This window comes from Paroedura picta, chromosome 1, assembly GCF_049243985.1.
Source record: "Paroedura picta isolate Pp20150507F chromosome 1, Ppicta_v3.0, whole genome shotgun sequence".
Classification (NCBI taxonomy): Eukaryota; Metazoa; Chordata; class Lepidosauria; order Squamata; family Gekkonidae; genus Paroedura; species Paroedura picta.
In genome coordinates this window covers 162,826,822-162,948,717 of record NC_135369.1, presented here as the reverse complement: position 1 = coordinate 162,948,717, position 121,896 = coordinate 162,826,822, and the positions used below count along the sequence as shown (strand labels likewise).

The 121,896-nt window shown below is 44.3% G+C and overlaps 2 protein-coding genes across 4 annotated transcripts; both read left to right on the top strand.

The window, feature by feature from the left end:
* Positions 1-335: 335 nt before the first annotated feature.
* Positions 336-51,572, top strand: NOL10 (nucleolar protein 10). Its single transcript, XM_077310677.1, has 21 exons — positions 336-479; positions 1,937-1,982; positions 2,524-2,622; positions 3,735-3,812; positions 5,160-5,197; positions 5,698-5,834; positions 6,717-6,782; positions 7,911-7,971; positions 10,531-10,616; positions 10,781-10,859; positions 12,440-12,589; positions 22,054-22,120; positions 24,524-24,576; positions 33,160-33,286; positions 35,540-35,619; positions 35,757-35,855; positions 36,482-36,571; positions 40,598-40,771; positions 42,682-42,929; positions 47,141-47,243; positions 49,481-51,572. The coding sequence occupies exons 1-21, from the start codon at positions 414-416 to the stop codon at positions 49,598-49,600; spliced, it is 2,067 nt and encodes a 688-aa protein (XP_077166792.1). The 5' UTR covers positions 336-413; the 3' UTR covers positions 49,601-51,572.
* Positions 51,573-95,993: 44,421 nt separating this feature from the next.
* On the top strand, positions 95,994-107,758 carry ODC1 (ornithine decarboxylase 1). Of its 3 annotated transcripts, none has more exons than XM_077310649.1 (12): positions 95,994-96,273; positions 100,292-100,428; positions 100,988-101,146; positions 101,261-101,434; positions 101,550-101,722; positions 102,216-102,350; positions 102,457-102,538; positions 102,943-103,026; positions 103,972-104,134; positions 104,529-104,641; positions 106,191-106,405; positions 106,837-107,758. In XM_077310649.1, exons 3-12 carry the CDS (start codon positions 101,045-101,047, stop codon positions 106,976-106,978), a joined length of 1,383 nt encoding a protein of 460 aa, XP_077166764.1. In that variant the 5' UTR covers positions 95,994-96,273; positions 100,292-100,428; positions 100,988-101,044; the 3' UTR covers positions 106,979-107,758. The 3 variants fall into 3 exon arrangements, with proteins under 3 accessions (XP_077166764.1, XP_077166772.1, XP_077166782.1); XM_077310657.1 differs by having other exon boundaries at positions 95,994-96,278; XM_077310667.1 differs by lacking the exon at positions 95,994-96,273 and adding an exon at positions 96,524-96,544.
* Positions 107,759-121,896: the final 14,138 nt, after the last annotated feature.

Sequence of the window (121,896 nt, the reverse complement as noted above, 5' to 3'; positions counted from 1 at the left end):
TCTGCATTTGTGCTACGGGGACAGGGATAGAACTGGAAATACGCAAGTTAAAAACAAAACACTGCATAGTGCTTTCCCTGTTCAAAGCGCTTCATCCTGCTGTTCCGCTTCTACATGCTTTTGTGCAAATGGGCGGTGTAAAATAATAACCAATTAAAAATAAAAAAAACAATTGCTGAGCCGATTTTCATGCCCACTTTTTCGGCGCTACAGAAGAATGAGCTACAGCGCGATCCCAACAAGTTCATCCTCTTCTAAGTCAACTTAAAGTCATCAGTTTTCCTTCCAGGCTCCTCAAGTGCCCTGGGGCATCTCTGAAACGCTCTTTCCCTCAACTCTATGGTCAGGACTTTGACCCGGAAGCGAAGGCTGTTTTCCGGCTGCCTCTGCCGGCTCCGGAAGACGAGGGCACCATGCAGGTCTCTAGCCTCAACGAAGTGAAGATCTACAGCCTGAGCGCCGGCCGGAGCCTTCCCGAGGTGAGAAGCGCCGCCGGGCTCCCCTCTCCAAGCGGCCGGAGGAGCCTTTCCCAGGGGAGGGTCTCCGCTTGCCTTCCCCGCTGCCTGCCTGCCAAGGAGTCCACCCACCCCGTGCCTCGTCGAGGGCACCGCACGCTTGCAGCGTCTGTGAATGCAATCGGGATAGCTGCTCGCTTTCTACTCCCCTGTCCTAGCCCCACCCCGGCTACCGGCACGGGAGGAGGGATACGGTGGCCAGATCCAGGTGGGGGCGCTCGTGGAGATTTGGGGATGGAGCCAGAGGACAGGGAGCTCAGTGGGGTGCAATCCCACGGATTCCACCCTCCAAACAATCCGTATTTTGGAGATGAGCTGTGATTCTTCAGAGCCCTCCTTACCTAGTAGAGAAATTGCAACTGAGAACGACTCTGACTTGCACTGAATCAGACCACTGATGGACCAAGGTTGATATTGTCTTAGGTATAAGTCTTTCATGTTACCAGCTACTGGATGCTGTCCACTCCCTGGAAATTACACCGGTGACTTTCATCATTCAGAATAGCTGGTCTGCCACTGAGCTACAGCCTTGCTCAATTGAAGCAGCGTTGTTGTTGTTACATTTGAGTTTTTACAACATGATCTATTGCTTATTTCCTGCATTTCGTAGCCATTTTATTTTGCTGAGGATAGCTTTCTTTTCTGTCCTAATCTCAAGTATCAATATCTGCCTGGTAAGGATCCACTGTATGCCTCTAAGGAAGTAGGTTGTACTCCATGGTAGTTTATTCTAGAATAAAAGGGTATTAGTCTTTAAGGTACAGTACCTTTTTTTGCTGCAGCAAACTATCATGATTACCGTTCTGGAAAGTTTATGTGAAGAAACCCCAATGCCTGCAACAGAATATACTTATGCGGAGACATACATAGGCTTTAAGGCAGAATTGTATGCACTTACCATGTTGAAAGATTTGGAATGTGCCTTTTTATCGTGTTCGTAAGGGCCCCATAGTAATTTGCATGGGCTGGACCAGATCCTGCTTAAGGAACTAGCCCCTAGCCCTTGCTGTGCTTTTAATACTGGAATTCTAATTGTTAACTGTGTTTTTATTTTAGCTTATTTTGAAAATCTGAGGTTTCACAAAATGATCTCTTACCAAGGACTCAGATTTATGACTATCTTGTTATTGTTACTGTTGTTACCACATCACTATAAACTGGGTTAATTATATTGTTCCTGTTTCATGAGCCTTTGGGGAGGGTATATAAATTAAATAAATAAATATGCATACAAACATGCCTACCTACCTACCTTTGGAGATCTAATGAGATCAGGATAGCCTGAGCTATCCAGGCCAGGTTGGTGATTTATTAGCTCTCAGTTTGCCTATAAGTTTGAGAACTTGCTCCTTTGTCACTACTGTTTGCCTAAGCTCCGCACCCTCCCCTGTTAACTATATATATATGTATTTTTTCTCCAGTGGCTTTCTGATAGGAAGAAGAGAGCGTTACAGAAGAGAGATGTTGGTGAGTTTGCCTTTTCCTCTAATGAGAAGAGCATTGCTGTATAAGTCTCAGGGTTCACCTCTGCTTGCATAAGGTGGTCTGATGATGCTGAGTATTTCTGTGTTCATTTCCAATCCTAACAATGAAGCCTTATATTGAAAGGACTACTTGTCTTCATGTAATCCTGGCCAGATGCCCTACACAGCATCTCATCCCCTATTTTGTGTCTGCACTCTGCCCCTCATGCCCCGGTTTCAGAGGTGATATGATTGGCTGCAATGGATAGTACTTTCTTAATCATGGCCCCTCTCTTCCAGCAGTAGAATGCCTTCCCCTTGTTCTGGTGCCATCTCTGGATGTTTTTCTGTGGAAGAATAAAGTGTTTTGTGTGTGTGTGTTCTGAATGCAGTAGATTTTTAGTTATGGTTTTGTTCTCCCCCCCACTCAAGACCAGATATTTCTGCTAAATTCAGTGCACGTTAGAAATGTAAGAGACTCATTTCTGTTAGTCATATTTTTCTCACAACTCTACTCCAACATTCATTATGTTATTTTTTAAAAGATATTCAAAGGAGAATTGAACTTATCCAAGACTTTGACATGCCCACGGTTAGCACGAATCTCAAGGTTTCACGAGATGGGCAGTACATTATGGCAGCAGGTAAGTATGCATATGCTTTGATCCTCCAAGCTTCCTGGCAGCCACGTTGTTTTGAAGCATCGTTCAGCCTCCAGAGTGATCTGATCTTAATGTTCACTAGGCATGGCTAATTTCTGATAATTTACTCCTTTCTGTGCATAAATTTTAAAAAATGGATCTTCCCAGTCCAGGGCAGTGGGCTAGAAGATAGCCTGTTAGCTTAGCTACCATTGCATCAGTCAGCTGTTTGGGGAGGAAACCTGGGAGTAAAATTGCTTTATCTGGTTCTCCTAAATCTGTTTGACACAAAGGCTGTAAATGAACAGCTGTGGCTGCTGATTGGGCTGAAGAATTGCATGGGCAGCATTCATTTCCATATGTGCTTTCCCATCAGGGATACATGCAAGGAAATCTGCTCCTGTGTTTTTATAACCTCTAGCTGGATTTAGGGGCTTTTCTGTTACCTTGATTCAAAGCTGATTTAAAAAAATCCAAAAGGTATGCCATAGTAACTTTAATTGTGAACTGCTGTACTTGTGGAGTAATTGAACTTTTCTGTTCAATGGTATATAATAAAGCTAATCATAGACGGCACTGGTTAAAAATTAGCAGTGAAATAAGACGTGACAACGATTATTGCTTTGCTGTTTTTGTCCAGTTACCATCTGGTTTCTCAATGGATGGTAAGATATTTAAAATTTACATGTATTGTATTGAAATAAATATTTGCATTTTAATATTTAATACATATTTTGCTGCTGCACAACACTTTAGGTTCCTAGCTTGTGTACCCAGGTTGGGTCACTTTGTTCCCTCCTTTGTTATTTCCTTTAAAATTTAGTTGTGGAAAGAATGTGACTTCAGTGGGATAGCTAAAAGAGCTGCAGATTTGTGGATTTTAATCTAAACGGACAGGTTATTCCTCTGTAAACAGTGTTTTTAGATGGTTGAGCTGTAACTATAATGGCTTGGGTTCTGTTCTTGAAAGTTAGTTATGTTTGATTAGTCTTGTAGCCATTAGCAAGCATAAACGTACTCTATAAAGCCCAGGACTATAGCCTTTTTTGAATGTCCATTACGTTTTAGATCGGAGAAGTCTTTCAAATAGTGATTTATCTTGCTGTCTTTTACAGGAACATATAAACCTAGAATCCGATGTTTTGATACCTATCAATTATCCATGAAGTTTGAAAGATGCTTAGATTCTGAAGGTTAGTAAAACAAATTATTGTGAAAGCCACTATGAACTAATGAATTGGGTGAAAAAGTGCTAGACCAGAAGTGACCAGAATCTATGTTGCTATCATAATTGTGTTTTCTTTGTAGCTCCAGAAAACAGCCAACATGGTGTTTCCTTCTTTTGAAACCAGAGTTTTCAAGAATACCTGGTGATGGTGGGGAATTAGTTGTGAATTTCCTGCATTCTGCAGGGGGTTGGACTAGATCAGTGGTCCTTGACCCCCGGTCCGTGGACCGGTTCATGGACCGGGAATGGTCTGTGGATCAGTCAGTACCGGGCCGCGGCTCCTCCTCGTATGTCCCTCGGCAAAAGACTATCCTCCCCTGGGGCCTCAGTAAAATTGTCAAGTGTTGACTGGTCCCTGGTGATAAAAAGGTTGGGGATCACTGGACTAGATGATCCTGGATATCCCTTCTAACTCTATGATTCTGTGATTCTAAGGGAGAAATACTCAAGAGGGGGTGTGTGCATGAATTGTGTATTAATCTCTTGGTGGATTATTGGCATTCTGTCACTGACAGGGCCATATCATTGTAAGCCATATCATTCTCTGTTTAGGACTGCACTGAGCAGTGTTACATACGAGTGAAAACAGTTACAGATCATTATGTCTACCCTAACTTCTGCATTTGAGAGTGACCTTAGGTTTTGGTCTTATAAAGTCATAGGAGAGTTCTCAGCGGAATGATGCTCTGATAAGTGAGCTTGTAATTTGTTACCCACCTGGAGGAAATAGCAATTGGCACTAGCTGTGAGAAGAGCAGCCAGAAGATCATGGCACTGTGCCTGGCTGTGTACATGGTTCCCTTCTGGACTCTTGCCGAGATTGCTACCGTGTCTCCAAGGCAGAAGGGGTTAGGCGTTTGGACTAGTATGGTGGCAGCAGAGGCTAGACACAAGAATTGCTTACCGTTCCCTTACTTAGGCTCTCAATGGCAGACAAAGTAGGGACATGGATGAAAAACTGCACTTAGAGCAGCCTTCCGCAAACTTGCAGAAGTAGAGCCATGCTAATAACGGTGCCTGTCTCAGCATCCTCTGTGGCTTATTCAGGGGTAGTCAACCTGTGGTCCTCCAAATGTTCATGGACTAAAATTCCCATAAGCCCCTACCAGCAAATGCTGGCAGGGGCTCAGGGGATTTGTAGTCCATGGGTATCTGGAGGACCACAGGTTGACTACCCCTGGCTTACAAGATCAGGAAGACTATCGGGAGGTGCTTTACGTAATTGTGCTTGAGTTGACAGGTTGTGCAATGTGTTTAACTATGAATGTTTGACTGAGCTGTAATCATAAGCTGTTTTTTTTTATTCTCCTAGTGGTTACATTTGATATTTTATCAGATGATTACTCAAAGGTATGTCAGTCTTTTTTTTTTTTTGCTGAACAGCAGATAGTCTCATTTATTAATTGTCAAAAGCGTCTAATTGAGAGTATTCATGTACCCAAGCAGTAGATTACTGAAAGGAAGTAGAACTTAACTTCTGTTGGAATATCTTGGTTATTTCTTGAAATGCTGGGAGAGGGCTGGATATTTGCAACAAAAAAATTGTCTATAATGTAGATGGGAGGTTGAGGCTAAGAAACAGTTGCTTCCCTAAGGTCACTCAGTGCGTCCTTGACTGAGCTGAGATTTCAGCTTCCCATAGGTCATGCCCTTAATAATGGTTCTTCTGCATGATGGACAGTCTTCACTTAGTTATGAAATTATATTTCTTATGTGATAAATCTCTATGATGCTGCTTTAAGCTGCCGAATTATTGCCTGTAAACAAAGCTCTTATTTGTAGATGTTAAGCCAGATAAGAATAATTTCCAAATCTCAACCCTATGTGTTGTTGCTTCCCCCCCCCCCCAGATTGTTTTTTTGCTATGTGACAGATATGTGGAATTTCACTCCCAACATGGCCGTTATTACAGAACCAGAATTCCCAAGTTTGGTAGAGATTTCTCATACCACTATCCATCATGCGACCTGTATTTTGTAGGAGCAAGGTAATCAGATGCACCAAGGTTCATTTAAATTGTACTTATATTTTTTATTTGAAATTTATCATCCATGTTAAGCAAAAAACATAAAGTGTTACTGAAAGTTCATAATATTTTAAGTCTTTCTGAATGAGCAGGTAATAAATGCCTGTATATTAAAAAGTCTAAGCTGATTTATTGAGATGCTCTTTTAAATGTTTGGTAACTGAAACTCATTTGAGCAGTTTAATATAATGAAGCAGCTTCTAGGAGTAATATTTTACTGACGTGTATCCAATCATAATGGGAGAAATAGGAAATATATTTTTTTAAAAGATCCGATTGTATTTGATAAATGCATTCATAATTTAACAACAAAGTGAGCATATTTTCTGGATTTGAGAGCGGTGGGGAAACAAAACTTTTTAAAGGCAAGCTGCATTCAGGCATCATGACAAAAAGGGGGTGTCGGGGTCCATAATGGATATGAGTAAAACTTAGTGCTGTGGTGGCTTTGCTTCTCCCCCTCATCTTGTGTAGTACATTATTGTAAGCTTCTGGATTTGGAAACCTTGAATCAGGCTCCAGTTTTCTCTATCATCAGAATGCTGGCGCTTAGAATTCATTTTTCTGTAAGGAACCCAACTTCAGTTTACCTAGGTTAAGGATGGATTCAAATGGGTGGCCGTGTTGGTCTGAAGTAGCACAATAAAATCAGAGTCCAGTAGCACCTTTAAGACCAACAAAGATTTATTCAGGGCGTGAGCATTCAGGGTGTGAGCATTCGAGTGCAAGCACTCTTCGTCAGACTATGAACTCCTTACATGACAGGGAAGATACTTTGTTGAATGGTGCTGTAATCAGAAACAAATATATACATAGATAGAATTTTTATTTTCTTGGTTGTAGCTCTGAAGTGTACAGACTAAACCTGGAACAAGGAAGGTACCTGAATTCCTTGCAGACTGATGCTTCGTAAGTATCTGCCATTCAACCTGCAGGTCTCCTTGCTCCAGCAGGTGGAGCTAAATTATGTTTTTTAATGTCCTACATGCTCTCCGTTATGAATCATGCAGACACATAGTAAATGGCATTATGACTTTACAATAATGTTCACTGAGGCTTATATTTTTCAGTATTTCACTAATTCAGCAATAATTTGTTCATCTTTAAGTTGCTCACGGTACTTCAGGAGAAAATGTGTCATAGGTATAATAGGTGTAATAGTTTGGTGTAATAGTTAAGAGTCCAAACTTCTAATCTGGCGAGCTGGGTTTCATTCCCCGCTCCCCCACATGCAGCCAGCACTGATAAGGCTGTTCTGATGGAGCAGTGATATCAGGGCTCTCTCAGTCTCACCCACCTCACAGGGTGTCTGTTGTGGGGAGAGGAAAGGGAAGGTAAATGTAAGCCGCTTTGAGACTCCTTCGGGTAGAGAAAAGCAGCATATAAGAACCAATTCTTCTTCTTCTTCTAGGTGTAATTAGTAGGTATTAATAGGTTGATTTTAGTATTACATATAATTCATCTTGTGAGAATGGCAGACTATAACCTAGATAATTATTATAATTAATATAAATAAAATCTGTGTTTTTATATCCACATTGTTCTTGTGCATGTTTCATGTTAGAGCCGAACTCTAATGGGTTAATCATGGGTTTTTAAAATAAAATTTGACCCTTAAGAACAGTCTCTATTCATAACCCGGTCAGAAGACAGACTGCAAAGGGTCAAAGCAAAAGGTTACCCATCTGAACACAGAGCTGCTATGACACAGCCTATTCAATCAACTTGCCTGAAAATGACAGGATTGACACTGCACTGTAGATTTTCGTATTATCCTTTGGGTGCTAACCACAAACAAATGTATTTCTACTCCCACCCTGTGGACCACATACTTTTTACTGACTGGTTTAACTAATCGGGATGGACAAGTTTGCTATTTGTGATTTTCATAATTCCCAGGATCCTGCCTACTTCAATCAGGAGAATAGGGCTGATATCCATCGAATACTGACCAACATACACTTTTCCTGACCTATAAGGTGGGATTGGCTTTTGTAAGCTTGTTGCTTTACCTATTTTCTCTGTCTGTTTTTCTAGGGAGAATCATGTATGTGATATAAATTCTGCCCATGGTTTGTTTGCAGCTGGGACAATTGAGGTAACTGTTTTGGCTGTCCTGTTTTTCCTTCATATGTCTATACTCATGTATTGACATGCATGTCAGAAATATGTTATATTGTGGTAGACCTGCAAACAAGCAAGACAATTCTGGCAAAATATCCATAAAGAAATGTCAAAAATCCTTAAGGCCACAATCGCCTTCAATCCAGAAGCTTATCTATTAGGATTTTTGGTCAATTAAAAAGATTAAAAAATATGGAGTGATTGACGGCAGTGGCAATGAAAAGAGCTCCTAATGAAAAGAACTCCTGACTGCAGCTGGGCAGGGGAAGAGAGATGAGGAGTTAACTCCAATGAATAGCCATCTTTTAATCTATTGGGGATTTTATGGGTTGGGTTGTTTTATTCCTTTATTGTAAACCACTGCGAGTCTTTGAGAGCAGGGGTATATAAATTAAAATATAAATAAATGAAATAAATGATTGTGTGGACAAAATATTGGAAGTTAAAGGAGATTCCCCACTATATTTGATTGGCGATTGAAAAATGTTAGAGCTCGCCCAGATGGTGAAATTGACAATATATGTTGAAGGTAGACAAATATTGGACTTTAAGACAAAATGGAATCTTTGGATAGAGTATATAATGTGCCAAAGTGAACATGTTTTTTGCTAATGGCATGCAGACTAGGAATAAGTAACCAGCACTTGGAAGATTACATCTCTCCCTGGCACATCCTAAGACCACCCACTTCCTGCATTTTTTGGGTGGCATTTTAAATGTGACTTGTGGTCTTTTGTTCTTCCAAACAAACTAATTAATATGACTTTGCCAGTTCATTAGGACCTTTTCTTTCAGATCTATTGGTAATGTTTGAAATTTTAAAAAATTGAGTCTTGGTAGAACATTAATTTTGATTATTGCCATTCTAACCGACTGAGAAAAATTTAGCTTTGCCTAGCAGCCCAGGTCTTTAAGAATTTTTTTACCCAAGTACTGTCACAATTGTTTCAAAACAAGTTGTTCAAATCTTTATCTATATAATCTTCATCTATATAAACACCGAGCTATTTAACCTTGCTGGGATTGACTTCACAACCTGAAATATTTGCAATCTCGGTAGCGCTCTCAGCTTGTCCTTGTAATATGATCTTGGTCTACTTTTTATTTACTGTTTAGTTGGATAGAATTCCAAAATCACTTAAACAGTTCATGAGTCTAAGGATGGACAATTCGGATTTAGTCATCATAACGACTATATCAGCATGGCTTCTAATCAAAAGGGCCATATTTTCAATTGAGTAAGGCCTGAAAAGCCAGCAACTTTGGCTCTGCTCAGCGATTTGCTCCCAGACAAGTGCTTTGGGACCGCAGCATCCACAGTGCTTATCCCATCCTTACGCCAAGAAGTGCAGAATGTATGTTTCTACCATCTCCTGCTTTATTCTCACAATAAACATCTCTGTGAGAGGACGTTAGGTTGAGAGCAGCCAAGGGCACCTAGTGGACTTGCTCTCAGAACAGGGACTTAAACTTCACTAGTTGAATTCTTGTTGGGGATTGGAATATGTAACAAAGAGCCCTTTGTAACAAAAAAATGGCAAAGATGCAAGAAGTAGGTGGTCTAAGGATGTGCCAGGGAGAGATGGAATCTTCAGAGTGCTGGTTACTTATTCCTAGTCTACGTCCCGACTGCAAAAATCATGTTCACTTTGGCACATGATATAATTGCATGACATATAAAATCAATAAAACCAATAAAACGCCCAATGCACCAACTAACACTACCATGGACTATTAAAGGGCACACCTATGTGCCCTCTCTCTCTAAAGAGCAATAGGCAATCTCTGCCTGAGATGTAATAATTTTCATTGTAGGTTTGATATGGTTTTCTTGATGATTTTATGTGATGGTATATGTTATTTATGATTGTTGTGAGCTGCCTTGAGCCCCCTGAGGAAGGGCAGCACAGTAACAGAAAAATAAAATAAATGGTACGCTGGACTGAATGGAATTACATAATTATTGAATTCCCTTTGGTTACTATTACTGAGTTCCCCCTGGTTACTCTAATAGCACTCCTTAGCTGTATCCAAGTTGGGCTACTTTGTTACACGACCGTTGAAGAATGCAAGGATGGGTTTTAAGGCCAGCGTGGTGTAGTGGTTAGGAGTGCGGACTCTAATCTGAGAGCCAGGTTTGATTCCTCGCTTCTCCCCCACATGCAGCCAGCTGGGTGGCCTTGGGCTGGCCACAGCACTGATAAAGCTGTTCTGACCGAGCAGTAATATCAGGGTTCTCTCAGGGTGTCTGTTGTGGGGACAGGAAAGGGAAGGCGACTGTAAGCCACTTTGTGAGACTTCCAGGCAGTGAAAAGCGGGGTATAAAAATCAACTCTTCTTCTTCCATGACTTGAATATCCCATTAGCAACTGTAGAAGTGCCCTTTTAAAAAGGGAAGTAAACAGATTGAATAGTGCCATCCTTTCTGCTAAACCCATTGGCTTGAATGGATTTAGAAGGCTGCAAGGCCTTATGCCATAAATGTGTTTAACAGGCCAAGAGCACCGATTTACCTCCGTTTTGTCTTCCTTAGGGGAAGGTGGAATGCTGGGATCCTAGAACCCGAAACCGAGTTGGAGTATTGGATTGCGCTTTAAGCAGCACCACGGCAGATAAAGAGTACGGGCCAATACCTTTCTTTATGCTTAAAGTTCTGTAAATGTTCTCTGTATAATCAAACTGATTTAAATCCAGATCTCAGACTGTCCCTAATTACTGATTTGTTGTTGATAAGCATAATAATTAACTCTTGCAGACTTCAACTGTGTTTTGAATTCTTTCAGGGTAGATGGTCTCCCCTCCATTTCAGCCCTGAAATTTGACGGAGCACTTAACATGGCTGTTGGGACGTCCACGGGCCAGGTAGTTATGCTTTCGGCTTATTTGCCTCGTGTAAATAATAGAGTGTTTTGCTAAATAGTTGTCAGACTGGAGCTGTTGCTGCCTGATCTTCTCAGATTTCAGAAACTAAGCAGGATTGTTGTTGTTGTTGTTGTTGTTGTTGTTCATCTTCTTTATTCTTGAATTCTTCCTGGTGGACCAGGGCGGGTGACCACATAAGTTGAAACAATCAATTGTTTAAAAAACAGTAAATTCATCAAACCCTTATATACAGTCTGCCTGCCCCATTCAGTAAAACCTTGGGGCAGGGGGGAATCTAGGTTTTGGAAAAGTTAATATCCAGTGCAGTAATTTTGAGCCGAATGTGATATTGTATATAGATGATATTGTGCAATGGCCCTGGAGCGGTACAGCTGAAATCACAAGCCTTATGCAGAAGAAGTTACTCTGTAATTCACAAGAGTCGTTGTTAATTTGTTTCCTGTCCAGTATGGTTATTGATTATGAGCCTCTTGTGGCGCAGAGTGGTAAGGCAGCCGTCTGAAAGCTCTGCACATGAGGCTGGGAGTTCAATCCCAGCAGCCGGCTCAAGGTTGACTCAGCCTTCCATCCTTCCGAGGTCGGTATTTGAGTACCCAGCTTGCTTGCTGGGGGGTAAACGGTAATGACTGGGGAAGGCACTGGCAAACCACCCCGTATTGAGTCTGCCATGAAAACGCTGGAGGGCGTCACCCCAAGGGTCAGACATGACTCGGTGCTTGCACAGGGGATACCTTTACCTTTACTTTACCTTTTATGGTTATTGATTACCATTTTTTCCAGCGTGGTTTCTGCAGTGATTCTCCTTATACAGAACCAGTGGGATATAAAGCACACAGAGAATGTTATTCCAGTGCATCTTGTGGGGATAATCATTTCTGTAACCTTTTAACAAATTCAGAGCAATTTGCAGTGGCATGCTAATGGGATATTCAGTGCTGTTTGAGTGGTGTGACAGTGCACTAGCATAATTAGGTATGCAGGTCAGACTTGCAGCTCTCAAGTTATTTGACAGAAATCAATCTTTTTGCAACCAGTAGACATAGAAATCAGGATTTTTGGAACCTGTGATAGCATAGAGCTTGGCAGGCCTGGTGACTATGTAGCTGTCTTTCACCTAATAAAAGCTGTCCGGATGTCCAGTTATGTTGAATAAAGTACTTTTTATGAAATGCTCGCCAACCAGACGTATTTCTGCGTCGTTATAGATTCTGTTGCTTTAAGGTGTGTGCGTGCTTAAACCTCACAGATTGGATGCATCCTTCTCTCTTAATGTGGGGAATTCAGAGTTCACTACATTTGATCATAGATTCAAGTGGGTAGCTGTGTTGGTCTAAAACAGCAGATTAAATTTAGGGCCCAGTTTCATTCAAGGTATGAGCTTTTGTGTGCATGCACACCTTGAGTAAAACTTTGTTGGTCTTAAAGGTGCCGCTGGACTCTCAATTCCTTCTACATTGGATCATTTTTAACACAAGACCTCAGTGATCTTTTTTGGTCAGCAGATACATTAAATATTCAGTCAAGTTCAACAATGAAAAATCTTCTTTTCTTGTCACAAGGTGTTGTTTTATGATCTCCGATCAAGTAACCCATTAATTGTGAAAGATCACCACTATGGCTTACCTATTAAATCGATCCAGTTCCACAATGCATTAGATTTGGTTATTTCTGCCGACTCACGAATCATAAAACTTTGGAACAAGGACACAGTAAGTCTTGCATGGCTTCCTTTTACTGCTAAACCAGTTCTCATTCCATTACTTCTAGTGAATTATTTTACTGATTAGTGTTTCACTCTTGCCATGTGCGGGTTTATTCTGTTTGGCTGTGTTTGTGTATCGGACTTTACTTTTTGCAGTAAATCAGGTATGAAGATGTTTAACTATGTCATCCCACCCTCAAGCTAAGCACGGTGATTTTGCATGGGGAAATTTAAATGTCATTAGGCAGGAGCTGAATATATAAAACCGTGCTCTGTTTGATTCCCTAAAATTGTTTTCTGGGATACCTCTTCTGTATCATAAAAAATGAATAGTCTGGTAATTTATTTTTATTTATAATGTGATTTATATCCCACCTCTCTCGACTAAGTCATCTTAAGGCGGCTTACAACAGTTAGAACAACATACTGTTGGGCATGGCCTGTATGGCCCCTTCCAGCTGTATGATTCTATAACCCATAAAACCACATAAAATTAAAAAACCCCAAATGACCCTTTCTTCAGGGAGCTCCTGGTCTTATTAGTTGTTCTCCCTTCCTTCATTTTATTCCCAGCACACAGAACAACCAAGTCTCCAGTTATTTTTCATGACAGTTGGAGATGTGAACTTGGGAGTTGGATATCAAATACACTGACCATTTGGGGCAATTTTCCCTTTCATTGGGTTGTTGCTTGGGGTCACCTCCCCCCCCCCCCAGAGCAGCATTTTTGGGAGATTGGTGGGCCACGGTAGAAAGGGATAAGGCAGGACAACTCCATTATGATGATTTCGACTGGATCTAACTTTGGATATACCCAGTTGTAATCCAGCCCTCCAACCTTCACACCAAAATGTATTGCTGTTGGAGTGGCAACACAGTCTGGCCCTCTCCTTCCCAGATGGTACCATATCAGCTCCTCAGCTCAGAAGGGAATATCTGAAGCCTGCAGCCCTCTGGGATGCCTTTCTGCACTTTTGATGCAGGTGTCCACAGGCTCCACTCTCACTTGATGAGAGTTGGGCAAGGCCACCCATGCTTCTAGTAATTCGCTGCACTGGCAAGTTGGGTGAAACGATTGAACGTGGCAAGGCCTCTTTTATTACACAGCCATTGCGTATGAGAACACCTAACTACGGGGGCCTAGGGCAGAAATATGGCCCCTCCAGCTGCCTGCCTCATACGTAAATGAGACATCATGTGTTTTTACAATCTGTAAAATACTGTACTTAAAAGAAGTCCAATAAAAATGATCCCCTTGCAGCTAATTCAGAGCTGAGAATTAGAAATGGGTTGTAATTAGGATTTCACGAGGATGTTATACAACTCAGGGCTAAACTAGACAAGACAGCTGGCGATATGGATCAGGTCTCCTAAATATCCTTTAAAAATTGCTTTGGTGGGGGGAGTTCACTTGGATCAGGTATGTGTATGTTTTCTGCAGTGGGGCAGATTTAGATGGGGAAGGCAGTGCGAGAGAAATGAGTTTGCCCATCCTTCCCAGCTCTGATCTAATTTACATGAGCACACTAAAACAGAGAGACTCTAGGCTTGTGCGATTCGGCCGCTTTGGCGGGGGGCGATTCGGCCGCTCCGGGCGCGGGGGGGAGGGCGGTGCCGGCAACGGCGTGACAGGGGGCGCAACCACGCAGGCGTGGACGCAGGCGTGGACCACGTGGACGCCTGCGTGGTTGCACCCGCTGTCACGCCGCTGCCGGCACCGCCCTCCCCCCCCCCCGCGGCACGGTGCTGGCTGCGCCCGGAGGGAAGGGCCGCCAAAGCGGCCAAATCGCACAAGCTTAAGAGACTCATACCAAAAGCTGCTTGGAATCTTCTTTGAAAAAACTGGGGGAGATCTGATCTCTACCCTTAGCTTACTTTGCAGACAATCTCAAATGAGTAGCCATGTTGGTCTGAAGTAGCACAATAAAATCAGAGTCCAGTAGCACCTTTAAGACCAACAAAGATTTATTTAAGGCGTGAGCTTTCAAGTTCAAGTACTCTTTGTCAGACTAAGAACTGATCATCATAACAGTAGGAATACATAAGCAAAAGTCAATCCTGTTACATTACTAACAGTTTACTTACAGCTTGCAGCTGTTAGTAAGCTGTTAATAAACTGTTAGTAAATAGCTAACAGTTTATTAACTGATCAAAAGATCAGTTCCCTTTGAGAAAATGGATGCTTTGAAGGGAGAACTCCCTTATACTGTAATTGGGGATGCCAATCTTCAGGTGGGACCTGGAGAAACCCTAGAATTATAGTTCAAGATTAAAGAAATAAGTAGGAATATATAAGCAAAAGTGAATCCTGTTATATTAGTAACCTGATAGTAACCTAGTAGTAATCTAGTAGTAACCTAGTACTAACTTGTTAGTAAACTAGTAATTACTTGTTAGTTATATTAGTTAGTTATATTAGTAACCTGTTAGTAAACTAGTGGTGACCTAGTGACACAGTAGTAACATATTAGTAAACCATTAGTAACCTGGTAGTAACTTAATAGTAAACTGTCAGCTAGTTATATTAGTTAGTTATATTAGTAACCTGTTAGTAAACTGGTGGTGACCTAGTGACCCAGCAGTAACATATCAGTGACCTAGTAGTAACCTAGTAGTAAACTGTTAGTAACATATTGGTAACCTAGTAGTAAACTGTTAGTAGCCCATTAGTAACATATTAGTAACCTAATAGTAAACTGTCAACTAGTTATATTAGTTAGTTATATTAGTGACCTGTTAGTAAACTGGTGGTGACCTAGTGACACAGTAGTAACATATTAGTAACACAGTGGTAAACTGTTAGTAACCTATTAGTAACCTGGTAGTAAACTGTTAGTAGCCCATTAGTAACCTAATAGTTAACTGTCAGCTAGTTATATTGGTTAGTTATATTAGTAACCTGTTAGTGAACTGGTGGTGACCTAGTGACCCAGCAGTAACATATTGGTAGCCTTGTATTAACCTAGTAGTAAACTGTTAGTATCCTAGTAGTAACCTAGTGGCAAACTGTTGGTTGGTTGTATTGGTGACCTGTTAGTAACCTAGTAGTAATTTGTTAGTGACCTGTTAGTAACCTAGTGGTGAACTGCTAGTGGTCTAGTAGTGACTTGTGACACCTACCCAGGCCTCTTCTCTTCTCACCTCTTCCAAGCCCTTGATCGGCCATTTTGAGAGGGGGGGCAGGTTACTGTCATTATATGATCATATCACAAAATAAATGCTTAATAATTCCAAAAATATATTAAAAATTAGTTAACTCTCACCCATTTGGAAAACCCTTCAAGGTCCTTCAAGAAACCACCAGGTTTTACAAAACCCTGGTTGAGAAACCGTGCTCTAGGGCCGTTCACATATTGCTGAGTCCATTGGTCTATCATGTGGACATTGTTTAGCCATCTTCTGGGAGTTCCCAGTTAAGGACGTAATTTGCACTGACCCCATTTGGAAACAGGGTTGTACATTGTGACTTGGCAGCAGTTTCCACCACCATGTGTTGATTGTGCCATTTGAAAAACATGTGGTTTGGTCTTGGTCTACGAAGCTTCCAGTTAGTCCCCTATCATAACAGCTCCAGCCTCAAGATATCCGTTCCCTTTGAGAAAAACCAATCGAGTGCAAGCACTCTTCGTCAGACCAAGAACCTAGTAGTAACCCATTAATAGACTACTAGTGACCTAGTAGTAACCTGTTAATAAACTATTAGTGACCTGTTAGTATCATATTAGTAACCTGTTGGTAAACTATTAGTGACCTGGTAGCAACCTGGTAGTGGTTAGTAACCAAGCAGTTACCTGTTAGACACCTAGCAGTAACCTATTAGTAACCTGTTGGTAAACTAGTAGTAACTTAATAGTAACCTAGTAGTAACCTGTTGGTGAACTGTTAGTAAACTGGAGATCCCCTATCATTACAGCTCCAGCCTCGAGATCTGTTCCCTTTGAGAAAATCAATCCCATCCCATCCCTATCTTTTTTAAACTTTCTGAACAGCTCATAATAGCTAGATGCAGCCCCCTATGGTAATCCTGGCTAGTTCTGGATAAGATGACCTCACTTTAAGGAAAACTGCAGTTTCATTGAGATTGCATTGCTTGCACTTGTGCTGATGTCTGTTAAACCTGGGGTCGTCAACCCCTGGTCAGCGGCCCGCTACCGCAAAGGCCTCGGTGACGGGCCGCCACGCCTGCCTCTCCCCCCTCCCCCCGCAGAGAGAAGCTCACCAGGCCACGAGAGAAGTGGCCACTCGTGGCCCGGCTAGTTTTCTGCTGTGAAGGGGGGGAGAGGCCGGCACGGCCGCCGGCACACTGGCAGGCACAAACGCGCATGCGCGTTAGCGCCCTCTGCTGGTGAAAACGTGCATGCGCGGCAGCGGGCGCTAACACACGCACGTGGCACCTGGGCAGCCGGCTCTTTGCCACCCCCGGAGGCGGTCCTCAACCTTAAAAAGGTTGGGGACCGCTATGTTAAACAATATGTGGGTGTGACCAGTAAGTTGCAGGGTTCCTTCCCTATAGGGTTAATGCTGCAGACTTAATGGCAATCAACCCTATTATTTTTTTCAGGTGGTTACATATCTTTGGTAGACCTTTTAGAGGGGTTAATAGACTATTTTTCCTCTTCCTTGGGAAGGGTAGGATTTTTCCACATATGTTTTGCTACAGGATTCACGCCAGAGAGCCCCCATGGAGGAAAAAGATGCGAGGTCAGAACCCGGACCCCAATTAGCCGAGGATGGGAAGAGCCAGGGCTTTGAACACAGCAATGAGTTTCCTATCCTAATCAGTCACTCCTGAGGGCCCCGCCAGCTTGCCCTGCTCCCCTTTCCTCTCTTCCATGACCCAGCTGGACAGCTTGTGCAAGTGAAGGGCTAAATCATAGCTGGCCTAAACAGAAACACAGCCTTTTGTGCCTTTTGCCTAGAATGGGCTTAGAAGGGTGTAACTCTGCTTAAGGTTGTATTGCACTTGTAGAACTTGTGTGATGAGTGGCCCAGGCAGTAGAAGAAGGTGACTTTGAGGAGACCTGATTCAGATATAGCTGCACACTGAAGAAGCCCTCAGCATCTAGATACTCTTCCCATATTAGATCATGAAACGCTCAGTAACAGGTGCGTCTCAGCAATGATTTTGGGTACAGCTCGCAAGTAAAAAAAATTTCCACAGAATCTCCATGTTATTTTATTAAAGCATAATTATTTAGTGTTTTTAAAACAGGTGAATTTAAATGAATATGATAATCCCATCCATTGGTTTTTACATTGATAACTAAGAGAGCAATTATTTGAACTTGTTTACCTGAGAGTAAAGGGATTTCCCAAAGTAAAGGTGCCCCTTCTAAGAGGGAGCTGAAAAATCAGTTCAGATGGCCATGCTTTCAAAATCGTCTTCAAACAAGTAAGACTTGCTTTCTTGGGTAAATAATTATAACTTCAAACACAGTACAAAGTTACCTATCTTCTAAACACATTAACACATTTTTATTATTTTTTAATTATCATAATAGAGAGTACTACAGTTTTCTCCATATGGCTATTCTTAGAGCCTAGGGTTAGAATAGAATAGAATAGAATAGAATAGAATAGAATAGAATAGAATAGAATAGAATAGAATAGAATAGAATAGAATCATAGAGTTGGGGAGGGGGCCATACAGACCATCTAGCCCAGCCCCCTGCTCAGTGCAGGATCCTTCTAAAGCAGTGGTCCCCAACCTGCGGTCCGTGGCCCGGTGCCGGGCCGCAAAGGCCATGGCGCCGGGCCGCAGCTCCCTCTCCCCGCCCCCCCCCCGCAGTAAAAAACTTCCCAGGCCGCAAGCTTGCGGCCCGGGAAGCTTCTTACTGCGAGAGGCCGGGGAGAGGAAATCAGGGCCGCGCCCGTGCATCGTGAAAGTGCCGCGCATGAGCGATTTCGGCCGCACATGACACATTCGCGCAGTATAGTACAGTATAGTACTCAGTATAGTCCAATGCCATAGATTCCATCTTTCAGAGCAGGGGTAGTCAAACTGCGGCCCTCCAGATGTCCATGGACTACAATTCCCAGGAGCCCCTGCCAGCATTCGCTGGCAGGGGCTCCTGGGAATTGTAGTCCATGGACATCTGGAGGGCCGCAGTTTGACTACCCCTGTTCCAGAGCATCCATTTTCTCCAGGGAAAGTGATCTCTCTAGTCTGGAGATGAGCTGTAATTCTGGGAAACCCTCAAGGCCCACCCGAAGGCTGGCATCCCTAGTTGCCAACATCCTCCATCTTTAAATTTTATCTTCATATCTATTTCATTAGACATTTTTGCCATTTTCTGATGCTTCTTGTACCTGAACCCCCAAAATACGATGTTTGTTGGTACTAATTAATTCTAATTTCCGATGGGTCACATTATTGTTACTCTGTGTTCATTATCCATCTCCAAGGCTGTTTGTCATGTGGAGCTGAGAGACCAGGCCTGCTTTGTTTGTGGCCTGCTGAACCATCCTCGGGGGAATTTTTGGTCAAGAACCATAACAGAATCCCTATATTCCTGGCCTTGTTCATGACAAGGGCCGTAAGGATTTTATGGATGGGTGACCTTAGGCTAGTCACAGTCCTGTTAGAGCTGTTCTTGCAGAGCATTTCTATTTGAGCTCTCTTAGCCCTACCTACCTCATGGGGTGCCTGTGGTCAGGAGAGGAAGGGAAGGTGATTGTAAGCCACTGAGATGCTTTCAGGTAATAGAAAGTAGAGTATAAAACTCTTCATTCTTCTCTGTATGCAGTCTGTATGCACTATGCAGACCTGCCCCATGGCTCACTAGAGAAGAGGGATAGCTGCACTGAGAGAAGGGCTAAGAGAGCTTCGTATGTTGTAAGGCCCATTGGTCTGATGGTAGTCTCCTTGAACTGTGACAAAAAAAGATTGGCCATTGCTATGAATTGTTTTTAAAGTCTGTTTGATGAGTGCCAAATGTGTCATCATTATCACTGGATAAATGGCAGGAGCAGCAAGAAAATTATGGCCTGTCTCAACAGTAGTATGAAGGTGGAAAGCTGAAGAAGATGGACCTTCATCTTCCCAGGGCTGCACCCAACCCATAAAGCAAAATCCCTTACAGATTGTTAATAAGCATCCACATTGCTCAAAGTTCAAAGCTCCCTTTGGACGCCTCCCTGTTTTTTTTCCATTTGCTTCTAGGACAGCTTAACCTACCTTCTGGGCACTTCCTTTCCCTCCCTCTTTAATGTTGCCCGTGGCCACCGCACCCAGCCTCTGATGCCCTCCTTGATAATTAACAGACAGCAGGGGTCCCCCCCCCCCATTTCCATCTCTGCAAACAAAGAAATGGAGGCTCCCCTGCTGAAGGCAAATCTGTAGCAGTTTGCTTCCCCCACCCTGGCTCTTGATTTCCAGCCAACTTTCGTCAGGGAACGTCATCAAACTAGAGGGAGCACAAATGCTTCAAAAAGTAAAAACTGAATCAGTTTTGCTGCAAGAAACTTGGTCATCTTTCATGGGAGAAGCCCCCTTGCACCTTCCTGAAGGTACAATTTGTGTTGCCAAAGTCATTTGAGGGAGGAAAATATTATTTACCTGGGGCTGCACTGACCAGAATCCAATGCAAAGAGACTCTGGGAAGACAACAAACCTGAATCTTTTGCTTATGCTCTCTTGTCTCTCTCCCCACCTGTACAACTAAAGTCAATTAATAGGATTTGAATCCACGCCATGGCTTTGCAGTCCTGGGTAGAGAAATGCAAGCCAGAGTTTAGCTGCACAGCGTGGACACAGTGATTAAGTTCATTTAGTACTAGACCTTGGTCAGGTCTTGCATTGCATCCCATGTCAACACCAGGCTAAATCTTGTCTGTTCTATGAGGTGATTAGTATTGAGCGATTCTGTTTCTTTTTTGGCTATTATCTGATATTTTAATAAATTTCTTTGATTGCTTTGATTTCGACTGCTTGTCCTGTTATAAACAGTACTTTGAGCAATGTGGATGCTTATTAACAATCTGTAAGGGATTTTGCTTTTTGGGTTGGGTGCAGCCCTGGGAAGATGAAGGTCCATCTTCTTCAGCTTTCCACCTTCATACTACTGTTGAGACAGGCCATAATTTTCTTGCTGCTCTTGCCATTTATCCAGTGATAATGATGACACATTTGGGACTCATCAATACAGGTGGGGGACCCAGAAGCACTTGTGGGAAAGGGGTCTCATTTCCCACCATTTCCTCTTTCCCTTCTGTAAAATCCCCCACATGCTCTCCCTTTCTTGCCTCTTGTTCTCATTTATACCCGCCAGCCAGCCTAGCTTTATCTCCCTCCCCCTTCCTTCCCTCCCTCCCCACATTCCAGGAAACTTTCCAGCATTGGCCACAGGGCGTTTGGCTGGCCCCAGCTGTGTTTCCCGTACATGGTGGGGATTTGAGCCTGGGTTTGGAGCTCTACCCACTACATCTTATTGGTTTTCTGTGGGTAGCTGAGCTTGGATAGAAGCAAGCAGCCAAACTTGCCTGAATCACACAAGCGAAGTAGTAAGAGCTGGTCTGGAGTTAATGCTGGGTCTGGCCCCGATGACTCCGCCTCTGTCAGTCAAAGGCCCTGCCCCCTTCCCCCACTTTTTACTGATGGGAAAGCAAGGCTTGAAGACTGCCAATATTGTTTTGTGGTTGCGTAGGGCAGGGGTAGTCAACCTGTGGTCCTCCAGATGTTCATGGACTACAATTCCCATGAGCCCCTGCCAGCATTTGCTGGCAGGGGCTCATGGGAATTGTAGTCCATGAACATCTGGAGGACCACAGGTTGACTACCCCTGGCGTAGGGGATTGTTGGTTGGCTGGCATCAAGCCAGGATTTCAAGCAAGGGTCAATAGCTGATCTGTCAGGCTCAGTTTGCAATCATTGTGGCTTGTTGTCTAAATTCGCTAAACTAGTTTTTGGATAAGTACCACCTCACAATGACAGCAGGACAGGATAGGAATGATGTTTTTCCCTAATGGGAGTTCAGAGCAGACCAGAATATCTTTCTTGCATCTGACAGAAGGGTATTGCTCTGTTTGGGATTGTCTTGTTAGTCTAAATCCATTGGAATCAGTGGGCTTAGAATGGTGTAACTGTTAGGATTCTTGTGTCTGAATATATTTTTAATAATGTTTGCTAAAGAATTTTTCATATTTGGGGCAAATGTATCTAATTGTAACTAGTGCTTAAACTTGAGGGAAAATGTATCATGCTGGTGAAGGGGTAAAGTGTGACCACACGGTTAAGTTTTTAAAAATAAAACGTATCTTCAAGTTCCTTGTCGGAATCATGATGTTAAGATAAGAACTGGAATGTTTCTGTCTATAAGATTCTTGTATTTAATACAGTATTCTTTGAAATTGACTTCATGGATTTATCAAAGCATTCAAAGAGGCTGGCTAATTTATGGTGTGCTTGTTCTCTATGTTCTAACTTCAGAAAAGAGGAATGCTCAGTCCTGTTTCACATTTGTTCATTTTTAGGGGAAAATATTCACTTCCATGGAGCCTGAACATGATATTAATGATGTCTGTATATATCCTAATTCAGGTAAGTAGAGAACAATGTATTATTTTTGTATTTTACTAGGTGATAAACATGCTGGTTGAAAGTGAATTCATAGTTTTCCTTTCTGGGGGTAGTTGATTGTGGCCCAGTCTTGGGTTCATTGTGGCTTTTTAAAAAAGAAAAGAAAATTAAATTGGTGTGATATTTTGATTGAAATGACCACTATGTGTTGTTCATCAGTCAAGAGTATTGCCTCTCCAAGTATGTCCCTGGAACAACCTTAAGATCTTCAAATACCAGCATGTTGGTGGTCTGTGGCCCGAAAGACTTTCAGCTGGTCTCCACCAGGGCCAGGGCCTTTTTGGTCGTGGCCCCAGCCTGATAGAATGATCTGCCAATTGAGAATCAGGCCCTGATGGAACTATTTAAGTTCCTCAGGGCCTATATAACAGCACTCTCTAAAACCAGTAATAAATAAATAAGTATCCAGGGTTTACGTTCAGTTGGACCCAGCCAGCTTTTTCACTTAATCTTACTCTATCCTCTTTCTTCCTAAAGTACCCATCTATGTGGTTTTGTCCAAGAAGCTCCCATCATCCCCAGTATAATCTTTTTTGAGGATGATAAAGGTCCCCTCCTTCCTCTTTTTTAACCAGATGCCTGGAGCCAACTTCCTGTATTGAGTTTTTTTAGTGCTTTCATTGATTGCTAGGTTATAGATCTTTCTTTCCCTTAAACTTGTTCCCATGTCCAAATTGGATATTCAATTCTTTATCCTTGAGTTTCATAATAAATTACTTGTAATGTCTGATATTTTTAAAAGAAAAAAAGTTACAGTATCAACAGGTAGACAACTTAAATCTGTTTGAAAGTATTTTAGGTAATCTATTTTGGTAATCTATTTTAGGTAATCTATTTTGTGGTTTTAATGGTATGCCTCTCTTCCTAATAAGACTTACCATACCCAAGCAGTAGAAGGAGGGCTAAGGACCTCTTTAACTTTCTCCCATTATATGCATCTGTGTGACTGGGACAATGTCACTTCAAGGAGGAAAGTTTCCTCTTCTTTACAGTGATGTTTCAAAGTTTAAACAAACGGATGAATTTAATACTTATACTTCCTAAACAAAAATAATAAGATTGAATAAAATCACTTTTCAACAGAAGGGAACACTTGAGATGTGTGGCCATTTCTTCTGTTCTGTGGTTTAGAAGTTTGGTTGTATGCTCTGGAACTGCATGTTAGTGAAAGGAATTTTTGTGCTTCTTTCCAGTTTCCCGTTCCCAGTTTCCCCTTCTGGCTGCATTCCCCTGTACAGCTGCTCTCAAAGGACCTCCCCCCCAACCTCTGGGACGGGTTTTGCAAGGGCTGCAGTAGGAAGAGGAGAGGCAGCAAAAATCCTTTTTTCAAACTTGGTTCTGCTTATAGAATCCAACCCAACATAGGCTTTAAACTGCCAAGACACTGATTTATATTATTTCCTTGTTAATCCAAGACCATGTGGCACTTTTATTCCTCCATACTGCCCTGAGCCTCTGGGGAGGGTGGTATATTAATAATAATAATAATAATAATAATAATAATAATAATAATAATAATAATAATAATAATAATAATAATAATAATATATTGAGGGCTCCCTTTCCAGGACCAGTGATATTTTGTTTGATATCCATTTATTGTTTGGTGTAGTGGGTAACCTTGGGCTCGCCACAGAACTGATAAAGCTGTTCTGACCGAGCAGTGATGTCAGGGCTCTCTCAGCCTCACCCACCCCACAGGGTGTCTGTTGTGGGGAGAGGAAAGGGAAGGTGACTGTAAGCCGCTTTGAGCCTCCTTCGGGTAGAGAAAAGCAGCATATAAGAACCAACTCTTCTCCTTCTTCTTTCTTCTTTCTTCTTTCTTCTTTCTTCTTTCTTCTTTCTTCTTTCTTCTTTCTTCTTTCTTCTTTCTTCTTTCTTCTTTCTTCTTTCTTCTATAAGGCAGTCAACATAACCCCACCCGTGTTTACAAGCATCTAATCCTGAAGGCTGTCAGCATGGAGCAATGGTTATAGTGCTGCACTAGGATTTGGAGACCGAGGTTCAAATCTTCATTCTTGCTGTGGAAGCTCACTGAGTAGCTTTTGGCCAGCTGCACATTCTCAGCCTAATTTTCCGCACAGTCTTGTTGGGAGGATGAAATACAGATGGAGGGAAGACAATGTTTTAAGCTATTTTGTGTCCTTGTGAGAGAAGAAAAGCATGGTAGACATATGCAAATATATATTTATTTAGAGGGTTTACACCTCACCGTTCTGCCCATATGGTCGTTCAAGGAAGTTTATAACTCATTTTATAGATTTGGGATTAAGGTAACGATGGCTTCATTCTCAAGAAAAGCCTAGTTCAGTTTTTTTAAAAATGTGTTTTGCAGTGTTATCAAGCTGTTTTCTGTCTCTTTAGGAATGCTGTTCACAGCCAATGAAGCACCCAAAATGAATATCTACTACATTCCAGTAAGTGGAGAGCATCTGTTTTTTTTCCTCCTTGAAATGGTTTTCTGCTATCACAACACTGACATCAGTCCTGTCCACTTTGTTTTTAAAGCCAGCCTCTGATTACGCTATAGATGTGATTTAAAGTGGAATTAGTGCTGCGTGACGGCAAAATGATACCATGTAGCTCAAATTATAATCTTTATAAATTCATGGGTTTTGCCTTTCTAGCTGAAAATTATACAGCGGAAAGACGTAATGGATGTATTTCATTCCAGTCCACTCCATTGACTGATTTTTTTTTAAAGTAGAATTAGACTGGATTCTACCCAAAAATAAGGCTTTTTCAATGATGTTACCTCTCTTCTTGAATGTCTGTGATCTTTTGATGTCTACCTTACTGTCTTTTAGGTGCCAGGGCAAATATTCTCCACCTCCCACCTCTGGTTTTAAGTGAGACGTTCTATGCTTTTAACTGTTTTTGTGGTCAACTTTGAGCATGAGGGTGGCTTTATAAACATATTTTTCAATCTGTTGTTTTACATCCTGGGTTGTTTTTATGGCCTATTGATGATAATTTTATGCTGTTTTAATGATTTCATGGCGTAGTTTTACTTTGTGAGTTGCTTCAAGTAGGACTGTGGAAAGGTAGTATATAACATTTTCAAAAGTCTCCAGATTCAGTGGCACTGAGACTGATTCTGCACAAGGGAAAAGGGCCAGGTCTGTACTCGTATGGCAGTGGGGCTAATCCCAGCTTCCACATGATGAAGGCGCTGACCTAGGTCCAGTCTGGGCCTGGCTCACTTTAGGGCTTTGTTGCCGTGCGTTAAGGGAACACAGATATCTCCACATTCCCTTTTTTGCCCCAGGGGCTAATGGGGCCTATCCTAGCATAGGCTCATGTGGACAGAAAAGAGTTGAGCCTTCCAGGTCCCACTCTTCCCCTGCCTATGGTATCCCAGAAAGGACACAAAATGCCCAGTTAGTTCCACTGTGCTTCATGGTGGCAAGAAGTTGACTGGGGCATTAAAAAAAGAATTCACAAAGGTGGATAAAAAAAGAATTCACAAAATCACCTTTGTGATTGTTTTAACCCCCCCCCCCATACGGTGGAACCTTTCCGTCCCAGCTGCCTCATGTAGAGGCAGCAATCCAGGGCGGATGGGGTCCACTGCCAAAAACGGTCCCCCAAGGGGACACAGGAAGTGGCGAGGGAAATGGCCTCGTTGCAAACTACTGGGCTGCTGTGCGGAATCATTATGAGAAACACAAATGAGGGGGAAAAGGTTTCAGGGTTACAATGAAAAAAAATCATAAACATATATAAGCTTTAGGACTGGTAGCCAAAATGCTTCTTGAAGCCTTGAGTGCTCCCAGTGGGGTTTTCCCCATTACTTTCTCCCTGAACACCAAACTCATATTATACACACGCTGCTTTTGAAAGCCCCAGAGTCTCAGAAGTGACTTGCAAGAAGGAGCAGCCTGAACCACCCAGACTAGCCAGAGCTTGTCAGGGCGCAAAAGCTATGCAGGGTTAGCTGTGGTTAGCACTTGGATGAGAGACGACCAGGGAAGACCAGGGCAGCTATGCAGAGAATGAGTGGCCACCAGGAAAGACAAGTGGTTTTGTGGTCAACTTTGAGCATGAGGGTGGCCTTATGAACATATTTTTCAATCTGTTGTTTTACTCCCTGGGTTGTTTTTATGGACTATTGATGATAATTTTATGCTGCCTTAATGATTTCATGGCATAGTTTTACTTTGTGAGTTGCTTCAAGTAGGTCTGTGGAAAGGTAGTATTGTTGTGGGCAAGTTGTTCAGGAAAGACCAAGGCTGCTATGCAGAGAATAGGTGACCACCAGGGAAGACCAGGGCTGCTATGCAGAGAATGGGTGGCCACCAGGGAAGACCAGGGCTGCTATGCAGAGAATGGGTGGCCACCAGGGAAGACCAGGGCTGCTATGCAGAGAATGGGTGGCCACCAGGGAAGACCAGGGCTGCTATGCAGAGAATGGGTGGCCACCAGGGAAGACCAGGGCTGCTATGCAGAGAATGGGTGGCCAATAGGGAAGACCAGGGCTGCTATGCAGAGAATGGGTGGCCACCAGGGAAGACCAGGGCTGCTATGCAGAGAATAGGTGGCCACCAGGGAAGACCAGGGCTGCTATGCAGAGAATGGGTGGCCACCAGGGAAGACCAGGGCTGCTATGCAGAGAATGGGTGGCCACCAGGGAAGACCAGGGCTGCTATGCAGAGAATAGGTGGCCACCAGGGAAGACCAGGGCTGCTATGCAGAGAATGGGTGGCCACCAGGGAAGACCAGGGCTGCTATGCAGAGAATGGGTGGCCACCAGGGAAGACCAGGGCTGCTATGCAGAGAATGGGTGGCCACCAGGGAAGACCAGGGTTGCTACACAGAGGAAAGCAATGGCAATCTACTCATCTCTTGCCTTGAAAACCCCAGCAGCGGTTGTCATAATTTGGTTGCGAACAGCATGTTGTTGTTGTCATTTATAGCTGTTGTTTATTATTGGAGATCATTGCTTGAGAAATACTAGTTCAGAGTTCAGCCGTGTCAGTGGGGCTGTGCCCCCATTCTATGGCTATTGAGTTCAAAACCCTACCCTAAACTAAGCATAAACCATGATGCCAATAAAGAAAAACGCTGCCCAGCAGCCTAATTTCTAGCCATGGTTAATATCCTTTACAGGCAAGCTCACTTCAGAGGATACAACATAAGAGCAGTCATGCAATATTTTGAAGAAAGGCTCTTCTCATCTTGAAATAGTAAAGGGGAGGGGGGATGAAATAAAGGCCCCATTCAGATCTTGGTTTTCACAGAGTAAGTGCAATCTTGGCATGAGTCGAAAGTGAGGCTACTGTCTGTTACTAGATTATACTGACATATTTGGGTTTCAGGTACTGTTTTTCTCCTCTCTGAGCTTTGATAACTCTTGAAAGAACATTAGAGCTGCCAGTCACACCTTTCCTGGATGATTACGAGGGATGGAAAAATGCAGTCGTTCAGGGAATTTCCAGCAGCCACATGGGTTTGCCTTTATTCTGTCCAGCGTGGTGATTGTAATTCATGGACCTCTGGAGAGCCACAGTTTGGCCACCCCTGCTCTAGACTATGACAGGCTCCATACACTTTTAAGAATTATGTAATGACAATAATTTTGATTGATCCCTGTATGTCCTTCAGATGGGAGGCTGAGAGTGGCATGTTCAGAGAGTGGCATGTTCAGAGCTCATTCTCTCCCCTGCAGTGCTACACCAGCTCTGGTTTGTATCCAAATTTCTATCCCAGTGGTTCCTAATGGGGCCATGTAGGGTCCTTGATGTAGCGGTTAAATGTGGTGGCCTCTAATCTGGAGAAACCAGTTTGACTTCCCACTCCTCCGCATGCAGCCAGCTGAATGAGTCTGGACCAGTTACTGTTCTCTCAGGGCTCTTAGACCCACCCACCTCACAGGGTGTCTGTTGTGGTGCAAGGAAAGATGGGCGACGGCAAGCTGCTTTGAGACTCCTTCGGAGACTTAAAAAGCAGCTCTTCTTCTTGGTGGGCATTCAAAAGGGGTGTGAGCTGTGCAGAATTTTAAGCCGGTCTTTTCCCTCAGTCATGCTGCCTTCTGACAGCCAGTGGAAGATGCTTGGTTTACTTATTAGTATCCTCTGAGGATAAACTCCCAGGTCCTTGCTTTCTTGTTCAGGCCTTAAAAATGGAACACATTAAGAAGGGATCAAAAGCTAACATGAAAGAGTTGGCAGACAGGTGAGAGACACAAAGGGGTTCACTGAACAGAGGCCAAAGATCTCTCTGTTGTATGCATATAATAGAAAGTTGCTTTGCCTCGAGTATATTTATGTCTTTCATTTGCTGCTTGGGGCGGGGGTCAGTGCTGTTGATGCACATTTGGTGGGTGGTAGTATGTGCCGGGTTAAGACCCCTGACTCTAGCCCCAGCCTGTTTATGACGTATTATAAGAGTTAAGGAAGAAGAGTCCTGAGGCATCTTAAAGCCTAACTTGCTCATTGTGGCATGAAGCTTGCCACAATGTTGGACTAGATGGCCTGTATGGCCCCTTCCAACTCTATGATTCTATGATTCTAAGCTTTACAAGTCAAGAGTTGACTTTATCAGACGTAGGAACAGACTTCCACAGGCCGCCCAACCAAATGTGTCTACAGCGTGAGGAAAATTCACTGTGGGAGGGAATCTCTTGGTTTTCCTCTGCACCATTTTATTGTGCAGGACTTGGCTCAGTTGTCTTGTTCGGCTGGCTTGCTAAGAATATCTTTGAAGAAGTTGTTCCAGCCATTTTGATTATATATTTGAGTCGATTCCCCACCGACACTACCACAGCCATTCCTTCAAGGAGCTCTGGGCAACATACGTCATATGCCTTTCCTCCGTTTTATCCGGACAACAACGGCTCTGTGAGGTATGTTAGGAAAGGCTCAAGATCATCCAACAAGTTTCTTAGCCAAATATGTGCTTTAAACCGGGGCCTACCGTCTTCTGGTCCCACACTCTTGCCACTGTGGCACGCTGGCATGCTTAAGATTTACCAGTGACTCTCTGCTTGTAATTGAACGCTGTGGGCAGTGCTTGGTAAACAGAAACCACAGTTGTTTCAGCATGCAATTCTAAAAAGAACTTTCCTGGAAGTCGGCACCATTGAGTAGAATTCTGGGTAGATCTGCTTAGACTGTTTTTTTTGGTTTGATAAGTTGTAATGGGGCACATCACTCCCCTCCCCTCCCCTCAAACGCCAAGGAGTTCGTTTTTACCCGCAATTGAGATCAATGTTTGTCTAAAACTAGAGAACAAAAAGAAACATAGGATTGTACGGATTGCAGATTTGCCTGCCCTGCAAATCCCGTAGGCAAAACCTGTTTTATTTTGAAATTGCATGGGATGTTGCTAATAAAACCCATGTCACTTCTGGGTCTGTGTATTATAGTATGAGTTATGGGCTACAGATTGCGACGGGTATTTTAAGTACGGACTGTCGAGCGGGCATTTGACGACAGCGTTGTTTTGCCTCCACAAACAGGAAGTATGGGCTTCCTATCTGTTTTCAGATAAGGGCTTTCTGTCTAAAAAGTAGCACAGTCGGGCTTATTCACAACAAAGGAAATCCTCTGCTTCTCGTCGTAACCTGTTGCCTCAAAGGAAATACACGCCTGTGAGCATAGGTGCGGAAACCGTCCGGCGTGTGTCACTTAGAAATAATTTTCTAGTCATCCTGTAGAATCTTTTAACACATTTGGCTGTCCTGTTGGGAAGAGTGCCCAGTAAGCAGATGTCAAGCGTAGCTATTGCCACTAGAAGCAAGATGCTGGTTTGGATGGTGGCTCCTATTTCTGTGGGCAATGGAAAGTCCTTGAAATGACAAAGTGTTACATTTCTCTCCTTCCCACCCCTCTTGGGGCACCCTGAACTTCTCACTGAAATCCTGTACCCCAGGAATAGGGAGGTATTTCAGGGTGCTGTGGGAGAGAGAAGGCAGGGAAATTCTACTCTGCAGACGCAAGGACTTACACTCACCGAAACACTTGGGCCAAAAGGAGTGCCCAGGAAGCTGCCTGTGTGCTGGATACAACACACAAGAGGGAGGCAGTAGGCATGGTTTATGCCAGGGTTGGCCACCATGCTGGCAGGGGCTCATAGGAATTGTAGTCGATAGGCATCTAGAGAGCCACCGTTTGGCCACTCCTAGTTTATGAGAGCCAGTTTGGTGTAGTGGTTAGGTTGAGTACTTCTAATATGGCGAGCCGGGTTTGATTCCGCACTCCCCCACATGCAGCCAGCTGGGTGACCTTGGGCTCAACTCTGCACTGATGCAGCTGTTCTGAACAAGCAGTGATATCAGGGCTCTCTCAGCCTCACCTCCCTCACAGGGTGTCTGTTGTAGGGAGAGGGAAGGGGAGGAGACTGTAAGCCGCTTTGAGACTCCTTTGGGTAGAGAAAAGCAGCATATAAGATCCAACTCTTCTTCTTCTATGCTTTCCTTCCCCTCCTTGACCCCTGCAGCTGGCTTCAAGGCAAGCCCCTGTGGATGCACTGCTGGGACTGGACTTGCTGGCCGTGTGTCCCACCAAGGCCAACCTTTGTCTTCTTCCTTCCCTTCCTAGATTGGCTTGCTAGCACGCCAACATCTTCACACACACACTCACGATAGAAATCCTGCCTACCCCCTTTTTAGGCTCTGTACTCTCTGCTGTGAATGTTAAACAAATTTAGGCAGACTTTATGGTATATTGCTTTGTTTTGAATGCTTTAGATACAATATTTTGTTTTATTTAGACCATTGCCCTTTCAACGGCAGGCGTTTTGCCTGTACCCGTGAATGTGAGAAGGGCAGTATATGGCTTCTAACCAGCGTCTGGCCTGCTCAGTTTTTCCATTTGTTGGTCTCCTTTGTCTCCCTGCTGTGGCTACGTGGTGGCTGCCCTACAAGCTGGTGATTACGGGGAATAAGAGAGAATAGGGAGTGGGGAGAATGGCTGCGGCAGGCAGAATGAGAGCCACATTTCCATTTCTCCACCTACGCAGCTCAAAGACTGGGTCCGCGAGGGCCGAGTGTAGATAGAGGGCAACAACAGGAATATTTCCGTAAGGATCTCAAAAGAGGCCAGTGGAAGAGAAGGAAATAAAGAGATTGACCAGCGAAAAGGAAGTGAGTGGAAAGTGTCTAGAGAGGAGCGATTCTGTTTTATTTAGCGTTCTCAGGAGCAATTTATCCCGTCTGTTCCTGACAAATTGTTTAATGTATCCTCTTCCTTCAGGCTTCTTGCTCAGGCGATGAGCCACACATCCATGAGCCCTGAAAGGCAGACCCAGCGCGTGGGAGTTTGACCTGTCGGCAGTATAACCGTGGCTGAAACAAAAGCAAAATCCTCTGGCAGATGTGGGGATTATATCCAGCGCATAAAGCCAAATTGGCAAGGATTAATGAAAGCACCGCTGCTTCCCTGATCATGCCAGAGCAGAAATGTAACAGCCCACATTATGTTTAATTTGGTCACACACTCCTAGGTGTTTTATATGGTTGTCTAAAGGTGTTATTACCTGAAGTGTGCGGATTCGATGCACAGTCATTTGAGGACATGGGGGGGGGGGCTCTCAGGGATGTAATCTCATCAAAAACCAACTCATTTCCAGAATCTGCAGGTTTATTCATGGTGAGAATCTCCTGTTGATCTGTAGATGAGTGCCTAACATTGAGCGCTTCCCCCCCCCCTCTTTTTTGTACCTCTTAGTGGAAAGCTGGTTGCAAGTCACTGCTAAACCACTGGCAAACTTCTACTAGACTGCTCAGTACCAGAGTTCTTGCAAAGGATGCTGGCTTAAATTGGCTGTGAACTGAGCCCCCTCTTCCCTTTCTAAGCAAGCATGCACACGTGGAGTCTGAACCCATCCTGGTTGTGCCTTAACGGTTAAGAGGTCCAGAATATGCATTCTTGCTTGGTTAACATGCTCTGTTTTGTTTTAGGCAGACCGCATGGATCTAAATATAGCCTGTCCCTGGAACAACGTGATAGACTTTGGGGCAGTTTCTGAACTTTGCCAAGTTCTGATGTAGACTAGATCAAGCTGTTAGTGGGAAGGGCTGCCATCTTAAGCAGATCCACACTTCTGTGGCTGTTCAAGTCAGTGAGCTTGGAAGGGTCTAATTCTGTTTAGGATTACACTATAGCTCGCACAGAAGAATGAATGTAAGAGTTTGAGGCGTTACGAATGAATTTAATTCATTTTTTGTGTGCATCTCCTTTATTTACAGTGCTGAGGTTTTACAGATACCTTAATATGTTTGTATTGAAAGTACTGGGTCTATCAGGAAATAGGCAGACACCCCCCCCCCCCCATAAGACGCTTACAAAATTTGCTCCATTTTTAGGAGCTTTTATCATGACTTTTATCAAGTCCGTTGCCTATTAAGACCGGCGTGCAGTTTCTTACATCTGAATTCACTCCGGACCTCCATGCCTGGATCATGAGGACATTCTGCTTATGGTTTTTCTCCAGTTTAATTAGAAATCTGAGGAACCTCCTTTCAAAGAAGCTCCCTGCTGGTGGCTATTTCAGCAGGGAAGAAAAAACAGTCCAGACTCACACTCCTGCCAAAAGTCAGCTAAACTGTAATGAATTGATGGGCTTGTGAGGCAGTTTGTGATGCTCAACTTGATGCACCGTTCAGCGGTAGTCTGACTTCAGTTGAGGCGACTGGGTGTGCCCGGCAGTGGAAGAGAGGGATTGCCAGTGGGAAATTTGTATTGATACTGTTAGCATTTTTAAATATATCATTGGCCATTCATACATAGTGGATTTTTGGGTTTGGGTGTTTCTGTATTCTCACTGTATATTGAGATGCAGCATTACTAAGCCCTTGAATCTGTAATAATAATAATTACAAAATGTACATGTGCCACTTCAAAGGACTGCTTGAGACGGCTCACGTAAACCAGTGTGCTGAAATCATGAAACAGCTTAAAAACAGGGCACTTTTCTCCAGGTGTGCCACCAACCCTCGCTGCGTCACTCTCCCAGAAATGTTGAATTGTGGATATTTCTCAGCTTCACTGTTTCCGCAGGTGTTAGGGCCTGCTCCAAAATGGTGCTCATTCCTCGACAGCCTAACAGAAGAACTGGAGGAGAACCCAGAGACGACAGTGTATGACGATTACAAATTCGTCACAAGAAAAGACCTTGAAAATTTAGGTAAGTGATCCATTATTTATTTAGCTTGATTATAGATCCACTTCTAAACCACATGGTTCCCCAAGGCAGTTTGCAAACCATTTGGTAACCACAGTAGCATCAAAATATAAACACACACTAAAACCAGGATGCAGATCTGCTTTTCTCCCCTGATAATGCTGCCTCTTGGCCTTGCCGCATGTAAATAGCGCTAGCTACGGTCGTCAGGCAGCCATTTTTTGGCTGTCCCAGCACTTAGGGTGGCAGTCTAGCATCAAGTCAAAACTCAGGCCTTTTCTATCATGGGTGGAATGGACTCTGTGGAATGGACTCCCTAAAGAGGTGAGAGGGCCCCCTCCTTGGAGATTATTCAGAAAGCCTGTCTGTTTGCCTTTTTAGGGAGTCTGAACTGGCAGGCATCTGTGGGAGTGGGATTTGGGATCTGTGATTTTGTTTTTGGTTTAAAACCAAAACTATTATTATAAGCTAAATTGAACCACAAGGAAAGGCAGATTTTCAGTGTTTTAATAAATAAATGTCTGATAGTAACGTCCTGCTCATCCATAATGAGCCATTTTGTACCACCATAAACTGATATGCTAAGGCAGTGACCTCTGCTCTGTTTCCATTGTGTATTGAGAAATGGGTGCAAGCAAAGGTATTTTTTTTACTTCATTTCTATTTTTCCTTTATTCCCAGTGGAGACCCAAAGCAACTTACATCATTCTCCTTTCTTTCATTTTATCCTCATCACAATGCTATGAGAAAGATTAGATTGAGTATTTGTGACTGGCCCAAGGCCACCCAGCAAACTTACATGGCAGAGTGAGGATTTGAACCTGGGTCTCCCAGTTCCTAGTGGGATATTTCAGTCACTACAGCAGACTGGCTGTCAAGCTAGAAGGTTAGCTAAACGACATAGCAACTACATAGAGACACAGTACACCTTCAGAGAGCAACATGAGTAGAAAAGTTGTTCTAAAAGAGAGAAAGCAGCTTTGATTTAAGACTGTCCTTGCCAAAATCGCCTTAAATTAATACATGAAGTCATTTGATCAAGGACAGTCTTAAAGTATAAGACACATTAACCAAAGCAAGGAAAAAAGGCTCCAGGCATTGTGTGGCTAAGATGCCAATAGTGAAAAAGCTTGAATCTGAAAACCACCCACATCACTTCAGAAGAGGAAGACATGCAAAACAGTTCTAAATTGGTGGGTAGGTTGGTGCAGGCAAAGTCAGCCGTCCAAGTATTCTGGTCCCGGGCCATTTAGGATGGGTTCTCTCACACTAATCCCTTTTACCAAATGCTCACTATTTCAGTAAGAATCTGGCGGTGGCATCCTAAGCAGAGTCGCAGCCTTCTCAACCAATTCATTTAGAAAGTTGCAGTTCTGTTTACGATAGCTTTGTGGGAGGAGAACTTGTAGCTCTCTGCACTGTCAACCGGGCCTTCCCACCTCAGCTAGATAGATGAGCATCCATTCCTGCCCTCTGCTCCTTCTCCTGTATTGGGTCATGAAAACTAATAAAACTTCAGAACTCCTCACATTTTTGCAATATGGGTATTTAGAGGAAATGCATGCTCATTATATGTGACTAGCTTCAAAGCCTGCTCCTAAGAATGGGCCTTGAAAGGTTCCCCTCCCCTGGCTCCCGGCCAGGCAGCTTAAAGTGGCTTTGGGCAGCATCTTGCAGCTGGATCAAGTGGGGCGGGTGGGGGCTGGCCAGCTTGTTAGCAGGCCTGGGACAGAGCACCTTAGCAGGCAGTCAGCAGGCCAAGAGGCCCTCGTTATCAGGCCCTGATTAGCAGGCCAAGAAGCCCTTGTAAGCAGGCCCTCCACTATGACCCTTTGCCCAGGGCCCTTTCCCCTTACCTGCTGCTGGCTCCAGACACTGAGGCACATCTGAGAGCAAAGAGGCTAGAGTCCAGGGATGGAGGGTGGGAACTGCAGGGGCAGGGCCAATCAGGGTGCAGCCAGGAAAGCTGGCTGCACCCTGATTGGCCCTATTCTAACTTGGGCAGCCAGACACGTTCCACCCACCAGGCTGTTTCACAAATATATAGAGAAACCATGCATGGATTATGTAGGAATAATGTGCAAACTGTACTCTGCATTGCATTCCAAATGTACATAAAGAAATAGTTGCTTGGTTTTGAGACTTTGTAACCTGTACGTTCCCCTCTTTACACTGGTGCCGAAAAGATCATATAGAAGTAGCCTTGTTTCCTATGTCCTGAGCTATTAACACTCTCCTGTGTGTGTGTTTTTCCAGGCCTTACGCATCTCATTGGGTCACCATTGCTCCGGGCGTACATGCATGGCTTCTTCATGGACATTAGACTGTATCACAAGGTAAACTGGCTACCCTGTTAAGTTTGCATATCTGCTTTTGACAGTAAAAGAGAGAGAGAGGGAAATGGAAATAAGAACATCTTCAGCAAGTTTTTTTGTTCCTTCTGCATTTCACCACCTACTGTTTGCATTCCCAGGTTAAAATGATGGTGAATCCATTTGCCTATGAGGAGTACAGGAAAGAGAAAATCAGGCAGAAGATAGAAGAAACCCGTGCACAAAGAGTGCAAATGAAGGTATAGACTGAGCTTTTAAAAATGTCCTTTCATGACGTTAGGATGATGTGTGTTGAGCGCTCGTTTGGAATTAGCTCCTCCTTTATTTGGGTGTTAGTAAATCTTCTGGAAACCCTCGTAAGCTGAGTTTCAAAGGTTTTTGGATTTCACAAGCATCTCCCCCCACCCTTGACTAGGTGACATGACCTGGGTAACTTGCTAGAGATCGGAGTGACTCCCTCGCTCATTTGGAAAGACATCTGATGATGTTTGACCCTTCATGTTGACCAACGGAGAGATCCATTTTTCTTCTCTCCTCCTTTGTCCTAGCAGCCATGGATTCAAGCTCTCCCCTCCCCTAGTCTACTCCAATTTATTCTTCAGCACATCCCGTGTTCCATTTCGAGGCTGCAATTTTAGGCTTGTTGCTTTGCCTGTGCACCCTCAAAGAACTTTCCGTCCCTCCCCTTCCTTTAACCATACATCTCGGTTGATGAAGAGTCCTCAAGAGCTTGAAAGGGTGCACACGGAGGTTTTGCAAATGTTTTGGCTGCTTCTAGTACAAGATGTTATACAGCTTCTGTTTGTTGGCATTTGTCTGCAAACCAGCTTTTTGTAACTTTTTGATTCCTCTTTTTGTTCATTAGAAACTTCCCAAGGTTAATAAAGAGCTGGCACTGAAACTTATCGAGGAAGGAGAAGAAAACCTGCAAACTGGGACGAAGAAAAAGCAAAAGGTAGGGTTCCTGTCTCTGCTGTTACATTTAATCCGCAGTAAAATTGAGCAGCATTGGAGATCCTTAGAAGGGCAAGGTGGTGTTTGAGGATGTTACTTGGCATATGGAGAAGACATTCAGTGTTAGCAGTGGCTTAAGGTCCTAAATTCAATTTCTGGCATCTTCAGTTGAAAGGATCTCTGCCCTGCTTAAGACACTGGAGAGCCATTCCTTGCCGATCCATGGAAAAGGCTAACAGAGCAATCCGAAACAGAATTATATAATCCTGAGTCCATTTAAGTCAAAGGTGTAACTCTGTTTAGGACTGCCCTGTATATGGGCAAGCAGTAAACGTCCATTGGTTACCTGGTTTTTGTTCACTCATGTCCTGGATGCCAGGCATCTTGAGAAATTTCTGTTTTTCTCCCTATCACCTGTGGTTGAATAAATCCATTACTCTTTTACTGTTACAACAGTTGTTCATCTTTACATTAAGAATAGGTGGATTTCATCAATAACTGGCCACTAAAATACTGGCTGCCCTTGGCAAAATGAATATAGGTTCTTTTTGTTTTAGACCAGTGGATCTCAGTCTGGGGGTCGGGACCACTTTGGGGGTCGAATGACCCCTTTGCAGGGGTTGCTGCAGAGTGAGCAGCTTGGCCGGGCGGTGGGGGGGGGGGGCTGCCACTGTTGCCACAAGATTGGCATGGTGGGACAAGAGGCACAACTGAACTGAGAAAGCCCGGAAAAAAAATTATATACAATCATGAACAATGGATCTTCACGCCATTGGTCAGTTTCGGTTTAATTTCTGTGAAAGAACACTCGCATAATTTTATGGTTGGGGGTCACAACATGAGGAACTGTATTAAAGGGTCGCGGCATTAGGAAGGTTGAGAACCACTGTTTAAGACTGAGCCCATCTTTCCACTGCCCTGGTAGAATCATTATTGGATCGAATGGCGTTTCGGCAGAAATAGCCGGTAACTATGTTTCCTCCCAAAACAAGCCTACCAAAAACTCATTGGCCTTCTTTCACCAGAGCATATCCATCATCCTTCGGATAGCTTTACTATACTTCCGTTATTCTATAGGGCGTTCGAATGGGAGGAGATGAGACTAGGTAGAAAAGTTTTGAGCAAATTGAATCAGCGTCACAAAGTGTGTTAGAGTTGGGGATCGCTGTGTTTCACGCTTTTGGGGGGGCACAGGCTAGCCGAGATTGTTTGGTGGCTTCTGGCATGAGTCAAACGCGGATTGTGATGGAGCGCAAAGAGTGAAGCTTAATGGGAAGTTTAATGGGAAAGTCTGAGTTGCTTTATCCCGTGGGCACGCTGTCCTCAGCTGCCTTGGGATTGAAGTTGGGCCTTCTATTTTATCTCCATTCAAAAGTTAAATCAATTATAAATCCAGTTTTGGATTGTTTTGCCCGACAGGACCACAAAGGGGGGGGGGGAGGGAGCAGTATTCTTCGGCATTATTCTGTCTGCATATTTTTAGCCCAACCATGTCCATCCCACAGAATTTTCCTTTCTGGGCAGCTGCACAAACAAGTTCTTGGGCCAGTTTGATTCCCAGGTGCTAGTACTTTTCCAACTGGAGCTGACAAATGACATTTTTTCCCCATCTAATAAAAAAATGCAGCTGTCAAATGATTTTTTTCCTCCGACAGCCACTGATGAATGACATTTTCTCCAACTAATAAAAAAGGGAACATTTATTAAACCTCTCCTTATCTAGCAAAATCACATTGATTTAAATAACTCATTTTAAAAGAGGATGTTGCTTCTCTTGTTGCAGGGTTCACAGTATGCTCTTTCAGATTCCTCCCCACCCCCACCCCAGTTCTGTCGCCCGCATTACTTCCCTGCTCAGAGTGGGAAATTGGATAGATTCAGGAGAGCTCAATCCTGAGCATTTGTTTGGCACACAGAAGATCCCAAATTCAATCCCCAAAATCTCCAGATAAAGGAACAGGCAGGTGATGGGAAAGAGTTGGAGAGCCAATCATAGACCAGCCTTTCTTAATTTTTTTACTGTTGAGACACCCCTGAAACATTCTCCAGGCTTCGAAAACCCCCAGAAGGGGCACAATATTGTGCAGAATATGTTTGGGAAGCATAGCTGTGGACACACCCACCTGGGGCCTCAGCCCTTCCCACCTTAAAATATATTTAAAATTAATTAACTCCCATCCACTCAGGCAACCTTTCCTGAGCCGTGAAGAAATCCCAGGTTTCACGAAACCCTGGTTGAGAAAACCGGGAGTAGACAGTAATGACCATGATAGCCTGGATATGAGGCCATTTCCTGTGTGCTCCAGTCCTTCTCACAGTGTAGTGGGCTGCTTATGCATAGTGCCTACCTCCAATGGCACCATCTACCAGCATCTACCCAATGACATTTGATGACACTCCTAAAGAATTGGTACAGGCTATCAATGACATCTGCCCCTGTGTCCTGGGTAGTTATGCTCCCTGCCATTGTTTCGACATCCCACTTCACTTTCAAATATTTACCATGAGATTCATAAAGGTATGTCTGTAGAAGACACTTGCATGTCGAATTCATGTTGTGAAATAATTTTCTTACCCTTACTCTTGGTTACCTAATACCCACCTTGAGTTCCCATACTGTAGAAAGGCAGCTCCCCCCTACACACACTTTTGCATAAGCTTCTCTTGCATGAAAATTAGGAGAAGGATTTGGCGTCTTCTGTATTTTGGAGAATTTTTTGTCTCAGCTGTGGCTTTTGGGGGGGGTGGAATTGTTGGAAGAATGGAAAAAATTAAAATCACTTCTAGGAACGGAGGTTATTTGCAGACACCTTGGTTCCTATGCATTTAAAATGTTACACGCTGGAATCAGTGTCCCACGAAAGAGCTGTCTAAACTGAGAAATTTGCAAAGCAGCTAGGTGTGGACTGGGCTGCTGGTAAGGGAAAGCCAATAACTGGGGTACGTCTCTGGATTCTTCATCTGGTGGACCGACTCTCAACACTGTGCAGTCATAACTCCCCATTGTAACCATAACTTCATAAACAACCATAGTGAAATCTGGACATCTTTTGAAGGGCAGCTCCTTTTTCCATAACGTCGTTCAGTTGCCGATCCGTCTTAATAACTGTCAAATCTTAATAGAGACTGGAAAAAGGATTTCGTGTTCCTAGACATCCCTTTGAAATACGTAGCCCTCCAGAATTTTTCCAGCCCTTCTCCAGCAGAAGTATTTAGGTTGATGTTGTTGGTGAGTCATCCCTGGTCACACATTTTGCCATCCAGTGTTTTAGTAGGTATCTGTTGCGCTTTGTCTTCAGGAGTTACACCTAATATAGGTTCCACGGCAGGTAATCTGAAATTCGATGCATGGATGCAGTTCTGCATTCCAACTTTTCCGTCCAGCCGATTACTTGCTTTGTGCAGTGACCCATCAGCTGGTGATGGCTGTTTTGGCAACTTCAGTTGTTGCAATAACCAGCATGGGTTAGATTCTGCACAAGAATCTATTTTCCCTATTTTCCTCTCCCACCCCCCCAAGGGAGCCATTTCATGGGCTGGATGGATTAATAGATGCATGGATGCGGAGAGGGAAGTGGATGAGGTCACTCTCTTCTTTCAGTGGAGCTCTAATGACAGAAGAGGCAGGAAAGGTGGCTTTGTCCTCCCCCTCTCCCACTGCAGCCCTCCCCATCCACGTGGCTATCCCCCTTGCAGATATCATGACCTTGCTAGTAAACTGTTCTGGGATCAGAATGCTTCTTGGGGAAAGCGAAAAGATCTGTGACCATCAGCACCTTCTGGTGACGGATCCAGAACCTGAAGACTTATCCCCTAATAAGACGTTCTCTGGATGCTTTTGGAGCTAATGAAATGCACTGTGTGAGCATGAAAGGGGATGGCGTAATGGTCAGAAGAACAGAGGCTTTCTTCAATGCTGCCTCGTATAACGGGCCTTGTGTTGTCAACCCATGCTGTCTTGTGGGTTTCTGGGACTGTCGTGAGCTTCATAACTGGCTCTCAACTTTCTGTGTTGTTTCTCCCCTAGAAAACACCCAACATTCTTACTGATGATCGCTTCAAAGTCATGTTTGAGAACCCAGATTTCCAGGTGGATGAGAGGAGTGAAGAGTTCCGGCTGCTCAATCCGCTGGTTTCTAAAATAAGTGAGAAAAGAAAGAAGAAGCTGAAGATGCTGGAGCAGCAAGAAACCTTAAGAGAGGTAAATCAGCGGCATTTTTAGGGTTGTCTTCCAATCTCTAATAACGCTTTCAAATGGTATGAGCACTGCCTGCTCACATCACACCTGTGTGCTGGAAATCCCATGAAAGCTCAGTAGAGCCCTGTTGTCTTCTCCTGCCTGCCTTCTGCTCTGCGGGCACTAATTTATTGGTCATTCCCAGCCCGAGGGAAATGCGCCTGGCCTCGACCAGGGCCAGGGCCTTCTCAGTCTTGGCCCCTACCTGGTGGAACAAGCTCCCAGAGGAACTGCAGGCCCTGCAGAAGCTTTCAGCGTTCTGCAGGGACTGTAAAACGGAGCTCTTCCACCAGGTCTATGGTTGAGATTGGTGCGGTAAGGAAGACCTGTATGACCCCCCCCCTTCCATGATAGAGCAATGTGAATGGCAGCTGGCGGGTTCCATCTGCGCCCCTCTTCCCACCCCCCACCCCCTATATGAGATTCTTATGGGGGGGAATGATAATGATTTGAGTTAGTTTTTTTTAGTTCTATCTCCTTTTTTTGTTATTGTGATTAGTTAGATCTGTATTATGTTTTTATGTCTGGGGGTTTACTGGGATTTTATTCAGACTGTTGTAACTCGCCACAAGCCATTTGTGAGTGGTGGATAATAAATCAAAATAGTAGTAGTAGTAGTAGTAGTGGTGCAGGAGTGCAAATTGATTGTTAGCAGCATGGGAGGCCTGCACATTCCTCCTTTATATTCTCAACTCTCTGCCTGAAAAGGTTCCTTGTGCTTGAATCATTTGAAGGCACAGACCGGCCAGGGGTTGAGGGCATATGGAGGGCACTTTTCCAACAGGGAGACAGATTGAGTCTTAGACAGTTTATGAGTCTGATTAAACTGCATATAAGGGAAATTGGCACACCACTTGTAACACTTCATTTTGGGTTGGAAAAAGAGGCGGTGTTTGAGTTAGTGGGGTCACCTGATTCTTTGTTTTAGTCTTGTAGAAATTTATGATCCAGAAACTGTTGTTTCCCCCTGCACCGGTAGGCTTACTCAATTGTTTCAGTTACAAAATATGTCCACTATAAAGACTAGGATTGTCGGGAAGGGGCTTTGGGGTATAGAGACTTCTTGAAAGTCACTTCCTCTTTGCTGTTTTACCATATAGATTTCTGAAATTCCCAGAATGTCATATCAGTTCCTGTTCTGAAACAGGAAATGAACTTCCATTGCTGTTCAACCGCCCCCCCATTTTCTTCACTGTCACTCCATGGAATGTGGGTCAGGGATCATCCCCAGGAGGACATCCACCATTACCACCCAACTAGAAACCCTGTTCCCACCATTTAGTCAAAGAGGCAGGACTTAGATTTCTGCTGTTTTCTACTCCTCAGTCCATTTCCTGCCAAGGAAAGAAGTTCAGGTTTTCTGTACAGCTCTCTCAGATAGCCCCTCTCTCGATGGTCTTTCTGTCCCTCCCCTCTCGCCATCTATCCTTTCCATATTCTTCTTTCTCTGTAAAAAAAATAAACAAATATCTCTACTCTTCACTGCCTGTTCCAGTCCAGAGCAATAGCTAGTTTGGTAACCTTCCCCGTATCCTCCATACCTCTCTGCGGGCTGCGGTGTGACTACGAATGCCACAGAAATCACGGCTAACTCTTTATGCTTTCCACTCAAAGAAGGGTACCTTTGCCTCCAACTCACGTTTAGCCTTGATATATTCCATCTATTGTTGTAGGTTCTATGACTTGTACCAATGTAATATGGTACAGATGTAATCCGTCTTTGTTTCCCTTCCCCCTTATGTTAAGTATCTGTAAGAAACAGAGTCATCTCCAAATTGTGCATCTGTAGAGAGTCACGTACTCGAATTTGTTAAATATTTCTCCCTTTTAAAAGAAGGTTAATGGTCCTTAAAAATGTCTATTTCTGTCTTCAGGAAGAAGAGGAAGAACCAGAAGGAAAACCAAGTGATGCAGAAAGTTCTGAGACTTCAGATGATGAAAAAGGCTGGGTTGAAGAGGTCAGGAAACAGCGCAGACTTCTCCGCCAAGAGGAAAAAGTAAAAAGGCAGGAAAGGTTGAAGGAGGATCGGCAAACCGTCTTGAAGCCTCAGTTTTTTGAGATTAAAGCCGGGGAAGAATTCAGAAGTTTCAAGGACACAGCTCAAAGGCAAAAGTTAATGAAGTAAGATGAGTTATATCTCTTTGGGTCACTTGGCTGCGTGAATTTTTCCTTGAATGTGACAACGGTGCTGATTCTACGTGATGGTTGTTCAGTCAGCTTCCGGAACAGGTTTTTTTCTACAGGCGGAGTCTATAAAAGATGTTTGTATCCTGCTTTTCTGTACAATATGGGCCAAACATGGCTCACAGCATCATTCTCTGTTCACCCGTCTTCTCACAGGACCCGATAATCCTGTAATGTAGGCTAGGCTGAGAGTGAGTAACCGGCCCAAGGTCAGCCACCTTTCAAGGCGGAGTGGGGATTTGAACCTGGGTTTCCTAGATCCTAATCCAGCTCTCTAATTCGGCTCTAGCAGGGCCAAAACATGTGGCATGAGAATTGCCTTTAAACTCCTCTGCCAATCAGAGTAAACAGAGCTTTTTTTGTCAGTCAGAGCTCAAAGAATTCTTAAGACTGATCGTGGCTGAGACTGTTTCAAATCAGTGTGTTTGGAGGTTACTCATTTTTCCATCCCGTTTTGGCCTCTCCCAGTTCATGAACATGCCCTGCCTGGAAATATTCCTAAAAAGTGTTTAGCTGAGTATAGCTGAAGGCAGAATGCCGGTTGTATTTACTACATTTTTTTCACACTCTTCCTGCATGAAGTTCACATCAGCCTACATTAACCTCCCCATATCCAACAACCCTGTGAGGATATTAGGCAGAGAGACACTGGCCCAGAAGTGCCCAGTAAGGTCCCAGGGCAGAGTGCTGATTTGTACTGGGGTCTCCCCAGCCAGGTGTATATATGTTGTCTGACTAATTGGCTCCTGTCCAGGGTTTCAGGTAATCTCATAGAGCAGGGGTAATCAACCTGTGGTCCTCCAGATGTTCATGGACTACAGTTCCCATGAGCCCCTGCCAGCAAGTGCACCTAGAAAGGTGCAATATTTCTCATTGGTCATGGGCTGTTCTTTCTGCAAAAGCATCTAAAACAGCCCTCCTCAACTTTTTTGCCACTGAAAACCCCCTGAAACATTCTTCAGCCTTCAAGAAACCCCAGAAGTGGCATGATTGAACAGAATATAGTTGGAAAACATAGTTGTTAACATGCCCACCTGGGGCCCCTCTGCTTCCCACCCCCTCCATGCCCATCATTGGCCATTTTGGGAGGTGGGGGCAGGTTGACGTGATCATATGAGTTCATATCGCCCAGTAAATGTTTAACAAATTTTAAAAATATATGAAAAATGAATTAACTCCCACCTATTCCGGAAATCCTTCCAAGGCTGCCAACAAACCCCAACGTTTCATAAAACCCTGGTTGAAAAAAACAGATATAAAATATTTCTAGTTTGTTAATAGTATTTTCTTAGACAGGGGAGGAACTGTTGAGAACATGCTGTGAGATCAAAGATCGGGCATTTTCTTGACCACTGTGCTACAAACTAGGGAACCCTGATAGTCATGATTGGGGTTTATGATTGACTCTACAACTGATAGACAGTGCCTGGTGCACTGTCCTTGGCTGTCTGGTGCAATAAAGAGGCCAGCAGCATGGTGCTTTTATTTGGTCAAAATAGTGGCCCTGGCCGAGACTCTGAGAAGTCTGTGCACCTGCAGAACACTCTTTAGCTGATTTTTCCATTCCAGTGGCTGTTCTTTGCACCTTTATAGAGTTCCACACTGGTAGATCCCACAACCTTAAATAGAATTCAAAAGAAGTGGACCCACAATCAAGCCAAAGGGAAGGGCTTTGTTCGTAATGGGAGTGTTAACTTCACTCTTTTTCAAACACAAGTTTTCTCCCTTATTGAAATCAAAGGTAAAACACTTGACTGTGCCAGCTTTTTGAAAGAAGCCTTCAGCAAAAGAAAACAAAAGCTTCCTACCCCTCACGCACGTTGCACGGAGTGTGGTGTGCCATCTGGGGCCTGCTTATCTTCTTCTTTTTGCCGTTGCAGATGTAAGAGTAACTTCCTGCAGCTAACACATGTTAACTGCCGAATGTCTCCCTGGTCCATTAAATTGCTAGGCAGTTTTTTATGACGGCGTTTGGAGCAAAAAGTTTTATTATAGCTCTTGCATAAAACTGGGTGTTCCTTTGTTATGCTCCTGACTCACTCTTGCTCGAAGCTGAATTTTGAAGGCACTGGTATCTTTAGTCTTAACTCTTGAGTGGTTGGTGTTTGTCGCTCATTAAGGGAGTTATAACCCTTCATGATTTTGTTTCTTTTGTCATCTTCTCTATTTTTTTCCCCAGAGTTTTGTCGCTGCAAAAAGTTAACATGGGTGCTGGCTTGAGGTCAGCCTCATCAATAAAATAAAATAAAAACTTCAGCCACTTCAGTTTTCTTCAAAGTTAGGCTGGACTTGCCAAGATTTCTGCTCGACTGAGTTGTTAGAAATTCTGCCCATCTCCCTAATTGGGCTGATTGTTGCTACAGTGTTATTGTGGCTCCTCCATTTGTCCTTACAACAACAACCCTATGAGGTAGGGCAGGCTGAGAGAGGCTGATGAGCCCAAGCACACCCAGTGGGTTGTTATGACGTGGGGAGGGGAATTTGAACCTGGATCATCTAGATCAAGCTTTTTAAACCAGGGTTTTGTGAAACCCTGGGGTTTCTTGGTGGCTCTGGAAGGGTTTCCCGACGGGGTGGGAGTTAATTAATTTTTAATTAATTTTTAAAATTTGTTAAACATATATTGGGTGATATGATGATATACGGTCATGTCAACCCATTCACCTCCTACTAAGAATAGCCAGCGATGGGCCGGGAGGTAGAAGGGAGGGGAGGGGCCTCAGCTGGGCATGTACACAGCTATGCTCCTAACTATATTCTGCATTATTGCACCACATCTGGGGTTTCTCGACCCCAGAATGTTTCGGGGCTTTCTCAATGGTAAAAAGGTTAAGCAAGGCTGTTCTAAGTCCTTGCTTGACTCTTTAACCACTAAAATATGCTAGCTTGAGAAGTATTGAAACATAAGTATTTTAAAGGAAAATCCTATTAAATCTAATGTGAAATTTAGAGACTCTTTCCTTAAATGCTTATAAGGGGATTGTTCACAAACCAGAATAATTTTTTTTTAAATATGATTTTGCACTCTTAGTAGAAAAATGAATTGCTTGAGAGCTACGGTTACACTGAAACTATATCTTACAGGATAATTATTCCCCAAGTAGGTCACCCATGAATGAACGTGCATTTGTTTAACTCCCATTTCTTTCTTCTGTATCCTGTAAGTGAAATTTTCTGGCAGTGGCATTTAAAATTATGCAGGATTTGGGACTGACTGCTTGCATAGACCCAGCTACTTAGCTCTTAATTATGTGTGAAATTCTGTGTTGAAATTGCTTTTGGCACAAATTTATGCCAGAAATTACCGCTACAGTAACGATACTATAGTGGGAGACCTCACAGCATCCTACGTCATTGTGTCTCAGATTCCAGCAGGAGAAATGGGGGTGGGGTAAAAACTGGAAGTGATATATTTTAAAACTCTATGGTTTTACCTTAGCATCTAATAATGTCACTTTTGGGTTTTACCAGAAGTGATGCCGGCATGCCGCCCCCCCCCCCCCCGTCCCCCAATTGTTCCTAGAGGTTGCAGGCTGCGTCCCAGGGGTCTTGATATCCACATGGAAGAGTTGCTACATGGGTGAGAGTAACAAAGGGGTGAAACCACACCACCTCTTCTGCAAGCAATGTTCTGCTAACAGGTGTCAGCTTCATCCCTTTGTCCTCTTTCACCAACATGAAAAAGTTGTTTCACCATATGGATCATGTGACTCCCAAGAATGATATTTAGAGGGTTGGAAGGACCAGCAAAAATGGAGGGGAACATTCCATACATAGAAAGATGGATAAATGCTACTATTTGTAATCACTTCATATATTTATACTCTGATTTTCTCCACACTGGGGCCCCAAAGAAGCATACTTTGTTCTCTTCTCCCACATTTTATCTTCACAACAACCCTGTGAGGCAGGGTAGACTGAGAATATGTGACTGGCCCATGCTCACCCAGCAAGCTTCCATGGCAGAACGGGGATGGGCACCTGGGTCTCCCATATCCTAGTCCGGCTCTTTCACCCTAAACCCATCAACCATCTCTATATTTGGAATGGCCGCAGGTAGTTTGTTGTGGTTTTGGGCAGGAACCTGTGATAATGTGGATTGAAGAAAATTAATAAAGTTGGCATTTCCCCACCTGTATCCTCTGCAGAAAGACCCTTGGTGACCGCTTGCAGCTTGAAGAGAGAGTTGGCGCACTAAGTGTACATGATGCCATTGTTGGAAGCAAACAGGCCACCTTTAAATTGAAAAAGGTAAGCAGAAACATTTCATCAAGTAGGTAATGCTATTAACTATGCATTGGTGATGCTAAATGAATCTCCTGCCAGTACAATGTTTTTCCTGGGTTCTTATTTTTGATCATTGCCTCTGAGTTAGACTGTCTCTGCAGAGTTAATATGTATATCCTTGTGATTTGCAAAATTTATTTTGCTGCTTCTAGCTATGGAGCAGAATAGTTCTCTGTGTATTCTCTTTTCCTCCCTTTGCGTCATTTTCTGTGTAAGGTAGTGGATATCCATTCTGGCAGCTGGAAAAGTTTATTTAGCCTGTTTTGTACAGTTTTACCAAATAACTTTAAAGTCAGCTTTCTGAACTGTAAGAACTTTTTTTTAAGTGAGCTGAGGTTCTCAAAAAGCAAAATTCTGTATCTCTTTGTCAGCTTTTGTTTAAAGTAGCAGAATATAAGGATTAGATCCAGGCAAATGTTTTGTGGGCACAAGGACTTATCCACCTTCTTCCTGTAGCAACTGGAAATGTATCCTAAAATCTTGTCCTTCAGGGTGGCGTATAAAGCTCTCTCCTCCACACCCAGGTTTATCTTCCCACAAATCCAGTCAGGTAGACTCAAAAGAGATAGCAGCTGGGAAGCATAGCTGTGGCCCCTCCCCTTCCCACCCCTCCAGACCCATCACTAGACATTTGAGGGAGAGGGCAGGTCAACTTGATCATATTTGGTCCTATCACCCGATAAATGTTTAACAAATTTTAAAAATAAATTCAAAATTAATTAACTCCCACCCATTCAGGAAACCCTTCCAGGGCCATCCAGAAACCCCAGGGTTTCACGCAGCCCTGGTTGAGGAAACCGGGCTTTGGGCTTTGCTGCAGGATAATGCAAGTCAGCTTTGCAAAACTGTGACTGGAATAAAAATATTGTTTCGTTAAAACTAAGTTAGTTTGAAATATTTATCCAACATATGTATCTGGGGTTAGAGCCAATGATTCCTGCTAGGTCACAAAGCATCCACACACATGCAAGGATTTGAGTGGGTGGAATCCAGTAATTTCATCTGCTGAGTGGGAGTCCTTTCTCCTTCGTTTGCAGAAGAAAGTCCCTGTTTAGCAGAAGAGAACTCTTGGGTTTGACCCATTGTTCTCTGTAAATCTAGTTCCTTGCAATGTCTTCAAGTTTAAAAGCATCCCCATGGCTCTTTTATTATGGTTTATGCAGGACTACACAACATATCCCTTGTATGAGTTATTTTAGAAGAAGAGGAAGAAGAAGAAGAAGAGTTGATTCTTATATGTTGCTTTTCCCTACCCGAAGGAGGCTCAAAGCGGCTTACAGTCACCTTCCCATTCCTCTCCCCACAACAGACACCCTGTGGGGTGGGTGAGGCTGAGAGAGCCCTGATATCACTGCTTGGTCAGAACAGTTTTATCAGTGCCATGGCGAGCCCAAGGGCACCCAGCTGGCTGCATGTGGGGGAGTGCAGAATCAAACCCAGCATGCCAGATTAGAAGTCCGCACTCCTAACCACTACACCAAACTGGCTTTTACAGTTGTAAGCAATCGTGGAGGAGGAATAAATATTCACATGTCACAAAAACATCCTCTGTGTGGGTAGGCATGATCCTTGACCGTGCTAATCTGTAACAGAAGTGATGAGGTAATAGAACATGTTTTCACTGGAGTGCTGTTGACATCAGCAATGACATCAGTAAGACATTAAATACAAGTGTTTGTAAAGTTCATAATAATAATAGTTCATTGGTTTTCCGCAAGACCCCCACTGAGAACTGTACACTGCAAGTCGGCAGGAGATGAAGAGTTGGATCTTGTCAAACAGACCCTGGAGATTCTCCATCCCACAGAAAGAGTATTGGAGGAAACATTTTGGTGAGGGGGAGTTACATTCGGCTGGTGGAAATCCTAGTACCTGTAGTAAATTTCCACAGAATCCAAGCCCAAGACCACAGGGAAAGATAGAAAGTTGTAAAGAATGTGTGCTTTAATTGAGCTTGTACTTAGACTAATTCCAGAAAATAAGCTGAATGGTGTGTTCTAGGTATCTTTCATTACATCTCGGATTAAAACACATCTCATAACAATAGAAGTTACTGGAGAACCATTTTTATCTGTTTAATACTTTGTTCTCTCACTTTGTCTAGAATCAAATGGAGCTTGTGATAGCTCTCTTTTATGTCAATAGGGTTTGTAAAGGAAATCTCGAGCTAACATTTGGGTGTTTTTGTGCCACTTTTTCAGTCAGAGCAACAGCAAAAACAGCAGGAAGCAGAAAAGCATCATCATCAGGAGAGGAGGAAACTGAGGCGTTCAGCGAGTCATCTCAAAAGTCAACGAGGAAGAGGACGGCCCTTCCACTGACAGGACCATTCGGCTCTTTAACTTGTGGAGCTTCAAGAGATTGGTTCCCTTTTGCCTGAATATACAGGAAAAGCAACATCTTGTCAAATCCTGTTTTGACTGAGGTGGACTATAAATAGCGTGCCAGTGGGCAAACAAACACATTTGAGCAGCAGAGGTGTTTGTTGAGGAGCAGTGAGTGATTGCCATATAACCTTGCGTGAGATTCTTACGCAAAACTTCCTATGCAAACGGTACTGTATCCTCTTTTCCAATGAAATGTGAACATCAGTGCATTGTTTTTGGAAGAGCTGGACGACTTGGATCTGCCAGGTCTTTCCAAATTTTACAGGATAAAACTGCTTTAATTTTTCATGTAGGCCTATGTAATATTCGGAAGTCAACCAATTAGGGGGGCAGCACACAGAACCAGAACTCTGGCTGTCAGAGATCTCAATAAGCAAGGCCTTGCTCCAGCAAGAGATTTGGATGCACGTGGTCAAGCTCCCCCAGTACATTTATGGTCTGTTCTGAAACGGAGATGTGCTTAATGATGCAGATATGTACGGGTCTCAGTGTAATTGAATAAAAGAAAAAACTACTTCAGTGCTGACGATCATTGGCACTGGGCTAATGCTCTGTCTTGTTTTTGCAGATGTGTCACATATGAGACTGCCCCTCTTCGTGTCCACAGTGGACATATTTCCTGCAGTCATTTTCGGCATTGCACTAGTCAATGTGGCAGCCTCTAGGTCAAGGGTGGCCAGTCTGTGGCTCTCCAGATGTCCATGGACTATGATTTGGGAATCGTAGTCCATAGACATCTGGAGTGCCACAGTTTGGCCACCCCTGCTGTAGGTGAATACAAAATCCCTTTCTAACCATTTTCTCCCTGTTTAACATGAAACCCCAATCCATCACTGTTTTTGAACAGGAGGGATGAGTTTCGGGGGTCATCTACCTGTATCTGGTTACATCCGTTCCTGTTGTAAACCTGCTGCTTCTGCAGGTGGAAAAGCATGAGCGCCTCCTCAGCTGTTCGGTAGAGTGTATGAGGTTTGTGCCTTGTCACTAGGCCTCAATGTAGTGCGGTCCTTACAGCGTCATCCTAAGCAGAGCTACAACGTTCTAGCTTTGTGAACTACGTGGATTTGGGTCAAGGTGGATGTCGTCTCTGCTTAGGATGGCAGCGTCAGTGTCGTAGCACAATTATTGACATGCAAGAGGAGAAACTCATTTGAAAGCTAGAAGTGAAAGGTTAAAGAAGATTGAAGAGGAAATCCAGAGGACCTGTCTCATAAAAGAACTGCTGCAAACAGCAGTGAGAAAAACCCTTCACTGGTGACTGTACAGTAATCAAAGTAATTGAAGAAAACTCAAGGTGGCTGTCGACAATGCGAAGTAAGAACTGCAAGCCATTTAAGAAGGTGGGAAGAAATCTACAGTGATGTGTTTTAAGTGTAAATCTGCTTCTCATTAACTATCTTGCCCTTTCTGAATTCTTGAGTGAAGGTCTTTGTAGGGTCAAGGCACCAATTGTTGTTTAGAACTGGCTCTGCATCGCCACTTCAGGAATCATCTCCCCCTCTCTGCATTTATCTTCTATGGAGATTTTGTTGTGGTCCCTGTCTGTATCACAGATGTTCAAGGGGGAGAAGAAGAAGAAAAATCATTTTGATTTTGTAAAGTAGGGCACTAGCATAAATGTTGTAATAACTAGCCACTTTGTGAATAGTACGGATGCAGGGCTGCTGTGATATAACCGCCCTGTGGGATTGCGAATTCATGACTTCATCTGTGACCGCGTTGGTTAACTCTGACCTAGTTCTTGGTATTTATGAAATGTACAGTTTCCCTTGGCATCCTCGTGTCAGCCTTGCAGTGATCATCTAGCAACATGCAAGTCAAGAGGGAAGAAAATTTTTATAACAATGAACCCCAGATGTTTAATATTTCTTTTTCAAAAATAAAATGTGGATGATTTGGAAAAGTATTCAGTATGCATGTTTCATTCTCAGTGTGAATCTTCTTGGTATACATTAACATATTTCTTGCAGTCATTTTTGGCATTGCACTAGTAAACATGGCAACCACTAGAGCGGGGGTCGTCAACCCCTGGGCTGCCGGCAGCCGCGCCTGCCTCCTCCACCCCACAGCGAGAAGCTCGCCAGGCTCAGCTAGCTTCTCGCTGCAAGAAGGAGGGGAAGAGGCGGGCGCGGCCACCAGCACTCCGGCGACACAAACAAGCATGCGCAGTTGCCGCACAGGCGGGTTTGCGCCCCCTGGTGGAGAAAACGCGCATGCTCAGTTGCCGCGCATGCACGTTAGCGCCCCTGGTGCGGAAAACGCGCATGCACGGCAACTGCGCATGCGTGTTTATGCGCAGCTGCCACGTGGCGCATGGGCCGTCAGCTCACCCCTCAACCCGGAGGCGGTCCCTGACCACAGAAAGGTTGGGGACCGCTACACTAGAGGATATAGGGGTGGGAGAGTAGATAGAGAGTAAGTCACAGAGTGTCTTGGAATAGGGGGAGAGGATGTGCTGGGTACAGTCCTAACTGAAGACATCTTCCCCCATGCCTGTGGGAAACCTCACTTAACCATACATTGTTCCATCACTTTTAAGGTGCAGTCATGGTCACGGTTATTCTTGATTCCTGATAACAAAAGTTATTCTGTAGTTCACTTTTTAATGTAAGCGTTGTTTGTTAAGGTCATGTTTCCTAAAGACAGTGCCGATTAGGCCTTTGAACGCTTAGCGTTACATTTAAAATGTGATGGCAGTTTGTTGGGATGTGATGTTTATGTCCATCAAGAGAGGATCACAGAATAGCTTAAGCAAAAATGGTCCATGTGGGAAGGGGTATTCAGCAGGATAGTTATGGCGAGGAGCGTCTTTAAAAACAGAACACTGGCAGACAGGATGCTTCTAAGCTTTCCGTAGATTCCAGTTAACGTTTATATCTTGCTCATGTTATTTATTACTAATATTGGGTTCTATCGGAGCTGAGCTTGGAAACCTAAGGAAAGGAATGTCTTCTGATCGTTGAGCTGTGCAGACAATGCCCATTTTTTGAATGCTGTGATTTCTAAATTGTACGTAATAGTGTGGATATTTAATTATGATGTGTAGGTTAGGGAACTTAAGGGCTCTTGGCTGTTGTTGCACACATTATGTTCATCATCACCAAATGATGATTTGTTTGTGTGAGTGGGTCTGAACAGATAAAACCTCCATGTAACTTCACATTACTTTTCCGTAGTCTTCATAATCAGCAACAGTAGGAGTGAAGTGTGGCTATGGCTTGGTGAACAGACGTTTTTCCAAGCAAATGTCCTGCCTCAAATGAGTTCTTTTCTGCTATAGAGAAATAAGAAGCTTCATTCATACGTGTGGCTGCCTTTTGCCATCTTGAGCCAAGAAATATTCTTGTGTAGAAATCACAGAGTATTGCATTAAAGTTCCCTTTAATATTTCACAGGTATCTTTGTTCTTTTTCATATTTTTTATTGCCTGGGAAATGTCCTGAATTATTGTTTGATTTTTAAAAATGTCCTTGTTCTAGTGTAACCTGTGGAATTAGGATATCTTTTAAATATGCTCTGATTCCATTTTCTGAAACCGACTTCCTTTTATAAAGTCCTGAAAGAGCATTGGCAAATTGTTTTTGTATTTCTTTTTCTGTGTGTGTGATTTGATCTTTGTGTGTGTGTGATTTGATTCTTAATACATTTTATTACTCTTTTGTTTTCTCCTTCCTGAGACTGTATGCCAAATATCTTCCAGATTTATATGTTCAAAATGCTTTAAACATTTTTTTTTCTTGTATATTTTCCATCTCTGATAAGATGTCTGATTTATTGTCTGATCCTTTTTCTTAGCATACTGGTTGGTAAATTCTGAAAAATCTACACTTCATTTTCTGCTACTTTGAACAGGGGTCCTCTTTGCTTCTGATGAGTGAAGTGAAACAATATATTTCTTGGTAGCTTATTCGTAAATGTAAATATTGAATTAGCTCTAGATACCTCATCAATATTGGGAAATTCCCCTTGTATCTTAATCTTGGAAGTAATTTCCAAAATCTCTCTTCTAAACTTGGTCTGCCAAAATCTTCTGGTATGCCTCTAAAATGGAAATTATTAGATCTCTATGAAGAAGAAGAGTTGGTTCTTATATGCCGCTTTTCTCTACCCAAAGGAGTCTCAAAGCGGCTTACAGTCGCCTTCCCTTTCCTCTCCCCACAACAGACACCCTGTGAGGTGGGTGAGGCTGAGAGAGCCCTGATATCACTGCTCGGTCAGAACAGCTTCATCAGTCCTGTGGAGAGCCTAAGGCCACCCAGCTGGCTGCATGTGCGGGAGAAGCAGGGAATGAAACACGGTTCACCAGATTAGAAGTCAGCGCTCCTAGCCACTATACCAAACTGACTCTCCAAGATTTCAAATCCTTGTTCTGCTTTTCTCAATTCAAGAATCTTGTCTTTCTAAATGTATATCATTTTCTTTTTGCTTCTTTTTAATACTTAAACATTTGTTATGTTGGCCTTGTAATTGTGCTTTAACAGTCCAGCTGATGACCCTTGCAATGCTTCTTGAATGTTCTTTTGTGTTCTTTCCTCAGATTCCTGAATGTCCCTCTGGATACTCTGAATTTTCTTCTGAGTCTTGAATATTTTTCTGAATATTCTGGATGTCCATCTGAATATTTTAAATCGTCTTCTGAGTTCTATCCTCATATTGTTAGATTTCATTCACCAGTATTTTCTATAATTTATCCATCAATTCTTCATTTCTTTGGTCTTCTTCATTTCCTTCTATTTTTCTCTTGACCTTTTGCCATGGTTGCCATTCTTTTATCCTTCTATTTCTAATAATATTTAAATCTTTTCATGTAGTATTACTTTTATTTTGTTAGACCTCTGGTTTACACCAGAATTTATTAAGTTTACAAAAAAGATAAAGAACAGGAAAAATTAAGAGAAGTTATACAGATTACAAAAGTGTTAAGGTTGCTTTGCTATACCAATTTAACAATCCAGCTAGATATCGTGTAAAATAGCCCCAATATTCCTCGAATTCTTCTGCAGGTCTGTTGTTGATTGAGCTGGTGAGTTTTGCCATTTTGCAGATCTCCTAGTCTTTCGATCCAATCTGTGATTTTTGGAATATCTTCTTGTTTCCATCATCTTGCAGCTACCACATTTATATTTTTAAAATATCCCAAGAATATTTATTAGAGATATCTTAGATCTTTATATGAAAATTCTTAAAGATTATAACAAATTTTCTTACATTTTATATGAAAATTCTTGAAGATTATTTTTTCATCTTATATATACATTCTAAATGGAAATATTGAAGATGGAAAGTGAAAAAAGAACTTATCTTCAGACAATATTTCATAACCATAATGATTGTATCACAGGCAAAGTTTTTGTATCTTGATATACTTATGAAATCTAGAGACTTATGAAACTTTGAGACAGTTGCTACTGTGCTTCCAGATGGCTACCCTGCCCTAGGGGTATGCAGTCTGAACTCGAAACGGAAAAGGAGAACATGTCATTTAACCACAATGCATATCCTCCTGTTTGGAAAAGAGTTCCTGCTGCCCTGTGAAATGAATTTGTTTCAGTAAAATTTAAATTATCCATCTTGAAAAATTCTCCCTGCAATTAAAGAGTATACTACATTGATACTGTGCAGCTATCATGGCACATAGAAAAATATAGACGCACTGGGAAACTAATATAGCAATAAAATATCCAAATTGGACTTAATATAGAGTCTTCTCTCTTCAGTAATTCTTTATTCTTATAAGTTCACACAAGTCCTGACACATTTCGCCTTACAGCTTTTTCAAGAGACGTTTTTTATATTTAAGGACCAACTTCAACTTATGAAGGAATCTCTTGATAGAGTATAAGGTCATGCTAACAATAGCTAAACTTAGCTTATGACACTCCAGACTGGAGCTCCAGACTGGAGAATTCAGGCGAAACGCGTCGGGACTTGTGTGAAATACTAGGAATAAAGAATTACTGAAGAGAGAAGACTATATAAGTCCATTTTGGATATTTTATTGCCATATTGGTTTCTCAGTGCGTCTATATTTTTCTATATTTGTTTCTTCACTAGGACCCACCCCTCCCAGTTCATTATTTTTGCTTCTGTCATGGCACGTAGGACATTTTTAGTGACTGTTTGAGCCTCATCAGACATTTGCTTGTCAACCTTGAATAATGCAATGCCAGTGGGTCGGCAACTATCTTTGTTATAGTTACTGCTAACCAAGGTTCACTCTGAACGAAACTCTAAAACTAAGTTGATTCACACAAAGCCTTTGACAATCCTGGGGCCAAGGCCCGCTCTGTACATTGTACATGGGTGGGGGGGGGGCATGGCTCGGGCTATTATAAAGGGCCCCTGCCAGGGTTTCTTACCCCAGCAAGGCCTGACTGATCATATGGAGACTTCTGGCCCAATTGCATAGCAGCAAGGTGCTGCTGACCTTCCTTCTTTGACCAACTCTATGTTGCTGTACAAAGGCAGTGGAAGTTAAGGGGCCCTGCTGATTGGGGGTCACCTGTTGCCTTTTTACTAGTGTCTTCAGGCATAAGCCATATACATTAGCAATTCAAAAGGGCTAAACCCTATTGATGCCTAAAAGATTTCTTGCACAGCAAACAGGAATGTTCCAAAAAGAAATCTCATTGGAGCAGCCAGTCATGATCCAATTTCCTGAGTAACATTTTCAAGATCCAATTAAAATGTCCCAACAAACTGTTCATCTGTAGGTGGTAGAGCAATATGTAAGGCTAACAAATTCCACAATAGCTTCATGATAGCTGCTATAAAGATTGTCCCCAGACCAGTAACTATTGTCTCTGGTAACTCCACCATCAGTCAGTAAAACATGTAAAATCAAAACTGATCACTTACTCCCTACCTGATTGGCCCTCCCTGGGTGTGTGCCACCAATAGAAAAAGAGCACTCTACCAACGAGAGCCAATCAGTTCAAAATGCACTCTGCCAAGAGCCAATAAGTTCAAATTGCATTCTGCCAACAAGGGCCAATCAGCTCAAATTTTACTCGCCGATGAGGACCAATCAGCTCAAATTGCATGCAGGTGACACAGTCTCTACCTAATTGCCCCTCCCCTGGAACTATTCACCCATTAAAAGATGGCCTTCAGCTAGGAATGGCCTGAACTGGTAGTTCAGCCCCAATCAGGAGAGAGCCCTCAGCCAGGAAGGGCTAATAAGAAATCAGCTCTCCACCTCCAGCTTTCTGCCAGTTTCACAAGTTTGCTGGGTGGGAGGCAGCCTCAGAGCATGCTCTGCTGCCAGTAAATTGCCCTGGTCTCTTGGCCTCCTTCAACTCAGAGGACATTGGGGGAGGGTAACCTGACTCCTAGGGCAACCTCTGCGTGCCTTCTGAAGGGGGGGCTGCAGGAGGCCCAGAAATGGCCCCCTGCTGGTCCCCTTGGATCCAGAGTGACCAGGAAAAGCCTTTACCCTGGGAAGGTTTATTCATGAGTAAGTCATTGGTCTTAGCCAGGAATGGCCCACCCTTGCTGTTCAGAAGGAAGCTCACAGCCAGGAAAGTGTAATAATTGGCCAGCGCTCTGTCTCCAGTTTCCTCCAGTTTCAGAAGTTCATTGGGTAGAAGAGGAGCCAGCCTCAGAGCATGCTTGGCTGCCAGTAAGTTACCTCTTTCCTGGCCTCTTTCAACTCAGAGGACATGAGGGGTGAGGGTGGAACAAGCTGCCTTCTGGCACAGCCTCTGTATGCCTTCTGCAGGGGGGGATGTGGGGGCCCCAGAATCTGCCCGCTACCAGTATTCTGGGACCCAGGACAGCTAGGAAAAGCCTCTGCCCTGGGAATGTTTACTCATGAATAAGTTGTGAGGTTCGTAATTTGCAATCTGAGAAGGGAGGAATATTTTCAGGGTAAACCTCATAGGCAATTGCAGCAGGGAAAATAATGCTATGGGTGGGACTAAGAAGATATAGACTTTCCCTTTTCATATGGATACAACGACAATCTTCTTTGACCAGCGCCGGGTTAGTTCCGGTTTAGCACCGGGTTAACCGATGCTTAAGTGGCTATCTGCTTGCTGTTACAGGGGAGGGACGCCATTGTTCCATTGCACAACACCATAAAATCAACTGTGTACCAAAAAGTGACTTCACTACCTCTCTAGGAATTTCCCCTAGCTCTGGTTTTTACCATAGAGTTTCAGAGACATCCTCAATCATCCTACAATGTGATCTCATTCTCAGTTATACAGACAGAAGTGATGGCAAAGTGTAACACAGTGCTGTTTTGCCATACACACATGCCCAATCTCCCAATGAGTAGTTCGTGCTGGGCTAGTAACCCAGTCTGGGTCTCCCTGCTTCTGTCCAACATAGTAATCCCTACCCTACACAGTCATAAGCCCATTGAGTGCCCGCAAAGATGACTAATAGGTCACAAGCTGTGCAGGCCTGTTTCGTGCAGACGTATTTTAAAGCAACCTCCATTTGGGGGCTATATTTATTTAACTTACTTCACCCTGTTGTCAGAGACATTTGGTGCATGTGAGAGTCCTTTTCAACCCATTGGTTACTTTATTTTAAGGCAACATGGTTAATGGCAAAGCCAGTTCAACTAAAGGATGTGCGTCAGTTCTCAGTCTTTTATGGTTCGCCTTAAAGTTGTGAGAGCGCCCTCCGTCCATCCTCCCCAAAGCTTTAATCTTGTTTAACAGATTTTATCACTGACTATGGTTTTTCTTCTTGGCCACTGTGAAGCCCCTCTCTGTATCTAACTGATTAAAGCAACTGTGATTGCTGGTTTTATCTGAGAATGATTAGTTTCCACAATGAGGCTCCAAAACATTTTATTTTTGGAAACAGAGAAGTGAGATCAGAAAGATTTGTTTGTAAAGGGTTATGTTAAAGTAAAGTTACATGCCTGATTGCAGTTTTCTGCTCTAATATAGCATCAGACAGATATTCTGGTTGATAATGAAGGCATGTAACACAGAACAATATCTTATTTCTTAGCCTGAAAAATCTGAAAAAGGATCGGTGAGGTTCTTTGTACACCAGCAATCTACCCAGCAGGACATGTCACATTCCTCTCTCCTTAATCAGTAGTTCCTCTGAATCTGAAACCCCCATGTATTTCTGCCATGATTATATTTCTGCTGTGATTTAGTGTGTCCATCTCGCCTGACCTGTATGCCGTAGCCCAGATGCTTTTGTTTGACACCCCAAGGTTGATTTCCTGCTGTTGTGTTTTATGCATACCAAACTCCCTAAACATTCCTCACCTCATCTCCCTTATTGCTCTCTATTTGGTCTCTGTAGTCCCCACATCTTCTCGTCCCTCAATGCCTGTACTATTATCCCCATACTAGAAATAAAGCCCATTTTATTGCAGAATAAAATGGGCACTAGGGCCCAGTCCCCAGGGAAGCCTTTGCAGGGCGAAGGGTTCCCGGGGGTATGGGCCACAGAGGCGAGTGGGACGTGACCTGGGGCGTTCTCCCGGCCGCGGGCTGGTCTCCTGGGGCCGGGAGAAGGCAGCGACCCCCCCACACCCCTGAGCATCCCGGTTCCTGATTGAGTTTTTATCCCGGACAGGGCCCGCCCTAACTCCTCCCAAACAGCCCTTACCCTTTTATTTAATCCACTCTGCAGGAGCGGTTTAAAGATTATAACTTCTTTTGAACTGTGCCTGGTTCAAGTTCCCAGGAGAGGGGGAGCCCCCTAAAGCCCCTATACTTTGTGAGTCAGTTCTGACTATGCCTTCAATGTAAATGTTTGCATTTCTAATAAAGAAACTTTAATTCAAAGAGTTTGCTTATTTAGAATTCAACATCTCTCACACTCTGCTTCAGGCAATATGATGAATAGTGATCAGTTCTTTATTTCTGAAAAAGGTCCCAGAACGTTCCACAAAAAATCCACACAGTGGGGCTAGGGATATACAAGGGAAAGTTCTGCAAACTTTGGGGTGTGTCATTTGTTTAAAAAAGGAAGTAACTGGGTTATCTTGGGCTTGCCACAGCACTGATAAAGCTTTTCTGACTGAGCAGTAATATCAGGGCTCGCTCAGCCTCACCTATCTAACAGGGTGTCTGTTGTGGGAAGGCGAATGTAAGCCACTTTGAGACTCCTTCAGGTAGAGCAGTGGTTCTCAACCTTCCTAATGCCACAACCCTTTAATACAGTATCTCATGTTATGGTGATCACCAACCATAAAATTATGCAAGTGTTCTTTCACAGAAATTAAACCGAAACTGACCAATGGTGGGAATTGTTCATGATTATATATAAATTGTTTTTTCCCCCGGGGTTTCTCAGTTCAGTTCTGCCTCTTGTCCCACCATGCCGATCTCACTCTTTTCTGCTGCCCCAGCAGACAAACACTCTATCTCAATCTACCTCACAAGGCTGTTGTGTGGATGGCACCCCCCCCCCCCCCGGCTAAGCTGCTTGCTCTGCCACGACCCCTGTGAAAGGGTCATTCAACCCCCGAAGGTGTCCCAACCCCCAGGTTGAGAACCACTGGGGTAGAGAAATGCAGCATATAAGAACTTCTTCTTCTTCTTCTTCTTCTTCTTCTCCTTCTTCTCCTTCTTCTCCTCCTTCTCCTTCTCCTTCTCCTTCTCCTCCTTCTCCTTCTTCTTCTCCTTCTCCTTCTCCTTCTCCTTCACTAATATCCAAACATTATAAGATCTCTCTCACTTTCTCTTTCTGGCCACTATAGATGCCATGTAGAGACTTCTTGCAAGGGCCCAGCAAGCATGGATTTAATTGCTTGTTCTTACTAGGGCTGTGGCAATGCTTAAGCAGCTCCATGAAGCTCTGGATCATGTAGTTTGGGAAAGTCCTAAAAATGTGGGGGCAGTTCCTGGGTAGGTTGGAGTTTGAGGGAGGGAGCTGAGAAGAATTGTAATGCCGCTCTAAGACTTCTGTTTCTCCCGCCGAAGCTGCCATTTCCTCCAAGGAAACTGATTTCTGTAGTCTGGAGACTTCAGGTCCCGCATTGCGGTTGGTGATATGGCTCTGGAAACTAGCTACATTTTAAAAAAATTACCACAGTTGTCCACTGTGCTGCATTTATAGCATTGGCATCAAAGTTCCCCCATTAAGAGCAGATTTACGCTGATCCTCTCAAATAAGGGTAGCTGATTTCAGATATAACTTCCATGTATTTTGGCTCCATCATGTCCACATGGCCATCAGGGATTGGCATCGAAATGGAAAACGACCAATATGCATGGCCTCGGGAGGTTAAAGGGGGTTTCCTGCCCAAACCAGTTTCCCCTATTCAACTTCATTTTGAATGTGCAGACATTGCATATATGGGCAGGAAGAGTCCTTGAAGCAGATGGTATGTGCACAGGATATATGGAGAAATTAAAATCACCCTGGAGACCATGCCTGGCCATTATCTTCTGGGTTTACCTGAGCCCTCCTCATTGGAAGCAACAGTCAAGAGCATTCTGGGTGTGTAAGTGCATGAGAGAAGGGTGGGTGCCTGTAAGAGTTGCCAACTCTGGTTAGGAAAATTCCTAAATGGAAAGAACAGAGTTTATGGAGGAAGTGCAGCAGAGTATACCTAGAGTCTCTCCTCTGAAGCTGATACATGGTCCATGTAGATCAGTAGTAATTCTGAGAGACTTCCTGGCCCTGAGGTTGAGAAGCTCTGCAGGTTTTGTGTCTGTGTGAAATCCTAAGAAGGGAGATTCAGGGATACTGTTGTATGGAAAGAAAGGGGGGAAAGTATTCCAATGGGCAAACATTTTCTAGAAGCTTAATTTCCTGTTAAAATCCTATATGTGTAAACTTAACTTTTATCTGAGACTTAGCTCATTTGGGGTGGCGGGAACGAATTTATTTGCATAGGTTTTGAAGCCTCTGCCATGGCTTCCCTTGATCTGCACCCTGTGGCTTGGCACACTTCCCTGAGCCAACTGCTTTGCCTACGTGTTAAGGGCTGTTGTAGTGTGTGGTTTAGCAAATCCTCAAAATATTTGCCTCGACTGGTTCTTGAGCTTTGTGCCTGATTGTTCTTTGGGCCAGAAACTCTTGGCCTTGTTTGTAAATACTTTTAAAAGAAAGTTCTCTGGAAATGTAATGACTTAACATGTGCCAGGTATGCACAGTCTGGCTATGACTGAGTTGTCTGAGTTGAGCTTTTTAGTGGTTTCTCTGTTCTTGTGCCAAGGTTTGGATAGTAGTTAATCTCTTTGTGTTTGTCTGGTATCATTTATAGATGTATTGCCTAGTGAGACAGGGGGCCTCTTAGATAAGCAGAGCACTTATCAGGAGGGTCTGCCCCAGGTGTACAAGCTCCTCCCTTTCTGGCCTGGTTCTACCCTTTTGCCTTAGCCTCCACCCCAATTCCACTAGGTGGCACCCCACGATTTGCCTACCCACAGACCTCTCAGGTACCCAAATCTCATCATTCAAGAGCTGACCATCACTACCAAACATCACACTACGTCTATTCCTATTCAAAGACCTATGGTTGGGGCCTAATAAGAGCTAACATCGGATCTGCATCCACCAGCTGATTGTTTTGGGAAACTTTCATTATTCCCTCTCCAACTCCAGACTAGGATTTTATTATGGGTAATATCAGAATTAATTTATTCTGGAAGTTTAATGTAAATTAGGTTTTAGACTGGATTTTATATTTTCCGGAATGTTAAATATGTTGTGATCCTCGCTGAGTCACTCAAGACAGGGCGGAATAGAAATTTGAAAACTAAATTTACTTACTTACTACTGGATTTCTAGTCCGTCCTTTCCCAGAGGCTCAGGGTGGATTACAACATTTAATCCTGCCTGGACGGGTGCCATTAACATCCGCACCAGTGGCCAGGAATTTGGGAGTGACCTTTGATGCCTCCCTTTCAATGGAGGCTCAGGTCACCAAAGTAGCCCGAGTGGCTTTTTTCCATCTTCGCCAAGCCTGGTGACTAGTGCCCTGTCTGTGCTCAGATCACCTGGCCACTTCCAGGCTAGACTACTGCAACTCGCTCTATGCAGGCCTACCCTTGACTTTGATCCGGAAATTACAGCTGGTACAAAATGCGACTGCCAGGGTCCTCACTAGGACATCTTGGAGGGCCCATATTCAGCCAGTACTTCGTCATCTACATTGGATACCAGTCTGTTTCCGGGTCAAGTTTAAGGTATTGGTACTAACCTTTAAGGCCATACACGGCCTGGGTCCTGCCTACCTACAGGACTGCTTGCTTGCTTATGCCCCCTGCAGGGCCCCTCGCTCTGCGGGTATGAACTTACTGGTTGTTCCGGGCCCCCGGGAGGTTCGCCTGGCCTCGACCTGGGCCAGGATTTTTTCAGTCCTGGCCCCAACCTGGTGGAATGAGCTCCCGAAAGAGCTGAGGGCCCTGCAGGAATTACCAGCTTTCCGCAGGGCCTGCAAGACGGAGCTCTTCCACCAGGCGTATGGTTGAGGCCAGGGTAGAGCCCGGGTTCTATCTTGGATCCCCAAGATCCATCAAGATCAATCTGTTGCTCCCTCTCTCATGGCCTCTGATTGAACAAGGTGGAGTTAATAGTTAGAATGCCATCGTTGTCTGTATTTTTGTAATTGGGGATTATGGGGGTTTTATTGTAATTGTAATGTTTACTGTGAACCACTGCGAGACCTGTTAAATAAACAAATAAATTTAAAATAAACACATAGATTTAACATTAATTTAAAACTAGTTTCCCAGTGCCACATTCTTAAACCAGTTTAGGGGGGGGGGGTTATACCATAGATGAAATACAGTCCCCAAAATGTGAACTTGATGAGGCAAACTTGAATAGGGAGGCCCCGCTAAAGGACTTTACTGCTGTATTATTTCACTGTTTTAGAGGTATCATTTATTGGTTTATTTCAAACATTTGTATTCTGATTTTGGACTTGTATGAGATCTTACTGTGGTTACCAAGGGAACATGACCCTTGGAAAAGGTAGGTATGGTTGTGATTGAACTTTTGATGTCAGCTCTGACAGCACTAGACACCTTGGGGATTGGGACAAAAGAGAACAATGGGAATGTTTATTATCCTGCTTTCTGATACACATTTTTTAATCCTCTGCTTGGTAACCTTTGCATGAAGGGGATGGAATCCAGCAGAGAATGGCCATAGAGAAGCTTGCTTATGTTTTCAAGGAAAGCTAATTAGACCAAGGAATTGTCCAGACTGCTCTCCAGCTGTGCCTTGGTCAACCACTATTTCTGGAGCTCAAGGTTCCACCAAAGCAAAAACCCTTGAAACTTAATTTGAATTGGGCATGTTTGGTGATTTTAATGCCTGTTAGTTCTGAGTGTATTTTGAGACCAAACAGCCCAGAGGCTGACTTGCTTCCTTCCTCGTGCTATGTTATGATGCTTATACCCATAACATAGCTCCTTAAGCTAGAATCTTTGAAAAAAGAAACTTCACTGCCTTCCAGAAGAAGTTCTATACGTCTATTGGCATAAGAAATGGGGCCCACCAAAGATTCCCAATGTATGCTGTTGCCCTGATTTCCCAAAATATATCTTTAGAAGATAAAATAGTGAGACTGTACTCATGGCGCTATGTCCATTATGGTTTGAACACATGGAGCTAAAATAATCATTGCCCGAACCCAACGTTTCAATGTTGCAAACTGAATTTAATGTGCTGTTACTTCAGTTTTGGAGTAAATGAGCACCAGTCATTGAGGGATACCTGTGGAAGACAGCCTTCATGCCCTTGTGGGCTTCTAGAGGGCATTTGGTTAGCGACTGTGAGAAATAAGACACTGACCTAAATGGACCTTTGGTCCAACAGGGCTCTTCCTATGTTTTCAGTCTGCATATATCAGATTTCAGCTGAAGTGAGAGAAGGGAATATTCCTTTCCAGCTGTCTCTAGTCTTGCCACAATATTTGGCCATGACTTAGGGCCATTTCCCACGGCGATCTTTGTTGCAAATTGTTTGCGGAATGAAAAATCGCCATTTAAAATAGTGGAATTCGTCGTTTTGCACACCTGGCTTTGTAGTGGAATCAGTTGCGTTTTTTTAGCGTTTCCCACAGGCTTCCGGTCTCGGCAGAAATCGCTAGAAAGGAAGCGCTATTGCCAAGCTTGTCCCGCCCCTGGCCGTCAAGCAGCCAATGGGCAGCCGTTAGCATGCTCCCAAACAGCCCCTTTCCCTTTAAGAAAGCTTTTTTAAAAAAAAAAACAGACCCATAGCAACGAATCTACGTAGATTCCTTGCACTGGAGAGACCCATCCAGCTGCCTAATGTGATCTATCGTTTGATTGTATGATCGTTGGCACGCTGCCTCGAGTGATAAAAAAATATTCCCCCCCCCCCTTCTCACGGGCTCGATTTTCGGCTGAATTTATGTGTAAAAAATAAAGGGACTTTATTTCAGCAAACGGGCTTTTAAGTGGTTTGTGCTTAGTGACTAAAGGTGAAGGACTGAAGCCAGGGAAGCCTCTAAACAGAAAGAGGCTCGCCGGTGCGTTTATCCCCGCTCGCTCCGAGAAAAAAAAATGGCGATCGCTTCGCCGGAAGTTTGGAGGAGAGATCCAGGGGGAGGGACTTTGAAGAACCAGCTACAATGGTAACGCACAGGTCTTTAGCGCTATTGTTGCAGATTGGTTGCAGGAGTGTATCGCTATCCGGAGGGTGAATCCAGTTTTCTGGATTCCCCTGAAAGCGCCACAACGAAGCGCTTTTGGCGGGTCGGTTTCAGGATTGTTGCAGATTGTTGACGACGTCGTGCGTTATGGCAAATTAGTAGCGTTTTCAATCGGCAACCATTGTGCTATTTTTAAGCCGTGGGAAATGCCCCTAAAGGTTGCTGGTCCCTAGGTAGAGCCTGGAGTTCTCTTGGAATTACCACTTCCCTACAGAGATCAATTCCTTTACAGGAAAATCACTTCAAACACAGGGTCTGAAAAAATAAGAGAAGAAATCACAGAATGTTAATTTATATAACTGTTTCCCAATCTGATATTTGCATAAAATGGTTTTCTCTTAGTATGTTGTTTTTTTCTTCGTCATAAATTCTTTATTTTAAAATGAAACCAACATCCCATTGATATGACATTTGGCAGTTCCACAGTGAATAAATAAAGTCACTAATTTTGTTACTGGACTGTTACCAGCCATGCTTTGCCCCCACAAGGTTTTACTATTGGCCAACATGCCATTTACAATGTGTATAGAAGTGAACTGTAGTCATCTTCGACCTTCCAGGAAAAAGGTCGACCTTCCAGGAAAAAGCATGGATATCAAAGGGAGTTATGTACCATTCATGTGGTACAAAATGTCATGTTTTTAGCTGAGTGGCTTCCCAAGATTGATCTTCTTTGAATTTGGATTCGTATTCTTTGGGCCTGTACATTTTTTAACACCAAATGGAATATTGAAACAAAATGCTCTGCTTTTATACTCTGATGTTCTTCATGGACAAAACCTGCACAACTCTTCGTTTCTATAAACTTGTATCTTTTGTTTCTAACGCGATTACTTCCTTATGCTGCCATGCGAAGAGCCAATCACATGTTTGCCATTGGTTGCGTCCCTAGTAGCTGTTCATTAAACCTGTCTGGAAGTGCCTCGATCAGTGTTTTGTAACGTTCCAGTTATTCTTTGATATTAAACAGTGTTATGCTTTAGGACAAAGATACGGTGGCGCCTCCAGTCTGACTCTATTTGTGCTACTCAAAACATAACGACTCTTGGGCCTTCTCTTAAATTCAGAGCCAGTCTAGTTCTTTTGAAAAATATAGAGAATTTGCTGTCTAATTCTGGGTTAATGCTTGATTTACGCTGTTGGTTTTATACCCAGTAAAAAGACTTTTCTCTATCACAACATTTCTGGATACACAAGCAGTCACAATTCACTTGTCTGAAACCTCCTTGCGCTTGAGACCCAGAATACTCTTTGGCCTTTCACTTTGATCTCATGCCTGGAAAAAAAAAACCCTTTTCCTTGCAATGGGTGAAAGTTATTACAAATCGAATAATGCATCAAAGCCAATACAGTATACAGTGGAGGCTAAAGCCCAGGATCTTTCGGCCCTTTTCAGTTTTAATTTATTGTTTTCTTTTTCTGTGAATTTGGTTAGAGCCTTTTTATCTCTTTTGATGCTAATGAAAGCGAGAGATTAGGAACTCTTTACAGAAGCATTCAGCAGCTATGGAAGCTTCCTTGCATCGGTCTGCCAGGGAGGGTTAGACAAGGCCTGCAGAATTTTTGGACTTCTACAAAGTGCTGACTATGCTTTCCATCTATAATTTACAAAACCATCAGGGCTATGGGGGATTGTCCATGATTCGAGGCACTTGACCATGGATGGAGACAGTCAGATTTTCTTGCAGATGATTGTTGGGTACTCTCCATTTCACAGATGAAAATAGGGACACCCTTGCTTGCCCCCCATTCTCACATTGGTGCCCCCAGGAACATTATTGTATGTTGTTCACTGCTCCTTCTCAACTTTATTATATTTGTTATGTGTTGCTCAGTGCACTCCCAAGCCCTGGGATTTTGAGGAGAACTCAATTCAAGCCGCTTACATTTTTTACACATTGTGTGCTTTTCTTCTTGGGTAGCAGCTGTTGCTGTTTCATTTAAAGGATGCAGGAGGAGCTGGGCCCCAAAGGCAATCAGGAATAAGGTAAATATTTTTTGCAATTTGATTGCATTTGAGTTTTGCCCTGGAACTTCCAGATAGTTCATGCAAATAAATACTTCTTTCTAGTTAAGAAGAATGATGGCTTGGATTGTGTCTGCTCCTCCTGTGCTACAATTATAATGTAAAATAAACTAACCAGAACACTTAAGAATGTTTAATTCGGTATCTGATCTAGCATCTAGCCAGACTATATAGAGAATAGAGGGGAAGCAGAATTTTACATATATACATGGGATCTCCTGAGCCTACAGTGGCCAGGTTTCCCATAATAGTCTCTCACTATAGTGGGAGATCTCCTGTCCTACAACCTTGGTTGATTGTTTCCCGTCAATAGAATGGCAAGGGATACATTGCGGGGGGGGGGGGGTGTTAGGTGTTTCAGCAATGACTAAATACCATTTCCAGCATGAACCCATGTTTGCAGGCTGCCCTAGGAATTCCCCAAAATTCTACAGTAAAACCATAGAGTTTCAAGGGAAGGCTAGAGTGTGGCAGCAATGCAATGACATCATTTCCAGGAGTGCCACCAGTGATGCAGTGTAACTATAATATCTATTTGATGCCAGTTGCCAGCATGTGGATGACAATCCTACCTGAGCCACATCTTGAGTCTGGTCATAAGATTTAAAAGTAAAAAGGGTGCTGCGTTTCATAGTATGCCCTCTAGTATGTTACCCTTTTTGCTATTCAGACTGAGGTTGCCACCAGCTGCAGCATCTAGCATCTGTGTATGTGCTATTTTTTTTAAAAATGTAAAGCTCTTCTCTGAATGGTAAAAATAGTAACCATAGCTGAGGAGGAGAAGATAACAGAAAATAAGAAACTCTCCCTGCAAAGTAGGTAAGCTGAGGGATAAGGTTTGCTGTTATTGGAAATGGAAGACGGCAAAAGTAGGTTATCGGAATTACGCAATGACCAAGCTCTGAGTCAGTGTGCCTGACTAACTCAAAAGCATCCTGCCAGCCGTATGCTCTGATCTGCTAGATGGTTCATAATCTCCTTATTTTTGCAGCCTCGAGCAAGCAACAAAGTAAAGAGGTTTCCCCAAGGCCCTGGTAAGCTGCCATTGATGATTTATGGGTGCTCTATTAATTTTTTGAATAGTAAGTCACTAGTTCTAAAAAACCTATTATGGGCAAACTGCGGACTTAGTGAAAGTTGGTGATAGATTTCTAAACCAAGAAACTTGTGTGTAAAGCAACATCAAGTCACAATCGACTTATGGCCAGCCCAACACAAGGCATCATGGCCAGTGAGAAGAAATACCAAAACTGAAATTCTGACTGAACAATCTGTCCTTCGGTCTAATACAGATGTGGTGGAGATTAGCTATGGTTGCTCAGTTGCTTGGGGAAAGTATACTGTACATGTTCAGGAATATTCTATACATTTTGCATCTGCATGAGCTATATAATGATCCTGAACACGTACAGCAGCCTTTCTCAACTTTTTTACCATTAAGAAACCCCTGAAACATTCTTCAGGCTTCGAGAACCCCCAGAAGTGGTACAATCATGCAGAATATGCTTGGGAAGCATAGCTGTGTACATGCCCACCTGGGGCCCCTCCCCTTCCCACCCCTTCCAGGCCCATCATTGGTCATTTTGGGAAGGGTGGGTCGATGTGACCATATATGATCATATTAATTAATAAATACACAAAATTAATTAACTCCCACCCATTCAGGAAACCCCTCCAGCACCATCAAGAAACCCTAGGGTTTCATAAACCCCTGACCAAGAAAGCCTGATGTACAGTGTAATTTCCCCAAACAACTGAGCAACCATAACTTTTCAGTCCATGCCACAGCCAGGGGTGAAAAGACCCTGACCCTGGTTGAGGCTAACTTGACTTTTCTGGGGCTGGGAACCCTTAGCAGATCTTATGTTTTAAAGCTTAATCTCCTTTGAGGGACATAAGGGTGAAGGCGGTCTCGCAGATACGAAGATCCCAGACTGTTCAGGGCTTTGAAGCTTAATACCAGGACCTTGAACCTGATTCAGTCCTCAACAGGAAGCCAATGAAGCTGGATGAAGACAGGTTGATGGTGCTCTCTCCACCCAGTATTTGTGAGAAGCCAGGCCACTACGTTTTGGACCAGTTATAACTTCTGGATCAGGTACAAGGATAGTCCTGCATAAAGCAAGTTGCAGTAGTCTAATCTGGAGGTGACCATTGCATAGATCACTGTGGCCAGGTCGAGTGCAGATAGATAGGACACTAGTTGCTGTGCCTGATGAAGGTGGTAAATGCCTGGTGGCAGTGTTTGTGACCTTGGCCTCCATAGATAACGTGGATCTCAAGATCACACTCAGGCTCCTGGAGGTCAAAGCTGTTAACTGAACTCCTTCAAGGGCTGGGAGTTGTAGCACCCTATCTAGGGTACATTGATCCAACCACAGAACCTCCATCCTAGCTGGATTCAACTTCAGCCAACTCCACTTGAGCCAGTCACCACCTCCAGGCAGCTGGCCAATGCACTCAGCGGTGTAGACGGATGACTGTCCATTAACTGTTATCGCTGGGTGTCATCAGCATAGTGTCACCTAGCCCGAAACTCCAGATTAGCTGGGTGAGGGGTAGATGCTTTAGACATTTAAAGCACTAAGCCACCTATAAGAACCTTCTGATTACATTTCTGCTAGAACAGGGGTAGTCAACCTGTGGTCCTCCAGATGTTCATGGACTACAATTCCCATGAGCCCCTGCCAGCAAATGCTGGCAGGGGCTCATAGGAATTGTAGTCCATGAACATCTGGAGGACCACAGGTTGACTCCCCCTGTGCTAGAAGACAAAAAGCCGATCACCTCATGTGCTCTAGCAAAATTCTGCTTTATAGTCTATATAAGAAACAAAACGATCTATCAAAAAGGGGGTTGACCAAATAGATATGAATTGGAATACCTATTTTATTATCTGCTTTTTAAAAGTACAGTATTTTGACCTGTAGGATGCCTGGTAATATTATGACTACTAATTTTTATTTCATTTTATTATATTGCTTACATTGGTAAAAGTCTGTAACAAAAAACTAATTTTTGCAAGCGGCAGCAGAATTCCTTACCTAAAATGTTAATAGATATAGTTTTTATGCAAAGGAGTGCTTCTGAGGGGAGGGAGCTTCTCCCTGCAGTCCTTCTGGGGAAATTGCGCCTTTTCTTCCTTATAAGGAATACCCCAACTCTTGAACTCCCTCTAGTGGAATCAGGGTGACACTTACACAGAAGACAACATGGTGAACACTATCTTTTAACAGCATTCAAGCTTCCGGAGCATGTGTAGAGTGCACGCTCAGTTAATGAAATAATCAGGTGATTTCTAGGATGGAGGACATTTCTTCACAGAGCGAAATAAATGAATGGCAATTTGACAGCAGTTTTAGGTCACGGCTCCGTTTCCAAAATCTATTTGAGAACCAGTTTCTGATGCTAATCTGTGTTTTCTTAGCATGTGAACAATGCGTGCATTACTTCTGCCTGAGAGCTGGAATAATTTATCTGACTGTCAAAGCTCTTTGATCAGATGTGGTACTTTTAGAAATCTTGGAGGCAACCTCCAAATGCCCACTGGCTGCCAGGGAAAGAGAAGTGGGCAGTTACATAATGCATGGATTATAAGGAATGTATAGGGCTCATTATACCTATGTTGGATAATGCACTTTCAATGAATTTTAGAAGTCTGCACAGGAAAATCCAGCTGCAAAAGCACATGGAAAGTGCATTATCCAAAGTGGCTTAACGGGCCAATGTCACAGCAGTGATTCACCATGCTTCACTCATCAGGGAAGAACCCCTCCAGGTTAAAACCTACACACTTGCCAATATATTCCTAGCCTATATTTGCTTATAGTTTTCCTTTCTGCCAAAAGGATCAGTCAACGCTCCTGTACAAGATGCCCAAGTGCCGGTCGTCTAATCAACAAACCACTTCCGGTTTGTTGTTAGCACAGCTGCTGGACATGATGAGTGCTTTCTTACCATCTTACTAGCACATGCTGTGGAGCTTTTGGTTGATTGTTTTATTCCTCTTCTCCGCTTACAGAATTAAGCTAACACAATTAAGCATCATTTAAAAATACTTCTTTAAAGCCCTCAACCCACACAAAAGCAACTGCCATAAAACTATTCATAATAAAAACAAAACGCAGGAAATGTTTAATGTCTGAAGGCTATCCTATATAAAGGAGCTTTACACAGCTGGCTAAAAGCAGTAGTAAGGTACAGCATTGCTGCCGTTGAAGGATTTCTTTGGGTGACTGTCCCAAGCCTCAGGCCCTTAAGAGCACAAGCTTTAAGGTATTCTAGATGTGCTTAGGATGGCCGCAAAGGCCCTATGGCAGTAAAATACAGAGTAGATTTATTTAATTCAGTATTTTTCAATTCGGGTCAATCGGACCAGAAGAACTCTTAGAATTTTTCCACAGTTATAATTTTCTGGGATGTTTTCACCGCATCAGATGTTAAATGGAGACTCCAAATGTCCGTCTGGCATTCTGCATCTGAGAAGAAAGGGAAGGTGACTGTAAGCCGCTTTGAGACTACTTCGGGTAGAGAAAAAGCGGCATATAAGAACCTACTCTTCTTCTATGTGGAGATGATAGTATCTAAGATGGAGGTGGGAATGGAGGAAGAAGCAGACTGGAATCCTAAGCTTCCTCATTGAATAAATGTCAATTGCCTTCCAAGGGAAGGGGGAGAAAAATGCAGAATGGTTTACTTTAAACTACACTGCAGGAGAAGCTGGCCCCAGTATCTAAGTGTGGCAAGGAGGTCTTCCCTCCTGCACACAGTTCCTGGGTCTGGCTTGGCCTCAGCCTTTCTGTTGCTACCACCTTGCCTGCCTGTTTCTTTTTCCTGCTACAGGAGGGCTTCATACCCCAGTGTCAGGGAATTTAGCCTGAGGCCATGGTTCTTTTGCCTTCCTTTGCCCTGCCTCACATAATGTGCAAGCAAAACCTTTGCCTCGCATGTAGTAGACACAATCCTAGAAAGCAAAATAGCCTATGCAAATTGTACCAGTGCTTATCCTCAATCAGAAAACCCTCCTAAAATCAGAAAGTGGAAACATTGCATTGAAAGAGGAATTGTGATAATCCTGTTGGCTGGAAGATGAACTAATCGTTCTAGTTGGACAACATCCTTGACAGACACTGATCTGATAAGTTGCTCTCTTCTTTAACTGCCCCTTTCTGGTTCCTGCTGCCTGGCACAATGAAACCAGACAATTAGGCACCAGGACAATCATCACACCAGAAGGCTTTTTTACCACTCCCAGATGTTGGAAATGAGTTGGAAATCAGTTCATCATGATAAAGAGCATTTATTATGTATTCAAATAGGTGCTGTTCATGAAACGTCTTGATTAGCATATTTCTGGCCACACCGCTTCTACTGTATCCATTTGGTTGAATCAAGTTACCCAGCCTTGCTCACCAGGCTGTGGTAATTAAATTCAACTTTCCTTCTTTAACTGATGTTCAAGTCAAATCTACAAACTTCATTAAGGATTTGGCTTGGATCCACCAGAGTGTTTTGGTGGGGAAAAGGGTTTCCTTCTATACATTCATGACTTCTTGTCCTCCCGCACCTTCTGCAGCTCACAGTGCTCCTTTCCTCAAGGATATGGAACAAAGGTCCATCAGTGGCTATTAGCCACAAGCCCCCACTATGTCTAGGGCAGTGGTGCTCAGTATTCCTGATCATTGGGAGGCAACAATGGGAGGATTTCTGGAAATCTGGCCGTTTGTGGATCTCTTGATGGAACCTGGGTTTTGGCCACTGCGTGACAGAGTGCTTCACTGGATGAGCCATTGGCCTCATCCAACATGGCTTCTTTTATGTTCTTATAAAAAGCATTTTTGGGCTTCGGTGGAAGGGGAGAGGGGAGAAAAACTCATGCTCCATGGGCAAAAATCTTTCCATCCACAGGAACATTGCAGTGAATGTTACTCATAATGTAACCACTGTTTCAACACTGCCTGAATAACACATTTACTTGTACAAATATAGTATCTCTTCCGGCAAAAGTGCAGCTAAAAGGCAGTGGTAGGCTTATATGCTTCCAGTGGCTTCTGTGGTGAGCAGGGATAGGGTTGAACAAGGAAGCAGCTTTACTGATTAGACTCCTATCTGTAAATCTAGGGTTAGATTTCCACCTTGCAGCCATGCAAAGCAGCACTTAACCCTCCCCTCCCCCCATTAGTTCAAAGATGAAATAACAATTGTGCCCGCTTTGGTGCAAATGGCACAGACATTAATTGATTAGTTCAATTGTTTCCTACCTTCTTCCCAAATGGGGACCCAAAGCATCTCACAACAGAAAATAATCCACAATAATACAAAAACAGACAGAAGAAGGGAGAGGGGAAATCTTCTAAATTTGGAACAGTTCCTTCCTGCCTGGAATTCTTCCTGCCGGCTGTAGGCTATGACCCTCAGCTAAGAACCCTTTACCTATTGCCCTTCAACCTGTGCCTCCTTCCATGTTCCACAACACACAGAGAAAACTAGGAACACATATCAATATATCTAATTCTCAACATGGGTAAATCTGTGGATACTTAAATCCAGAGATTTGAGCCATGAACATAAGCCTGAAGAAGTCCCAGATTTGCAGAAAGATATTGAATCTAAAATAAATAACAACAACATTGGGGCTTAATCTCCCTCAAAATAATAGAAGTATTGCCTGCAGTTTTAGGACATGGTGATGGTTGTTAGGCAACGACCAACAGTAACACCAAGCTTTGGTTTCTGTTGGTAAAAAGCAGGGTGAGAGGACAGGGACCTTTTCAGGGCTGTTTTGGCCTTTGAGGCAGGACTCATCAGGGCCAGGCCTCACAGTAACCACAAGGCAACTTGATACCAAGTGACCCATATGTCTTACCCAGGACTCGCAGCGGTTCATAATAAAGGCTGCACTACACCCTCTAGCAGCAAACCATACATTTTAATTACTCACTGTGTAAAGAATTATTTCCTTTTATCTGTCCTAAATTTAGTGTCTGTCGACTTAATTGGATGCCCTTGAGTTCTAGTATTTTGTTCTCCGCATGCAATCTCTCTACCCCATGTATAATTTTATAAACCTCTTACCATGTCTCTTTTCTTAATGGGAAAGCCCTAAATTCTTCTGTTATTCCTTTACAGCAGTGGTCCCCAACCTGCGGGCCGCGGCCCGGCGCCGGGCCGTGAAGGCCATGGCGCCAGGCCGCAGCTCCCTCTCCCCGCCCCCCCCCGCAGTAAAAAACTTCCCAGGCCACAAGCTTGCGGCCCGGGAAGCTACTTACTGCGGGAGGGCGGGGAGAGGGAATCAGGGCCGGGCTGTGCCCGTGCAGGCCGCGCCCGCGTGGCCCGATCCGCGGGCGTGGCTTCCGGGCGTGGCTTCCGGGCGTGGCTTCCGGGCGCGGCCCGATCAGCAGGCGCGGCCGGGCACGGCTCGATGCGCGGGCGCGGCCCGCGGGCGCGGGCAGGAACGTGGGTGTGGCCCGCGCGGGCACGGTCCCCGCGGGCGCGGCCCGATGCTCTGCCGGTCCCCAGCCTAATAAAGGTTGGGGACCACTGCTTTACAGCAAAGGTGCTCCAACCACTTAATTATCTTGGTTGCCCTCTTCTGTCCTTCTTCCAGCTCTGCAATGTCATTTTTTAAGATATGGTGACCAGGACTGCTTTCAATATTCCAATGAGACTGCACCATAAATCTATACAGAAGCATTATAATATTGGTTGTTTTGTTTTCATTCCTTAATAATCCCTAGCATAGAGTTTGCCTTTTTCACTGCTACAGCACATTGTTTTCATGAAGCTCTCCGCTATAGCTTCAACGTGTCTTTTCTCTGCCTCAGCAAATTTGGGCCATATTAGCACATACTTGAAGCTGGGATATTTTGTTGTTGTTGTTGTTGTTGTTGTTCCTGTTTGTCTCAGCATATACTTACTGACATTTCCTGCATTGTTCCCCACTTCCCCAATTTCTGGAGATCCTCCTGGAGCTCTTCACAATTTGCCCTGATTTACACCCACAATCAACAGGAACCTCTTAACAAGCAGAAACCCAGGGATATATTTGAATGGATAGGGGAAATGGAGGCATTTTTTTTTCAAAAACAGAGGACACTGTCTTAGTATGAAAAATTGAGACATATAATGTTTGAGATCACTTTATGCTACTCCATCACAGAGCTGAGAGTTATTTTCTTTCACATGTAGTTTCTCAAGGATTCAGGGATAATAAAATAATGCTGAATAAGAGGCTTTAAAAGAGATGCACATCTTTTTTAGCAGTGGTTATTGGTAGAGTTGTAGTAAGGGGGTAAAGGTAAAGGTATCCCCTGTGCAAGCACCAAGTCATGTCTGACCCTTGGGGTGACGCCCTCCAGCGTTTTCTTGGCAGAATCAACACAGGGTGGCCTTGCTAGTGCCTTCCCCAGTCATTACCGTTTTACCCCCCAGCAAGCTGGGTACTTATTTTACCGACCTCACAAGGATGGAAGTCTGAGTCGACCTTGAGCCAGCTGCTGGGATCAAACTCCCAGCCTCATGTCAGAGCTTCAGACAGCATGTTGGCTGCCTTACCACCCCATGCCACAAGAGGCTCTATAGTAAGAGAGTAGATGCATGCAGATGGTTCTGGTTCAATCTCTGGGCATTTCCAGCTATAGCATTATGATCTGCCTTTCAAGCCGGGAGTCTACCTCTAGGTGGGGAAATATCTGGAACATTTTTGGGTGGGAGGACCCCAAGAAGGACAGAGTTTGAGGTGGGGAGGTACTTTTGTGGAGTAGAATGTTGTAGAGCCCACTTTCCAAAGTGGCCATTTTCTCCAAGAGGACTGATCTCCGTTGTCTGGCTGGAGATAAATTGCAACCCCAGGAGATCTTCAGTCAACATGCTGTGTCTCTGCCATCAGAAGTAAATTTGATGGCTGCTAGAAGCAAGGCCTGTTCAGTAGTGGCACCTTGCCTGTGGAATGCCCCTCCCATTTAGGCTCACCTGGCACCTAAGGCAGTCACCTAAGGTAGTCAACCTGTGGTCCTCCAGATGTTCATGGACTACAATTCCCATGAGCCCCTGCCAGCCCCTGCCATGAACATCTGGAGGACCACAGGTTGACTACCCCTGACCTAAGGTACTCTTTTAGTTACTAGGCCTAACTGTTCCTTTTACTCAGGCTTTTAATTAAGAGGTTGATATTTTACCACTATTTGAATATTGTGTTTTAGTCTAAAGTCTGATATCCATTTTCAGCTGTTTATCTCGGCATGCTCTGTTTGGTTGCTTTGTGCTGGGATTTTATTAATTTATTTTATTTATACAATAGCCACTATCCCCACTGTGGCCATCTGGCTCTTTTCCTGAGGGAGGTATTAGTGTTGTGGTGGCAGTCATGATATAGAGTTGCCAGCCTCCAGGTGGGCCCTGCAGAATTGCAAATCTTCTCCAGGCTGCAGAGGTTAGTTTCCCTGGAGACGAAGGTAACTTCCGAGGGTGGACTGAAGGAAATCACATCCCTGCTGAGCTGCCTCTCCTCCTCAAACTCTGCCTTTCCCAGGCTCTGCACCCAAATCTCCAGGGATTCCCTAACTCCAAGCTGGAGACCCTATGGTGGTAGTTTTATTCTTTCTTCCTATGTCCTATGTCTGAGTCTCTCCATCTTTACCCGACAAGTGAAGTTCTTTAAGGCAGTCTTCCCCAACCCCCAGGCCACAGACTGTTACCGGTCCGTGGAGCCCTCGGTGTCGGGCTGTGGCAGGGGGGAGGGAGGCACGGACACGGGCACGCCTCCCTCTCCCCTGCGGTGTGGCGCTTGCTGCTCCAGGGCCCAGGAGCGATCAGCTGCTTCAGCCGCACTGCGGAGGGAGGGAGGGATGGGCGCCAGCGGGCGCAAACGCACAGGTGTGGCGCTCCCCCAGTCCCCTCCCCTCCCAGCCCCCAGGCCTCCCTGTCTCCCCCCCCCCCTCGGTCCCTGGCCTGAAAAAGATTGGGGACCACTGCTTTAAGGGCCTTCTGATAAAAAAGCAAAATGTAGCACAAGAAGCAAAGTACCTGGTTTTGGCGGACTTGTATGACTCTCACAACCAAAAGTGAATCCCACGACACAAAAGTTGCCATGGTAAAGGCTTCGCGCTATTGAGGGACTGGAGTCATATTGAAGCCACTGGCCTGTTGGCTGTCAGCTGGATGTCTTGACGGCTGAGGATGATGGGGAGTGAACAAGACTTATTTGCCCTACATATCTCAATAGATTGTATAAGCCTCTGAAAGCGTTTGGGGTGACTCAGCTGGTCTTCATTTGGTGGATCATCAGAAAGAATAACTAGGTCGCAGCCCAACTTAAATGGGTCATATTGGGGGCACCGCAGCCTTAAGAAGAAATATCTGTGCACTGAAATCAGTACTTGCAGCGCGATCTTATGGACATATACTCAGAAGTAAGCAAGATTAATTTCCCTGAGATTGATTCCTTATTTAATGTGCATAGTATTACACAGTCTGTGACTAACTTGTTTAGGGATGCCAGTCCCCAGGTGGGACCTGGAGATTCCCTGGTTTGACAGATCCTCTCCAGCGACAGATCAGTTCCTGGAGAAAATGGCTGCTTTGGAGGGTGGACTCAAGGTCCCACACTGTCCTAAATCTCACCCATTGCTAGCTCTACTCCCAAAGCCTCCATGGTTGAGGCCAGGGCATGCCCGTATTCAATCTGGGATCCCCCTATATCCTTCGTGTTTTTCCACTGATTTATTTCCCACTCTCATCAGTAAGACAGAAAGGATTTGGCCCGGCTGGCTGAGGTGATAGTTGTTAGTGGGGTTTTTTTTGCCTCTTGTTTACTGTTAATAATGTAACCAGTGTTAATGATGGGTTTTTATCATGTTTTTATCTTTTTTATTATGTGAACCGCCGCGAGCCCAGTTGGGATCAGCGGTATATAAATTCAATAAATAAATTAAATAAATAAATAAGGTATTTCCCAGCCCTTAGCTGGCAACTTTAAGCTTGTTTGTGGGCTGCAGTATCCTCCTAAGATCCATTTGAGAGTTCACAAGCTCTGTTATCTTTTAAATTCTTGGCAAGCTTATGGACCTGATGGCAAAGTGTTGAGATATGTTCTCCTGCCAAGAACCTACAAAGCCTTCCTAGTCTGCAAATCAAGAGAGGGTAAGGCTTGGATCTCCTTGCCTGCTTGTAGGCCTTCTGATGGGATCTGTGGATGCATGAAACAGTGCACTAATGAAGTGCTAAATGGGAGATGGGAAAGATTGCAAGAGGGCAGAAGAATAAGGTGACCAGATTGTCCCACTTTTGGAGGGACATCTGGGGGCACCTGGCAAATTATACTTAAGTTGAAATTAAAAAATATACTATTTAAAAAAAATACTATTTTTGTGTTGTATGCGTTCTATGAAAATTCTTGTTGCTCCATATAGACCAAATTTTTAATCAAGAACCCCCCCGGTCAATGGTGTCCCACTTTACCAATGTTAAAATCTGGTCACCTTACAGAAGAAGAACACACAGGCAGGTTGGAGGCCTGCAAACATGGGAAGGGCCACAACAATCCTGAGCAAGTCTTCAGATTGACTAAGCAGGTCATTTTATAGGGGGAGGGAGTTCTTATTAATAGATTCATATTCCAAATGGATTGAAGTGCAGCTGAAGCCACTACTGATGAACTCTGCATAAAATTTTCTACTTTTGGGTTGCCCAAGATTATAGTATGATAACGGGTCACAACTCAGTGGTGCAATTTTCCAATAATTTTTTTTAATATAACATTAGTTATATATGAATTGCACTATACCAGTGGTCCCCAACCCGCGGCCCGCGGCCCGATGCCGGGCCGCAGCTCCCTCTCCCCACCCACCCCGCAGTAAAAAACTTCCCAGGCCGCAAGCTTGCGGCCCGGGAAGCTTCTTACTGTGGGAGGGGGGGGAGTGAATCAGGGCCGTGCCCGTGCATCGAGCATGTGCGGCCAAAATCATGCATGCGAGAAAGTGCCGCGCATGCGCGAAAGTGCTGCGCATGTACGCATGCACGAAAGTGCCACGCATGCACGATTTCGGCCACGCATGGCGCATGCACGGCATGCGCGGGCGGGCAGTTGCCCTGCTGGTCCCCAGCCTCAAAAAGGTTGGGGACCACTGCACTATACCATCTTGCTTCCAGTGGTTTAGCTGAGAGGGCAGTACGTATATTGAAAGAGGGTTTGGAAAAGATGCCTAATGGCAGCCCAAATTAGCCCAATTCCTTTTTCAGTACCTGATCACACCACAGGCCACACCAGGACTATCACCCGTGAAATTACTGATGGGCTGGAAGTTATGAACCCAACTGAATTCTTTACATCCACACGAAGCTACTAAAGTATGGAAACACCAGACAGCACCAGAAGTCCTTTTGTGACTCAAATGCAGTATCAACATTAGATGTGGGCAACATAGTTTATGCCCTGAACTTTGGCAGAGGTCCTCACTGGGTGTCAGGTGGCATCATGGCAGGCCCACTATCCTGAATAGTGATAATACCAGATGGAAGGCCCATTCCACGACATCTTAACTATGTAGTTGTGCTGTGCTGAAGACCTCCCTTTTTCCAAATCTGGAACACCAGAAATACCCGCCAAAAGCATAGGAAAAGCAATTTGGCTTTGTCGTTCCAAGAAAGATCCCAAACCCTGAGAAAGACTGGACTTGTAAGCTATGAGAGGTTTTGGTAGAACAGATAAGATATATTTCTGATGGTTCTTGTCATTAAAGAGCCAGCATGGTGTAGTGGTTAAAGGTAAAGGTATCCCCTGTGCAAGCACCGGGTCATGTCTGACCCTTGGGGTGACGCCCTCTAGCGTTTTCATGGCAGACTCAATACGGGGTGGTTTGCCAGTGCCTTCCCCAGTCATTACCGTTTACCCCCCAGCAAGCTGGGTACTCATTTTACCGACCTCGGAAGGATGGAAGGCTGAGTCGACCTTGAGCCGGCTGCTGGGATTGAACTCCCAGCCTCATTGGCAGAGCTTCAGACAACATTTCTGCTGCTTTACCACCCTGTGCCACAAGAGGCTCTTGGTGTAGTGGTTAGGAGTGCGGATTTCTAATCTGGTGAGGGTTGATTTGTTCTTACCTTCTAAAACACTAGAAGGCACCACTATGCTTAACTTTAAGTTAAAGGAAGGGTTGGTCAGTTGCTGTTACCACAATGGATGTGCATTCACCCAACCAAGCCAAAAAAAACAACACTCCAATAAATACCTTATTCATATTTTAGCTTAAATAATACCCTCAAAACACCTTACTGAGATTTTTTTTAAGGCATTATTTAATCAGATTACAGAGTCTTTGATCTGATCAGCTACCAGTATGGCTGACTCAAATACGACAATTCTTTTTCGCTATTTCAGCTTTTATTTGGGCATATTCCACTATACCAATCAGCTGAGGTGACACAAGCTTCGGGGAAATCTCTCCCAGCCCCATGCAGATTCATGCAGATAGTCTGTACAGAAGTTTAAACCACCCTGCAGCAGAAGCCCTCCCTGCCAGAAGGTTGCCCGGCAGACCCCAAGTCAAGCCTGCAGGGAGAGCTCTCTGCAGGATCAGCTGCTTGGTGGGTTCTACTGCATGGCCTGGTTTAAACATGGTTGTCCAGCAACTTGGGGAAAGTTCCCCCATGCAGGATCAGCTGCTCGGTGGTCTCTTTTGGGTAGTCCCTTTAAACTGGGCTACCCAGCAGAGCCCACAAGGAGAGTTCCCCTCGCAGGGCCCATTTGTGTGTTTAAAAAGACCCAAAAGAGCCCTATCGCAACTGTTTCTTAGTGACACTGACACTGCTTTTTCCTCTCTACGTTTTTCAAAAAAAATCCTAGATCTGAATAATCTACTACTGGGATCCAGCTTTTCTTTTCTATTAATCCTGAATTTTTTCATTACCCAAAAATATCTGTGTGTGTGTGTGTGTGTGTGTGAATTACACACATCTAGTTGCCAGCTAGTGGCTTAGAATTCAGGGGTAGTCAAATCCAGGTGTCCATGGACTACAATTCCCATGAATGCTGGCAGGGGCTCATGGGAATTGTAGTCCATGGATATCTGGAGGGCTGCAGTTTGACTACCCCAGGCTTAGATAGTCATGGTTGGGGGTTATAACTGGGCATGTCTGAGCAAGGGGAGGGGAGATGTTTGTTCTAAGATGGAGGCTTGGCTGAAGCCTTGTGATGAACATCAGGAATAAATGTTACATCTGCTCTGCTTGGCTTAACCAATTGACCACCAATGTTACAAACAGACCCTTAGAAAGGAGGGATAAGATAGTCCTTTTGCCTAGTCTTATTCCTTAACTGAGAAATTAAGCCTCATAGACTGTTTTAGTTAACAAGTCACCGAAGAGATACACGATAGGGAATTGTCATAGTGTGTGGAAGAGAGATCCCCTCATTTTCCCATGTGACTCACAAGTTTATATGTTGGGAATCTGTATGAGAACGGAGCTTTTCTCAGAAAAGCCACCTAAAGAATAAAACACGTAAGCTTTACTGCGTCTGCTGTCTGTTAAATCAACGTCTCGATTACCTCTCTGTCATTTGATCTCCTACAGGCTTCCAAGCACTTTCTGTCAGCTATTCCTGTTAACTTTCAAATATCCAAAATTATATCTGTTTCAAAGGGAATGGTGGGAGGGGAAAAGGCAGGGTTTAAAACCTTATGAAAAGAACCTGAAGACTGAATATATCTAGGTCTACAGATTAATACTTCCAGAGTGAAAATGGCTTAAAAGAATATTAATATTAATAGCAATAAAAATATATTGTACATCGGTCTCTAAGGTCATATGATCTTAAGGGAAGTGCACAAAAATACCAATTCTTTAAATCTATTAAGTATAAAGGAATGTGTAATAGGGGCAAAGCCCATTGCACCCAGGAATGCACTAGGTTGGATACACACTTTTCTTGGATGCTTTAGGATGCTTAGGGCTGATCCTGCGTTGAGCAGGGGGTTGGACTAGATGGCCTGTATGGCCCCTTCCAACTCTATGATTCTATGATTCTAGGTGCTTGGATGCAGGCTTGTAGAGTGTCCTTCGTGGGTGCTGGCCCTTCTCCCCCTGCTCAATCTTGAGATCCAGTATGGTGAAGTGGTTAAAGAGTAGCAGACTCTAAACTCAAGGGCTGGGTCTGATCCCCCTCCCCCGCCCTCCATGTACAGGCAACATCTGGGCCTATTCTGCATCTCTTGATTTTCCCGCTTTTATTCTTGCCGATCTCCGCCCGATTCGGGCTCGGGCATTATGAGTGATCTGCAACAAACATTATTTCCGAAACGAAACAGCTTTAACATACTTGCGTCATCTGCATCACGTTAGTTTAAATCGATTCCTGACGTTCTGACGTACTTCCCACCAGAGTGCGCCTGGATATGTTTTTTTTATTACCGTATTTGTACACTTTTCCATTTCTGTGCTGTTTCAAACAATCTAAGCTCTCAAAACAGAGCTGAACAGCGTATTTACCCGTGAAACAATTATTCCCCCTTTCTTTCGACTCCGCGAGTCGACCAATCGGCAGGAGATAAACACGTTCAGTCAGTAGTGGAAAGGGGGGGGGGTTGCCAACCAATCAGCAAGAGAGAACCACGCAGCGTCAGCATTGGAAACGCGGGGGTTGGTTGACCAATCAGCAAAAGACAGTTCCGTAACGTCACCATTGGGGAGGAGCGGGGGGAGGAATGCCGGTTAATCCGAGTGCCGAGGATATCTACACGTGGATCCTTTGGTACATCCGGCGCGAATTGGTGGATATTCCGGAAAATAAGCGCTGCCTGATATTCCGAGGCAAAGGTACGGTGAATGCGGGTCGAGGCATGACGGTTGCAGATGGAAAATTTCCATTGATGGAAATCAAACTGGAAATCGATTTCAGTGCAGACGGGAGGGACTGAATCGACCTGGGAGTGGAATAAAAGCTCCGTGCAGATTACACCCTGGTCACCAACCTCCAGTTGGGGTCTGGAGATCTTCTATTAAGTATAATCTTCTTTAAGTGCAAAAGAATGTGTAATATTTTGAACAGGCTAGAAGGGAAGCTTGTTGTATAGCAGGGGGCGGGTAAGAACCCCACAGAACTGTTTGCAATGTTTGAGGCACATGGCACAACCAGAAAAAGTGTCTCTATCCAATGAAAGTTATTTTATTAACAACACCAAGGAATGTCAGAACCAGTGGGTGACAATTATTTCTTATGGCTAAAGATAGTGATTTAATATTTATTTACTTAACTTTTACCTTGTTTTTCTTCCCAACAAAGACCCAAAGTGTTCTCCCTCTTCCACTTTATCATAGAATCATAGAGTTGGAAGGGGCCATACAGGCCATCTAGTCCAACCCCCTGCTCAGTGCAGGATCAGCCTAAAGCATCCTTGATATGTTTCTGCCCAGCTGCTGCTTAAATACTGCCAGTGAGAGGGAGCATAACACCTCCTTAGGAAGCCAATTCCACTGCTGAGCTACTGTGATGGTGAAATCCACCCACCCCACCCAATATCCAGCAGTACCATTCTAAACATAATGTAAACCCCATTCCTGAGGGTCCTATCCTCTGCTCACTGCCTTCCTCCGACTACCTTTCAACTATTTAAAGAGAACAATTATGTCCCTTCTCCTAATAACCCTTTGAGGTAAATTAGGCTGAGCGTATATAATTTCCCAAGGTCATACAAGCAAGTTTCCATGATAGAGATCTTTTCCGCACTTCAGTGGTGCTGTTATTTCCTGGAGAGTTGAATCCCCAGCTGATGCTCCCCCTGTACTTCCTTAGTCACCAACTGTGAAAATGGGTGGTGAACATCAAGCTGGATACCCCAATTCAACAATTATGAAGCATGCTGAATGCTAAATGTGTCCACATATACTTTGTCAGCAAAGGAACCACTTTTTTTGCATGTGTGGTAATGCTATAACATCATAACATTGTTTTTTTTTAAAGCTATGGGGAAAGAATGAAGAAATAATGCAAGCATGCGGCATCAAAACCTACCCACCCATCTCCCTAAAAAGAAAGGAAAGGAACTTCATAGACAGGTAATTGCAGAGAGGGGGCTACATGGAACCTCAGTGTCTGTTTTGTCCCCATGTTATAACGTTGCTATATTTTAATGAAAAGAATTTGTGTCATCATGCAATCAACATTACACTTAAAAAAAAACCTGGATTGCTCAGGGAATAACCTGAAGAGGTGGGCAGGAGGGTTATAGGTGGGCTGAACATGTGACACTGACAACACAAAATAGTGTCATGGTGGGGAACCAAATTCAAATTCAGGAATTCCTCATTAGAAAACTGTGAGTTAAGATCTGAAGGGGGGGGGATCGTTGTAAAGGAGGAGTCAGAAACCATAAAGTAGGAGCCATGAAATTCATAGCTGCTCTTGGAGAGGCAAAATTTTGTGTGGAAAGTTTTGCATGCTTTGATTCTTTAAGAACACCAAGGTGGAGGTTTTCTCTTGTACAGAAATTGTAAGGAATCAAACCTGGGCCTCCTAGATCCTTTCTCAACTTTTTTACCTTTGAGAAACCCCTGAAACCTTTCCCTGGCCTGGAGAAACCCCAGAAATTGTGCAATTGTGCAGAATATGGTAGGGAAGCATAGATGTGCACAGTCCCACCTGGGGCTCTGTACTCTTCCCATCTCCTCCAGGCACATCATTGGCCATTATGAGAGGGAGAGGCAGGTCGACATGATATACCAATTGGGAAGGAGAGGCAGGTCACCTTTTTGGACCTGGCCCCTACCTGATGGAACAAGCTCCCAGAGAAGCTGCAGGCCCTGCGGGAGCTTTTGAACTTCCACAGGGCCTGCAAAACGGAGGCCCTGGAAGATCTGTATAGCCCCCCTTCCCAGGATAGAGTGGTGTGAGTAGCAGCTTGCAGGTACCATTTGTACTCCTCTTCCACTCCCCTCTAGGAGACTTTTATTGGGGAATGATAGTTGAAAGTCACATAAGAATTTTTCCGCCATATCTTTTTTTGTTTTTGTTTTTGTTATTCTGAATGGTGTGCAGAAAAGAGGGGTCTTAAGCATTCCACTCCTATGTAAGTTTCTTGGCCTGAAATACTCCCAGGGAGCCACTATCTGAGTAACCCATCAGTAAGCTTCCCGGTTGGGGACAATAGCAGCTCCTTGGGTGTTGGAATGGACAGGTGGATATCCTGACCAACAGAGAGAACTGCTACAAAGACTGTATTTAGTAAGGATAAACAACTGGAAATGCAGTTTCCGGTCAGAGAATGAAAGAAAGGAGTTCTATTTGTTGTCTGCTTAGTATACAGTGGCTTCCAATAAATCTTGAGTCACTGAAACTAGACCTTCGTTTATCTGAATGTGCCACTGGAACTCTGGGGCTGTTCCAGATAACTGTGTGGGTGGGGAGAGGCTTAAACCCCCCTCCCCTTGTACTGTGATAACAATCCAAACAGGATCAAGTTTTACCTGAAAATGTCCAGCATGTAACTGCTGTGGGCTTTTCCAAAAGCTGCCTGCTGAGAGGATAGTTGACACAATTTCTCCTTGAGAAACTGGCCCAGTAAATGTGTGTCACCTATGCTGTGATGCTCTCTCTTTCTCCTGACAAAGGAGTACTCTGTCCTCTCAAACTCCCTGGGAGGGGATGTGGGGGGGGGGGAGGGTTAAATAGTAATGGAAATCCAGTCAAAGGGCACATGGTGGTCAAGACTCTCTATTTCATATAGACACAACATGCTGAAATATTATACTAGGAACAACCTAGTTCTTGAACCAGAATAATGTTAGGAAAATTTATTATACAGAGCTGTGTTTGGATGTTTTGCATTATTTAGTATATATTGCCAATGTCTGATTCCATATGCAGTAGAATATCCTGAGGTGATGGAATGGGCTGTTTCATTTTAATTGGGGGTGACTTTTTAATGCTCCATCATGACCCATTTTCCTGCAAATAATGAACATTTCAAAGCAAAAATTTCTAGTCTCTATACACACACACAGAGCCTCTTATGGCGCAGGGTGGTATGGCAGTTGACATGCTGTCTGAAGCTCTGACCAGGAGGCTGGGAGTTAGACCCCAGCAGCCAGCTCCAGGTAGACTCAGCCTTCCATCCTTCCGAGGTGGGTAAAATGAATACCCAGCTTGCTGTGGGGTAAAACGATAATGACTGGGGAAGGAAATGGCAAAACCACCCTGTATTGAGTCTGCCAAGAAAACGCTAGAGAGCATCACCCCAAGGGTTAGACATGACCCGGTGCTTGCACAGGGATTACCTTTACTTTATACACACACATATACACAAACACTAGGGGCCAAGCCCATTGCATTCAGGAATACAACGGGTGCTAGATTGGGGGGAGGGGTGGAGTGGAAGAACTCCGGGGATGGCCTCCCTCTCCCCCCAGGACCTGGAAAGGCAGCTGTTAGGGAACTCACCAACAGGTGCAGCTCTCATGAGGCAGGGACCTACAGCCTCAGAGAGAAGTGGAAGGAGGAGGGAGTGGTCAGGGGTGGGGGCCAGAAGGCAATTGGCTGGCTGCTGGACAGACAGGCAAGCCGGCTGGAGGAGGAGGCACTCAGTTGGGACAGGCGCCCTAAGTGGGTGTTAAGCTCTGAGTGGCACTTAAGCCATGAGGCATACCCCTCCTCTAAGGCCTTACCATAAATATATTATGTGGAACACATACTCCATGATGTACTAGCTAGCACTACTGTGATAGGCTATAGTGAGGAGGATACAGTATTTCTCTACTTCTCCTGTCTGTCAGACATTAGCCCAAAGATCACCCAATGTTTCATGGCAAGTGGCAAGTGGGAATATGAATCCTGCCCCACAATCCTATGCAGAGTTTGTTGTTGTTAGGTGCAAAGTCGTGTCCGACCCATCGCGACCCCATGGACAATGATCCTCCAGGCCTTCCTGTCCTCTACCATTCCCCGAAGTCCATTTAAGTCCATTTAAGTCCATTTAAGTTCGCACCGACTGCTTCAGTGACTCCATCCAGCCACCTCATTCTCTGTTGTCCCCTTCTTCTTTTGCCCTCGATCGCTCACAGCATTAGGCTCTTCTCCAGGGAGTCCTTCCTTCTCATGAGGTGGTCAAAGTATTTGAGTTTCATCTTCAGGATCTGGTGTTCTAAGAAGCAGTCAGGGCTGATCTCCTCTACGACTGACCGGTTTGTTCGCCTTGCAGTCCAAGGGACTCGCAAGAGTCTTCTCCAGCACCAGAGTTCAAAAGCCTCAATTCTTTGATGCTCGGCCTTCCTTATGGTCCAACTTTCGCAGCCATACATTGCAACTGGGAATATCATAGCCTTGACTAGACGCACTTTTGTTGGCAGGGGGATGTCTCTGCTTTTTAGGATGCTGTCTAGATTTGCCATAGCTTTCCTCCCCAGGAGTAAGCGTCTTTTAATTTCTTTGCTGCAGTCCCCATCTGCAGTGATCTTGGAGCCCAGGAAAATAAAATCTGTCACTATCTCCATTTCTTCCCCATCTATTTGCCAGGAATTGAGAGGGCCGGATGCCATGATCTTCGTTTTCTTGATGTTGAGTTTCAAGCCAACTTTTGCACTCTCCTCCTTCACCCGCATCAACAGGCTCTTTAGTTCCTCTTCACTTTCTGCCATTAGAGTGGTATCATCTGCATATCTGAGGTTGTTGATATTTCTCCCTGCAATCTTGATCCCAATTTGTGACTCATCTAATTTGTGACTCATCATATGTTTTGAATTGCACCCCCATATCCGTCCACAAATACTTTTTGAGCTCACCTGTAGATCGGACGCCATAAGAATACAGCAAAAGATAACAGGAGAATGTAACAAAATATGCAGTGATATTTTATTGGCATTCTCAGCCAATAGTTTCTTCCATTTTTCCAGAGACTGTGGGCCATGATAAGACACTGATGTTTTCAAGGCCTTGTCCTGAGCAACCGAGAAGAATATCAATTTGACCTTGCAGTGTAGTGGGTTTGTTTTCCTCTTTTGTCAAATCGGAGACTCTTGCCAGCATTATTACAGCTACCAGTTCTTTTCAGAGCAGCTGGTTAAAAGGCTGCCTGTTATCTTTGGGAGGCCTCTAAGAAATCACTTGACAGGTTGCTCACAGCAGACAAAGCAAGGCCAGAGGATATGTTGCCTCTGTTATGGATTGATTAATATTATGGGTTATCTCAGCCTGGCAGCTGGCCATGACCCTAAGGGCACACTTATGTAGCTTGTTGTTCTGCACCAGCTTTCCTATTTTTGCACATGTATGGAACCGTCCAGAGTTCTCCTATAGAACAAATAATTTGGAGCCAATTAAAGGATATGTGGTATTGTCGTGACTGGAGTGTAGTACATCAGAGGCCCCTTTCATACTGCCATTCTAAAGCAGATGTTATCCATTGCTGGCTCAATCCCAAGTAAGGAGATACAGGGATGTGGATTTCATACAGAAAATTTAATTCAGTTAATGAGCCGCCTCTGAAGGGATCTGGCCGTTTCCCCCCTGCCTTTTTTCATCGTGTAATCTTCCTCGAAAAATTTTAGCGCTCAACTTAGAACATCCCCCCCCCCGCCACCCCAAAAAAAGTTTGGGGAAGTTCATACAGCAGAAAAGGGATGTGGAGGAGAAATGCAGTGCTATTAGAAGATGCAGACATTTTAAACAACATAGTACAGCAGAAATTCCTAACCACGGGTACAAGGATCCCCGGGGGGGGGGGGTTTCTGTGTGAGCTCTGAAAAGGATCTACTGCAGCTCTGGCGTGATGTGGTATTGGCATGGGGTAGGGGGTTGAGGCTCTCTTCTCAGCTCCTGTTCTTCTTTCTGGCCTACATGAGGCAACACTGCCACGGTAGTAGTAAAGGTGGGAGGAGAGAGCAAAGGAGGGCTAAGGATTGTGGGTAGTGATGTCATTTTCTGGGTGCGGGGGGGGGGCATGGCCAGTTGACATCACTTCCAGGGTCCTTGAAGTCTGAAAAATTATTTCGGGGACTCCTCCACGGTCCAAGAAGGCTGCACTACAGAGATTCAGAAGCACAAAGAAGTGTTGAAAATAGAAGAAAGCAGTTTACCTCAAGCACAACTCAACCCTGCTTTGCTATCCAGCTTTGTATGAAAAGGTAAATAAAATCAATTAGATGCCAGTTGCTAAGATGGTTGTGTCTGAAATGACACACAAAAAAAATCTGTTAGCAAGCGCCTACCAAAACAGGTTACAGAGGCTGTCTGAAAGGGACCAGAATGAACACGTGGGATCGCATGTTAAAATCCATTTGTACAGCCACAATTATTTTTCCTGGATGTGAGGTTTTCACCTGTAGTGAGACTGACCGGAGGCCACTATGACTCAAACACAACAGCCCCTATTTCATCCTAAGGCAGCACAATTATTAGGGCATACTACCATGTCCCTTCCTGAATGGCTCCTTCGTTCGTTCGTTCGTTCGTTCGTTCGTTCGCTCCTTCCTTCCTTCCTTCCTTCCTTCCTTCCTTCCTTCCTTCCTTCCTTCCTTCCTTCCTTCCTTCCTTCCTTCCTTCCTTCATTCATTCATTCATTCATTCATTTCATTTATTTACTGCCCTTTCCGGCTGGCAAGGAGGTTCACAACAATTAGATAAAATACAATTTAAACCCAACCCACATCAAACCCCCCCCCTCCAATCTCCCCTCCTGGCCCTCAATGGACTGCACGCACCTCCTATGCCCCAGTGGAGGGAGATTCAAAGCCAGCTTGGTGTAGTGGTTAGGAATGCGGACTTCTAATCTGGTGAGAGGGGTTTGATTCCCCGCTCCTCTACCACATGCAGCCAGCGGGGTGACCTTGGGCTCATCACGGCACTGATAAAGCTGTTCTGACCGAGCAGTGATATCAGGGCTCTCTCAGCCTCACCCCCACAGGGTGTCTGTTGTGGGGCGAGGAAAGGGAAGGCGAATGCAAACCACTTTGAGACTACTTTGGGTAGAGAAAAGCAGCATATAAGAGCCAACTCTTCTTCTTCTTCTTCTTCTTCTTCTTCTTCTTCTTCTTCTTCTTCTTCTTCTTCTTCTGCTTCTTCTGCTTCTTCTGCTTCTTCTTCTTCTTCTTCTTCTTCTTCTTCTTCTTCTTCTTCTTCGAATGTACCCAACTGATGTTTCACCACCCATCCTCAACCAAATGCTTAGTGGAAGAGCTGAGTTTTACAGGCCCTGCAGAACTGTGAAAGTTCCAACAGGGCCCTCAGCTCTTTTGGGAGTTCATTTCACCAGGTCAGGGCCAGGACCAAAAACGCCTTGGCCCTGGTCAAGTCCAGGCATACTTCTTGTAGGCCAGGGACCACCAACCTGTTCAGATTCACAGAGTATAATGCTCAACACAGGGCACAGGGATTCAGATGGTCCCTTAGATATGCTAGACCCAGACCACAAATGTCCTTGAAGGTTTAAACCAAAACCTTAAACTTGAGCTGGAATACAACTGGCAACCAATGCTGCTTCTGCAGCACTGGCTGGATATGGGCTCTCCGTGATGTTCCTGTGAGCACCCTCACAGCTGCATTTTGTACCAGCTGCAGTTTCTGGGTCAAGGTTGCAGCGGTCTAGCCTGGGGCCAGATAGGGCACTTGTAGCCTTGCCTAGTGCAGATGGAAAAACGCCAGCTTGGCTACCTTTGTGATCTGAGCCTCCATGGACCAGGAGGCATCAAAGATCACCCCTAAATTCCTGACTGAAGATAGATCTCCAGTTATACCCCATCAGGCCTCTTCTTCCCAGGCTCAGGACTTCCATCTTGGAAGGGTTGGGTTTCAGGCAACTCGCTTCAGGCGAATTTCAGTGCCAGCCTGTCACTGCTTCCAAACAAATGTATCTGGAGGAGAGTCAGGCCATCTGTCCATTAGGAGATAGAGCTGGGTGTCATCCGCATATTGGTAGCAACCCAGCCCAAAACTCCAGACCTGCTGGGCCAGAGGGCACATGTAGATGTTAAATAATGTGGAACAGAGGACTGCCCCTTTTGGAACTCTGCACAGAAGCTGGTAACTGTGATTGCTCTTCTCCCATTGCAGTCCTCTGGGTGTGGGTCCAAAAGTTCCTGTGACAGTCACCCCAATTAAAATTCTTGCAAAAAGACAACAGTTCTTGTACCCCAGACTCTCCATCTAAAAGCCAAGCAGCAACATACTTTTCTGGTCTAACAAACATACAGGTTCTTCAGAATTGTAATTCCTGAACTGAACCAATCCATTCACTGTTTCCAGAAAAAAAAAATCCATTCTGTAATGTGTTGTGACTGTTCTCTGATTGTACACAGCACTGGCCTTTTCTTATCAAAAGCTCTGACCTAAGTTCTGTACTTACTTAGCCTGCAAATTCTATCCATCTTTTTAACACATTTCCATCCCATCCTACTTCCAGGATGTTGTGGTTGATGGATACCGAGTGGTGGGACCCATAGTGTGGATCTGCAATCTACAGAACAGCTAGCAGAAGGCTTAATTAAGCTGGTTTGCACAGCACAGTGTTGATGGCTACTCAGTCCATGTAGGCCAAAAACAACAAAGAAAGCACAGACCCTGGTTGTGCTATTAAATTAATATAACACATATTTATTAGAGAATTCCATTCTAAAACAGGAAAGGTAAGAAGGTAAGAAGATAGTCCCTAATCCAGCAGTTCTCAACCTGGGTCCCCATGGGGGTCGATTGACCCTTTCCTCAGAGGCCGCCAAGGCTGCCGCGCCCCCACCTTCCTAATGCCGCGACCCCCTTTTGGTCGCTGAGATGTGGTAGCAGTTGAGATGTGGTAGACCAAAGGGGGTCGTGGCGTTAGGAAGGTTGAGAACCACTGCCCTGATCTAATCTAGCTAGTGGGATGGGAGAGATGCAGGAACCATCTCTCCACCCACCATACCCCAGGCAGTCAAGGGGAGAGGAAGAAGAAGCAGGAAAACAGGAAGTTGCCCCTAAGAGACTCAGTCTAACCTTAAAGGGACAGTGTCGGAGAGGTGAGTGATCAGTGTTCCTACGTATCTCACTGACTGTATGGTAAGAAATTTTCTCCTGCTGCTGGTTGAGGCAAGAGACATCATTGGGCATAATTTCCTAACCGTGTTGGAGTAGCTGGCTCCGAGATCCTGGCGCGGGGAAGTGAGAGGCAGTCCTCTCCATCCTGACTGAAAAGCTCTGAAAACCACAATCTGGCATGGCCAGAAGGGAGCTCTCAGAATAAAAACTAAGTTTTCTGTCCTCAGCTTCCCTAAGACCTCGGCTACTAAAGGAAACAGGAGGAAATGCATAACAAAGACATCCTTTTTGTTGAAGGGATCAACTCAAAGTGATGCCAGTTCACTGACCCTTCTGGCTGAGGCAACAGCTACTAAAAATGCCTCCTTCCTTAAAAGTAATGCTAAGGAGCAGGGAGGTAGAGCCTCCAAAGGGGGATTAATCAGTCTAGCTAGTATTGATGGTTCTGAGGGATAGTATGGGGTGTAGTGGGAAAGGCATTTGTACAGCCTCTTTAAAAAACGCTAAGCCAATTTATGAGCAAAGATAGTAGTCTTCTACAGCTCTTCATGAAACACAGTGATAGCTACCATCTGGGTCTTCACTGAAGACACTTGCTAAAAGAGCTAGAGAGCGCAGGTATTCCAAAACAAAGACAATGGGCAGGTAAGAGTGCATTCCCCTCGAGCAGATATCCAGGAGTCAACCTGAGTCCACTTCCTGCCATAAGAATTCCTAGTTGAGGGTTTAGGAGCTCGACGTCAGATATCTCATATCCATTGGGAAAGAGAGGTTCTAGGGCAGTGGCTCTCAACCTTCCTAATGCTGCAACCCTTTAATACAGTACCTCATGTTGTGGTGACCCCCAACCACAAAATTATGCAAGTGTTCTTTCACAGAAATTAAAGTAAAACTGACCAATGGCGTGAAGATCCATTGCTCATGATTGTATATACATTGTTTTTTTCCTGGGGTTTCTCAGTTCAGTTCTGCCTCTTGTCCCACCATGCCGATCTCTCTCTTTTCCGCTGCTCCAGAGGAATGTTCTATCTTGTTCTATCTCACAAGGCTGTTGTGTGGATGGCACCTCCCGCCCCCCCGGCCAAGCTACTTGCCTTGCCGCAACCCCTGTGAAAGGGTCGTTTGACCCCCAAAAGGGTCCTGATCCCCAGGTTGAGAACCACCGATTTATATTCCTTCCTCTAATCTCAATTGCAATGTTTGATTCTTTGAGTTCATTTTCTCTCCCAATGATCTCAGCATACAAATTAAACAAGAAGGGGGAAAGAATACAAGGTTGGTGCACTCCTTTCTCTATTTTGAATCACTCAATTACACCAAATGGTGTATGTACAGTGGCTTCTTCTTTTGCGTAGAATGACTGCATCAGTTTAATCAAATGCACTGGCACCTCCAAATTTTGCAGACCTTCCTGCAATGTGTTGTGATCCACACAATCAAAAGCTTTCTTGTAGTCAATAAAGCAGATGTAGACATCCTTCTGATGTCTACCCTATGGCCTACCTTATGGTCTATTCTATGCCCCCCCGCAGGGCTTTGCACTCTGTGGGTTCCAATTTGTTGGTCATTCCCAGCCCCAGAGAAGTACACCTGGCCTCAACCAGGGCTCGGGCTTTTTCAGTCCTGGCTCCTACCTGGTGGAATGAGCTCCTGGAGGAGCTGAGGGCCCTGGGAGAGCTTTCAGCTTGCTGCAGGTTGTGCAAAATGGAGCTCTTCCGCCAGGTCTATGGTTGAGGTCAGGGCCAGTGTTAGAAGATCAGATGGGACTCTCGCCTGGAAGATATGCTTCCACGCCAGTCCATTGTCGTGGTTAGGCATCACAACTCTCTCCAGCCAACCTGGCTGTTAGAGGGGACTGTTAGATAAAGTAGTATTATTTCCACCATATGATTTTTGTATTTTTCTCTACTTTTATGGGGTTTTAATGGGGCGAGGTTTAATTGGGGATTATATTATTGTTTGTATTTTTGTATGTAACCCGCCACAAACCAGCTTGTCTGGGAGTGGTGGGTAATAAATCCAATAATAATAATAATAATAATAATAATAATAATAATAATAATAATAATAATAATAATAATAATAATAATAATCCCATGACTTTCCCAAAATCCAGAACAAATTTGCTGTTTACAAAAAGGCATCCTTTAAATCAAGAACTGAGAACCACACACCAGGGACAAGCAACTGGGTCACAGGAGAAAGCAAGACCATTCTGAACTTTGCAATATTAAAGAACTTGTTTAATTTTCTAAGATCCAAAACAGGCCTGAGCCCACCATCCTTTTTATCAATGAGACCTCAGGGAATGGGGGGCCTGCCACTGGAGCACGTGATGTATTGGGAGGGAATCCCAACTTCTGTGGCCGACCTGTGAGGTCCCAATGTGGGGCTGCACGCGAAGACGGAAGCTGAACACTGATTCTTTATCTCTGTAAACAATTCAAATCGCTACACCAAATAACAATTTGCAACAATCTGTCTCCCCACATTTAACGTCCCAGCTACTTAACAAAAACAAGAGCCTTCTTCTATTGCAGCAGCCAATAAGAGAATGGCCTTTTTGCGGTGAGAAAAACCTGGGTACGGAGATTCTCATTCTCAAAATACTGCACACACAGTTCTGATTTCACCTTATTTTGTTGCAACATCCAGTCTGATACTTCCAGCATTCAAGCCCCACATTCTAACCTGTCCTGCAAGGTCTGCAAACAGCATCTCCCCCCACCCCCACTTTCCTTCGGAAAGGGAAAAGCCTGTTTGTATTTCTCAGCAAAAAGTATTCCTTCTATGACTTCAGGATCCCTAAAAAGAAAGGTCTTGTGACTTTCATTTAAAAAGAAAGCTAGCACAAAGCAGCAAAATAAAAATGAAGAATGTATCTTTAGGGTAACAAAAATCTAAGTACAGTGCCTGCACACAAAAGCGCACGCCTTGAATAAATCTTTGTTGGTCTTAAAGGTGCCATTGGACTCAATTTTAGCTACAAGTGGGTAGCCGTGTTGGTCTGAAGCAGCACAACATAACAAAATCAGAGTTTGTTCACGGTCTGAGGAAGAGTGCTTGCACTCGAAAGCTCCCACCTTGAATACATCTTTGTTGGTCTTAAAGGTCTTGGACTCTGATTCAATTTTTGTTGTGCTACTTCAGATCAACACGGCCACCCACCTGAATTTATCTTGAGGGTGTCATCTCCTGACCGATTTCTGTAGCACCTTAAGCCCCACACAGCCAATGTATGTTCGTTTTAAGAGAGGGCGTGTATTTCGCGGCCTCTGAGGACCGCCGCCTTTTCCAGCGATCGCAAGCGTTGCTCTGTGAATCGTCACACGCGGAACCTACTCCGGGGACACCGATGCTGAGACCAAAACGTGTTCGCCTTTCAGGCGGCGCCAGACTCCAAGCAGACAGCGATGCTCCTGCGCGCCTCCCAAAACGAATCCCTTTTTGATCCAGCATCCCCGTCCCCGGCTTGGGCGACTGGCCCTTATTCTGATTATTCTTATTATTTAAAAGCATGCCTCTTTGCCCGGAGGGGAGGGGCACCCCGGCTGCACGGGGCGCCCCCTCCGCCTGACGTCATAATAGCGGGTGGTGAAGGCTGCGGCCCGGTCGCAGCCGATCGGGGCTGGTTTGAGCTGGTGCGTTGTCATGGGGACGCGGCCGGGCCTATAAATACAGGCGCTGCGGCGCTGGCGAGGCATTGTCAAGCGGAGAGGCGCCAGCGGCGGCAGCAGCAGCAGCCAGCATCCTGCGCGGCGGCGGCGGGGGCGGGTGACCTGGGCCGGCTCCTCCCCTTCCTTGTCCTCCAGGAACCGGCGCTTTCCAGGCCCCAGGAGCCCGGTCGGTGGGTGAGAGGGTGGGAGACCGGCAGGCAGGCAGGCGGGCGGAGAGGGCCCTCGAGTCCCGCCGGCTGCCGCGCAGGGGAGAAGGAGCTGCCGCCACCGCCGAAGGACGGTCCGCCGCCGCCGCTAGAGGTGAGGTGAGGAGGGCGGCCGGGTGGCGCCGGCCACGTGTCTCTGGATGGGCTGGGGGGGAGAGGAGCCGGGCCGGCGGCCGGTGAGTCAGGGCTTGGCGCGGGAGGAGGGAAGGAGCGAAGCCTCCTCAGGCGCGGAAGGGAAAGCACGGGGTAGACGACGGGGGCGCTTTGGGGGGACTGGGGGGGGGCGGCTGGGTTTCCTCCCCCCCACCCCCCGTCCCTGTGATATTTCGGTTTTATAACAGGGCGTTTTCATTTTGAAGGCCCAGGTAAGTTTGCCCCCGTTTCTTCGCGGCTTGTAAAACCTTGCCCTTAATTTTTTGCCATTATTGGCATTTTTTCAAAGTGTGTGGGCATTGTAAATGGGCTTCCGCTTTCCTTTTTTAATTTGCAACGTTTCATTCGTGGCTTTTGAGGCGAGGGGAGCGTGCCAAGTTGGCTTGTAATAGACTATTTTGGTCTTCGTGATCTTCCTCTTTTCTTTTTAATTTGCAGCAATTTATTAGTGTCCTTTAGAGGGGGGAGGGAAACAAACCAAATTTCGCTTTTAATTGACTTCTTTGCTCTTCCTGTAAACCCCCCCTCTTTTTATTATTTATTAATATTCTAGTCTACCTTGTCTTGTTCAACTCAAGGCAGATTACAAAATGTACTTAAGTCGAGTGGAAAGCAGATCTGGTGACAGTTCCTGTCATCCTGCAGCAAAGATAACTATGGGGTTTGTAGTCCGCCTCTGAAGCTTGTGGATAGCCATTATTCCTCCTTGGATAGCCATTATTCCTTCCTGCTCTGTGTGTGTCTCCTTGTGTGTGGGGTGTGTATGTGCGTGAGACGATGTTTTAGTAGCTGCTTGCTTCTGTTTGACTGCACCAGTTATTTAGACAGAGGGAGCCAGTGGCTGAAGAAATTGTCTGTTGAGAACAAGCTTTACTTGGGGAGGTAGATGAGGATTCTGGAATAATGGGGCATCTGGCAGCCTGAACAGGCCACAGTCTGGTGAGATCTGTACAGAAGACGTGGACAACTTTAATATTTCCGCCTTGGGAGGTTGGCATTCCTCTTGGCCTCAAGCAACCTGCTGGAACTGGGTTATCAAGCTTCCAAACTTGGCACGCACCCTTTCCCTGTCATAAGCGGAAACTGCAGAGGCCAGCCATTCTAATGGTTTTCTCTGCCCCACCCTGTTGTGTTGGCATGTGCCTCCTTGCTGCAGTGAGCATGCCAGGTTTGAAAGGAGTCTTATTTGGCTGCCCTTGGCTGAGCAGGGGCTTACTTAGTTTCTGAGCTTCATTTGGCAGCTTTTGCTTCCCGACTGGATACGTTGACAGGGCAAGGGCACCAAGGCCTAGTTGAGGTGTGGAGAGACGCTCTGTGCCCTGCCAGCCCATTTAGTGTGCCAGCTGAGTTGTACGCAGGAAAGGAGATGGCTTACTAGTGTCAGCGCTTACAGTGTGCTGCCTAGCCCCAAGTTTTTTCCAGTTAGCCAGACTGCTTTGAAATTGTTCTTCCTTAACATTTTAGAATGAATCCACATGGAGTGATATTTCGTTATTTTGGCTTGAGTACTTTTGAGGACCATGTTTTACTCATGCAATAAGCATTTGTTTGGAATGTTCTTAGATGACACGTGCAAATGTGAATTCATTTCTCTTAATTTTTTTTTAACTCCGCCCCACCCCCAGCTTTTCTTGAGTGTGCCAAGAAATAAGCAGGATCTGTAGCCAGCAGAGATACGTTTAATTTAATTTTTATTGTTTTATTTATTAGATTTTTAGCCCACCACTCCTGGAACCGGTTTGCAGTGAGTTACATGGAAATTCAAAGGAAATGCAACATACAGTAAAATGGATAAAACCCATTAACCCCCATTAAAAACGCTCAACACTACAAAATCCTCCAAATCATCCTTCACATAGCACAGAGGCAACAGGGGATACAATGTTCAGAGCAGATGTAATTTGCTCAACTGGGAGGGGACCCATAACAGTGGCTCTAACACTGGCCCCCACCATAAAACGTAGAGCTTACATCCATTGTGTTAAACCCTCATTAAAATTATTTGGAAGACCGCTGAGTGGTTTCTAAATAAACCCACCTAGGATTGCATCCTCATGTGCACTAATTAATACATACGTCTCTAAAGACTGGATAATTGATGCAAAACTGACTGTGATTTAGAAGAAGTTAGTTGAGCCAGTAGGAATGTGTTTAAAGTTTTGCTTAGGTTACTTTTATTTATTTATTTTATGTGTGTGTGTAGGTAAAATAAATTAATATTATCCAGTGTCTTGGTTTGTTGCATAGGGATACCTTTGAGACTTAGGGGTCTGGGCGTTACATCAGAATGTTAGCAGTTTTACTGAGGCTTGATGTGGTCTGCAGGGAAGATGCTGTGAAGTCATTTGGATGTATTAGTAATTAATACCTCTTTACCCCAACAAAATTTGAGACCAATATCACCTTTAAGACCACAAAGATTTGATAAAGGCCTGAGCTTTTGTGTGCATGCGTACTTCCTCAGACAATAGAAGAGGGATCATAAGAGTACAGATAACAACTGAACCCAAAGTATGGATATGCTTTTCTAGCAAAGAATTGTCATGCTGCACATTTTGGATGTTATGACGCCGCTTACTAACTTGCTGCTAATTAACTTTCTCGTATCTGTACTCTTATGATCCCTCTTCTATTGTCTGAGGAAGTGTGCATGCACACAAAAGCTCATACCTTGAATAAATCTTTGGGGCAATAAAAATGTCAAGGTTAGTGATTAATGGCAGACACTTTCCCAGTTGTGAAAAGAAGTAATTAAAAGTGACTTGTTGCTATACCCAACACTTTTCTATCTGTTTTCATCTTATCCATCACAGCCCCTTTCTGTAAATAACTATTCTGTAAATAACTTTGATACAGGCAGACTAAGAACAAAGAAATAGGCTGTGCAGCATAACAAGCCTAATTAATAATGATTGGGGCAAACATTTTGGTTGCTTTTACTGTTCTTTGATAATGGATCGAGGTTCAAATACAAAGATCCAGGAGTGTGTATGCTAATAGCTTCCTTGAGACTATCCTAGTCATTTAGCACATTTTAATCTCCCTGTTCCTCCTTGGGACCGAATGTTTCTCACCCCCTACATTAAATGCTATCCACAATCCTCTGAGGGGGACTAGGTCAGGACTAACCCAGTGAGTTTCATGGCAAGTGGAAATTTGAGCATAAGTGAATGTACCAACGAGTTTCGGTGTATTCATGTTACCTAGCTTTTGCAGGAAATGGCTAGAGTATCTGACATTATGAACTACAGGCCTCTTTGCAAGAGTCGCTTTCCATTCAGAGTGGTGTGATAGGAAGACTAGGAGCCAGAACTGTGACTTCGGCTGGTGTCAGGGGCATAATGGTAGGCAGCCCCAGAAGGTTAGGAAACAAACACAACCAGGGGGTGTACAATTTGAGAAATAAGTCAAGCAGCAGGGCCATGGCAGAATGTAATCCATTGAGTTATTTTATCTTGCAGCTTTTCTCAGCATACATTAAAAGGGAGGCAGCATCTGTACAGCATCTGGGTTGTCCCTTAATATGCATGCCATCAGTTAATCCTTCACACGTGTAGCATTAAAATGGCGGCTCTGTAGAGCTTGTTCCCATGTAGATGGTGCTGTGCAACCCACTATATGATCCCAACCTGTTGTATGAAGCTGCTGCTTGCCTCTGTTACACATGGGGACTTGGATATGGGGAATTCAGTGAGCTTTTTGTAAACAAACTGTTTGATGTCTTGATGTCTTTAAAAGATGCAGCCTGTATCCATGTTAGACCAAAAAGACTAAGTTAAAGTCCCTGACGTGTTTAGCACACAGGGTTATTGTGAGGATAAAAAAGAAGAGAGGGCCATACGTGCCACTTGAAACTTATTGGAAGGAGGACAGAATAATAATGTGATGGTGAAATATGACTGTTGCAGAGATCTAGAAACACCTTGCAGAAATGCTCTGTCAACTTTTTTCCCTTTTAGACAAGTTGATTGCAACATCGTACAATGACTGCCTAGGAATTCTATTTCAAGATCATCCTTTCCTAGAGAGCTCCCTAGGAATACAGCTGGAAGAAAACATCCTTCAGAATTGCATCTTTCTTGATCCTGTACAGTGGGTTAGTCTTTTTTTTTAAAATAAATGCCTTTTGCACTTCAGTTAATTGAGTATGAGTGATTAGTTAGTGGGGATGGGCACAAGCCAAATTTGTGCCCATAAGAATGCTCCCATTCCCGTAAGAATTTTCCCATAAGAATGCTCTGGTTTGTGCCTTCTAAACCAAGGTTCAGGGAATGTGCCTCCCCAAACATTTCAAATACATTTGTCTGGCATGGGGGTTCACCTGTCAGCCATTTTAGGCTGGCAGCGGTCATGTGAACATGCCCTCTGTCAGTTTGAAATGGCTGCTGCAAGCCATTTAATCAATCAAGTTAATTCCAAATGAAAGGGTGCAAAATCAACTGACAGCAGGGCACGTGTACCTCTCTGCTACGGCTACAAACCACTTCAGTGCACCGTTTCACTTCCCTCCACTTCAAAGCAGGGTGAAGCGAAATGGCCCACATAAGTTCGTTTTGGAAGCATTGAGTTGTCTGGGTTCGATCCGGAATTTTCTGGTCTGTGGCCACCCCGACTAGTTAGCAATGATTAACAAACCTTTTCCCGTGTGCCCACAGTTTGTTGCCCTGAAAGCAACCTCGGTGGTGGTGTCAAGAAAAAAAATATTAAGAAAAATGAACGGCTTCAGCAGCGAAGAGTCCAACTTTACTTTCCTTGACGAAGGCTTTGCTGCGAAAGACATTGTAGACCAAAAAATAAATGAAGTTTCTTCCTCTGTGAGTATTTTAGATGCATAAGTTAAACTTTGCAAAATGGAAGTGTAGTACCATTGCAGTGTATGGTAGAGCCACTTCATATTTACTGATGATGAATGTTCTGTTTGTCTCCAGGATGATAAAGATGCATTCTATATCGCTGACCTTGGGGACATTCTCAAGAAGCATTTGCGGTGGTACAAAGCTCTTCCCAGGGTGTCCCCCTTCTATGCAGTCAAATGTAATGACAGCATAGCTGTCGTGAAGACTCTGGCAGCTCTCGGGGCTGGGTTTGACTGCGCCAGTAAAGTAAGTGGCAGCCATCTGCAAGCTTTTTGGCTAACCCTGCTTTTGAGCCTGAGGTATAGCTGGACCAGAAATTGTCTGGTGAAGAACTTACTAAGCACATTTGTTCCCTTTCCAGACTGAAATACAGCTGGTCCAGAGTGTTGGCGTACCCCCTGAGCGTATAATCTATGCAAATCCATGCAAGCAAGTCTCCCAGATTAAGCATGCGGCTAATAACGGTGTGCAGATGATGACGTTTGATAGTGAAGTTGAGCTAATGAAAGTTGCAAGAGCCCACCCAAAATCAAAGTAAGGAGGACTTTTTGCTTCTCGGCCTTTTGGCTAAGATCAAGTGTAGTAATACAATAACTTGTTTTGACTTGAGGCTGACGTTTCTTCATTGGATTTGGAAGTGTTTGTCTTTGTTAAGTAATGGGACCCAGGCTGAAGATGCTACTGAGTTGAACTTTCCTAGCAAAAGCATTTTGGGGAGGCAGCATATATCTTTTCTGAATACAAACATCTTTGGGTTATCATTTGGTTTTGAAAGGAAACCCAGGTAACCTGCCCTGATGAACTGGCCAGCTAACTTGAAAGCAAGTCTTTTCTTGGATGCTTTAGGATGCTCTGGGCTGATCCTGCATTGAGCAGGGGGTTGGACTAGATGGCCTGTATGGCCCCTTCCAACTCTATGGTTCTATGATTCTAAAAGTAACTTTTTACAGACTTGTATACGTCATGCACTTTTGCATCCCAGAAGTTTGAAACTGTTCTTGAAGGCAGCTCTCCCAATATTTTCTAGGCTGGTCCTGCGCATTGCGACGGATGATTCAAAAGCAGTTTGCCGTCTGAGCGTGAAATTTGGAGCCACACTCAAAACCAGCAGGCTGCTGCTTGAGCGAGCGAAAGAACTGGATATTGATGTGATTGGGGTCAGGTGAGAAGCAAAGTCTAAAATAGAAATGTTCCATCTGCTGCCTCTTTGCTTGCCTCCAGTTGAGAAGAAATTACCTCCCAGCTTAAATTCATGTTGTTTCTTCCAGTTTCCATGTTGGAAGTGGCTGCACAGATCCTGAGACTTTTGTGCAGGCTATTTCTGATGCCCGCTGTGTCTTCGATATGGGAGTAAGTACATCAAAAAAGTATTTCCATACAACTTTAAAATATGTTGTAAGATGATGGAATGTGAGAGTTGCAGCATGGATTCAGTGGATATGAAATTCTGAAGTACAGTAGCCCATATATGGTGATGGGATTAGGTTACACGACAACCTCATATTAGTCCAAAGTTCTAGTCCAAATTGCTGTTTCCATATTTAGGCCTTTTATTATAGTGTTCTTCAGGTTCAGATGTCTCTATAATGTGTCGGAATGTAATGCCCACAGAGCTTATAAATAACTAATACTACAAATGCCATCTCTAAGTTTATTTATTGTATTTATATACCACCCTCCCCTGGGGCTCAGGGCGGTTTACATAACACGCAGAAAACAATACATTGAATATTGATATTTCCCCTCCCTTTTAGGCTGAACTTGGTTTCTCTATGCACCTTCTTGATATTGGTGGCGGCTTTCCTGGTTCCGAAGATGTGAAGCTTAAGTTTGAAGAGGTACGAATACTGCCGTGTTAAACTTCAGTGATTTGCTCTCATGATTTGTTTCTACTTCTTAGTATCAGGGTATGTGTTACAATGTTTTATTTGGTTAAAGACTGGTTTAGTAGAGAGTGTTAATAGCATCACTCTGAGAACATGTGTTGGTTTGCTCATAAGCTCTTGAAAGGAACGCTTCAGTGTAACAGTAGTACTTTTGTAGATAACATAAACTTGCTCCCTCCAGTGGCTGTCCTTGAAACAAGACATCACCAACACACAGCTTTCAAAAGGTGCTGTGCCATAAGGTCAAAAAGCAGGACACCAGTGTCCTGCACCAGCCTTTCCATCCTAATGCTCTTAAACTTCCACAAATCACCCGTTCCTGCATTTCTGAAATGGCAGCCACACAACCAGTGTGGGAAGTAATTTGAAATGTCGTTCTTGAGGAAGTTGTCCTTCTGTATCTATGTTCTAAGCTATGTTTTTGCAAATAATGGCCTCAAATGTGTTGGCATATACAAGGTTTGCAGTGTCCACAGTTGAGCAGAATGTAAAGAATGTCCTGCAGGGAGTGTTAGAGGGGATGTTTACTCAGTACAGTTAGATCAGGAACTTTCTGATGTTTTCCAAATTACCTCCTCTAGTGTCCTGGTAGGCTAGATAGGAGACATCTTGTCCTGTTCAGCATACTTCCTCGCTGCTTTCCTTCAGAACAGGAGAACAACTGAATGACTGCAGACAACAGAACTTTGAGTTCGGTCTCTATCCTTTCTACACAAAGTTGTTTCTCTTACCGATAAAACTATTACTGAATTTATATCCTGCCGCCAGCCCATGTGGGCTCGGGGCAGTTCACAGCCATGAAATCATATCAGCAGCCTTGTGCTTCGTTCTCTTTGCCTGCTTAAACTTTGCCAACAAAATTACTCATGGTGGGTTGACACCTTTTTTTTTTTTAAGATAACAAATGTCATCAACCCTGCACTGGACAAATATTTTCCTTCTGATTCTGGAGTGAGAATTATTGCAGAGCCTGGCAGATACTACGTCGCATCAGCTTTCACACTGGCTGTTAACATCATTGCAAAAAAAGTCGTAATAAAGGAGCAGACTGGTTCTGACGGTATGCGGTGTTCACTCTCAATTTCAGCTTCTCTGGTGATAGAAGTAGCATGGGTTGGAGGGGAAGGATTTTAGTTTTGGGGAGGCCTCATCATGCACTGTCTGTCTGTACCTTGCTGCATCGTCCCTGTCAATGGAGGTTGGTCCACCGAGTGTTGGGATGATGGAGAAGAGTAGTATTTTCCTTTCCTTATGGCCACTGACCAGTAGGTAAAAGTCAAAGGGCTTGAGTGTGGGCCAAATAACTGGCTGGTTTAGTGACCCCACCCATAAACAAAGTGAGGCTGCCTCTTTTTTCATAGCATCATCCCGTGTTTTGTTTTGCTTATGTACCTGGTAATAGCCTTGGCATGGGCTTTTGTGTGCATAATATTGCTTGTTCTTTTTTCTTACAGATGAAGAAGAGCGTAACGACAAAACTCTTATGTATTATGTAAACGATGGAGTATATGGATCTTTTAACTGTATCCTATATGATCATGCGCACGTCAAGCCAGTTTTGCAAAAGGTACAGCACAAGTAAATATAGCCCATTCCTACTTACAGTGATCACTTTGTTCTTCAAGTGCCAATCTGTTGGTAATCCCTGGCCTCAAAGACATCGGCCTGCCTGGCCTCGACCAGAGCCGTGACTTTTTCAGCCCTGGCTCCAGCCTTGGTAGAATTATTTGCTGACAAAGCTCACAGTCAGCTTAATATCTACCATGTGGGACCTCTCTCTTCTCTTTTTTTGCTTGGTATATGTTACCTTGAATTGTTGTTTTCTGATAATTGCTTGGAGACCACTAAGCAAGTAGTCAAGTTCCTATCTATAGCTATGACCCACAGGGTTAAGCAGTAAACGTCGCTAGTTTTATCTCTTAGTACTTGCTGCCCCCTTGTTTGCTGTAATTTTTATAACTGTATAGTTCTGTATCACAGTACTAATCTGTTTGCTGTTTTATATTTTGGATGCCATTAAAGGTTTTGTATTGTATTGCTGTTACCTTGCAGATAGCCAGTTCTGCTGTGAGTGGGGGCTGTGTTAGTTTTTGCGATGCTTTGATTGTTTTAATCTTCTGCTGTAAGCCTTCCCGAGCCCACTAGTGCAGTGGTCCGCAACCTTTTTTATGTTGCGGACCGGTGTGGGGGGGGGGGGGGCGATCCGTCAGCCGCGTATGCGCAGCAGCCCATGTGCAAACCAGACAGGCCCGAGTTTGCACCATGCGCAGCCGCAAACATGCATGTGCGGCAGTTGTGCGCATGTGCGGCCGCAAACACACATGTGCATCACTTTTGCATTTGCACTGGTGGCCACGCTTCCCTCTCCCCCTCCCACAAAAAGAAGCTTGCCGGGCCGCAAGCTAATCGGTTGCTTTGGCGGCCAATTTGCTTACGGCCTGGGAAGTTTTTCACTGCAGGGGGGGGCAGGGAGAGGGAGCCGGGGCCCAGTGGTTGGGGACCACTGCACTAGTGGATGGTGGCGGTATATAAGCTGGATAATAAATAAATATTGGTTCACTTACCCACACAAGGTTTTCCTATAAACCAGTGGTCCCCAACCATTTTAGCACTGGGGACCGGTCAACGCTTGACAATTTTACTGAGGCCGGGGGGGGGGGGGTAGTCTTTTGCCAAGGGACGTCACTGCCGCCGCCTGAGCTCCTGCTCCGCTTGCTTTCCTGCCGGTGCCCCTGACTTCCCGCCACCCACTGGGGGGGGCGCTGCCAGCAGCAGCTGCGCAGTGCCACGCTGAGGGGGAGCTCCAGCCATGGCGGGCGCTGGAGAGCACCAAAGGTGAGCCGGCGGCAGAGTAGCAGGGCAGCAGCTGGGGAGGAGGAGCTTCGGCCCGTTACTAACTGATCCATGGACCGGTACTGGTCTCCAGACCGGGGGTTGGGGATCACTGCTGTAAATGGAAAGGATGCGTCTTGGGGAGCAGTGACAATGTCAGCGTGCGGCAATGGAGCAAATTGAGAAGAGCGGATTAAGCACCGCTCTGTTCCTCTAAGCATCTATTAGGACTGTGAATGTGAAGCTTGGTCTTAGTTGCTTACATCTTGAACTTTTGTTTCCAGAGGCCCAAGCCAGATGAGAGATACTATTCCTGCAGCATATGGGGGCCAACGTGCGACGGTTTAGATCGCATAGTCGAGCGCTGCGGCATGCCGGAATTGCAGGTCGGGGACTGGATGTTGTTTGAAAACATGGGGGCTTACACCGTGGCGGCGGCTTCGACTTTCAATGGATTCCAGAGGCCAACAATACATTATGTAATGTCCAGGCCGGCATGGTTAGTAATACTTCCTCCGTTTGCTTCACTTGTTCAAAAAGGACCTTGAAAAAAAAAACTTGTAAACCTGAATGGCTTTGAAGCTCGGTGTGGGTGTAAAGTGTTGCTGAGAAGAGCCCAGCTATGCAGGGCTCCAGAACAATACCTGGCTAAGTCTCAGAAACCAGAAAAGCTACCGATTAAGGGCTGCCTAGTTGGTGGGGGTGGGGAGAACGCTGGTATGCTGCAAAAGCTGTAGGGGAGAAGCATGGTTAAATTATAGGGAAAATGCTTGCATCCTTTCAGTGGTCTCCAGCCTAGCGTTTTGATGATGTAGAGAACAGCCGCAGTTAATGCCATATGGCTGACTATTATGGTATCTTGCTGAGATGTCAGTTTTGTATGCCTTATTCGGTGCCTCATACCCATTTTTTCCCTTCCTTCCTGTTTAGGCAACTGATGGAGCAGATAAAAGAGCAAGGCTTTCAAGCAGAAGTGGAAGAACAGGATGTCACTTTGCCGCTGTCCTGTGCTTGGGAAAGTGGAATTGAGCACCATCCAGCAACTTGTGCCTCTGCAAGCATTAATGTATAGATAGGGTTTAGCTAACTTGCAAGTTTTAGGAAAGGAATTTTTTTTTTTTTTAGGGCTTTTGGGACCATTAACTTAATTCTTGCTAGGATTTTTAAATGTGCGTGGATGTCAGAGTAGACAGCTAGGAGAAGGGGGAAGGGTCACATTGTGTTCCTATGGAAACTATTTGAATATTGTTTTATATGGATTTTTATTCACTTCTCAAATAACGCTACTAAAAACTGGTCCTTGACTGTCAAGTCAGCAAGCATTTGTAGCTTGTTCATTTGGCAGAAGGTCTGAATGTAGTATTGTGGATGGACTATTTTACAATAAAAGTCTATTGAAATAATAGCATAGTAGTTCTTTGCTGTATGAACTAAAATTGGTTTTGAATAGCTATAAGGTTGTCACTTGCTCTGCACTGAAATTATTTATTTTGGAGGACTCTATGTCTGTCCTGGGTTGCCAAATAAATTCCTCTCATGCTGCTTTTTTCCTCTGTTCTTTTGGCCACAACTATTTCAAGTCAAGAAAAAGCAAGAACACTAAGTCTTCTGTTTCCTATTTTCATATATTACTGTAATATTTCCCCCATTTAAGTGTGCAGAGTATCTTGCAGATCTTGGCTATCTACGTTTAATTTATCTGATACAGTCTACTTCACTCAAGTTCTAAAATATCAATTCCCCCTCTTTTGACACAAAACAATTTTGTACATGGTCTAGACATTGTTAACCCTAGTATTGTACATAGATTGGTTTGCTCTGTTAAACAATAAAGAATGATGTTCTCAGCAAAGCTTGCTAATATAAGCATTTATTTTTTTAATTGCCATTATGTGATCCTAAAATAATGCTAGGTTTTGAAAAGATACTAAGTAGGTTTCACAGGTGTTTCTTAAAAAGCATTTTCCTTGTACACCTTTTAGTTTTGGAGCCTCTGATATGCCAGTCTTCCTGTATTTGTAGGGAACAACATTGTAACCAAACAACATTTTCTGTTAATTGGAAGTTGCTTTTTTCAGAACTCTTATGCCCTCCATCTCTGGTTACAATTCACTGATCTCAAAAGGTAGTTCTGGTGAGATGATACACTCACAAAAGACTTGGAGTGTGTGTGTTTGTAACAAGACACGGTGTTGGTGGAAATCACTCCTTTCCCATAAATATTTTCCTCTGGATCTACTTTTGAATTGACATTTCCTGCATGACACAATACCAAAGTTCTCCAGCTGCTGGCAAGCCATTACCAAGTCAGTCTACAAAGAGGAAAGAAGAACAATAACGTCTGCAAGGTTAGGAACTGAAGGTTTTCACCTGAGACATGTGCTACCTTATTGGAATATCTTGGCAGAAGGAAAGTGGCCTGTCTATGAATTGAACCATGGCAACATTAAATTCAGTTGCAAATATTTATTGGGATGTGGGTTACTTGTGAGAACAGATTTGTGTGATATGTAGTATGTTGTTGGACTTAATCCAGTCTTCCTCGGGAGCAATAGGTGCATGCAAGAGATGGGTCCATCTCTCTTCTTATAGTATGCATACAGGCGGCAGCCAGTGGAGAGTATTTAGGAGATTTTATGCCTCCTATACCCTTGCAGTAGTCATACTGGCTCCATGGTTGAAAAGAGGAGAGATATGTAGGTCTAATTGGTTTCAGTTTGTCTTAATGGCCAAGTGCTGGGCTGAGATTATTTGACAAGCTGCTGGGCCTGCAGTGCATACTTGTACATGGGATAAAGGGATAACAGTCCTGTGAAATGTAATGGCCAAAAAACATGAGAAGCAAGCCTGCAATTCAAGGTAGAGAAGAATGGGGCTTGAAACAGGAGGGGTGCCATTTGGGATTACGGACAGGTAGATTCAGGAATACCTAGAACATCAATAGTTTGTGCTTTTGCATACATTTAGCCTACTAGCCTCATTCTGGTTTTTGAGTTCCCACATCCTCACCAACAAAGACCAATAAAGTTTAATTCAAGAAGTGTGCACATGCATGAAAGTGCATATACCTTAAATAAAACTTGTTTTTTAAAAGTGCCACCGAACTCAAACTTTGTTCTGCCAAATAAGGAGTAAGGCCTGACATGCCTCCACTTCACTGAAGGACTTCTCTTCCACAAATCTGTCTAGTTTAACCCACTTTTAAAGCCATTTATGTCCGTCACCATCATTACATCCTCTGGCAGTTTCTTTTTGTTTGTCCTGAATACTAAGTTTCACTGGATGCCTTTGAGTTCCTGTATTTTGGGACAGGACGAAAAAGTTCTTGCTGTCCACTTATTCTGAAGTCTAAACCATGCATACCTTTAAAAGTCTAAATTGAAATTTCTGGTGATCCCTAGAGCAGCATGAGGGCCCAAAAGTTATTTTGTGTAGGTTTTTTTGCCCCTCTCTTGCAGTTACTGAAAACACTGGTTTCAATATAGAATTAAAATAAAGGAAAAGGAGGGGAAAACTCAACCCAAAACATACCAATAATGTTGCAGGGTTCTAGCACCTCAAACAAAATATCAAAATATATGTTTATTACATTATATATTATAGATATTGTTAAAAGTCTTAATATCAGACTGTTCAGAGCAGACTTTCTCAACCTGTTTACCACTGAGAAACCCCTGAAACATTCTTCAGCCTTGGAGAAACCCCAGAAATGATGCCAGCAGGTCACATGTCCCTGCAATGCCTGCCAAGGTCAAATGTCACCAGAACTGACATCACCCAGATACTCCCACCTGATGTGACATCATGCTCCATTGCCCCTCACTCACCAATGCCAGAAATGCTAGAATAGGGCTGGGGCAGGCCACCATCTACCCCCCCCCCCAACACTGGGCTGCTGTCTCTGGGGTGGCCTCTCTGGTGCTTGTCTGCCAGTCTGCCCCTTTTGCCAAGCTCCGGGCACACCAGTAAGAAAGACGGCTCTCCCACACGGCTTGCCCAGCTGCTGCAGTCACAGGGCTCAGACAAGATGGCTGATGAGTGCCCTCAGGCATGGCCAGCCCCAGCTCAGAGGGAAAAGCAGAAAACAGGTGTGTGGGGGGGGAGGGATTTGGGTTCCCTTTGCTGGGAACTTCCCCCATTTGGGGGGCAAAAGCCCCAGGTCATTGGATATGGCCATTAAATGTATATGTGAAGCCATCAGTTTTGCATGTGAAATTACTACAGCTTAATGACTGGGGAAGGCACTGGCAAAGCACCCTGTATTGAGTCTGCCATGAAAACGCTAGAAGGCGTCACCCCAAGGGTCAGACATGACCCAGTGCTTGCACAAGGGATAGCTTTACCTTTAGGTAAGATCATTTTGATGTTTTAAGTAGTCTGATATTCAGATACTGTGTTTTTAACCTTGGCTGTTGTGCACACCATGTTTTTTATATATATTTTTATTTGAGGTAGCTTGACCCTTGCAACATCATTGATATATTTACCATTGAATTCTTTTTGATTCCTAGAGAGTGGTGACATTATTTCTTGTTTCCTCTTGGAAGTGAGCAGAGACATGAATCATGATGTTCCTGAAATGACCATATACTTCTCAAGGAATTGCCAGAAATGCTGTGGTTTTGCTACAGATTTTCCAGCAACTCCTAGGTAGGCAAGGCTTCTGGGTTTTGCCTGGAAGTGGTGTCATGCAGGTACATCTCTCCCCCACCCCTTCCTGATGGTTGTCAGGCCATGCCTGGCAATTCTACCCTAATATGATTTAATTTTTCCATTGGTAACTTAAAAAAAAAGGCTTGTGGGTAGGTATTCCATTCTCAAATTTTTCCTTTTCCTCCTGGGCCCTCAAATCTTGATACTTAAGGTGCAAAAGTTAGTCCTGAATTTCATTTGTGCCGAATTTTTGACAGCTGGAACTGCTTAGAGAAATACTTTGGTACACCAACAGTTTATTCCTACAAAATGTTATTTGAGTCTGACCTCAGCTGCAGGGAAGATAATGGGGCAGATTTTAAAGGGGTGATCTTCAAACACAGGAAAGACAATTTTGTTCATGCAGGGAAGTCAGTACAGATTTGTCTCCCACAGGTCCTGCAGGACCAACCTGGGGGTCTTATGCATTCCCCTCTAAAAACCATTTTAGATTTGCAACCATTTTACACCGTTTTTTAAAACGTTCGTGGTTATGCTCGCTCCAAATTCTCACATAAAACTTCATAAACAGTTCTGCATCTCTAAAGATGTGAGACACCCTCTCTGCCTAGCCACTCCCTTGTCCTTTACGGTCATTGGCCAGTGTTTTGGCAATGCTTAGCACAAGTCATTTCCTCCATTTTCCACCAGGTGTCACCACAGTACTAACTCAGTAAGTAAACCCCAAAGGTGCTGTGCTTGGTTACCAAGCTTGTCCCTAGGAACAAACTATCAGTTTGGTGGTGTGTCTTGTAAATCAGCTTGCATTTGCTTAGCCATGTCAAGACTTTTCCAGTTCTATTCCTGAGCTGCTTTTTTCTTTTTTTGCCATTTTGTACGTCTAGCTTTGAAAACCTCTGTTTTGAACATGTTCAGTGCCAAAGATTTTATGTAACATTTCTTTGTGTTAGGATCGTCATTCTTCCCTTCCCTCTGCCTAGAACAGGGGTAGTCAAACTGCGGCCCTCCAGATGTCCATGGACTACAATTCCCATGAGCCCCTGCCAGCAGGTTCAGGAGTCTTGGTGGATTTCGGGGGGGGGGGGGGGGAGAGGGGGGCAGGGGCCCTGCTGATGTTGGTGATCGATTGTGCCTGACCTCAACCAAATGCCCGGTGGAGGAGCTCCCTTTTGCAGGCCCTGAGACCAACAATTTATGACATTATTCAAACGTCATTGTGGAGACTTGCAAAGATATCTTCTCCCAATATGCCTTCTAATGGCGTAGATGGGGAACCCATGTGTCGTTGATGGGGGGGTCAGTCAGGCAATGCACAAGAAATTCTCGGTCATCCTATGCTAATTTTTGGCCTCCCTTCCCACCTTTGACCCTCTATCGATTTTCAAGGTTTGCACATTGTAGGCAACAAAATTGTTTTCCATCCACTTATGGCATCTAATGGCACCCACCATTAGAAATGTTGACATTAATTCTTATGCTTTTAAAGCTTTAAAATGTAAAGTTCGCAACCAGGGTAGGAAAAAAACTACGCATCACTATAGGGTGGATGATACCCATGTGGGCAGAGGCGTGTGTTTATAGGAACTTGTGGTCTTGGTGGACCAAACACTGAACATGAATCAGCAATGTGATTTGTTACCTAAAAAGTCTGGAGGGGTTTTGGGCTGTATTAGAATTGCATTGCCGTATGTCATGCAAGATGAGGTAATCACGTTACACCTCAAATTCTGTTTTCAATTTTGGGCAACACAACTTAAGAAAGACATAGCACTACTGGAGCATCTCCAGAGGATGACCACAAAGGTGGTGAGCGGTTCGGACACCTGTGTGGACAAAGGTTGAGGGGCCTTGACCTGGGGCTTCCCCATCCCTATATGGACAGGCCACACGTTGCTCACTCCCTGCTAGCTCACGCCACAGGCAGGCTATGGCTGACTCCTTGGGTGTGTGCTTTGCAGATTTAAGTAAGGACGTGTGAGTACTCAGGCACAGTTCAGGGAACCACAGAGCACAGGTTTAGCAGTTTTAATTAAACTGTCTTAATGTAAACACAAACAGCTAAAGAAGTAATAGTGCTAGTCACATTGGTAACACGAAACTTCCAAGACCCGTAACAACCAAGTCTGTTCTTCAGTCCCTCGATGCTGCGCCACCAGCTCTGTCTGGGTTGTCTGGCATTCTTGGCTTGGCGGATCACCTGTGGACATGGCAGGACCATTACTACAAGGAGAGGCAGCAGTGGGATAATTTATGGCGCCAAATTTATGACGCCAAAGGTCAAAGGGAGCATCAGTGATTGAGGACAGGCCATTTTCCGATGTCTCTATTCTGATGTCCCTCTTTATGCAGTTATTAAGAATACTTTCCTGGCATTGTATTACTTTTGGCAAATAGAAATAAGTGTGGAATGCACAGCTGCAGCTGCGGAGTTTATCAGAAAGGCTACTGCTGCAAGGACAACCACATAAGCTGCCTGCTGTGTGGAGAGGAAAGGGGAGACTGGTTGATATAACGATGCCTTTTGCAGGGAACAGTGGCATACAACAACTAGCTATTTAAAAAAAAAATTAGACTTGAGTCAAACTGAGGCTTGAAGAACAAGAGAGATTAATCAAAGGTGGGTGCTTTCGAGTGCATGCACTCTTCCCAAGACAAAATAAAACTATGACCATAAGATTACGGATCTAAGGGAAAGGTGAATTAGGGCTCACTGTTATGATATCCAAAGCTAGGCATATTATTCAATTTGAAAACTCTTTTCTAAAAGAGCCCTTTCATCTGTTTTGGCAGAGAATGATCATATAGCATACTGTGGCTTAGATTGGTTATTCTCACACAGGTTACTAATTTGCCTCCATTCTTCTTTTGACATGTGTCTGTATGCTTATGAAACTTGTTCCAGTTTCTCCCGAGGAAGACTGCATGTGCTCAAAAGCTCACACCTTGCATCAATCTTTGTTGGTAGGCAAGGTGCTTTTGTCCTCAGGTTTTTTGGTGCTATTTCAGTCCAACATGGCAACCCACCAAGATTACTGTTAAGGTTTCTTTATTGGCAATCTCTGTGTGGGTTTCATTGGATACTTTAGTGTGGTGGTTTCGGTGTGTGACATACTATGCTCTTTGACTCACCTGCACCACTGTTTTAAAATCCAGGTTGGTTCCCCAGCCTCCACCTGCATTATGAAAGCCCCATCATTGTGTGGTGAGGTTGTCACCATGCCTCCCTAGGTTGCCTCACGAAGAGAGTTTAGGAAGGCACGCCAAAGAAGTGCAAATTTTGGTCTGCATTGGTGAGGGGTTCTAGAGTACCCCTCTTGCTCCAGACTTATCAACGCCTCCTGAAAGATGTCCCATCAGCTAAAAAGGCTGCTCATAAACAGTCAGTGTGAATGGCCCATGCACAGGCAGTACATTAACAGAACATGTACTGCATGGCTCTGCCAGTGGGACCCTGAGCAACACAGCCTTCGTACCAACAGCATGGTATAAAGGTAAAGGTATCCCCTGTGCAAGCACTGGGTCATGTCTGACCCTTGGGGTGACGCCCTCCAGCGTTTTCTTGGCAGACTCAATACGGGGTGGTTTGCCAGTGCCTTCCCCAGTCATTACCGTTTACCCCCCAGCAAGCTGGGTACTCATTTTACCGACCTGGGAAGGATGGAAGGCTGAGTCAACCTTGAGCCGGCGGCTGGGATCGAACTCCCAGCCTCATGGGCAAAGCTTTCAGACGGCTGCCTTACCACTCTGTGCCACAAGAGGCTCTTACAGCACGGTATACGACTTCTATTATTATTGATTAGTTGTGCCATCTGTGTGTCCAAAAGCACTTTGTGGCTGGACCCACAGAAAAACCCTCAACTATAACTCCCAACAACCCCAAAAATTTGGCACATGCACAACAAGCCATGCATTTGGATGACCAGGCAGCCTTCCTAACGTCCCACCGTGCTAGTTTTAGCCACAATCCCCCCTCATACCCCAACAGTGGTTCATTCCTTCAGCCACAGAGCCCTGGCCACATTGGCGTCTTCCATGTGTTGACCCGCAAACTGAGGGCAGATGAAGCTATATGCCCCAACCTCACCCTTTTTTAAAGCCACAGATCCAGCCAAGCAGGTCAATCGCTATTTGTCTTGAGACGGGACAACTCGCAATTGTTTGCACGTGCAGTGCGTGGCAGAAACGGACTTCTATAGGATCTTTAAGATCCGCAGACCCTTTTTGGTAGTGTCTACTTACCAGTGCATGCTCTCTTCCACAGACAAAAAATGAACATGGATAATGACAGATTGGAACAGGTAAATTATTGACAAACCATGAGACTGTGTCATAGTTCCCAAAGTTTCCCACATTAAGCAATACGATATTCTGGGCTGAGATGTCTAGTCAGTCCATTTGAGTTCATTTGTCTTTAGCATGAAAGTTTGGGGAAATAGAACTGTCCATGCAAGTGACTGATGGCAGGCAATTTCAGATGGCTGATAAAAAAAACATTGAAAGAGACAACTCGCTTGCCACAGAGGTCTCCATGCTAGCACTGAAGCGTCCACACAAGTGACAAGTTGCCCTGTCATCTTGTACTTATACTACAGAGTTAGGTTCGAAAGCACAAGATTAATAGTATGTTCAGCAGGTGGCCAGCACCCACCCCAACCCATCTGTCTTCTCAGTTGACTGCTCTCCCTCTCCTTGGCTACCTGTGGGAGGCAAGGACGTTTATCAGCCACGTTGACATCTGATAAGTGCCTATTTTCTTTGCATCGGCTGACATCAAATTTTGCCTGCAATTTTGGATTGCTTGCAAAACCATGCTCAGCGAGAAACAAACAAGTCGCTGTCATTGGCACAAAATGGATAGCAACTGTGGGGGGGGGGGGGAGAGAATCATTCCTACCCATGATGCCAGACTGTCAGTAGTCTACAGTGGGCTGGTGGCATCCATGTTCAGGCTTGGCAGTGAATGGAACCCATCCAATAGTGGAAGTCAAGGAAATCATAGAATCATAGAATCATAGAGTTGGAAGGGGCCATACAGGCCATCTAGTCCAACCCCCTGCTCATTTGAATGATGCAATCATGTGAATAATGCAATCGCTAGGATTTCACCACACATGGAGGTGCAAATACAGGGGGGAATGCTCAGTTTCATGGGGAAGGACCCTTGTGTTAACATGCCGTGATCATATTTGGGATGGCACTAGTTCACATTGAAGGCACACTCCTAGGCACAGTGCCAGACATTAAGCTGAGTTTCTTGTTATTTGTTGTGCAGTGCTTGCTCCTTCTCACTCATAATTAATCAAGTCTAATTGCTTGTTTAAGGTTAGCATAATCTCACATTGAGGAGACATTCCAGAAACGGATGAATTGACACTGCAAGTATATCTCTGTCACCACCAGCTGGAACAGAGATGTCATATTTAACATAATGCCCAATGGGGTTCTAATTTACCACCAGGAACTCTAGAGAACATCATTTAGGTATCAACCACAGCGCTGCCATAACATGAGCTCGAGTGCCAGTAAGCGTCTCTCTTTATGGGTTGCAATGGGTGGTGATGGTGAGCAACATGACTCTGTGTTTCCTTTGACACCCTACATAGTACCATGAGCTCCCTGGAGTGACAGTAAGGTAACCATGCCCCTTCTCCTCGCAGATGTTGGGTAAAATGATGCAAGCAGTTACTATAGAAGTGACATGATTGATATCAGCACTTTGGTACACCAGAAGAATGTGTCATCACCCCTTAAGACTCCGAAATGACATCTCAACCATGTTCCTAGCTCCAGAAAGCGACTTATCAAAGTTCTCAGTGGTATCATTCATAGTCCCACATGCCTTCATCAGCCATTTCCTCACGGGGTAATCTCTGTCATCAAGAATCAAGGCTGGTACCTTGATGGTCCTCAAATGCAGGGTAGGGTTTCCAGGGATCCGTAACTCACTGTCGATAGCTCTGCAGAAATCCAAGCTAGCAAAGATTGACGCGCCGTGGTTCCTACCACTCCAGCCACACTCAGCGCTAATGAAATGTCCAGAGTAATCCGCCATGCCTTGATGGATAAAGGTTCTTCCTGTTATTCTGGTTGTCTCTTCCACAGAGTGCACAAATAGGAATATGAGTGACATCAATCGTATCTATGCAGTGTGGGAAGCCATATTTGGAAAATCCCCTCATGATCTACAGAAAAATATTAAGCAGAAATCCAGTAACATGATCAATGTTGTGGTGCATTGGAAGGCATTATAGAAAGATATATAGGGAATCCTTAAACAACCTGGCAATACTCTCAAAGGTCAGGTCCACCACAGAAATTAGTCTCCCCGCACCCTCAAAGAATACTCAAATAGCATAGCTATTTCTCTCCCTCACACAAAATTGAAGTAAGGAGAGTACAAAGAAAGAGAGAAGCTGAACTACTAGCAAATTAGTAAACTTAAGACTCACAAGGGAAAATTCAAATGAAAATAGTGGAAAACGTGATAGGGAACCCGAGAGATAAAAGCAGTCTACTGTGCTGCTGATGCTCTTGTTTTTTTCATTTGTTCTTAATTTGTTTAACAAACACCCGCAGAATGAAATAGATGATCGCAGAGATTTATTGATGTTAAAGGTGAGCGCTCTCTGCCAGAGATACACTTTGTGGTGCAGACAGAGGCAAAAGTGTTTTCCCTTGCTCTCATTGGTCAATGATGGACTATGGGCTGTCTGTTTACCCATTGGTGCATGGCAGAACATGGGTGAAGTCAGAAAACATGCTAGCAGTTATGCATCAAAAAAAGAACGTCCTCAGTGCTCTTACACAAGAAAAGTCAGTGCAAAGCAAGATTCAGAAGCCTCACTGATAAAACACTGCTGGGACGATGGGCAGTGTTTGCAATGCAAAACCGAAAATAATATGATAGGTTTCACACTGCGAAAACGGTGCCACGTTAAAAATCGAGAAATAAAATGTCATTTTTGGCAGTCTTTTTGCGAATTTTCTGTGATGCATAATACACCCTGGATTCACTGCAATCTCTGGTACCAGTGTCCATGTTCAAATTAGGTGTTGTATTATTGCGGGCGAGGAGTTGTTCGAGATTGAAGGGTTGTCTGCGTGCAAGAAAAGGTTTGCCCCCCTCCCCCAACTTGTGAAAGAGAACTGTCATTTTCTGGTAAAGTTTGGAAGTTGCTGATCACACGTTGAACTGTTCTGAGTTGAGAGTCGCGTGTGACCATCAGTGGTGTTCTGTAAACTGGACTCAAAATTTGTTAGGTAAAGGTAAAGGTATCCCCTGTGCAAGCACCGAGTCATGTCTGACCCTTGGGGTGACGCCCTCTAGCGTTTTCATGGCAGACTCAATACGGGGTGGTTTGCCAGTGCCTTCCCCAGTCATTACTGTTTACCCCCCAGCAAGCAAGCTGGGTACTCATTTTACCGACCTCGGAAGGATGGAAGGCTGAGTCAACCTTGAGCCGGCTGCTGGGATCGAACTCCCAACCTCACAGGCAAAGCTTTCAGACAGCTGCCTTACCACTCTGCGCCACAAGAGGCTCCAAAATTTGTTCTGCAGCTTCAAATTCAAGGCCACCCACTTGAATCTTTTTAAAAGACAGTAATTGAGCCTCTGAAAAGCCAACACAAGTTTTCCAATCTGGATGGGTTGTCTGCATTGACATCTGTACAGTGGTTGGGTCAGGTTCTCATCCTTCTCTAATTCTAAATTAACTAGAGGCACATCAATCACAGTGGTGCAGAAACGTGCTGTATTTTTGGATAGCAACCCCCCCCCCCCCCCCGTTCAGCTATGCCCTCACCAGGGCATAGCTTCGGATCCGATGAGAAAGAAAAACTGATTCTTCAGTCTTTCCACTGAACCATGATGAGGGAAATTTCTATTTTCCGGGGACATGGCTGTTGCTAAAGGGCCAGATGACCTAGCAGATGGGGCCATGCAGAGACAATTATGTTCTGAGTCAGCGTGGGCAAAGTTCGTGCTAGTGTTAGGAAAGTGCTCGAGTGCAGTTCAAGGGTCTCCGACAGCATCATGCATGAGCATCTGTGGGGATGTCGTGCGCACTGCCCCTGCTCGTTTCAGCTGCATACAGCAGAGCCAGGAATAGCACAAAATAATTGAATGTCCAGAGCACCTTGCAGAATGGTGTGGAGAAACTGGAAAAAAGAGTTGTTTTGTTTATAGGCCAAATGCAAAAATTGTAATGTCACCTCTGAACATATCCGGCTGAAGTCAAAGTGCCAAAAGTGTTTCCTCATCTGAATTAATAAAATGCTCCATCCATCTGTTGCTTGCATAACTCTTCAGGAAATCCAGCTTGGTGCTTCCAAGTTGGCCTCTGTCTTGAGGAGGATTGTGGGAGTTAGTGCCAAACAAGAAAGAAATTGGAACGTCCTGGCCTGTGCAATCTTCAGAAGCCTCTATCCCTCCAATGCTATCTGGACTGGAAGCTCAGGGGGCTTTGGTGGGCATAACTCACCAGAAAATAAAGTTTAGGGCCCTTAAAACTGGCCAACCAGAGTTATAGTGCCAAAAAGGGAATGGAATATCCTGTCCCACATAGACTCACCCCACCCCCCAGACACCATGTTTTTCTTTGGAAGGTGTTGCTTCTTACCCTAGGTCAACACTTTTCAACCTTTTGACTTTGGAAGAATCCCTGAAATATTTTCAGGGCCAGAAGTGATGTCAGCTAGTCATGCCTCCCTGGCATGCCTGAGGAGGATTGGGGGGGGGGGGGGGGACAAAGGAGGCAGTTTGAGAGAGGAGTAGGAATCCAGGCTCCACCCCCTTTCCCAGTCACAGTAACCAGTGGAGTACACCATCCCCAGGTCAATGGAAGCAGCTGGCTCCCTGCTTTCACAGCAATGCCAGGAATGGCTTGTGGTTAAGTCCATTAAGGCAGGATATAGGGGGAAAGCTGAGGCATCCCTAGCCTAGATCATGGAGTGCCGATCACCACCCTGTGGGTTTCCAGGGCTGGTATGCACAAGAGACAGACTTTGTAAAAATGTTTATTAGAAAATAACTCATCAATAACAACATAGGCCTCTAAAAGCAAGCAGCTCAGAAAATAAGAAAAAGTATTCTTTTTCACATAAGTATTCTTTTTAAAAACCATCTTCAAGTGTATAAAAGGCTGCCATATAGGGGATGGAGCAGAGTTGTTCTCTCTTGCCCCAGAGGGACAGACCAGAACAAATGGGATGGAATTAATTCAAAAGAAATGCCATCTAAACATCCGGAAGAAGTTCCTGACAATTAGAGCGGTTTCTCGGTGGAACAGGCTTCCTCGGGAGGTGGTGGGTTCTCCACCTTTGGAAAGTTTTAAACAGAGGCTGGACAGCCATCTGACAGAGAGGCTGATTCTGTGAAGGCTTAAGGGGATGGAAGGTTACAGTGGATGAGCAACAGGGTTGGGAGTGTCCTGCGTAGTGCAGGGGGTTGGACTAGATGACCCAGGAGGGTCCTTCCAACTCCCTAATTCTATGATTCTAACATAGGTCTCTAAAAGCAAGCAGAAAATAAGAAAAGTAATCTTTTTCACATACGCCTGTGAACTTTCTGTGGAGGGACAGGGTGAATGCAAAAAAGCCGCACCCTGAAGCTATTCTTTGGAGGAATGAGTGAATTAAAATGCTCAATCAACTCTAGAAATATTGGTGTCATCCACTGCTGTGCCAGTGAGAGGATAGGTAAAGGTAAAGGTATCCCCTGTGCAAGCACCGAGCCATGTCTGACCCTTGGGGTGACGCCCTCCAGCGTTTTCATGGCAGACTCAATACGGGGTGGTTTGCCAGTGCCTTCCCCAGTCATTACCATTTACCCCCCAGCAAGCTGGGTACTCATTTTACCGACCTCAGAAGGATGGAAGGCTGAGTCAACCTTGAGCCGGCTGCTGGGATTGAACTCCCAGCCTCATGGGCAGAGCTTCAGACAGTATGTCTGCTGCCTTACCAGTCTGTGCCACAAGAGGCTCTTATGAGAGGATAGAAGTCCTTTAATTCCCATACTCTAGCAGTAATGCTAAAAATTCTTTACTGCTTTGAGCCTTCAGATTTCCTCCCTGCTGAGTCCAACATTGTGTTTCAATTCACATTAAGAGCTTGAATATGCTGTTTTATACAAGTGGCTGTAAGAATCTAGCTACTGATGTTCACAAAGAAGCATAGATCAAGCCTGCCCTTTGGCAGTGAGAGAAGATTATACAGATATTTTAATTGAATAATTGCCAGGCATTTTCCACACTGGGTTCAGTCAGTGTACCTTTTTCAGCATTCTGGATTGAAGTCTGTTGATTCGTTATGAAGTTTCACTTTCAGGGTTGATGCCCAAGGGTGTATGGTTAATGTTCACAAATTAGATGTTTTTGGACTGATCAGATTTACATAAAAGGCTGTGATATTTGTAGACATAAAACACAATCGTATATTCTTTAATTTGCTCTGCTAATTTCCAAGCAATAGGAATCAGCCTACCAAAATCCCAACCATTTGTGAGTGCAAAATCTAACCGTATTGTAGCAACTCTTTAAAGCAAGTCAGTGATTTTAGCCCTGTGTGAATACATGTGACTTCCAGGAACAGCCTGGGTAGCCCTGAAACTATGGGGTGAAGTTGTGTATTAGATGGGGTTTGTAATAAGGAGGGCAACTCTCTGAGTTCTGCAGGGCATACAAGATGGAGCTCTTCCACGGGGCCTGTGGCTGAAGCTAGCTAGATAACTGCTGATAACAGCAAATATTGGGCCTCCCTCCTGTCCCCTCTGTCCTCCTTTCCTCCCCTCCCAATAAGCTATCTTGCTGGCTACAACTTGATCTCAATAATTAAGATCTCAGCAATTAAGCTTGGTGTCGTGGTTCCGAGTGCGGACTTCTAATCTGGCGTGCTGGGCTCGATTCTGCACTCCCCCACAAACAGCCAGCTGGGTGATCTTGGGCTCACCACAGCACTGATAAAGCTGTTCTGACCAGCAATAATATCAGTGTTAGATAGTGGTTTTATATAATTCTTAATCTGCCTGCCCTGTCAGTGGTCTGAGGCAAAGTGAGCGAAGTAGTTGGAAATGAAGGTTAGGGGCGGGAGATGCAGCCTGATTGGGCAGGCGGCCATAGGGTGGCCAGCCACTCTGGCAGCAGGACGAAGCAGGCAAGAACATTCATTAGCCCTTAAATTGTGAAGGCCAAGGCAGGCCCAAGGCAAGAGCATTCATTGGCCCTTAAATTGTAAGGCCCAAAAGATCATTGTCAAGTCCAAAGGTGTCTTTTGGACTTGTCTTTTATAATAGTTAGAGATTGTATTTTAAACTGAATGTTGTAAACCAGCGGTCCCCAACCT

Coding starts and splice junctions, on each gene's coding strand:
- ODC1 (XM_077310649.1), top strand. CDS start 101,045: ATGAACGGCTTCAGCAGCGAAGAGTCCAACTTTACTTTCCTTGACGAA. Junction 101,147..101,260: donor TAAATGAAGTTTCTTCCTCT/GTGAGTATTTTA, acceptor GTTTGTCTCCAG/GATGATAAAGATGCATTCTA. Junction 106,406..106,836: donor GTAATGTCCAGGCCGGCATG/GTTAGTAATACT, acceptor CTTCCTGTTTAG/GCAACTGATGGAGCAGATAA.
- NOL10 (XM_077310677.1), top strand. CDS start 414: ATGCAGGTCTCTAGCCTCAACGAAGTGAAGATCTACAGCCTGAGCGCC. Junction 12,590..22,053: donor AACTTTGGAACAAGGACACA/GTAAGTCTTGCA, acceptor GTTCATTTTTAG/GGGAAAATATTCACTTCCAT. Junction 42,930..47,140: donor CAAAGGCAAAAGTTAATGAA/GTAAGATGAGTT, acceptor TATCCTCTGCAG/AAAGACCCTTGGTGACCGCT.